The sequence below is a fragment of the Callospermophilus lateralis genome, chromosome 7 (genome assembly GCF_048772815.1).
Source record: "Callospermophilus lateralis isolate mCalLat2 chromosome 7, mCalLat2.hap1, whole genome shotgun sequence".
NCBI classification, from domain to species: Eukaryota; Metazoa; Chordata; class Mammalia; order Rodentia; family Sciuridae; genus Callospermophilus; species Callospermophilus lateralis.
The window spans coordinates 1,791,810-1,925,682 of NC_135311.1; the positions used below are offsets into that span (position 1 = coordinate 1,791,810).

The 133,873-nt window shown below is 42.6% G+C and overlaps 13 protein-coding genes and 2 pseudogenes across 26 annotated transcripts; 8 read left to right on the forward strand and 7 right to left on the reverse strand.

The window, feature by feature from the left end:
* The first annotated feature begins 5,514 nt into the window (after window positions 1–5,514).
* Fcgr1a (Fc gamma receptor Ia) lies at window positions 5,515–34,938 on the forward strand. Of its 3 annotated transcripts, none has more exons than XM_076861678.1 (7): window positions 5,515–5,664; window positions 26,854–26,913; window positions 27,301–27,321; window positions 28,091–28,348; window positions 32,160–32,411; window positions 33,359–33,643; window positions 34,517–34,938. In XM_076861678.1, exons 2-7 carry the CDS (start codon window positions 26,883–26,885, stop codon window positions 34,747–34,749), a joined length of 1,080 nt encoding a protein of 359 aa, XP_076717793.1. In that variant the 5' UTR covers window positions 5,515–5,664; window positions 26,854–26,882; the 3' UTR covers window positions 34,750–34,938. The 3 variants fall into 3 exon arrangements, with proteins under 3 accessions (XP_076717793.1, XP_076717794.1, XP_076717791.1); XM_076861679.2 differs by having other exon boundaries at window positions 28,094–28,348; XM_076861676.2 differs by lacking the exon at window positions 5,515–5,664 and having other exon boundaries at window positions 26,810–26,913.
* LOC143403474 (protein CBFA2T2 pseudogene) lies at window positions 20,801–21,389 on the forward strand (annotated as a pseudogene).
* Window positions 34,939–39,454: 4,516 nt separating the features above from the next.
* Window positions 39,455–65,452, reverse strand: H2bc18 (H2B clustered histone 18). 10 transcript variants are annotated; one of them, XR_013091888.2, is made up of 5 exons: window positions 64,275–65,451; window positions 62,004–62,151; window positions 60,652–60,818; window positions 53,953–54,077; window positions 47,673–48,394 (listed from the first exon to the last, which is right to left on the reverse strand). XR_013091888.2 is itself a non-coding variant. In XM_076861682.2 (4 exons), the coding sequence occupies exons 2-4, from the start codon at window positions 60,736–60,738 to the stop codon at window positions 48,253–48,255; spliced, it is 312 nt and encodes a 103-aa protein (XP_076717797.1). In that variant the 5' UTR covers window positions 60,739–60,818; window positions 62,004–62,147; the 3' UTR covers window positions 47,673–48,252. The 10 variants fall into 10 exon arrangements, 2 of the variants coding, with proteins under 2 accessions (XP_076717797.1, XP_076717796.1); XR_013091885.2 differs by lacking the exon at window positions 62,004–62,151 and having other exon boundaries at window positions 47,673–48,352; window positions 64,275–65,452; XR_013091881.2 differs by lacking the exon at window positions 62,004–62,151 and having other exon boundaries at window positions 64,275–65,452.
* A 50-nt stretch (window positions 65,453–65,502) lies between these two features.
* Window positions 65,503–66,027, reverse strand: LOC143403622 (histone H3). Its single transcript, XM_076861680.1, has one exon. The coding sequence runs from the start codon at window positions 66,020–66,022 to the stop codon at window positions 65,612–65,614; it is 411 nt and encodes a 136-aa protein (XP_076717795.1). The 5' UTR covers window positions 66,023–66,027; the 3' UTR covers window positions 65,503–65,611.
* A 6,003-nt stretch (window positions 66,028–72,030) lies between these two features.
* Window positions 72,031–78,704, forward strand: LOC143403625 (histone H4). Its single transcript, XM_076861685.1, has one exon. The coding sequence runs from the start codon at window positions 72,041–72,043 to the stop codon at window positions 72,350–72,352; it is 312 nt and encodes a 103-aa protein (XP_076717800.1). The 5' UTR covers window positions 72,031–72,040; the 3' UTR covers window positions 72,353–78,704.
* Window positions 78,705–78,706: 2 nt separating this feature from the next.
* Window positions 78,707–81,133, reverse strand: LOC143403624 (histone H3). Its single transcript, XM_076861684.1, has 2 exons — window positions 80,698–81,133; window positions 78,707–79,058 (listed from the first exon to the last, which is right to left on the reverse strand). Exon 1 carries the CDS (start codon window positions 81,109–81,111, stop codon window positions 80,701–80,703), a length of 411 nt encoding a protein of 136 aa, XP_076717799.1. The 5' UTR covers window positions 81,112–81,133; the 3' UTR covers window positions 78,707–79,058; window positions 80,698–80,700.
* A 1,024-nt stretch (window positions 81,134–82,157) lies between these two features.
* Window positions 82,158–82,663, reverse strand: LOC143403511 (histone H2A type 2-A). Its single transcript, XM_076861567.1, has one exon. It carries the CDS (start codon window positions 82,630–82,632, stop codon window positions 82,240–82,242), a length of 393 nt encoding a protein of 130 aa, XP_076717682.1. The 5' UTR covers window positions 82,633–82,663; the 3' UTR covers window positions 82,158–82,239.
* Window positions 82,664–82,776: 113 nt separating this feature from the next.
* On the forward strand, window positions 82,777–85,997 carry LOC143403661 (histone H2B type 1-C/E/F/G/I-like). Of its 3 annotated transcripts, none has more exons than XM_076861746.1 (3): window positions 82,777–83,391; window positions 83,667–83,741; window positions 84,594–85,997. In XM_076861746.1, the coding sequence occupies exons 1-2, from the start codon at window positions 83,015–83,017 to the stop codon at window positions 83,701–83,703; spliced, it is 414 nt and encodes a 137-aa protein (XP_076717861.1). In that variant the 5' UTR covers window positions 82,777–83,014; the 3' UTR covers window positions 83,704–83,741; window positions 84,594–85,997. The 3 variants fall into 3 exon arrangements, with proteins under 3 accessions (XP_076717861.1, XP_076717862.1, XP_076965938.1); XM_076861747.1 differs by having other exon boundaries at window positions 85,744–85,997; XM_077109823.1 differs by having other exon boundaries at window positions 83,667–85,997.
* Window positions 85,998–94,823: 8,826 nt separating this feature from the next.
* LOC143403285 (histone H2B type 1-C/E/F/G/I) lies at window positions 94,824–96,482 on the reverse strand. Its single transcript, XM_076861241.1, has one exon. It carries the CDS (start codon window positions 96,243–96,245, stop codon window positions 95,865–95,867), a length of 381 nt encoding a protein of 126 aa, XP_076717356.1. The 5' UTR covers window positions 96,246–96,482; the 3' UTR covers window positions 94,824–95,864.
* Window positions 96,483–96,596: 114 nt separating this feature from the next.
* LOC143403513 (histone H2A type 2-A) lies at window positions 96,597–97,102 on the forward strand. Its single transcript, XM_076861569.1, has one exon. It carries the CDS (start codon window positions 96,628–96,630, stop codon window positions 97,018–97,020), a length of 393 nt encoding a protein of 130 aa, XP_076717684.1. The 5' UTR covers window positions 96,597–96,627; the 3' UTR covers window positions 97,021–97,102.
* Window positions 97,103–98,148: 1,046 nt separating this feature from the next.
* LOC143403711 (histone H3) lies at window positions 98,149–98,623 on the forward strand. Its single transcript, XM_076861851.1, has one exon. It carries the CDS (start codon window positions 98,149–98,151, stop codon window positions 98,557–98,559), a length of 411 nt encoding a protein of 136 aa, XP_076717966.1. The 3' UTR covers window positions 98,560–98,623.
* Window positions 98,624–99,758: 1,135 nt separating this feature from the next.
* On the forward strand, window positions 99,759–100,746 carry LOC143403478 (phosphoserine phosphatase pseudogene; annotated as a pseudogene).
* Window positions 100,747–116,165: 15,419 nt separating this feature from the next.
* LOC143403633 (histone H2B type 2-E) lies at window positions 116,166–117,021 on the reverse strand. The gene has a single exon (XM_076861702.1). The coding sequence runs from the start codon at window positions 116,699–116,701 to the stop codon at window positions 116,321–116,323; it is 381 nt and encodes a 126-aa protein (XP_076717817.1). The 5' UTR covers window positions 116,702–117,021; the 3' UTR covers window positions 116,166–116,320.
* On the forward strand, window positions 116,994–117,447 carry H2ac20 (H2A clustered histone 20). The gene has a single exon (XM_076861701.1). It carries the CDS (start codon window positions 117,031–117,033, stop codon window positions 117,418–117,420), a length of 390 nt encoding a protein of 129 aa, XP_076717816.1. The 5' UTR covers window positions 116,994–117,030; the 3' UTR covers window positions 117,421–117,447.
* Window positions 117,448–117,575: 128 nt separating this feature from the next.
* H2ac21 (H2A clustered histone 21) lies at window positions 117,576–117,992 on the reverse strand. The gene has a single exon (XM_076860968.1). It carries the CDS (start codon window positions 117,966–117,968, stop codon window positions 117,576–117,578), a length of 393 nt encoding a protein of 130 aa, XP_076717083.1. The 5' UTR covers window positions 117,969–117,992.
* Between the last annotated feature and the right edge of the window lie 15,881 nt (window positions 117,993–133,873).

Here is a 133,873-nt window from a genome sequence, read left to right on the forward strand (position 1 = left end):
CTGCTGCTTCGGCTATTGTAAAGGTGTGGTCATCATAGTCTTCTAATTGAGATGTTTCAAATCACAGTGAAGCCTTTTGAGATGCAATGACAATGAGCTTTTTATGAATTCAATGGGGTATTTTACAATAGCATCTAATACTATAAGACCTAATAAATGCAGTAAAACCTAAACTTAATTCCATGCTCCCACCTCTTCCTACCCCAATTTTAGGCAACCAGTTCATTATTGAAGTATAATTCACACTAAGTGCACAAATCTCAAGTGCATAGCCTGATGAATTTTCACCTGCACTAACTGATAGAAAAATTTTCAAGAGCTCTGAAAAGTCCATAGAACTCCTTTCAGGCAATCTCCACCTACCTTCAGTTCATTTAAACAAATAATTTTGTTCTCTGACTCTCGATTACTGTTTGACTGTATTTGGAATTCAAATAAATGAATATAATTTTTGTCTTTGACGTTTATTTCATGCAACATGTTTTTGAGACGCATCCATGATGTTGAGTGTATTATTTTGGTGTAATTGGTATCATTCCTGTGTGTGAACATACCACTGTTGATGGACAATTGGTTATTTTCAATTTTGTCAGTTGTGAACAAAGCTGTATGTTCTTTTACAGTTATTTTTGTAGATAGGTACATTCATTTCTCTTGAGTATATGCTTTGTAATAGAATTGTTAGCTCATAGGGTAGTTGTTATTATTACGTGTGTGGTGCTGGGGATTGAACCCAGGGCCTTGTGCATACAGAGCGAACACTCTACCAACTGAGCTGTATCCATAGTCCCTAGGTCTTAGGTTAGTTATAAATGTAACATTATTAAAAATTTGCCAAATAATTTTCCAGATTAGTTGTGCTATTTTTTTATTTTTATTTTTTTTACTTCTCATCAGTGTCTCTCTTCTACTTAACCCGGGTCCCTTTATGATCTTGTCAGGAATTAAGTGTTCTCTGTCTTTACAATTTTATCCATTCTGGTGGGTTCATAACTTAGTATGCTTAGGTTGTTATAAAAAAAAGTAACAAACTGGGTGAGTAATTTATAAACAACAGAAATTTATTTCTCATAGGTCTAGAGGCTGGGAAATCCAAGTTCAAGTTGCCAGCAGATTTATTATCTGTTGAAAGCTCCCTCTCTGGTGTACAGATGGACTTCTAGCTGTGAACATGGTGGAAGGAGATGCAAACCTGCTCCGGCCTATTTTATAAGGATACTAATGCCATCCAGGAGGATATAGCTTTCATGATATGGTCCCATTCCAAAGCCCCACCTCCTAATACCATTACTTTGGGGGTTAGGATTTCAATAAATTTGGGTTGGAAGGGATACAATGTTCAGACTATAGCAGTGCATAAATATATCTCATTATGATTTTAATTTGTGATCATTTTGTGTTTTTTTGCCATTTAAAAATTCTCCTTTGTATAAAAAACTTCAAGTATTTTGCTCATTTTTCAGTGGCTTGACTCTTATTATTAGTTTTTGAAAGTTTTCTCTCTATACACAACCTTTCATTAATTTTCAAATAAGCACATAGGAAATATCTTCTCTCAGTTTGTGGTTTACCTTTTTACTTTTATGATGATTTTTGATAAGCATAAGTTTTTAATTTTGATGAAATAGAATTTATGTATTTTTTTCCTATTCATCATAAAGGCCTTTGTGATCTCTAAGACATCTCTCCTACTCCAAGATTATGAATATATATTTTCTGCATTTTTTTCTAGAAGGCTTAGTGTTTTAGTTTTCATGTTTGAACCTATGATTCCTCTCAATTTCCTCTCATCTCAGCACAATGTTTAAGCCAAACTTGCAACCAACAACCCTGCCTCCCAGAAGCTTTCACAACTTTTGTTGCAATAATATTCACAACTGTTTACTGTTGTGTTCTTTGACAACTACAGATTCTAGCTTCCATCCCTCCCACTTTCTCCCTGTTTTGCCCCCTCTCACCTCTACAACTAAAAAAACCAGAAATACCCGACTTGAGAAGAAAAATCTGGTTTAACCTATGCTCAAGGAATTAGAGCACTAGAAGAAAGACTTGGTCTAATCTGTGCTCAAACCAGTCTGTTCTGGTCCTGCCCTTATATGGCCTTGGACAAGTAACAAATTACAGGTACCTAATTGTTTCCTTGTAAAATGTCTACTTCATTCTGTCATCAGCTGTGTCTGGGTTTAGTAAATAATTAATAATGTTAAATCAGTAGAACCATCATTTTCATTGTCATTATCCTCTTATGATTTTTGAAAGCTACTGTGTTGATATTTTATATCTTTGTCTTGCTTCCTTCTAGAAATTCCCTGTTAGACAAACTCGGGGAGTATGCATGTGGTGTTATACTGTTCTTTCTGCGTAATGTCTCTGAGTTTTAGTTGTGGTTTTGAGTATATCAGATGTACATTTCTTTTAGTGCTGAGGAGCATTCCATTGCATGGATATACCACAACTTGTTTACCAGTATCCTGATAATGGACATTTGGGTCATTTGTAATTTTGGCTATTGTAAATAAAGTTGCTATGAAAATTCTTGCTACAATTTTTGTGTGTGTACATATATTCTCAGTCCTTTGGGGAAAATATCTAGCTGAACAATTGCTAGGACAAAGGAATGTTTATGTTTAAATTTGTAAGAGACTGTCAAACAAAAGTGGCTATAATATTTTACATTTCCAATAAAAAGTTTTGATTGGTGATTGTTTTACATCACCAAGATTTGGTATTTTCATATTTTATCATTTTAGCTATGTTCCTGGGTTAAGAAGTATCTCAGTGTGGTTTTAATGTTGATTTTCCTGATAACTAATGGTATTGAGCACTCTTTTACATGCTTATTGATTATTAGTATATATTCTCTTTGGAGCATCTGTTTAAACTTTGCCTATCCTAAAAAATGTGTAAGAATTCATTATATTTCCTGGATACAGGTCATAAAAGAAGTTCATAAAATATGTCTGAATGAATTTAGAATTTTCTTGAAAAACAAAAGCTTATTTTTCAGTGGCTTGCCTTTTCACTCATATTGGTGTCTTTTATTAGAAGACATTTTAATATTGATCACGTTTAATTTATAATATTTCCTTTTTACTTCTTTCTGAGTCATTCTTAGGAACTATTTCTTAGGTCATGAGGAAATTACCATCTAAAACTTTGTAGTTTATATGGTTTGGTCTATAACCTGACTCAAATTAGCCTTTTTTTGTGTATATTGTGAGGTAGATTGTGGATATGATGGTTAGCTTTCCATTACTATAACAAATACCTGAGATACTCAACTTAAAAAGAGAAAAGGTTCATTCTGGCTCACAGTTTTGGAGGTTTTACTTCATGGTTGATTGGCTCTTTTGCTTTTGAGCCTGTGGCAAGACAGCACATGGCCGCTGGGAGCACCAATGGAGCAAAGCTGTTCACCTTATGGCTATTATTAAAAATCCTTTTAGAGTAAAAATATATAGAGGGAAAGAGAAAGAGTTTGGTGACCTTATAATCCCTTTCCAGGGCACACCACCAATGACCTAAAATCTCCCACTAGGGTCTCACCACTTAATGTTTCCACCACTTCCCAATAGCACCAAGCTGAAGACCAAGCCTATAACACAAGAGCCTTGAGGGTACATTATAGATCCAAATATAGCAGTTGGATTTTCACTACTGATATTAAGTTAGTCCAGCATTATTTGTTGAAAAGACACTCTTTTCATCATGAAATTGCTTTGGTGCTGTTTATGAAAATGGGTCTCTTATAGGCATCTCAACTCATCTCTGTTTATCTATACATGTATCCTTTGGCCATTCTCATAGTGTTCTGTTTATAATAAACAGTTTGTAATAGTAAGGTTTAAAGCCCTTCAGGCTTGACATTTTCTACAGCTCAATAAATCAGAAATGGGAACAGACTAAAGTATCCACCTTACAAATCAAGTTATGCTGACACTTAATCCTTCTCATTTCATTGTAGGACACATGACTTCACATACTATCCCTGACTCCTTAGCTAAAGAATCCCTCATAAATCTTCTGGAGAAAATAAGTCTGTTATCTTCAGAGCCGAACTAGATATCAATTGTCTGCAGCATTTGACAATGAAGAATTTTCTTGAAATTTTTCAGTTTCTTTGGCCACAGGAAATTTTCTATTATTTATGAGTATGAAATAAAATGTTTGATTTGCAATTTTCTGTTCTTTGTAGGAAGAAAAGCTTTAGTAGGTAGAACTGATATTTAGAGGCGATTTTATAAGGTTTTGTCATTTATCATCTTTCTCATTTTTGGAAAAATGGCATAAAGTGGGCTTTAAATGCTGATTCTATGATTTCTGGAATCTGCATTTAAATTTAAAATGAAGACAAATCATTCCTTGTGATGCATCTTAAGTTCCGTCCCAGTGCACTTACAGGGGCCCAACCCCAGGGTAAAAGTCTACAGGAATAGAGTAGTTCCCGGCTGGGACCTTCTCAGCAGGACCTGCCTTCTCTGGGATGGGTCCTGGGCTTGATTTTCCCTCACACCTGAAAGTCCTCAGCACGAAACTCGTCAGAAGCCATTTCCTTTGTTGGAGGATTTTACAGTATTATTTTTCCAGATACGGGCAATTAAAAAGAAGTCATCAGCTGGACCCTTGGAATTTATAGAAAACCTGGGGAGAGAGGAGGCAGCTGGAGAGATGGAGACGCGGCCTGCTCACCGGTAACGGCCGAGGCCTGCGCGGGCTCCGAGGGAGGGCGCCGTCGGTCCACCGCGACGGGAGGGGCTGAGCTGGTGGGCGGCCAACTTCACCCTGTGGGTGCCTCGAGGTCAGAGAATCTCGTAGGACCTCTGCCCTGTTGGTTCTCGTCTATTTCAACCTATCTGTTGTTTCAGGACCGTTTTCGAACCCTAGAGGACAGGGCCCAAGAGGGCAGCAGCCAGGCCCCGCAGGCGTTCCCACCCGAGGAGCGAGGAGGTTACTACCGCCCCCAACGGCCCAGCAGCCGGAAGCTCGCCACGTGCCACCCACCCTGCTCCCGGGCTCCGGGCGGGGGAACCGACACGGTCCGGAACGTCTCTGCAGGCGGCTGCGGGGGCAGTTGTGCCTGACCCCCGAGGGACCTGTGTTGGGAGGCCCGCGGGCTGCCCCTGGCCCTGGAGACAGCCCCGGGGAGGGCACCCTGACCGGCGAGGCCAGAGAAACCCCAACACAGGCCCACACTCCGACCCCGATTGAGGTCTCAGACCCTCAGGTCTGGGCAGGCCATGGGGGGCGAGCTGAATCGGCCTCCACGCCGGGTTGTGCGCCGAAATTCAGAGGAAGAGGGAAATCGCGTGGTTCTAAGTCCGCGGTTGGTTAAAGGGGAAGCACGATTCCTAGGTAACTGGGGTGGGGGGGGACCGTGAGAGAGGGAGCCGCGCGAGTTGGGGCCCGAGTGCAGGGAGGATGGAGTTGCCCTCCACGACAGGTGGGCGGCAACTGCGGCAGGTTGCCGCGCGAACTCCGCCCAGGCCCCGAGGTCTTCCTGGGCTCTCCACTGGGCCACCCGGCCGGACCGCTCCTGCTCGGGGCGCCCCGCCCCCTTCGCCTGGCGCATTTACCCAGCCCTGCGTCTTCCCGGAGCGCCAGTCCGCGGGCCAGTCGGGTGACAGTCTGTGCCCACGCTGCCACTCCGCGCGGGCTCGGCTCTAGGTGAGTGTCGGGTGCGGCCGGGGCGAGGCAGCGTGGTCCGCGACTTGTGGACCTGGGGCCTCGCGGGAGCACCACTGGGAGGGAGGAGGTTGGGTTCGCTGGGTGCGTGGTGTGTTGGTTTGGAATTTGGAAAAAGCTGGGATCCGACCACAATTCCCTGGGAACAATTCCCTGGGGGGGGGGGGGGACGGCGGCCCCTGGAGGCTACAAGGCGTTTTCCCCAGGTCAGTGCAAGAGGTCCCCACTGGAAGGATTTTAAAGAAGCTGAGCAGCCCCAGGTTTTCAGGTGGTCTAGGGATCTGAATTCTGAGCCCCCTGCTGCAGCGGGTGCTGGATTTCGCTTAGGGCATGGGATCTCTGCTCCTTGTTCTTTAGTGTGTCTACGTACTGCTGTGTCTCAGCTTCTTTGGGCAGTGGTGGAGAAATGGAGATAATATAAATTCTAAAATTGAAGCTGCTGCCCAATATTTTTTTTTAACTTAGATACTTCCAGATAATGGAAATATAAAGTGAAATATAAAGCGAAGGTAAAACTCCGGTGCATATTGCTCCAAAGTACAAGTACCAAATACATGCCCAGGATTTTATGCGATTGTATTTTTTAACCCACATTTAAAGCAACACTAAAAATGATCAGACTTTTAGATAGAATTTTTAACTGCCTAGTATCCCAGCAAACTCGAATTCAAGACTTTGATCTTTTGTATTTTAGTGTTTACCCTTTCTTCCAAATAAGATCGGTCAGAATTTTTGAAAAATTATAAATTAATAAAAAAAAGTAAGCCTGGCTTTTTTCACTGTTTCTAAATTTTGTGGATGTGGTGCTGTTCCTTGTCTAGTCTTGGGGGTATTCTTGACACTTTAGGGATTTCTGAAATGTGGTGCACAAAAGAGTCCCACCCCAAATCCATCTTCCACTTTGGAGGTGTTCCTGGAAGTAAATCTGCCGTAGTGATAAAGGCATCTGAAAAACTAAGACTGATTGGAACCGCAGCAGATTTTTTAAAAACAAATCACCTCCCCACCTCCACCCCAAGGCCTCAGCATGTGAAGCAAGTGTTCTACCACTGATCTACTTACTCTCCTGAAGGGAGATGTTTTCTTATTTTAACTTTTATGGGCAATTTATTTTGAAAATGACATTAGTGAAGGGAAACTTCTTTTTAACATCATTAACTTTTCTATAACTTTTGAGAAATTTAATAATGATGAATTTCATAATATAATTGCAATAAAAATAATATGTCACATCATTCACATTGACTCTCTGCAAAATAAATGGGCCAAACTTTAGTAGGAGTCACAGTCTGGCATGCATGGGGCTTCTTATCAGAATAATAGAGACCTTTAGTTTGTGAGAGACAGTACTTTTTGTTTTCATTTTGCTTTTCCTTTTGGCTGCCAGAGGGATTTAGCATTGAGAATTCATTGGCACAGTTCCAAGAAACCACCTGACAAGCAAGCTACTGATTTTTTTTTTTTAAAAATGGGGCTATAAGGGCCTTTTATTTAATTGGAATCTGTGAGAGAGCTGTGGAAGATGGGGGGAGTGTGCTGTAAACAAATTGAAAAACAAAAAAATAGAAATTATTCTAATTCAAAGTTTGCAGGGCTGGGGTGTGTGTGTGTGTGTGTGTGTGTGTGTGTGTGGTAGTTCTGTGGTGGAGGTGCACTTGACCTGACCATCGCATATTAGGCTAGAAACAGGTGTATTCACTGCCATCATGACTCAATTCCAGAGTCTTATCAGATGAAGTCCATAGGGTAAGAGGCAGCCCATATGATCTAAAATCTCTACAGCGAAATACAAAGCAAGGATGGTTGAAAACAGCAAAGAAGCAAAGACAAACAATGAAGAGAGGGAGAGAGGGTTGGAGAGATCCAGTGAGAACCAGTGCAGGAGGAGAGCTCAGCAGAGTTTGGAGCTATTTGATTCTTTTCATTCTCATACTCGCTCTTTCTCTCCCTCTCTTATCTATTTTTAGTTTTTTCATTAGTTTAAATCATTGTATGGTACAGCATGGTACAGGTTAATTCTGCATCCAGTGACCATCAGCAGTAAAATTGCTTTGGAATTTGACCCAAACCATACCACCTTTTCCACGGACATGAGATACCTTTCACCAGATTATTGTGGTTTTGTTTTCCTGATTTTCACCCTTACCACCACCTAAGGAGATGTGTGTGTGTGTGTGTGTGTGTGTGTGTGTGTGTGTCACAATTCAGGAACCACTTATCAAAAGAAACGAACTTTATTTTTAGAACCACACAGGCCAAACCACACAGCTCCTCAGGAAAACCTTCAGAGCTGCCAACTGCCACCACTGGCTTCCCACAAGCCTCTCCACCTCCCTCACTCCTCCTGCTCTTGAGGCCGATTGGCTGGGTCGTGTGGGCAGAGCAAAAAAAAAGTCCCCCAATGAGCAGCTCCTTGTCTGAAAGGGCAGGGAAACAGCCCAATGAGCATCACCGCAGAGGAGCCAATCAGTTGGTAGCTAGAAGTTTGCTGGGGCCGCTATGAGCCAAACTTCCAGCTGCCAGCTGGAATGTGTGTGTGTATAAAATATATATATGCTTGGAGGCTGAGCATCAACAAGGGAGGATTGAAACTCTTTTTTTAGGGGGAGGGGTTGTCTTGCATAAGAAGAACTGTGCTCCCTTTGGTTCCAGAGACCCTTCTCATTGCCAGAAAAAATGTCGTTGCACCACAGTCTTCCACATGTCTGCCTCCATAGGCTCTCAGAAGGCAGAAGAAGAAATGCAAGACATTGGTACATTCAACATGTCTCATTTTCTCAGTCTGAAAAGATTGGCCACCAGGCACAGGCTGACACAGTGTGTCTTCCAGCTGGCAGAGAGAGGCCTAGGAGAAAATTCCAAGCTACTGAATTTTGTTGAACCTTCTGCTAGCCTAGCAGATATCTGATAACATTGCAGTTAGAGCTTTTGGGATTGAAAATTTTGTCTTGCCAACCAACACGACATCATTATATGGTGAAACTTCAGACATCAGAGGCTATAAGCATTCCTGCTAAATTATGATCCATCCTTTGGTAACAAATGTTAAAAATTTGCCCCTTTACCATTTATTTACTTGCAACAGTACTCTGAAGAATCTCCTCTGACAATTAAACGCATTCATAGTATAGCAGTGGAATTCATCTATTTCAAGTGTACATTTCTCTGTACATTGAATTGGCTCAGAATCCTCACTCAAGACTTTTTTTTATTTATTGAAGATTTTACCCAAACTTTCTTAGTTGGATTCATACTGTCTCGTAGAGAAACAAAGACCAAGGAGTGCAGTGTATGAACTTGACAAGTTATAACAGTAGCTGTCAGGTGACCATGTTATCTCCTTGACTGAAAGTGCTGGGAGAACAGAGAGGTGTGACCAGCTTTGGAGATCAGTTGGAACAGTGGGGAGGTTTTTTGTTTTTGTTTTTGTTTTTTTCCTCTAAAGTATTGGTGAGAAAAGTACAGGGTGGGAAAAGGAGGATTGGATACACAAATGAGCAGACCCACCACAGCATGGCTCTGCATCAACTTTTAGTTTTAAGAGACCATCCACTCAGTTTTAACAACTTTTAGCAACAACTTAAGTACCATTTGAATGCCTGGTTTCAATCCTCCCTTGTTGATGCTCAGCCTCCAAACATTATATATATATATATATATATATAAAAAATTAAATATGTGTGTATATGTTTATTATATATATATATATATATATATATATATATATATATATATATATATATATATATATCCTTAATATATAGGCTAACTGGAGGACACCCAGCAATTCAGGGAGATCATGTGATACTGTTAGGGTAGCTGGTACAAATATCCAGGAGAGACACATCTCTGAGTCAAGCAAAGGTTTATTGACAGAGAATATCTGCAGGGCTGCCCTTCTGCAAGATGGGACAGCCTGCTGGAAAAAACTTCTTAACTCTATAGTCATATACAACAAAGTAGTTAAAAAATAACTCATCTGGTCCTGTGATTGTTACTTGGTGTCTTTGTTGTAGTTTTAGTAGTTAGGGGTAGTTAGGGTAGTGGGTGGACCTAATGGGAAGGTCATGCCTGGGTGGGCAGGTGCTGATTTTCAAAATGGAGTTACTTTGGCCTAAGGACCTAACAAGTACCACTCTGGGGAACCTTTTGTCTTGCATTATGACCCTTTGGGGCAGGAACTTGTCAAGTGGTCAAGTAATCCTAAGCAGCAGGAGGTCTTCTCATACTTCGATAGAATCCACTTGTAAGGAGACTATGAGCTCAAATGAATCAAAGTTGTTTATAATTATACACACACGGCATAAGCAAAATTAGTGCTGTTGTCAGATTCCACACCCATAATCCTATAGCATGACACCCAAGTGGACAAGACAAAACAAGTAGTGGGTTGTCCTGTCATGAAGGAGCCAATTTTATACTGTAGCTAAGTAGTTACAGTCTGCAGTTGTACCCTATGGGGATGAGGGCAAAATGGAAATTTCCAAGGTTCTTCAGAAACAGGGAGGTTCCCACAAAAGATCAGTAAGAACAGCCTTATGGTAACTGCTCACAAAACTGCCCTACCTTTCCATGGTTCAGGAGGGCATTTGGCTAATGTTTGGGTCAGACTATGGTTGAGCCTTAAAAATGTAGTTTATATGAAAAAATATAAGGTAACTAGTACAATGACCTTAAATGGTGGACTTTGAAAGAGATTGATTGGATATCGTATCCTTGGTTTGCACTTTCTTTACTCGGTTTCTTGAAAATGCTGCTCCACTGTTGCTTTGCCTTATATATCAGTGTGCATCTAATTGTTGCTCTTGTGACATTTCAGTTGCCTAGAGAACCTGAGGATGTTTTCTATAATTTTTAATAATTTTCCTATAATATCATCTTGAGATTGATCTTCTTGGGTTAATTCTTTTTGTAGGGGGCAGGCGTGTATACCAGGACTTAACCCAGGGGTGCTTAACCATTGAGCCACATCCACAGCTCATTTTTCTGTTTTGTTTTGTTTTGTGTTTTGAGACAAGGTCTTGTTAATAAGTTATTCAAGGCTTCACTAAATTGCTGAGGCTGGCCTGGAACTTGTGATCCTCCTGCCTCAGCCTCCCACTTGCTGGGATTACCAGCATGCACTACCAGGTCCAGCTTTTGGTTTAATCTTTCCTGGTACCTGATGGACTCTTTCAATATGCCTCATCACATATGTAAAATCTATCATTTTTTTCTTTTTTTATAACTTGTCTCCCAGATTGTTCTCCCTAAAATCTAGTTACTATTCAGAGAAAAGTTTAAAAAGTAAAAATTATGTAACACATGTTAATTTTTATTCAACAGAGATTTCCAAACAAGTTAAAACAGAAAACAGCCCTGATGCCAGGTGAGGTGGTACACAACACACCTATGATCCTGACTATTCTGAGCAGGAGGATCACAAACTTGAGGCCAGCCTTGGTGAATTAGTGAGTTTCTGTTCTCAAAATAAAAAAATAAAAAGAACTGAGGATGTAGCTCAATGGTAGAACACCCACGGACTCAATCCCCTGTTGGGGTGTGGGAGAGGAGAAAATAAAACTAACAAAACTGATGGTTTCAACACAGTATTTCCAGTTAAGAACTATTAAAAACAAGTTGTAAACAAAATGTAGAAAGCCACAATGTCAGAAGAAGGAAAACTTTAAATGCATTTGTGAATACATTTATCTCCAAAAAGAGAAATAAATAAGTATTGTTGTTTTGAAAATCTGTTTCAAAAAATATTTGTTTTAATATATTCTTAGACAAGAAAAAATTTTGGAAGATTTATTACCCCTCAAGCAGGAACCCATATCTTACTTCCAAATAATAATCTTTCCCAGGAACATCCTAATTGTAAAGAGACAGAAAACAAAAAACAGATGAACACTTCCAGACGTCTGGAGTGGTTTTCGTTTGTTTGTTTGTTGGTTTTTAATTGAAAATATAATTTTTCAGCCCACACCTGTAGACACACATTGCCAGGGACACGGAGTCCTTCCACGGATACTGAGACTGGGTAGAGATGGAAAAGGTAGTGCCTTGGCTGGGAATGGAACCCGGGTCTCCCATTTAGGAGCAGAGAAGTCTACCACTGAATCAACAATGCCCTCTTCTGGTCCTTTGTAGGTAGAACAATTGAAAGAGTATCCAGAAAGACTTAAATTCCCAAAAAAGGTGGTTTGTTTTTGTTTGGTAGTGTTGGCTATACTAGACAAAACTATAAATATCAAAATATCTGATACATTTCACCAAATGCTTAACTCAGAAAAAGGTTTGTTCCAACTGCATAACAGATCCCTATAAAGAAACAAAAAAATCATCCATGTCCGTTGTTTCTGATTCCAAATTTTAAATTTTCATCCTTAAACTATTGCCTTACGGGTCTGAGAAGGTCACCAAACTTGTAGGCTAGGTAAAATTCTAATTCAGCAAAGAAAGAAGAAGGAGAAGCAGAATTAAAATTAGAAGAAAGGAAATAAAAGGACAGAATCAAGATAATGAGAAACAAAGTTTGGTACAATCGGTTAGTCCTTTGTAGCTGTTATAGTATGTTTGTTGAGTTAATGACCAGTCTTAAAATCATTGTAATACTATTATGTGTTTTTAATACATATAAAGCATTTGAAGAGATTTGAGATATAAAAAGATTAACAATGCTTGCAATTAATGTCTGCTTGGGAGAATTCAATTTCCCAAGTTTATATGTTTTGGATTTATTATATATATATATAAGGAATAGAATATTTCAAGAAATATTGGTGGTTAAAATATAAATATGTTGATATTATTATTATTGATGCCCAGGACCTTGTGCATGCTAGGCAAGCACTCTACCAACTGAGTCATCTCCCCAGCCCTGTACTGATCTTTTAATTAAGTTCAGATGGCAGAGACATTTCTTTCCCCAGTTTTCCCTGGGGAAATTAAACTGAAGAGAAGAACCTGGAGAACAGCCCCATAAGTTGGGCTTAGAAATCATTATGAAATGTTGCCTTTTTGAAAGCCAGGAGCTATAAGATGAAACCATGCTTTTCTTGTTGAGAAGCCAAGGTAGGTCCAGCTGAGTAACCAACTTGAATTCATCAAGAAAATCACCCTTCACACTGACTTTGCATATAGATAAGACACACACCTAACATGCACACCAACTCTGGTCAGCATAACTTTAAATACCATATCCATCAACCAGACCTATACTTATTCCCTAAACTACAAACCTACACTTCCTACTTTTAACTCCTAAATTTACAAGATGCCTCGGATGCATCTCAGAGTCACCAATGCTAAAACTCAACACACCAGTGAGTTCCCTGTTGGCATATCACACCACCCTCTACCTCAACACTCTGCAATCAGATCCAAGCACAGCATCTCCCAAAGATTAGTACATTGTCTTCAATGTTTCACTAAAATCTGTTCCTACTCCAGCTTGGTACATTTACCCTCCACTATTCATCCAGTTGTCCAAATCAGATCTTGCTATCTTCCTTAGATGAATGCTTTCAACTTTTCAATAAAGGTTTATAATAGTGTTTAATTTAATAGTGTTTAAATTTATTGTGCTTTCTACAGACTCATTGCTTCTTCATTACTGCATTCTTCCATACATCACTTTTTATATCAATTAATATAGATTTAACAAACCACTGTCTTCCCTACAGCCAATCTTGTCTACTCTAACCCCTTTGCCACATTATATCCTGAGTGACCCTTCCACAGTGTAAATCTGAATATACTTTTAGCAAAAACCACATCTACCAATGATAGTCAAGTGTGTTAGTTAGCTTTCCAATACTGTAACAAATACCTAAGGTAAATAAACTTTTAAAAAGAAATTGTTTATTTTGACTCATAGTTGGGAAGTTTTAGTCCATGGTTAATAGCCCTGTTGCTTTGGGGCCTATGGTCAGGCCACATCTCATGGCCTGGATGCATAGGGAGCAAAACCTCTCACTTAATTACTGGGAAGCAAAAGAAAGGGAAACTTGCTGAGGGCCCCTGCCCCCCCTTCAGGGATGTACCCCAAAGGACCTGAAGTTCCCCCCGGTAGGCCCTACCTCTTAAAGGTCCCACCATTCCCAGTAGTGCTACAAGCTGGGGAACAAGACCCAGACATATGGGCCTTGGGGACACTTAAGATCCAAATATAGCAGTAAGCAATAGCAATTCTCTCTCCCTTGATCTTTGGCATCCTAGAGATCATGAGGAATGTTAGGAAAAGAAGAGCAATGGATCAATTCCAAGAGCCAGGAGGTTCTGGACTTGTATTGGCTTTGAAACACAGCACGCACTGGAGAATCTCAAGTATCTGGCAGTGCTAGGAAATTAGGAAGTAAGGCTGAAAACAAATTACTGCACTGGCATGTCAGGCCATCTGACTTCAATCTTCCCCTCCCAGCCAGTTTCCTAGAAACTGGGATGAGGCCACAGAAAGGCCCCTCTTAGAAGTTTCCTAAGAATTCTGAGACTTAGTTTTATGATTGTGTGTGTGTGTGTGTGCACGCACGCGCATGCTTGGAATTTAACCCAGGGATGCTCCAGCACTGAGCTATATCCCCAGACCCTGAGCAAGGGTCTTGCTCAGTTGCATAGGGACATTTTGGATCCTTTAGCCGAAAATCAGCCTTTAGTAAAAGTTGATTTCCATCTGCTCCGAGACTAGTTCTGTTTAGTGTAACCAGGGTATATGCAGTCATTGAATCAAAGTATGAACAGGTGATTTTATTTCTGTGAAGAAGCCTGGTAGATAAAATCTACAAGTGGTGATAGGAGAAATAATACCGTGAGTATTGGATGTTTTAGGAACTATGCAGGTCACCAAACCTAAGAATACTGGTGCTTCAATATTCAACATCTTATCTCTTACTGGAGTGACCCAGGTTTGACTGTAGGCTAATGCATGTGGCTGTTTTTTTTTCTTTTTCTTTTTTACCCACCACTTAACTTCATTTATAACCTCTACTCAAGTTTTCATGGCAAAGGCCAGACTAGTCTATGCAAAGATTGAACAGGCAAGGTAATGTTGCAGTCACCTGAAGAAAGAGGAAAATCATAAAATAGGCAATGTTTTGGGAACACATTATTATTATTAAAGAGTGTGTCTACATATTGGTTTGGCAGTCTTGGGACTGGGATGGGGCTTTGATAAGGAAAGGATTAATGCTTGGTTTGAGGTGTAACAAACATGCCTCTTTTGAGGCAGAAAGCAAATTCTGCATGCGTTTTTATGGTATTAAGTATTTGGAGCTAATACCTTTCATTCTCATGTCCATGAACTCTTGACATGACACCACCCACTCGTAAATGCAGTGTCTTAGGATGAAGAATAATTTTAATGTGTTTCTATCTTTAGAAATTAGTTTGAGAGGGCTGGAGCTGTGGCTCAGTGGTGGAACACTTGCCTCTCACATGTGAGGCACTGGGTTCGATCCTCAGCACCCCATAAAAATAAATAAATAAAGGTATTTGTCCATCTACAACTAAAAATTAAACATTAAAAAAACTGAAATGAAATAATCAAAATTAATAATTCTGTTAGAGTTTAACAGATATATGAGCAGTGAGAGCTGAAGAATTAGTAAAATGGGAGTTGAAGAGAAAGAAAAGTAATTCAGAATACAAAACAAGGAGGAAAATATTACTAAACACACAAATGATTAAAATATATTAGAGTAAGATGGTCCATCTTATTTTCAGTTATGGGCTCAAAAGTGGGAGAGAGAGAAAACAGAGTGAAGGCAATATTTGAAGAGATAATGTTTGAGTTTTCCAGACAACATGAAGACACAAGTCAACAAATTTTCAACCCTCCCTGGGCTGGCATTTGTCATCCCCTCACTTAGGCTGCTGCTGAGGGATTCTAGTCAAGTCTTTGTGAGTCAGCAGTGGGCACAAACATCCCCCTCTCTCCAGGACAGTGTTCAGCATGAAATCTTGACATAAATCATGCATTACACCAATGTTGTAGCATATTCATGGAGGCAGGTGAGAAGAAAGGCCAGAGAATCCAGTCTGAAATGTTAATTGTGTCTTAAACAGGGTCTTTACTGAGTTCTACCCTATAATTGTAAATTGCCCTGTAAAGAAAAATGTCTCTCCCCTTTATCCTTTTTGATTTCAAGAAGCCTGCACTCATGTTCTGAAAAGTCAGAAGACAACATCCACTGCTCAATCAAGTGCTAAGTCACCATGAAGATATAAAAGTTTTATTTCTTAACTCCATGCCCCTACTCCAAAGGACTCATTTTCCCTAAAGAGGACCTAGCTTTGACTGAGTTTTAATTCCTATCCCCCTTCCACAAATGATAAAAGCTACTAATTATCTGGGAAAAGATTGCTGAGTTACAGAATAGAAAAAAGCATACTCATGGTTAATTAGCAATAATTATTCTTCTATTAAACATTATAATTATTATACCATTGCTACACAACACTAGAATTGGAACTAGTTTGTGTCTCCTCGTACTATTTACTTTTTGATCATGAGGAAGTTACTTGACTTCTTTTAGCTTTATCTATCCCATGTACAAAATATTTTAATATTCTAAATAGTAATATTTTCTTCACTAAGTAAAATGTTTAATTTTGCAGCTTTGTTTAGATTCATGGATTTATTTTCACTTTTGTTGTTTGGTCTTTACAGTGAGTTTTATTTTCACTTCTTGTTTAAGAATCAGCTTAGAGGGTATTAGAGGAAGAGAAACTAAGCTCTCAAAGGAAGGAACCAGTTAGACCGTGAATAGGGCAACGTTATCCATAGTCTGAATGAAACCCAAAAGACAAAGTCATTGCACAGAAATTTTCAAGGATTAGGAGAACCATATGTGTTCTTTCTGATCCTCCAATGTACAAGATGTTCATACAAAAAACTGTTTCCCTGGCAGTCTTGCTGAGTGCATCAGTCCACACTTACTCACCCTCAGTAGTACTAAAGCTGAGAGCTTTTCAAAGTTGAGAAACACTGACCTGACTTCCACAAACCTTGACCTGTTGCTTGAATTATGTATTGGGGGAGTGGGGAACATCTGTTGAGCGGCTAACAAGGGAAGCTTTTGAATTAGTATTGACTTGTAAGATGCTTTTCAAACAATTTCATTTATAGTAAAGTTACTTTATTACCACTCCAATTTGCCTCCACGATTAATTCATTCACTAATCCCTAGAATATTGAATAGAACTGTGTCACTGGACATTAAATTATTAGAAATTCTGGGTTGTCATAAAGGAGGTCATTTCTCCTATATATACATCCAGCATTGAGAGGGTTTATGACAAGACTGAATGTATATGTGCACATTCAGCTTTATATATATGACACTGGTAGTCAGTACCTTCATAGATTTATTATAGTTGAAATACTTTGAAGAAAAAAGGAGATAAAATAGATCTTCTATAGAAAACATTCTATATATTAGGATTCTATGACCATGAACTTTTAGTAATGATTTTTATGTCACTGCCTAGAGCATGAAAGTGCTGAGAAGAATCTAAAGACTTCATTCTGGTGTGGGCATGGTGAGCATGCCTGCAGTTCTAGCAACTTGAGGCCGAGGCAGGAGGATCATAAGTTTGAGGCCAACCTGGGCAATTTAGTGAGACCATGCCCCAAAATAAAGTAAAAAGGACTGGCTGGGGATGCAGCTCAGTGGTAGACACCCTGGTTTCAATCCCCAATACCAGTATTTATTATTGGGGATAATAATTTTTATTTAAAAATGCAATGTACACCATGGGCTTTCTCACATCCGGCGAGGAGGTCCACAGAACAAGGTAAGGGAGAGTGTGGCTGCAGAGTCCCTAATCAAGCCCTCTGGAGACCAAGCAGGAAAGCAGGTCTGATTTTATTGTGCAGTTACCAAGTATGTATACTCAGGCAGTAGCTAAGCAGGTTACAGGCGGCCACCAGTGCAATGTCTGCTAACTGCCCTTGCAGCGACCAATGGAGGAGTGGGCCGTGAAGCAAGCACAGGGACTGCAACACAAGGCCTCATGCCCAGGGCTGTGCCTGTGGGGTAAGCGGCCTGCTGCTCACACACCAGCACGAAGGGAGTGGCCTGCCACTCAGACACCGGCAATATATGCCATGTATGCAGTACTCCATGCACTTGTCCCCACAGCACACTTTTAGGAGAATCTCCATAGTGTGTAAAAATGCTAAATCATGAAAAGAGGAAAATAGAAAAAGAAAAATAGCAAAAGGAAAAATTCAGTAAGAAAAACTTAAGTATTTGAAATTTTTAAAAATAACAATGGAATGATTATGAATCTAAAGTTATAGGGTATGTCTAAAATAGTAATTATGATCAAAAATAAACTCTTAAATTAGTATGTTAGAAATGAAGAAAGTTTAAAATTAGTATCTTGAGCATGGGGTTAAAGAAATTTTAAAAAGAACAGGATAAATTCAAGAAAGAAATAGAAACATTATAAAAATAAAAGCAAAAATATTTAAAATAGAAAAGCCAAAATACAATAAATAGGACCTAGAAAGTCTAAAGTTGGATCTTTGAAAAGACTACTAACATTGTCAACTTCTGGTGAAATTTATGATTATTATATATGCACATATAATCATAAACTACATATGAAAGAAACTTTAAGTACAAAACAAATAAGCCAAATCCATAAATATCTAAAATATACATGATAAATCATGATGAAATTAGATTTACTTGGGAATTTAAGAATTTTTTAACAATAAAATATTATAAATGTATATTAAATTTACTGAATGCTTTTCTCTTTAAATTTAGATAATATGGCTTTCTTTCTTAAAATTTATTATAATTAGTCACATTAATTTATAAAATGAATTAATAAATTCAGTAAATTTAATATATAGTTATAATTTAGGAAACTAAGAATAGGGCATTATTTTCCTTAAAAAACATAAGAAGACCTACCTAAAAACTTATAAAGAATAACCATGTAAATATTAGAAAGGAAGAAAAAAAATTCTGTAAAAAAATCATCTGAAACAAATATTAGACTAGGAATCTGGATATAAGAATAAATGCCCCTTAAATTAAACGTATTTCCATTATATCATAGACAAACATTTAAAAATGTAATTTTAAATGGCAATTGAATTACTATCTATTGATACTGTATTTTATTTATTTATACTTTATTTATTTTGGTACTGGGGATTGAACCCAAAGGTGCTTTACCAATGAACTACATCCCCAAACCTTTTTGTTTGAGATAGGTAACTTCACTATAAATGAAATTGTTTGAAAAGCATTGTACAATTCAATACTAATTCAAAAGCTAAGTCGCTTAGGGCCTTGCTAAGTTGCTGAGGCTGTCTTTGAACTTTCAATCCTCCTGACTCAGCCTACTGAGTTGCTGGGATTGCAGCAACCACACCTGGCTTATACCTCATTTCATCATGCCTCACTTTATTGCATTTCACAGATATATTGAGATTTTTTACAAATTGAAGTTTTATGGCCACCTTGCATTGAATGAGTCTATGGTGACATTTTTCCAACAATGTCTGCACATTTCATGTTTCTGTCCATTTTGGTAATTCTTGCAATATCTCAGATTATTTCATTATTATATTTGCTATGGTGATCTGTGGTCAGCAACCTTGGATGTTACACCTGTAATTGTTTTGGGAGGCCACAAACTACATTCATGTTTGATGGCAGCTTAACAAGTTGTTTATGTGTGTGTGTGTGTGTGTGTGTGTGTGTGTTCTGCCTCCTGGACATTTTCCCATTTCTCTCCCTCTACTTAGGTGACCCTATTCCCTTAGGCACAACAATATTGAAATTGTGCCAGTTAATAACCCTACAATGGCTTCTAAGTGTTCAAGTAAAAGACTTGCACATTTCTAACTTTAAAATCAAAAGGGTGTCTGAAATCTAGATAGGTGAAAGCTAGGTCTCTTGCATCAATAAGTCAAGTTGACTATAAAGGAAAAGTTATTAAGGAAACATGCCATTCCAGTGACTAAATGGTAAGGAAACAGACACCCTATTGCTGATACTGAGACAGTTAGTGGTCTGGAAAGAAGATCACACATTCCCTTAAACAAAGCTTAATCTAGAGAAAGGCTGTAACTCTCTTCAGTTCTGTGAAGGCTGAGGGAAATGATGAAGCTGCAGAAGAAAAGTCTGAAGCTAGCAGAGGGTTGATTCATGAGATTTAAGGAAAGAAGCTATTTCTATATTATAAAAGTTCAAATGCAGCCAGAGCTGATGTACAAGATGCAGTGAGTTATCCAGAAGATTTAGCTAAGGTGACTGACTCTTCCAGAAGAGCTAACTAAGATGACACTCAACAACAGAATTTTAGCACAGATGAAAACCCCCTTATGCTCGAAGAATATGTTATCTAGAACTTTCTAGCTAGGGAGAAGTCTGTCTGCCTTCAAAGCTTACAAAGGATAGGCTAACTTGTTAGGGGCTAATGCATCTGTTAATTTTAAATCAGAGCCAATGCTCATTTATCATTACAGAAATCTTGTGGCCCTTAAAAATCATACCAAATCTACTCTGCCTGTGCTCTGTAAATGGACCCACAAAGCTTGAATGAGACCTACTATTCGGAAAAAAAGAGATTCCTTTCAAAATATTATTACTGACAATGGACTTGGTCGCTCAAGAGTTTTTTTTTGTTTGTTTGTTTTTTTAAAGAGAGAATTTAATATTTTTATTTTTTATTTTTAGTTTTTCAGCAGACACAACATCTTTTTTATTTGTATGTGGTGCTGAGGATCAGGCGAGCGCGCTACCACTTGAGCCACATCCCCAGCTCTCACTCAAGAGTTTTAATGGAGATACACAGATTTATGAGTTTAATTTTGTTTTTATGCCCACTAACACAATATCCATTCTGTAGCCCATGAATCAAGGAGTAATGTTGACTTTCAAATTTTATTATTTTAATAAATACATTCTGTAAGGCTGTGGCTGCCATAAATAGTGATTCCTTTGATGGATCTGAGCAAAGTAAATGAAAAACTCTCTGGAAAGAATTTGTCATTCTAGATGCCATTAAGAGTATCTTTGAGAAGCAGACCCTGTCCCAGTATCTAGCTCAGCATGAACACCTTCTGCTCAACACCAGTCTCCTGTCTCCTGCTGACTCTTCTGAGCTGCTCATGGAAATGTGTGGAAATGGAAAAAGGCCCCAGTCCAGAGAGAAGGGAAGAGAGTGATTGAGAAAGAGATACAATTCCTCCTGAGCCTCCTGCCAAGAAAGCGTGTGCAATCAGGCTTGTTCCTGGGCACAGTCCTGCCCTCACTGTGCCCCTCATGAATCAGGGGGCCAGTTCCATCCTCCTCCTTCACCTCCTCAGCAGTACACCTTAGAATATATTCCAACTTCTCACCTATATCAGGAACCTAACAAGATGCTAGAACACAGAGAAGTGTGTGAGAGGCACCCAGTATTGGTCTAAATGGAGGCGATCAGGAGGAGTGGCTAGACCACCATTTGACAGAAAGGGAATGATCTGAAGAACGGAAACATCTTGACCACCTGAACTGCATTTATGGAAATGGTAGAAAAAACGAGGTGCTCCATGGCAGTTCTGAGGCACTGTCAGGAATCTAATTGGAAAGAACTCAACTACTGGAAAAGATGACTTAATGAAAAAACAGATGAGGAGAACAGGGACCAAGCTGGTCCCCAGGCAGCATAGCCCTGGGAGTGCAGATTCTCTCAGCAGTGGTAAGGGCAGAATCTGATGGAACTCAGAGTAAACACCAGCCTTTGGATTCCACCTAATATGTGAAATCCATTCTGCTTTAGAGAAAAGAGGTGCTGCACTGTGGAGTTAGGGAGAATTGGGTGACTATGAAGAGTAAAGGAAAAATATATGAAGCACTGGTACTCGTCATATTCAAAAAGTGTTCATCCCCCCCCACCCCAAAAAAGAATAAGTTTGATTCATGGGAAGAGGTCAAAATATCAACATTAACAGAAGTTTAGAAGGAGGTGATTCTAGCCCTTTGGATGATTTTGATTTTTGAAAGTAATTTTGAAAAAATTTTTGAAAGTAATTTTGAAAGTAATTTTTGATTTTTGAAAGTAATTTTTGAAGTAATTTTCAATTACTTCACTGGAGGAAGTAATTGAAGATGTATTGGGAATAACACAAGAACTAGAGTTAGAAATAGATCCTGATGACTAAATTGCTGCAATCTCAATTAAGTCTTTAATTGGTGAAGAGTTACTTCTTATGGATAAGCAAGGAGAGTGGTTACTTGAGATACAATTCACTCCTGATGAAAATGCTGTGAACATTGTTCAAGTGGCACTAAGAGAGTTAGAATATTACATAAATTTAGTGAATAAAGCAAGAACAGAGTTGACTTCAGTTTTGAGAGTTCTATCAAACAGCATCACCCGCTACAGAGAAATCTTTGTGAAAGGAAGAGCCAGTCAATGCAGCAAAATGTGTTGTCTTATTTTAAGAAATTGCAGTGGTCATTTCGGTCCTCAGCAACTACCACTCTGATTGTGAGCAAACCTGAACAGTGAAACAAGACCTTCCACCAGCAAAGAAATTGTGATTCATTGAAGGTTCAGATGATCATTAGCATGTTTTAGCAATACAGTATTTTAAAATTAATGATGGCTTTTCAGTCATAATTTTCAGTCATAATGCTATTGCATATTTAATAGACTATAGCAAAGTGTGAATATAAATTTCATAAGCACTGAGAAACCAAAAAAATTCATGTGTCTCACTTTATTATAATTAATTTGCTTCATTTTGGTGGTATGGAAATAAAACCCCCAATATGCCTTTATACACATGCACACTTTTAGGAAGATAGTCCCCAAGATCTCTGTGAGACATATATGAATAAAAAATATGCAAAGTTATTAAGGAAAGCAAAATAATTGAATATATACCAGGTTCATAGTTTATAAGACTCAATGACATAAAGATACAAACCCTCTCCAAATTAATTTACATATTCAATATAATTCTGATCTAAGTCCCAACAAATATTAATAAATTTGATGAGTTGATACAGATAGGTATGTTAATAAGCAAAAATCCACGAATAACCATGACATCCTGAAGATGAGTAAGTTAGGGATACATACATGACCATACCTGAAGATATGTTATAAATCCATAGTATTAAGATGATGTGGTATTGGGACAGGGAAAGCAAATTGCCTGTGAAATTGCATAGACTCCAGTCAGAATTATACACACTATATATATATATATTTATACACACACACACACACAGTATGTATATATATATAAACACACAATTATATATGATAAATACAATTACATATATTATGATAGTTTTTATCAGAATTTCCAATTACGTACTTTAAATGATGCTGAGACAACTGGTTATGTGTGTATGTATGTATATGTGGTGTGTGTGTGTGTGTGTATATGTGTATATAATACATATATATAATAAAAGAAATTGGATACCTACCTTTCCACCATATATAGATATAATTTACAGACAGATTGGAGACTAAAGTTTAAAATAAAAAATTTGAAACTTTTAGAAGAAAATACATTGAAATAGACTTTTTAAGCAAGACAAAATACTATCCATAAAATAAAATATTGATGAATGTGACTACATCAAAACTAAGAACTTTTGTATGTGAAAGGATAACATAAGAAAATGAAAAGAAAAGTTACAAATTAGGAAGAAATAATTTCAGTACAAATAATCCACAAGGGTTTGTATCTAGACTAAAATTTTAAATTGTTACAAATCAGTATGAAAAAGGCAAAAGTGCACAAAGTGAGTAAAATAAAAGCTAAAGACGTATTTCATTTTTAGAAAATTACATAGCTAGTGAATAAATATAGGAAAAATTGTTCAACTTTATTAATAAACAGGGAAATTAAAATTAAGAGTACTGTGGGTCTGTTTTATAACTATAGATTTTGGGAGAGAGTAAAAGTCTCATTACAATATTAAGTATTGACAATATTACAATATTGGATTTAGCAAAATAGAGATCCCTATTTTTTATTTTTCATTCTAATTTACAGAAGAATGCATTATAATTCATATTACACATATAGAGCACATTTTTTCAGATCTCTGGTTGTATACAAAGTATATTCACACCATTCATGTCTTTATACATAATCATAGCATAACTATCTGACATATAGTACAAATATTGGTAGACTGAGGGGAAAAAAAATCAAGGCTCTAATTAAATCTATAATGCTACTTGTCATCATTATTTTATTCCCTGCCAGTGAGATTGCAACGATGATGATGATGATGATCTGACATAAAAGATGACAATAATCTTTTATCCAAAAGAAAAAATTTAAACCTTCTTTGAGCAGTGCTGATTTTAGATATGTGTCCTAAGGAAATAATAAGTCAAATGTTTAAAGGTATTGCAGAGCGGGTCATAACAAAAAGTTAGAAATATACTCTGTGTCCATGAAGAAAGGTTGATGAAAGAAATTATGGTACATCTGTATAGTAGCTAACTTTGGAGACAAAATAGTATAAGAGTTATGAACGTCTTTGAAGGTAAATCTCATTGACCTGAGGCTTCTCTCATCTCTCTCAGAACATCTTGAGTTCCTCTCAGGTCTTCCTTGTTTTCCACTTCTGTCAGTCAGCTATCACTGTGTGACACAGGGTCACATGAGCATTGGAAGGTTCTTGTCTCATGCACCTGAAGAATGAAGTATTCAGACAATGGAGGGTGAGAATTCAGTAGCAGATTTACTAGAAGCGAGCAAGGAAAGCTTCCACCGCATGGGAGGGGCACTGTCAGTGGCTCTTTAGGGATTTTTACATTGTTTTGATGAAGGACTAACCTTTCATTGGAGAGTCCTCCTTGATCTCTTTCTCTGATTCAATTAAAGATGTACAATTTTAATTTCTTATTCCCATAATGAGATGATTTAATGTGTTTGTTAATTTGAATCTGCCCTGTATTTGTTCCTTAAAACGAAAAGTTGCTTGGGTTTAAAACAGCTTCTTGGGGTTGACTAATGGTAGGGTAGTGGGGCCTTCCAGATAGGCAGCTTAAAACCAACAACAAAAAAGCTTTAGCGAGATTAAAATATAGGGTTTTAATCGGGGCTGGTGGTCCTGTGTCAACTATAATAATCTTAAAATCTCAGTGGCATGCAACAGTAAGCATGTATTTTTCACTTGCATGTTTGCAGGGTAACTGAAGCAGCTCTACTTTAGGCTACTATGGCTAGATCAGCTCACTTCACACTATGGCTGGCTAGCCAGAGAATGTTCTCATCATGACAATCAGAGAAGTACAAGAGAGTGAGAGATAATGTGTGAAGCTTCCTTAGAACTTCCAGATCTTGCCCAGCACAGTGGTGCATGCCTATGATCCCAGCAACTGAGACAGGAGGATTGCAAGTTTGAGCAACTAAATGAGACTTTGTCTCAAAATAAAAAATAAAAAGGGTCTGGGGATATAGCTCAGTGGTAAAGTGCCCTGGGTTCAATCCTGTATATAAAAACAAAAACAAACACAAACAAACAAAAAAAGAATTCTGGTTCTAAGCTAGTAGTGCAATGTTGTTTCCACCCACATTTCAGTCTAGTGAAAATCGCACAGATGAGCCATAGTCAAGAGTCAGGGAGGTATCCTCAGTCTCTCATGGGGCTATGAAGACAGTGTAGACTGAGGGGAGAAAAATCAAGGCTGTAATTAAATCTGTAATGTTACTTGTTGCCGCAGCCCAGCTGGCTAGGCAAAATAACCCAGGGGTGAGGAACAACTTGTGTACCTTGATACAGCAGGAATGGGAGCCCTTTATTGTAGGACAACAGAGGTATTTATACATTCCACACAGCTTATCTTAATTAACATAAACTAGATACATCAGTCAACCAATAAGGAATCTCCACACTTAATGGCTCGCTGGCTCCACCTCACAAACCACTCCCCCTGGCAAAATGCCAGGCACCATCCAGACTTGTTTACTCTAACATTTGCCAGGTGCCATCCTGACTTGTTTACAGACTCTAACAACTTGTCAACATTTTTTTATTTCCTGCCAATGAGATTGCTCTGCATTTATTCAACTCATTCTAATTTCTTTTTATCTCCCTCTATTTCTTGACAGACTGCCTAAAAACTTCTTTATATCTTTATAACCCTACCTCAGGAACCAACTCACTTTGGTGGCACAGAGTTTTCTAAATCTACTGTAAAGCTCCCTTCTTAGGGATATTTCCTAAGGAATAGGTAGGAGTTATTTGTCTTTGCCACAATATTTACATTAAACACTTAATTTGGGGCTGGGGTTGTGAGCTGTAGAGCACTTGCCTAGCATGTGTGAGGCCCTGGGTTCGATCCTCAGCACCACATTAAAATAAAGGTATTGTGTCCAACTACAACTAAAAAATAAATATTTTAGAAAAACATTTAATTTCTTTGCATTTGGCCAAGATAAACAGTACGAACTCATGATATCCTTAAGCTCATAATCAGGAGGATGGCATTTTACACCTTTTTGCTAAAATGGAACACTAATCCTTCCTACTCTCCAGAGGAGCAAAGGCTGGCTTTGTATTAAAGGAACTCTCAAATATCAGCAGCTCTTTACCTGCCCTAGGAAAGTTGACATAGGATCTTCTGGGCTCAAAGGAGCCAACATTAGCCAGGCCTTGAACCAATTATAAAAGTGGTGTTTTTCCATAGTTTAATCCTAAGAAACAGAGGAAGAATAATCAAAATAAAATGTCATTAAAACTTTAGCCCTTCCCCTGGATTTAAGAGTTCATAACCCCAGAACTTCACACTGAGAGAGATAGGCTAAGGAAAAGGAGAATGGGGAGTACATGCTTCAAGAATTAGGGATAGGGCTGGGTTATGGCTCAGTGGTTGAACGTTTGCTTACCTCATAAAAAACAAAACAAAACAAAGGTATTGTGGCCTGGGATGTAGCTCAGTGGCAAAGCCCTGAGTTTGACCCCCAGTAAAAAAAAAAAAAAAAAAAAAAAAAGAACCCCACCAAAATAATAATAATAATAAAAGGTATTGTGTCCATCTAAAACTAAAAATATATATTTATATATGTAAAGAATTAGGGATGTACTTCCCAGAAAATGGTCATGATGAAAGTGGTCAGAAAAGGCAATTTCCTTCCTCTTTTCTAATCTTGGCTCCAAATCCCCCAGTAAAACCTCTTCGGTGTCTTGCATGTTTCAGATTTTACTGCTCACCAGCTTGGAGGTGATATGTGGCTCTTGACAGCTCTGCTCCTTTGGGGTAAGTTGGGCTCAGAGAGGGTGGGGCTAGACCGATATGGATTCTGGCTTTGGATCAACATTTTTTGTCTTCCTTGGATATGTTGGGTTAGAACTCATGCGTATGAAGATAATTGTTTCTGTGCTTTGATGCTTTATTGGTGCTTATTATATCAAAAGGGTGGGAAGGGGACCCTGAGATACACTTAGACTGAAAACCCCATATCAAAATAAAGTTTCATCAATAATCATCAGTTCTGCTGGTACTTGATTTTTGGAAAGAGGGATAGTTTAGGTCAAGAGACCTAAACTGGCCCCCCCAGAGTCTAATTAGCTCTGTCTCTCCAATTCTTCCTGTCTCATCATCTCCCACTAATCACCGGATGTCTCTGTTCTTCCATCTTTGCAGTTCCAGTTGGTGGGCAAGTGGGTAAGTGATCACTACCTCAGATTCTCCTCTTATGCCACTTTCTTTCTTCCAAAGGATGAGTTCCATTAACCTAAAGAAGAAAAAATAGAGAGAGCATAGACAGAAGAAAGACTTATAAAACTATGTATATGCAGAGTGTGATATGATTTGTCAGTTTTCTTTCTAAGGCTTCTAAGGCATTCTGAATGAGCCCTGACTGAGGCACTAAATGCCTAACTGTGCTTATGAGAGCGGAAATGGCCAGAATTGCGAAAACACAGAGGCAGCTAGGCTGGTTTTTCAACATCCCTCCGGGCAATCCCTGTTACAAGAAAGCTAAATCAGTTTTTTTCTCCTCAGAGAGAGCCAAGCAGGTACTGAAGGCTTCAAAGGGAGGCATTTGAGCCTCCATTTCCAAAGCAGAAGCCTATGAAGGTCTGTGCTTTACCCTCAGAAACAGTATAACACTGAGGACAAGGACACTGACTCCTGACAGTCTGCACTAGTTTAGAACTTGCTTCACTAGGAGAATTAGGGAGATCTAAATCAGTAATCCATCCTCAGGAACCCCAAATCTCTAACACCCCAATTAGGATTTAATGATAAAAACAGCTCTCTACAGCAGGATCTGGACACTTTTAAAGTCTGGCTTTTGTGGGCTCCTGCTTGCCTATTTTTTAAACTAATCTAAAACTGCAACTTTTCCTTGTGCTATCCACAAAACCTCACCAACCACTCGGAGCCCTTCCTTTCACTCCACTTTTTGTTTTGCTTTGGTTTTATCCCCAAGCAGACCCCACAAAGGCAGTGATCACCTTGCAGCCTCCGTGGGTAAGTGTGTTCCAAGATGAACAGGTCACCTTATTGTGTGAGGGGCCGCAACCGCCTGGAGACAACTCCACACGGTGGTTTCTCAACGGCACAGCCATTCAGACCTTGACCTCCAAGTATAGCATCACTGCAGCGAGGGTCAGTGAGAGTGGTGAATACAGGTGCCAGACAGGTCTCTCGGTGCCAAGTGACCCTGTACAGCTGGAAATCCGCAGAGGTGAGTGTGGCATGGAGCAGGAGGGGTGGAAATCACAGGGCCTTCCTGTGTGTGTGTCTTCATTTAAGTGAAAGTCTCAGCTCTCAGTGCCTCCTTACTGAAATTAATCAATAGACTAAGAACATCACATCAAGGTTCCTGTGCACCAGTAGCAGCCCAGTGGGGCCAGCTGTGAGTAGGGTGTCGAGAGGAAAATGCAGACTCTAATATTTTATCATTAGTTGACATTTATGCCATCACATAGTATAATGATAGTTCAGACAAACACACAATGATGAACAGTGAAAAGTCTCCCTCCAACCCCAAAATTCTAGTCCCACAGTCACCTTCCACTAAAGCAAAACTATTAATATATATGTAAACTTTTTTATATGGTACTGGGGATTGAACCCAAGGCATTGTAAACACTCTACCACTGAGATACACCCCCAGCCCTATATCTAAACTTAAAATTAAAACTGTGATTGTTAGGGGCTGGGGTTATAGCTCAGTGGCAGAGTGCTTGCCTAGCATGTGTGAGGCCCTGGGTTCAATCCTCAGCACCACATAAAAATAAATAAATGAAAGAAAGAAAGGTATTGTGTCCAACTATAGCTAAAAGACAAATATAAAAAACTGTGATTATTAGAATACTCTATGTATTGTCTTATATCTTACTTTTGTCACTGTTTATATTAATAAAGAAGTCTTCTGCATGTCTGCTCTATGACTGTAATATGATTAATGTAGCCATTCTGCCTATTAGTGCTAAGGTTTTCCTACTCTTCTACTTCTATGAACAGTACTGCAATAGACATTTTATACATAGAGTCTGTGGCCCATTTCAAAGTGTAGTTCTAAGATATTCTAGACATGGAATTACATAGGACTTTAATGAATAGAAGCAGGAAAATAAACCTGCCACCCTTTTCAATCTGTAGCAAATTTCTATTTTCTAGAGACGGAGGGGAAAATGTTTTATTATTCAGGACAAAACACCCAAATGTATTATTTATTTTTTATTTATTTTTTTTTTTTAAAGAGAGAGTGAGAGAGGAGAGAGAGAGAGAGAGAATTTTTTTTAATATTTATTTTTTAGTTATCGGCGGACACAACATTTTTGTTTGTACAAAAAAAAAAAAAAAAAATCTTTGTTTGTACATGGTCCTGAGAATCGAACCCGGGCCGCACGCATGCCAGGCGAGCGCGCTACCACTTGAGCCACATCCCCAGTCCCCCAAATGTATTATTTAGTTAGTCAAAAGCAATAAGCTCAAACTTCTTTGTAATTGATAATGCCAAAGGTAATGCATGTTAGAGGCAGAATTACATGTAAGCAGACTCAGTTGCTTTCAGAGGAAATGTGATCTAGTTGAGGAAGTGTTAAGAATGTCTAGGGAAAGCTAGGTGTTCTTCCTGTGTCCCTCAGGACTCTGGGAATAAGTTCTTAAGATGCAGATATGAGGGAAGAAGCCAGGGAGCTGACAGAGATATTTCAACAAGAGATTTTGTGTAGTTTGAGCAGAAGCAGAAGTTTTTCTTGGGTCAAGTGACCAAAAACAAAACAAAACAAAACAAAACAAAAAGACTAGGCCTGTGAAGAGCCCATTTTCTTTCTTTGAAGGGTAACTCACATGTAGCAAACCCTACTCACAGCTGGCCGGCCCTACTGGGCTACTGTTGGTGCACAGGACCTAAGCGCACATCTCAGTGAATAGTCACCATGTAAACGCCTCCCACAGCAAGAAACAGAACATTTACAGAACCAAGAAACTTCTTCTTGCCCTTTTCTACTACTCCCCAAGACGTACTTCTAACACCATAGTTTTGCCTGTTTTTGAACTTCACATAAATGGTACCTGTCATGCTCTTTTGTGTCTGGTTTCTTTCTGTTAACATTATAATTATGAAATTCACACATGTTGTGAAGTTGAAGTTCAAGTTCTCATTACTTATTATATATTTTTCTATTCTACTGATAGATTCTTGATTTGTTTCCAGTTTGGGCTTTTTACCAATAGTACTAAAAAAGTATGAACACTTTTTTACATGTCTTTTGGTGCACATAGATATATGTATCTGTTGGAAAATGCCTAATAGTGTACTTGCCAGTCACAAAATATGTACGTATTAAACTTTAGTAGATATATTGCTAAACAGGTTTTCAGAGTCCTAATACCAATTTTTGACTCTGACAGTTTGAGAAGTTTTGTTCCTCTCCATCTTTATCAGTATTAGGAGTTTTCTGTATTTTTCATTTTTGCCATCCTGGTGGAGGTATAATAATATCACACTATGGTTTTAATTTGTATTTCCCTGATGACTATGCTATTGACTATTTTTTCATGTTTATTACCTATTTGGATATTCTTTTTTGTAAAGTACCTGATAAGGTCTTTTCACCAATTTTTCTTTTGTCTTTTTCTTATCCATGACTTATATAGTTCTTTATTTGTTATGGATATGAGTCAAGTGTTGCAATTACCTTCTACCACTCCTTGGCTTGCCTTTTCACTACCTTTGTTTGTTTGTTTAATGAACAAATGATCTTAATTTTATTACAGTACAATACACCAAGTTTGGGGGCTGTTGTTCCCTATGCCTTATTTTTAAAAATGTTTTTTTCCACAATTATTCAACAGTGGAGGATTCAATTACAGTTTCATTGATGGTCAGTCACTTCAATTAAATCTGTGGACACTGAGACCAAGAAATTCAGCTGATTGGTGGACCCAGGTCCTACCCATGTGGCTTGGAATGAATGTCCTCTTTCTACTTCAAGGTCATGAAGGTGGAGGAATAGTGTTTGAGTGGGAAAATTAGTAGAATATGTCTGCTAAAAGCTGCATCCCACAAATTTTTGATGAAATATTCTCAGTGTCATAGGTTAGAATTTTAAAATTTCTATTGTGATTTCTCTCTTTTTTGTTACTTCTAAATTATTTACAAGATTTTGGAGAGTGGCTTTATTGGTTACTAACTGTATAGCATTTTAGTCAGATTTTGTGTAAAATATAGGATCAGTTTCTTGGTATTTGTTGAAAATTGCTTTGTCGCTTAGCACATGCTCAATTTTTTAACTGTTGCATATATGTTTGAAAAGTATATGAATCTTCTCTTTTCTGTGGTACAGCAGTCCACAAAATCAAATCTGTTAATTGTGTCATTCAAGCATTCTCTAATATCACTTTTCTGATGGAGTTTCTGATGGAGGTGTGTCAAAATCTCCCACTGTGCTTTGCATATGTAAAGCAAAGATGTGTGTTTGGGTAGTGCAGTCACTTAGCATGTCTTTGTTGGGAATGGAAATAAAGACAGGAAGAGTCTGATATATTTAGAAACAGTATAGCGGGATTCATGAGTGTTATTGGATATAATTATCATGAATTATTGTCATGCTACATACAGCATTGGAACCTGCCTTCTATTCTTAGATCTAAGTTCTGGAGGGTGGAAAATTATATTGTCTCTCCTCCTTTTACCCCAAGGATTTCATCTTTATTGAGCCAAACCAATTGTCCCTGGGGGAGGGGAAAAATAAAGGTGCAGAGTTGTGACTCATTGGTGACATCTTAGAATTCTTGACTCAATCAATTTCTCAGATCTGGAAAGGGAAGATAAGAAAGGGCTTTGTGCACAGCTTTTGGTAAAGATTACCTTTCTTTCTACCAAAGCGAAAGATATTTGAGAAATGAGACACAGACCTCAGATTTAGCAGAGTTCTGAATTTGGAATGTTGCAAGGAGAAAATGATAGGTCCCCAGGGTGAAGATTTGGCCTCCTCGTATCTCCTTCACTGTATGCATATACATTTGGGGTACACATTTTTCAGATTGGCTGCTACTCCAGATCTCTAGCAGAGTCATCACTGAAGGAGAACCTCTGACTTTGAGGTGTCATGCATGGAAGAATAAGCTGGTGTACAATGTTCTTTTCTACCAAAATGGCAAAGCATTTCAGTTTTCTCCTCGGAATTCTGAACTTACCATTCAGAAAACCAACACAAGTCACAATGGCGTCTATCACTGCTCAGGCATGGGAAGACATCGCTACACATCAGGGGGAGTAACTGTCACTGTGAAAGGTACTGTATCTGAATAGTTCTAGAACTATAGTTGTAAGGACCAGAGAGACAATGAAAATCATCTAAAAATCTCACTTAAATTTTTAAGTGAAGAAACTGAGTTCTAGAGTGGCAAATTGCATCACTGAAGGCCACCAATGACCAGTAGTTTGGTTAGGACCAGAACTGAGGTCTCTAGGTCCTAGTCCATTGCTCTTTCCAGTATATCACAATGCCCCATCAATAACTGCAGGAGTTAATGTCAAAGTCAGGGCATAGTAAAGATTCATTTCATTAATTTTGTTTTAGTCACAAAGAATAGAGATTCACTCAAAGTGGCTAAGGAAGTTATTAGAGAATAATCCAATGGAATTTCATGAAAGGAAAACATTAGGAATTGGTTAGCCTTCCATCTGTCTCAGGTACATTGTGGCCCTTCTGTCCCAGTTCTTTCTAAGCATCTGTACATGAAACAGCTTCCCGTGTTCTAGTTTCCACATGGCCCTTGTTCTCATTCTTTCATGGTCTTTTTTCTTAGTATTCACAATCAGCAGCAACTTTTTTTCTGTCTGAAAAAAAAAAAAGTCCCTTCCTGTAGGAAAGAAATTACTGTCCCAGATTTTCTTTTGAGTCAGGGACACAAGTGTGATTCACTAAACTCCCTGGGTAGACTGTGCCAAAGGGAATGGTTATATTATAAACAAATGGCCATTCAGGGAAGCATGAGCTGTGTAGCATATTATCAACAGGACGCAGGACGGGAGCAAGCTGGCAACCACAATTATGTATATTAGAAAAATCCAAGAATGCCTCTCTGTTACAAATGGGAAAAAATATGCCTTATGGATGCATTCTCTTGGGGCAAGTTTCCCAAGGGGTTGGGAGGGTACGTCTTTTGTGAAAAGAACCTTAACCTAGGGGTGGCTCTACCACTAAGCTACAACCTGTCCCCATCACTTTCTCTTTAGAGCTATTTTCAGTTCCTGTGCTGAGAGCATCCTTGTCACTCCCCCTCCTGGAGGGGAACCTGGTCACCCTGAGCTGTGAAACCACGCTGCTCCCAGAGAGGGCTGGCTTGCAGCTGTACTACTCCTTCTACGTGGGCAGCAAGACCCTAGTGGACAGAAATGCATCCTCCGAGTACCAGATTTTAACTGCTAGAAGAGAGGACTCTGGTTTCTACTGGTGTGAGGCAGTCACAGAAGATGGGAACGTCCTGAAGCGCAGCCCTGCCTTGGAGCTTCAAGTGCTGGGTGAGAGAGAAGAGGGGCCACTGCTGACAAGGGAGAAGCGGCTCCCTTTTCTCTTGTGGGGTTGAGGCTTGTTCAAGGGTTTTGTGGCCCAGCCAGGAGGAGGAAATCTCTTTAGGAAAAGCCTACGGACAGGCTTTTCCATTCCTGATTCAGAACTCACTATTCTCATCACAAATTTCATGAATTTTTCTTTCCTTCATCATTCTTCCTTTTCTTTCCCTTCTTTATTTTCAATTGTCCTTCCTCCCCTCTCACTCCACCTCCTTCCTTCCCTTTTCTGCCCTTCCCTTCTCTCTCCCTCATCAACAATATATTGAATTCCTCCTATTTACTGCCCTAGGTCTGGGGATATGAATACATGAGGTGTGGTTTTTAAATTTTATTTTTATGGATTGAACTGGGGGTGCTCTCCACTGAGCTACACCCCCAGCCCTTTCCCAAACATGAGATCCTCCTTCCTGAGCCCACCTGAATTGTTGTGATTACAGGCATGTGCCACCATACCCAGCTTGGGATATAGTTTTTGAATCAAATAATTTTCATGGTTGATTTATGAGAGGGTGATATTGTCCACTGCACAAAACTACCTGCTCGAGTGTTGATTTAACTGAGTTGTAAGGATTGTGAGCTTGGGAACAAAGACTCTTCAAGGGAAAAGTTCATCTTCAAGCATTAAATGGCATAGAGATAGCAGTTATCTCTGAATCTAACGTAAGACCACCAGCAGGGTTCCTCCAGTCCCTTCCTTTCCCCTGAACTCATCAGCGCCTCCACTGGGGGTAGGTGCTGCAGCCTCACTCATTTTTTTCTTCCACACATATGTCAGTCAGACCCCTCTGGTTTCTGACAGTATCTTTTCTCTTTCTGTTTCAGGCCTCCAGTCGCCAACACCTGTCTGGTTTAACATCCTTTTCTATCTATCAGTGGGAATAATATTTTTGGTGAACACTGTTCTCTGTGTGATGATACATAAAGAACAGCAAAGAAAGAAAAAATGGAATTTAGAAGTTTCTTTGGCTTCAGATTCTGGGAAGAAAGTAACTTCCTGCCTTCAAAAAGATAGATATTTAGAAGAAGAGGTGAAATGTCTGGAACAACAAGAATAGCCTCATGAAAAAGCACAACAGAAGAAGGAAGGAGGACAGCGGCAACTCAGGGGTGGCCATAGATCTGGACTGCCACTGTCCCTTCCTCTCTATGGGAGCACTGAGGCACAAACTCCCAAAAGTTGAAGTGCACTAGAATTGTGGGTCCCATGGCACATAACTGTTAAATAAAGAAAATACATGAGCTGACTTCAATTGAGACATATTTGGAACTTTGGTAATCAGAGATGATTTGAATTGAGATCTACTCCAAAGAAATCTTTAAAAATTTGAGGTTAAGTTCAATCTGGTTATCCTGTGAGGTAGTTTGAAAAATAGTATACTTCTGAGAACAAGATAAAACGGTGAGGTTGTGCATATGTGCAAGAGATTAAGACAGAGAAGAAGATAGAATGAGAGAAAGAGGGAGACAGGAAGAAATATTCAGAGATGGGTGAGGGGATTTCAGGAAGACCAGGAAATTGTGTAGACTAAAAGGAAGGAAATAGAACTTACAAATGACCTCTGAGGAGCCGAGGGAATGAGAAAACTCACCCCTGTGGGTTAGGATAGTTGCTTCTTGGCTTTTTCTTTTGGTTAGCCAACAGAGAATGTTTCCAGTCATGTCAAAGAGATAGAAGAGATGAACATGAAAGAGAGATTCATGATGCGAAATGGGTGTGTTATTCATTTGGAAGTTTCTTGTAATCTCTTTAAATCCAGAGACACCGGAAGTCCTGCCTATCCATTCCTGTCTCCTGCCTTATAGGAAGGCAGAATGTAACTCCTGCTTTCCTTAATAAACAGACCCAGATCTCCAAGCAAGGAGAAGTTTCAAATAGGGAAAAGCAGTGATATTATAAGGTATTGACCCTTGCTACCAGAGATTTGATTTCCCCTTCTGATTTTCTGGATAATTACTAAAAATATGCTGCTCTTCCACTTGTACTAAAGTTTGGAAACAAGATATTTCTTACTACTCTATAACATAGCTAACATAAAAATAGAAATATGGGAATAAGACTTTATAGAAGGAAGGTGTCAGGGGAGGACAACTAGCATAGAAATGTGACTCTAGATCATTTGTTTTTTACAAAACGGCTTATATGACAGATAAGGCTCATCCCTACCTAGTCTTCATCTTGGCTCCACGTGGTGGGATTCACCTCAGTAGCAGCCACCGGGGACCCTCCCTGTGTTAACTCTGTCCCTGGGACAAGTTAGAGGAGGAAAGGTTCACTTGGGCTCATGGTTTCAGGAGTTTCAGTCCACAGTCAGCCGGCTCCGTGGCTGTGGGCCTGTGCTGAGAGCATCATGGGGAAGGTGTGGCTGAGAAGAGCTGCTCACCTCATGGGAGATGGGCAGTAAAGAGAGAGGCAGCAGGAAGGCGCCAGAGACAAGATAAAGGCCCCAATGTCACAATCCCCAGGATCCACTCCCTTTAACAAAGTCCCGCCTCCTACAGTTTCCACCACTTCCCAAAGATCCATTCAAGTTATTAATCCGTCAGTGGATTAATGTACTGGTTGAGGTTAAAGCCCTCATGAACCAATTATTTCCTAAAAGCCCCACTTCTGCATATTGCTACACTGGGGACCAAGCCTTCAACATATGAGCCTATGGGGGACAGTCCAGATGCTAACCATCACAATTCCCAAGAAAGTTGGTACTTGAAGTCAATGAACATCACCGGGGCCAACTGCTTTCCGCATCTGTAGACAAAAAGAATATTCTTCCCTTTAACCTTCAAAAATATAATAATTATCACCTCAATAGAAGCACAGCAATTCCAATGTGTTCAAAAGAAAGGGTTGTATGTCATGGCAGGAGTTTGTTGACTGCACATAATATTTGGCCTTATGGCCAGGGAAAGCAGGGGAGTTAGAACTGTAGGGGATGAGCCCCTTAGGAAAGAGGCCCAAGGACTGGCCAAGGAACATTCTGCAGGAAACTCCTTCCTGAGGAATTGAGGAGAACTGAAGCAGAAGAGAGATTCACACCCAGAAGGGAGACCTCTGTCTACCCCCAGAGAGTGGATAAAATTTCGGGAAAGTACTCCCCAGGGGCATAAGGTGAATGGGGACGGGACAGACAGGAATACAGACAGAGCACTGTGGCCGGGAGGGCGGCCGGGGCGGGGGGATGGAACAAGGCCAGTTATTACCAAAGCATAAAGTGTTCTCTCTTTCCCACTCTCTCTTTTGTGTTTGCTGTCCAAATTTTTCCACACTTCTTTGTCGCATTTGTTTCTTGTGATAATTTGCTACTTAAACAACTTATTTGGTTAAACCAATTTCTTAATTGAAAAATTTGCTTTCCTGTCTACCCCCTTATTTCTGGATTTTAGCTATATCAGGACTAGGTTCTTAGAGTCCCCCATACTGGGCCCTTATGCCCATTCCAGCCTGTACCACCAGAAGTCTGAGCCTAGTAGGGAGCTGGGGTGACCTGCTCAAGGCACAGCTGGAAGGTACAGTTAAGGGACCGTCCTCCACAATGCCATATGTGCACTGTGCCTCTAGCAAGAAGACTGAGTCCAAGAGCCAAGCAGTAGATAGTACTTCCATTTACTGTCACTCCTACTGACCCACTGAGGGACTTGTGTGCTCCCTATCCTTACAACTCCTGTCAGCAGGGTTAGGGATTCTAGTGCCCTATGGGGGCATGACACAGTGACCCTTAGCTGATGCCTGGGTTCTTTGGGTTTCTTTTGTCTATGAACCAACAGGCAAGAAGAGTAGTCACTGTCTTAATAGGAATGACTGATCCTGATAGGCAGGAGATGGGCTGCTACTTACAATGGAGATAGAAATATGAATGGAACCAAAGTAATCTACTTGGTGCCTCATATTATTCCCTTTCCCAATGGCAACTTTAAGTAGACAGATGCAGCAAACACAGACTTAGAAGGGCTTAGTGACCGGGCACTCGGGCCCTTTGGGATCTGGATTGTGATACCAGGTTAGCCTCTGAGGCAATGAGTAGCTACTGTGACCCTGAAATCCAAGTGCCACAACAGGTGCTGTAGTTTGTCCCACCAACCCATTTTCCATCAGGAAGAAAATCCCAGAAAAATTCTGAGAGAGGATCTTCCCAGATGTCTATGGAGAAGTGGATCCAGATGGCACAGGAGCACCCAGTGGTAGACGTGGAGATGTGCTGCCCAAACCCTTCCAAGAAAGAACTTGGTGACGGCCTCAGCAGACAGCCTACAGCTGTTAGTTAGCACCTTCAGGGTCTGCCTCAGCTTTCTCCCTGCGAATCCCACCCTTTGTGGAGCAGCTGCATCTCCTGCCTCAACAAAGCAGCACAGGCCTGTGGGCAATAGACCTTAAGTTCTTTGCCAGTTCCATCAAAGTTCCACTGGGCACTCTGCAGGCTGATTCCCCCTGCTAGCCCTTCTTCCTACTCTTCCTTTCACAGGTGTTCACCCTAGTAAATTCCTTGCACTCCAAACTGTTTTAGCATCTACTTCCAGAGAATCCAACCTGAAACAGTTTTATATGCCACAGCAACAATTTATAGTCTTTGGAGTCTTGTAAGACCTCTTTGGTCAAATAATACTTTGAGACACATTTATTTTAACATAGTACACAAATTACAGGAAAAAAAATACATATATGGTGCTATTTGGTACAGGAGAGCAAGCTTGATATTCCTGTGATTCCAGTTTAAAACCTTATCAAATCAGATTTATTTTTGTACTGGGGATTGTGCTTTACCACAGAGCTACATCCCCAGATCTTTTAATTTTTTTGAGACAATGTCTCACTAAGTTGCTGAAGGTATTGCTAAATTGCTGAGGCTGGCCTTGCCTCAACCTCCCAAGTTGCTGGGATTACAGGCATGTGCCACCATGCCCAGAGCTTCAGATCAGATCTTTAAAAGTTGATTTATGATGTAAAATATTTTCTCTTCTTCTCACTGAAAGGGAGAGAGGGGCTGGGGTTGTGGCTCAGCGGTAGTGCGCTCATCTAGCACATGTGAGGCCCTGGGTTCGATCCTCAGCACCACATAAAAATAAATAAAATAAAGGTGTTGTGTCTAACTACAACTAAAAATATTAAGTAAAAAAAAGAATATGGAAAAAAAGAAAGGAAGAGAAAACATTTTTATATGCTTCTGACTGTACTTCTGTGAATTATAGTCTTGCTTTTTGAAGTCGGAATTTGGAATTTCACTGGTTGTCATTTGAAGCAAAATTCAAGACAGCTAATTTTAATAACAGAAATCAAGAAATGAAGCATTGTAAACTAGAGTTAAGTCCTTATGGGTTTTCCCATCTTACACTTAGGGATAAAGATAGGTATTAGAAAAGAATATGTTGGTGCATGATGAGATGGTCTGAATACTAGTGTATTACAGAGAGGTGGGGCAGAATTCATGAACATTTTAAAGATCTTGCTTGCCCTTTATTATTAAATAAACAAAAACCAAACAAACAAAACCCCAATTAGCTCCAAGAGAGTGTCTTATGAAAGCAAGGCAAAGATAAGAAATATTAACACCATTTTATTTCATCTAAGCAACAAGCATACGCACAGCCCAGTACCTGCTCTATTCACTGGTGAATCAGGCTGTGTCAGGATAGCTGGATTATGTTAAGGTAACAAACAACTTCAGTCTCAGCATCTTCTTAAAATTTCTTATTTTATTTTTTAGTGCATTACAGTTATACATATTAGTGGGGTTCATTTAGACATATACACAAATGCATATCTCCAGTGCTGCCCCCCTTCTCTCCCTTCTTCCCCTGCCTTGATCCCTTTCCTCAGCATCTTAAAACAAGTTTGGTTTTCATTCCTATTACATCAGAGTCAGCTGAGGGGGCTGATGAAAGACCATTGTCTGGAACCCAGCCAGTTGTGTTAGAGAACATCTCAAATCAGGAGATCAGTGTTTCATCCCAGAAATGACACACAATATTTCACTTTTGACTCATTGGTCAGACTTATTTATATAGCTCAACCCAACCACAAAGAGGATGTTAAAATCCTACAGTAGGCATAAACAAGAAGCTGGAAATATTGTGTGAACAGCATAAATACTACCTAAAAAAGCATTTGAGATATGTAAAAGCATGGTGGGGAATATCAGCTGGCTTCAAAGAGCAGTGTCCTGGTGATAGGGGACAGACAGATGTAAACGGTAGGAATACGAGTTAAGGGAATAATTCTATAAAATGGGTCCACTTTCCTGGCTCCCACATGCTTTCTTTTCCAAGAAGAAATTTACCTGCAGCCCTGCCTGACCTAAGGGGACAGGATATGTCACGTTTCTCAGCCAACTACCTGTTATCTACCTGTTATTATTTTGAGAACTGCAGGCTCAAAATAATATCAATAAGAAGAACTCAACTTACCCTGAAGGGAGAGACTTTTGTAACCTTTTCACAGTCCAAATCCCAGAACTCAGGAAGATAGGGTAATTCCTCCTAACCATAATACCTGTAAGAATTTGTGGATAAGAATCCAATGAGAACCAGTCAGCATGGGCCAACTCGACCTAGAGTTGTCATGGCAGTGGGGACTTGAAAGTCTGATGCCATCCTGCTGGCAGTCAGAAGTCAAGAGGTGGACCTGGGTGGGACTCTGGAAACTTTCCTGGGATCCCCAATAAAGCAGGAGTGGCACACTGTCCCTCTCCTGTCTGAGAGGATCCCTTGCTCTTCTTTGCCTTCAGTAAACTCTTGCCTGTAAATCTGAGCAACATGTCTGAAATCTTTCCGACTTGATGACAAGAATCCAGTTTCTTCATGTTGCCTTGGTTTCCAGGAAGGGCCCAGCCCTATAACACCAACATTTTCATCACTCTCAGTAAAGGGAAACTGGTATCTCGACCTCACTCCTGTTCAGTCTATTTCTCAGTTGCATATTCAAGGAGATGAAAAGATCTTTTACTTGTGACAAATCAACATTATAAGTCAAAGTATCTGTACTGAAGGTGTTTCATATTTTCTTATATAATTTAGAAAAATTGTTTTTGAGTTTAAAAAAAATCATTAGATACTGTAATTTGCAAATCTGCTTGCTGTCACCAATCATTTCTATGTTCCTAAGAGGGATGTGTTAATAGATTCTGTTGTAAATAACCTACTTCACGGTCATTCATGCACTATTTTGAGTTTGAAAGGAAAGTGACCATAACACTCTGAGCGACTAAGAGATATTTATTGCAGCGGTGTCTGATTAACAGGGAAGGAAGAGGAAAAGAGAGCGAGAGAAAGAGAGCCAGCAGGGAAAGAGAGAGGGAAGGAGAGAGCAAAGAGCGCCCCAGAGAACAGGGGAAAGAGAGAAAAGAGTGAAAGCGAGAGGTGGGAGGGGGCTGGCAGGAGAGCGTTTTTATAGCCAAAATCTAACTGGGGTCTCTGGGTCTGCACGCTGCCTTGTTGGCCTTCAGTGATTGGATCACACAGTACTTGCTAAGGGTGTCACCTTCTGCCTTCATGCAGCCCGGGCGGGGTCAGATGTGGATTTCCATTGCACCAGTCAGTGGGGGCTGAGTGCTCACCCCTGAGTGGGGCTGAGTGCTCACCCCTGAGTGGGGCTGAGTGCTCACCCCTGAGTGGGGCTGAGTGCTCACCCCTGAGTGGGGCTGAGTGCTCACCCCTGAGTGGGGCTGAGTGCTCACCCCTGAGTGGGGCTGAGTGTTCACCCCTGAGTGGGGCTGAGTGCTCACCCCTGAGTGGGGTGAGTGCTCACCCCTGAGTGGGGCTGAGTGCTCACCCCTGAGTGGGGCTGAGTGCTCACCCCTGAGTGGGGCTGAGTGCTCACCCCTGAGTGGGGCTGAGTGTTCACCCCTGAGTGGGGCTGAGTGCTCACCCCTGAGTGGGGCTGAGGGTTCACCCCTGAGTGGGGCTGAGTGCTCACCCCTGAGTGGGGCTGAGGGTTCACCCCTGAGTGGGGCTGAGTGCTCACCCCTGAGTGGGGCTGAGTGCTCACCCCTGAGTGGGGCTGAGTGCTCACCCCTGAGTGGGGCTGAGTGCTCACCCCTGAGTGGGGCTGAGTGCTCACCCCTGAGTGGGGCTGAGTGCTCACCCCTGAGTGGGGCTGAGGGTTCACCCCTGAGTGGGGCTGAGGGTTCACCCCTGAGTGGGGCTGAGTGCTCACCCCTGAGTGGGGCTGAGTGCTCACCCCTGAGTGGGGCTGAGTGCTCACCCCTGAGTGGGGCTGAGTGCTCACCCCTGAGTGGGGCTGAGTGCTCACCCCTGAGTGGGGCTGAGTGCTCACCCCTGAGTGGGGCTGAGTGCTCACCCCTGAGTGGGGCTGAGTGCTCACCCCTGAGTGGGGCTGAGTGCTCACCCCTGAGTGGGGCTGAGGGTTCACCCCTGAGTGGGGCTGAGTGTTCACCCCTGAGTGGGGCTGAGTGCTCACCCTTGAGTGGAGCTGAGTGTTCATCCCTGAGTGGGGCTGAGTGCTCACCCCTGAGTGGGGCTGAGTGTTCACCCCTGAGTGGGGCTGAGTGCTCACCCCTGAGTGGGGCTGAATGTTCACCCCTGAGTGGAGCTGAGTGCTCACCCCTGAGTGGGAGCTGAGTGTTCAGACTTGAGGCAAACAAGAGATAGGGAACCCGGGGGGTCGGGGGCGAGTGTTCAGCCCACCCTGCAGCTAACATTTGTGCAGCCTGCCCCGCCACCAACAGAGTTCAACCTGAGCTAGTCGCTAGAACCCTACTCTGGGATGCCCACATCACTGCCAGGTGGCTTCTGCACCAGGAATGGTGCTCAGTGTGTGTGGCGGGGAGGACCGCTGGTGCCACCTTGTGGTCGCATGTGTACATTAGGGTCTTCACCCCTGACCGGGGAGGCAGCCAGTGCCCCAGCACGCGCTGGCGGGAAAGCTGCCAGGTGATTCTCTCTACAAACTCTCCCTTAAGCCCCAGGAGAAGTTATTTGCTTTCCCAGCGCCAGTTTGAGAAGGGAGTTCTAGAGTGCGCTCTGCAGCTGGAAGACCTCTCAAGGTCGTGCGTGTCTGGGTCTCCCTGGTGCGAGGAGCAGCACCGACTCCCGGGCACCCCGCAAAACCCAACCCAAGTATTCATTCCGGGCGGGCAGGTGTGCAAACCAAGCCGCGGGGGCGAGTACCGCGAGAAGCCGGGTGCGGCTGGAACCGCTGTCCCCACGCGGGTGGCTAGATGGCCGAGTCCCTCTTAACCAACCCCGAGCGGCGCCGCGCGGCTCCCCCTGGCGGGTGCGCGGCCTCCGCTGCGCTGCTGAGGCCCCCGCGGAGACCCGGGGATCGCCAGCCACAGCAAGGAGAGGAGGGTCCTGACCTCCCGCAGGGGCTCTGGCTCCTCAGCCTCCGGGACACTCAGGGAACGGCCGCTGGAGGCGGCGGCAGGGAGGGTGCTGGCGGGGAGGAGGCGGCGGCAGGGAGGGTGCTGGCGGGGAGGAGGCGGCGGCAGGGAGGGTGCTGGCGGGGAGGAGGCGGCCTCAGGGAAGGTGCTGGCGGGGAGGAGGCGGCCTCAGGGAAGGTGCTGGCGGGGAGGAGGCGGCGGCAGGGAGGGTGCTGGCGGGGAGGAGGCGGCGGCAGGGAGGGTGCTGGCGGGGAGGAGGCGGCGGCAGGGAGGGTGCTGGCGGGGACGAGGCGGCGGCAGGGAGGGTGCTGGCGGGGAGGAGGCGGCCTCAGGGAAGGTGCTGGCGGGGAGGAGGCGGCCTCAGGGAAGGTGCTGGCGGGGAGGAGGCGGCGGCAGGGAGGGTGCTGGCGGGGAGGAGGCGGCGGCAGGGAGGGTGCTGGCGGGGAGGAGGCGGCGGCAGGGAGGGTGCTGGCGGGGACGGAGGCGGCCGCAGGGAGGGTGCTGGCGGGGACGAGGCGGCCTCAGGGAAGGTGCTGGCGGGGACGAGGCGGCGGCAGGGAGGGTGCTGGCGGGGACGAGGCGGCGGCAGGGAGGGTGCTGGCGGGGACGGAGGCGGCCTCAGGGAGGGTGCTGGCGGGGACGGAGGCAGCCGCAGCCTCCCGGTCCCCTGCACCCTCAGAGCCCGGGTGCACAACCAGCGGGCCGGCGGCAGGGAGCCCAGGATCGAGGGTTGTCCCCAAGTGGGTTCGGAAACTGGGGTTTAGTCCCAGGGATCCGGGATCTACCTATCCTGGGTGGGAAAGCCTCCCTGGACTGAGATCCAGTTCCCAAAGGGACCCGGTGCAGGACCATGGGTCTTGTTTTTGTGTTTGGGTGCGGCCGGGTGGGGGGGGCATTAAGTGGTGTCCTTCATCTCCCCAGGGTCCCAGGGGCAACACCCAGGGCCGCTTGGACCCGGGGAAGCTTCACCTGTAAGGGTCTTGGACCTATCCTGTAATCCCTGGGGAACAGAACCAGCAACAACTGGTTAAGAGGAGGTGGGTCAGTTGAGGTCAGTTTCTCACCTTCCAGAGTTGGTGTGGAAAACTTCAAACTCATTCAAAGACCACGGGAGTCCAGACCCATTTCAGAACACTCGGAGTTTTCTAGCCTGAGAAAGCACCCCTGAAGCAGACCAACTGGTTTGGGGTAAAACAGAAATAGTTGGGTCCATCCTGGGTCTTCTCTGGCTCAGTGCATTTAGGATTTAGGGATTTTCCCGGAAAGACCAAGGATTAGCCCAATCAATCTAGTGGATGTAGGCCTGAGAATAGACAGAATGAAGACACAGCTGGCAGATGCCGAGAGGGGGTTGACAGTTCTCACTTCCATAGGCTTAGCTGCAGGCAGACCCAGGGGCTATAGAGGGACAACAATGGAAAGCAAGGAAACAAATTTAAGAATCCAGGTGTGACATATGGCTTTTGAACTAGCAGGTGCCAGTGGAGCTACTGAGAAGTCACATTTAGAATATGTTTTCATCGGAAGTGTCAACAAAGCTTCTGATTATTTAGAGGTAGGGTATATGAGAAAGAGAAGAATGGGGAACAACTCAGATTTTGACTCAAAGCAATAAATATTCCATTCTCTGAAATGTGAAAGAACGAGTTGGGGGAGCAGGAGGGAAAGGTAGAACAAGTAGCAAATGTTTTGTATTGGACCTATTGTTCAAGATCCTATTAGAGCCCAGTTCAGTGGTGCAGGCCTGTAATGGGAGGCTGAGGCAGGAGGATGACGAGTTCAAGCCAGCTTCAGCAATTTAGTGGGCCCTGTTTCTAAATCATTTTTTTTTAAAGGGCTGGGGATGTGACTCAGTGGTTAAGTGTGTGCGCGCGTGCCGCACACACACACACGATTCTTCTGTAGGGAAGAATGCCGGAGCAGTGAGAAAATGGACTGTCGTCATAAATCTCTACGTAGATTTTATATATATATATATTATATATAAAATTTAGAGCCACTGGACTAGAAATGACAGTGTAAACTACAGATAGAAAAACAAAAGGGTCCAAGGCTGAGCCTTAAGGCATGACAAATTTCAGACGTGGTATAAAAGTGGTAGAAATGGATGTGGATAAGTAGCAGCCATGGAGGTAGGAGGAAAACACAAAAGTGTTTCAAGAACGAAAAAACAACTAACTGTTAAATTCTCATGACACTATTTGATTTGAAAAGGGACTGAAAATCTGTAGATCTTTTGTTTTTGTGGGGGAGGAGGAGAAGATTGATGTCATTACAATGTAGACTTTTAAAATTCAGGAACAAAATATAACCTTCTGTTTATTTATGTCCTTGTTTATGTCTCATAACAGTGTTAGAATTTTCCTCTCTAGAAGTTTTAGATTTATTCCTATATCCTTCATTTTTGTGAGTTATTATAAATGGTATAGTTAGAATCTTTAAGAAGTCATTATTACCAGTTCCATAGCAATAATAGTATAAAAACTAGCCCTAAAAAAACCTGCATATTGGGGCTGGGGCTGGGGCTGGGGCTGAGCTATAGAGCGCTCACCTAACGTGTGAGGCGCTGGGTTCCATACTCAGTGCCACATAAAAACAAATAAATAAAATAAAGATATTGTGTGTGTGTGTGTGGGGGGGGTGACGAATAACTTGTGTACGTTGATGCAGCAGGAATAGGAGCCATTTATTGTAGGATAGGAGTGGCATTTAAACATTTTACACAGCTTATCTAATTAGCATAAACTAGATACAGCAGTCAACCAATCAGGAATCTCCACACTTAATGGCTCCCTTTTGTTACTTCACAAACCACTCCCTCTGGCATTTGGCCAGGCGCCATCCAGACTTGTTTACAGACTCTAACATTTCTCTGGCAAAATAACAGGTGCCAATCTGACTTGTTTACAGACCTTAACAATATTGTGTCCAATTACAACTAAAAATATTTTTTAAAAAACCCTGCATATTAGCTGGGGATAGTGGTGCATGCGTGTAATCCCAGCAGAACAGGAAGGCAGGAAAATTATGAGTTCAAAGCCAGCCTCAGCAACTTAGCAAGACCCTAAGCAATTTAGTGAGACCCTGTTTCTAAATAAAATGTGAAAACGGGCTGGGAATGTAGTTCAGTGGTTAAGCACCCCTGGGTTCAATCCCTGGTACCAAAAACAAACAAAAAAAAAAAACTGTATATTATACTTGGCAAGCAAAGTAGGATGTTGTTCTCTCCCAATCCCCACAAAAAACAAAGAAAACCTTAGTAAGTTGAAAATCTGGTACTCCATGAGGTCTCTGGGGGGGTTGGGGATATAGATTTGCTAATGCACATTTGCAATAAAATAGGAGCCAATAAAATTGCTGTCTTCTTTATACCTCATTTCTTGTTTTGTTTCTAAATATGGGATCAGAACCCTTGAAGGGTAAGAAACTCATCTTTCAGTCTGTTTTTTTCCATTTCCATATTACTTTAAGCACATACTACTCCTTACCCTTAAGACTTAAAAAGAATAAAAAAGTATAAATTGTGGAGAGGGTGCATATGTTAAAGGGAAAGATTGCATGACATGATATGGGAGTTAATGGTCAAGGAAAATCTCTAAGAAAAGCTAGAAATAATTGATTCAGGCTGTCTGGAAAAATAAAATTCCCCGAATGTGGTATTTGCTAAGAATACAATTTAATTTCAAGGAAGCAATGAAGGTCTCCAGTGAAACAGCACTTATCCTAACCCAGCTGTGTCTCTGAAGTCCATTTCTAGAAGGGCAGAGAAAGACCTTGAGTAGAAGAAACAGGCATTTACATAAACAGGTTTACAAATACCACACTTATTTTGGAAAATAATAATTTTCTAACTTTAATTCAACCACATCTTAAAATTTCACAAGCTTTGATTATAATATACTAGAATTCATTTTTTTTTTTTAAACAAAGGATTGAACCCAGGGACATTTAACCACAGAGCCACATTCCCAGCCCTTTTTTGTACTTTACCTTGGAGACAGGGTCTCACTTAGAGCCCATTAAATTGCCAAGGATGGCTTTGAACTCATGATCCTTCTGCCTCAATCTCCAGAGCTGCTGGAATTATAGGTGTGTACCATCACCCCCAGCTAGAATTCAAACCTTAACCTTTTACTTACTAGTTTCTTGAATTGCAGCTTCTTATCTTTGCTCCTTCTGTGAAATCTATATTATGTATGTAATAACAATTAAACCTTATTTTTTCAATCCCTTAATTATTTGCCTTACATGGATTATTTCACTTAATCTTCCTGTTGCTGTCATTACTTTACAATATCAGTGGAGAAGTAAGACATCAATCTTCACCCCCTTCCCCCACAAAAAAAAGATCTGCAGATATTTTAATTGATCATTATCTTGATTAATTTACCTAATACATTCTCTCCCCTCATAGTTTTAAATGCATTTAAGAGAAAATAAGGCCTGGGCCTATATTAAGTGTAGATCTTTGATTATCTTTTTAGTTTCTTTAATAATTATTATTTATTTTGAAAGACCCACCGATTCCCTGTCCAAGAAAGACGCACGAGGCACTGGCTGCAAACGCAAGAGGTTTATTCAGACACAGACGCCTGTGGGTGCTCAGCAAAACCTCAGCCGGAGCTTTGGTGAACTGGCACACCGGGCTTTGGGGTACAGGTCTTTTATAGGATAATGGGGCAGGTTTCGCGCGCGTGGTAAGCAACAGGTTTCTTATTGGTTATTTTGAACCCAGCATATAGATTACCTAAAGGGCAAAGTTGTTCTTCACTTTATGTTATCAGTTCCTATTTGCCTAAGAATGCCCTGGGACCTGTTTTTTTTGTTCTTTTTCCAACCATCCTGTCCTTTCACAATAGACTACCCTTAACTGATTAACAGATAGACCTCTCCGGTGTTTAGTGGGTTAGCAACACGCCCTGATGGTTTCACAATGGGGCCTGGGGTTTCTGGGCTGGGGTCTTTCATTCCCCCCTTTGTCTGGAAACTTGGGAACCAATCATGGTTCCCTCAGTTGGGGGCCTATTTAGGCAGACTCTACATCTTGGTAAACAGTAATCCTCAGGGGACAGTCTTTAACTTTCCAGACTTACTTAAAATTGGCCTCCTAGATCCAACCTGACTCGATTTACCTATCTACACTGCCTTTCCATTTTTGGCTTTGTTCCCCCCTAATTTTAGAAACTTTATTGCTGTGTGGAGAAGGGGCGATGACTCGTTCTGGCTGCTTCAGAGCTGAAAAGGGGTGTCGAACATGAGGGGGCTTGAAGACGTGGGGGGCGACTTGGGGGACGTGAGTTCCCATTTAGAAGTCAGTTCCATTTGAGATCTGGTTGGGGAAAAACAGGTTGTCATCTGGGGATGGGTGTTTCTATGAGAGAAACAAAAACCATGAGTACTGAATAAGTGTTGCAAAAGCTGGAACATGTCACTATACATAAGTTCCCTCATCAGGCTTTAACATCCCCAGTTACCAGGACTGTGAACATGACATTTAACTTTTAGGGTTACAGAGGTCCTTCCCCTTAAGATACAGTTTAATAATTTAATGTCATCTGATCTTGCAAAATCCTTTTACTAGTTTGACCTCTGTGTCTAATAGAGAAATCTTTAATTCTGTTACTTAGGGCTGGATAACCATACAAGCAAACACCATGCCTACCTGTGTAGGTTAGAAATAAAAGCCTTGAACTAAAAACTACTCTGGCAGTTCCTTTTGATAGTTATCAGGCATTCCTGTCTGAGAATCTCTTTTGAAGCCTCCAGTTTACTTATTTATGGAAGTTACATTTAACTATTATTTTATTTAAAAATGCCCAGGAATAGCTGTGTTTTGGCTATGACTGTCTTTGCTAAGTGTTTAAGATGAAGCAAGTCAAACTGACTTTTGTTTCTATCTATTGTTAACAGTAAGCTGAGTTTCCTTGGGAGTCCTCGGGAACTTTACAGCAGCTTTTCAGATCTGCTAGTGCCATTTGCGCTAGGATGGGTCCAGGCCTTGCTTGACCATGTGGCTTCCCTCAGAAGCATCAGGGATGTCTCCCTTTTCTGATGACCCTCCTCTTCACATCAAATGCACTGATTGGCTTTCTGTCCTCCACTGGTCTCATTAATCTCCCTGATCGGGAGGTTATGTGGCCTAGAGTTGCAAAGCTCTTTGGAAAAGTCCCCTATCCCCTGACTCAGACTGACTCAGAGGGCAAGAGCCAAATTTTTAATTTTAAAACTTAATCTTAAACATCCAGCAAATAAGTTTTAACAGCCTTATATTAAGAGCACTGGGCTTTAATGTCTATCTCTCTATCCTGTAGGTGATAACTCCTTATCTTACATTAACCCAGGTTGTGAGTTCTTAAATCAGTACCTCTGCAAAACATTAACAGGCAATCTTTAAGCCATTTTGAAAACTACAAGATAAAATTATCAAAGAGTAAAAACATATTTAGTTCATATAATAGCTACCTTGAATTTTGGCAGAGTTATACATTATAATTCCCTGTTTGAGATCTTAGTAATCTTAACAAAAACTAACTTTTGGACACAACTTTAAATGTACTGAAATCTAGCCTATTTTTTATAGTTACTTTCACATATAGTGGGATGGGACATAGAGCTTTATCTCAAGTAAGGCGGGGTTCTTCATAAATTTTAAGTACTGCAGTTCTGAGACTGATCTTTGCTTTTTAGACATCGTTTTACAAAGCCTACATAAATTGTTGTGAACTTGAGCAAACATAACATAATATCACATCTAAAACATGAATTAAAGAAAGGCTGAAAGCTTCTAACCTTTTGTAGAAAAGTAGTAAAGTACTTTTGTGTTTTACAATAAAACCTTTACACAGATTAAGCCCTCATTAACTTAAAAATACACTTAAGTTGTATCTCAGTGTAAAAAGTAACATAGAACTGTACATATCTTATTGATAACAAGCCCAGTTATAGAACACAAATGATTTAATTATATCTCCAACATATCTTTCTTTTAAGCCTAAAATTATCACACAACTTTAGAACACAGCTTGATATAATGCTCTTTTGAAGCTTCTACCTAACAGACTTGTATACCTGGAAGATGTGAACACATTAATAGCACCAATTACATTGATGTTTTTATATTAACCAAGTTTAGCTTTTAAAGAGATAACATAGCACAATTCTCTAAAACAATAGCACTTGTTTAACCAGCTGTTTAATTTCTTTAAGATTACTTGCTCAAAAACTTACACTTATAAGCAACTTACACAGACCTTCTTTATATCATTTACTTAAACCCTCTTAATTACTTAATCATATAGACTCTTATCCAGAAACACATTTTCCCTCTATGAAATCCATACCTAGAACCTTCTAGTTTCTCTTTTTTATCTGTTAACCTCCTTCTGTTCACATTTTGAAACAATACTTGTAAATTTTGAATTTAATCAGATTATTTTATAGACATAAACATTTTGTTAGGTTTTATTTTTGAACACCTAGAAAAACTTATAAGCTTAATTTTAAAGACATCTTTACTTTCATCTGTTTACCTAATTTAAATTGAACCATTTGAATCACGTGAGTCAAAGATATTTGGATCCATTTTTAAAATTTTTTTTTTAGCGCTCCTCATCTGCCAATTGTTATATCACTGTATGATGTATGGAAATACACACAGACATACTGACATACAACACGTAACACAAGTGTAACACAACACAATAGTAAAGGCCTTGTTGCTTTCTCAGGTGAAATCTCATTGCAATGTTTAAAAACTCCATAGTTGATCAAAAATAGGACTTATCAGAAAAACATTAACTTGTCTATAGGATCAAAATCATGAGCTCAAAAAAAAAAAAAAAAAAAAAAATACAGAATCTAAGAAAAAAAAGCAAAAGTCCTAGAAAAAATTGACCGGCCTGTAATTAGTAAATGCCATACAATTTACTCTCTGGTTTAATCTAGTTTGAGTTCCCATAAAAAGACACTTTTACTTTTTTTTTCCTTGGGCCTCAGATCTGTCTCCTACTGAGTGCTCCAGGCTTCTTCTATTTGCATATCAGCTTAAGTCCTGGCTGAGGTCTGGGAAAACTGGAATTCTGAGCACAAACCTCATGCCTAAGGCATTTTAACCATAAGTCACAATTTCCAGGTTTGGATGTTGAAAATTATGATACAAGTTTAAGATGCAATTTATAAAATTTCATACCTTTTACATTTTCCTACACTAGAAAAACTTGCTCACACAAAACTGAAAATAGGATCTCTACCATCAGAAGAAATTTATTTAGGATCATTAAGTCACTTTCTTTGTTCTGAAGTTCCTAAAGTAGTATTAAGTTTCATTAAATCACCTGGAGAAAATCTTAAAAGAGAACTACACACTACCATGTATATCCAAAATTAAGCTTTTAAAAAAAATTTCCAAGACTGTTGCTATTCAATGTTATTTCAATAAGCCAGACCAACGTCCCAATCCAACATTTTTTTTTTTCCTGAATCTTATACACTAAGGGGAACAGATACCAAATCATAATTTACTATCCTTGCCCAAATTAATGCACTGGTACACCTAGTGAAATCTTTTCAGGCTACCCAGTTCAAAATTGATAAAAAAAACACTGAATGATTGGGAGTTACTTGCCAACTTGGAAGTAGAGTTCTTTTAATTTTCTATCCTAAGTATCTAATTTCTCTGGCATGAATTATCTGAAATCAAACTAAACAATTACCTAACCCTAACTTTTTACTGCAAGATTGTGCAATGCTTCAAACTCATTTAGATACCAGATGTTACAATGAAACATCATCTTTTAGACACACATTTAGCCTAGATTATCCCCAAGAAACAATCAGACAACTAGATAAGAAAATATCTCTCCAGGTTTTGAACTTCCATTTAATTATGACTTCTATCAGTGGCACCATAGATTGCCCCATGTGGACCAGATGTTTTCACATAGGGGCAACTATAGGTGTAAAATTAAGGGTCTCGATGTGACTGACTTTACTGCATTCAGGTGGAGTAACCCTTGCAGTGCAGGGAAAGAATGAGGAAATTCCCCAGAGCGAAGGTGGCTCTGGCAGCTGCTGGGAATTTCTCAGTCTCCCCTTTACTTACAGGATTAACTTCTTTGGATAGACCCAATCCCAGGCAATCTGGCATATCTCCTAACTTTCCAGTAGAGTCAGTTTTTATCTGCCTTAGGTCTTGAAGGGGGAAGAGGGAATGTACTTTGATCGGCTCAAGTTTTTTTTCTTGACTCTTTTTCTCATGGCAGAACTGTAGACTAAAGGAGCCGCCTAAGTGTTAAGGGATATCTACTGGTTGTAAGGTAGCAGATTACCGGAAGAGTTGATTCTAAAAATGCCTCTCTAGCAGCTTAAAGAACACAGCTCATTTTAAACACTGGGGTGGTAAAACAGACTATTGAAAGTTACCTATGCACCTTAGGGAACCTGAGCAGATTTTGCTAATTATCCTGTGCCTTTCTTAGTCCTGCAACCTGATTTTCTAACATTTCTGACCTGCGAAGGAAGGGGAGCATCCAGGAGGAATGGATGCGAGGTTGTGGGAGTGTTGCGTAGCCCATACGGAGGCAAATGTGATTGGGGCTTTCCCTCAGTGCCATTCATCTACCGATCACCCTAGATACCCCTTAGGGCTGTCGGGAGGGGGCTCAAGAGAAAGGAACCTTAAGAATCGTCTGAGAGTAGCCCAGACCAGAATTCCGCAGTTGTTCCAAACTCCTTCCTCCACCTCCACGCATCTGAGGCAGATCGGGATTCGGGACACTGTGTACTCACGCCAATTGCTCTCCGGGCCCAGACAGAAAAGTTGGAAGCGGCTTTGGCAGAACCCAACATGCCTGCTCTGTATTGAACAGGTGATTAAGAGCTGCCTAGGCCGAGAAACCTCTCACCCGAGTCTTGAAGAGTGGCGGCTGCACTAGTTGCGTTTAAGTAGCCGTCGGGTGCCCACCTTACCCTCCAGAGAGAAAGAGAGAGAAAGATGCACCTCAAACAGACATGGGGTGCGTGCACTTACCTCGGTGTAGAATCTCAGTCTGGGACAGAATTTATGACTGAAAGTTCGGCTCCCATTCCCAAAGCCAATTAATGCCAATTTAATAATGAGGACAGGGTTTTGAGAAAAGTTAAAGCGAGATATCAAAGTTTTTAGATCCCCAGCAGGCATTTCTTAACCGCAGTGGGTGCACGCAAGCCAACTACGGGAAGAAAAGAAAACACTGCTTCCCTAATCTCGCTTACAATTTAGGTTAAAATTTAGCTAAAGTTATCTCCACACCTCTAAGGCAGATTGGAATTTGGGACTCTGCATCAGTTCAAAGTAAAACAATGCCATCACACTAAACAGAGACATAAAAAGACACACAGAGACACACAAAGACATAGATTCCCTTTTCAGATTGTCAAAAAAATGAAAGTGGGTGCTGGCCCCAAGCCAACTGGGGCCTTCCCTTCAGATTGGGGGAGCATCCCCCTCAGATTGGGTCTGACAACCCCAGATTGGGAGATTAGTTCTCTTGCCAGGGTTTTGGGCTGGGGACAGACAGGACAATAGAAACACATAACACAAAATTCGCAGCGCGGCCACAAAATTCGCAGCACGTCGTGGATTGCTACCCAGAAACTAAAGGCTCAGATGGATCCGTCAGCTACAAAATACTTTACCAAATACTTCACAAAATACTTTACTACAGGCAATCCACTCAGAACCCTGGGACGTCTCCCAGGGTGGCAGGAATCCCTGGGACGTCTCCCAGGGTGGCAGGAGAGAAGTCCGAGTTCGTCAACTCCTTCTCGAGCTGCCCAGAAAACAGAGCGATTACGCGTAATCGTACGGACGCCGCGCACAGACAGATAACGACCGAAGACTGAAAACATAGAACAAAAGAGACACAAAATGACACGAGCTGGCCAGCTTACCTCCCAGTGGTTGCCGGGTGTTCCTCGGGCAGGGATCCGGACGGGGTTACAGGAGTTCTCCTGGCTGGCTCGCCAAATGAAAGACCCACCGATTCCCTGTCCAAGAAAGACGCACGAGGCACTGGCTGCAAACGCAAGAGGTTTATTCAGACACAGACGCCTGTGGGTGCTCAGCAAAACCTCAGCCGGAGCTTTGGTGAACTGGCACACCGGGCTTTGGGGTACAGGTCTTTTATAGGATAATGGGGCAGGTTTCGCGCGCGTGGTAAGCAACAGGTTTCTTATTGGTTATTTTGAACCCAGCATATAGATTACCTAAAGGGCAAAGTTGTTCTTCACTTTATGTTATCAGTTCCTATTTGCCTAAGAATGCCCTGGGACCTGTTTTTTTTGTTCTTTTTCCAACCATCCTGTCCTTTCACAATAGACTACCCTTAACTGATTAACAGATAGACCTCTCCGGTGTTTAGTGGGTTAGCAACACGCCCTGATGGTTTCACAATGGGGCCTGGGGTTTCTGGGCTGGGGTCTTTCAATTTATGTGTTTGTTTTTCTAGGAGCAACTGTGCTAATTTGTAGGAAAAAGTCAAAATTTTGCTTACATTTGCAAATAAATTCACATAAAAATTAGACATATATAGCCAGGTACACATGTAATCCCAGTTACTCAGGAAGCTAAGGCAGGAGGATCCCAAGTTTGAGGTCAGCCTCAGCAATTCAGCTAGACCCTATCTAAAAGCAGAATTCATATAATTTTTAATTTCTTCTGTATTTAATGTTACTTTTTATGTGCCTTTTCTCTTTGAGTGTTAAATTACTGAAGAATGCTTTATTTTTCTGAGAACAGCCTTTGGATTTATTGATTAATCTTGATGGAGTAGGTCTGGAACAAGACAGGGATGCCCTATCTCACCACTTCTATTCAATATAGTTCTCGAAACACTGGCCAGAGCAATTAGACAGACGAAAGAAATTAAAGGCATAAAAATAGGAAAAGAAGAACTTAAATTATCACTGTTTGCGGATGATATGATCCTATACCTAGAAGACACAAAAGGGTCTACAAAGAAACTACTAGAGCTAATAAATGAATTCAGCAAAGTGACTGGATATAAAATCAACACGCATAAATCAAAGGCATTCCTGTATATCAGCGACAAATCTTCTGAATTGGAAATGAGGACATCTACCCCATTCACAATATCCTCAAAAAAAATAAAATACTTGGGAATCAACCTAACAAAAGAGGTGAAAGATTTATACAATGAAAACTACAGAACCCTAAAGAGAGAAATAGAAGAAGATCTCAGAAGATGGAAAAATATACCCTGTTCATGGATAGGCAGAACTAACATCATCAAAATGGCAATATTACCAAAAGTTCTCTATAGGTTCAATGCAATGCCAATCAAAATCCCAACGGCATTTCTTGTAGAAATAGATAAAGCAATCATGAAATTCATATGGAAAAATAAAAGACCCAGAATAGCAAAAGCAATTCTAAGCAGGAAGTGTGAATCAGGAGGTGTAGCGATACCAGATTTCAAACTGTACTACAAAGCAATAGTAACAAAAACAGCATGGTACTGGTACCAAAACAGGCGGGTGGACCAATGGTATAGAATAGAGGACACAGAAACCAATCCACAAAATTACAACTATCTTATATTCGATAAAGGGGCTAAAAGCATGCAATGGAGGAAGGATAGCATCTTCAACAAATGGTGCTGGGAAAACTGGAAATCCATATGCAATAAAATGAAACTGAATCCCCTCCTCTCGCCATGCACAAAAGTTAACTCAAAATGGATCAAGGACCTTGATATCAAATCAGAGACTATGCGTCTGATAGATGAAAAGGTTGGCTCCGATCTACATATTGTGGGGTCGGGCTCCAAATTCCTTAATAGGACACCCATAGCACAAGAGTTAAAAACAAGAATCAACAAATGGGACTTACTTAAACTAAAAAGTTTTTTCTCAGCAAGAGAAACAATAAGAGAGGTAAATAGGGAGCCTACATCATGGGAACAAATTTTTACTCCTCACACTTCAGATAGAGCCCTAATATCCAGAGTATACAAAGAACTCAAAAAATTAAACAATAAGAAAACAAATAACCCAATCAACAAATGGGCCAAAGACCTGAACAGACACTTCTCAGAGGAGGACATACAATCAATCAACAAGTACATGAAAAAATGCTCACCATCTCTAGCAGTCAGAGAAATGCAAATCAAAACCACCCTAAGATACCATCTCACTCCAGTAAGATTGGCAGCCATTATGAAGTCGAACAATAACAAGTGCTGGCGAGGATGTGGGGAAAAGGGTACTCTTGTACATTGCTGGTGGGACTGCAAAATGGTGAGGCCAATATGGAAAGCAGTATGGAGATTCCTGGGAAAGCTGGGAATGGAACCACCATTTGACCCAGCTATTGCCCTTCTCGGACTATTCCCTGAAGACCTCAAAAGAGCGTACTACAGGGATACTGCCACATCGATGTTCATAGCAGCACAATTCACAATAGCTAGACTGTGGAACCAACCCCGATGCCCCTCAATAGATGAATGGATAAAAAAAATGTGGCATTTATACACAATGGAGTACTACGCAGCACTAAGAAATGACAAAATCATGGAATTTGCAGGGAAATGGATGGCACTAGAGCAGATTATGCTAAGTGAAGCTAGCCAATCCCTAAAAAACAAATGCCAAATGTCTTCTTTGATATAATGAGAGCAACCAAGAACAGAGCAGGGAGGAAGAGCAGGAGGAAAAGATTAACATTAAGCAGAGTCATGAAGTGGGAGGGAAAGGGAGAGAAAAGGGAAATTGCTTGGAAATGAAAGGAGACCCTCATTGTTATGCAAAATTACATATAAGAGTTTGTGAGGGGAATGGGAAAAAAATAAGAAGAGAAATGAATTACAGTAGATGGGGTAGAGAGAGAAGATGGGAGGGGAGGGGAGGGGGGATAGTAGAGGATAGGAAAGGTAGCAGAATACAACAGTTACTATTATGGTATTATGTAAAAATGTGGATGTGTAACCGATGTGATTCTGAAATCTTTGTAATGTTTTGAATAAAAAAAAATAAAAATAAAAATTAAAAAAAAAAAAAAAATCTTGATGGAGTAGGGAAGTATGATCTACCCCCATAGATTCTGCTTTTATTTAAATTTATTCCTTCTACCCCTCATGTTTTCCTATTGTTCCTTTATTAGTTTAATTCTTGTTAGTTTTTTTATATTTATTTTTTAATTGTAGGTGGACACAATATCTTTATTTTTATGTGGTGCTGAGGATCGAACCCTGTGCCCCACACATGCTAGGTGAGCGCTCTACCTCTGAGCTACAACCCCAGACCTTTTTTTTTATTTTTAAATCAGGGATTGAACCCAGGGGCACTTAACCACTGAGTCACATCCCCGGTCCCCCTCCCCACTTCTTAAACATTTTTTATTTTGAGACAAGGTCTTGCTATGTTGCTTAGGGCAAGGCTAAGTAGCTGAGGCTGGCTTTGAACCTTCAATCCTCTGGCCTCAGCCTTTAATCCATTTTAAATAGTTCTTATTTTCTCTTAAATGCATTCCAAAACTATGAATTTCTTCTGATCATACAGATTTTTATAGATTGTTAGTTATAAAAAGTATCTATTTTTTTGAAATCCTCTTAACCTATATGCTTTCTTTTAAGAGTATAGATTCGGGAGAATATGCTTATTTGTTTTATTGCTTTATAATCAGTGAATATATACCCTGGTATGGTTTCAGATTTTCAAAATGCGTTGAGATTTAATTTGCCCTCTTGCTCATGGTCAATTTTTGTTATTATACCATGAAATTTGAAAATAATGTAACTTTCCCATTTTTAAAACAAAATCACATAGTATGTATAATTATGGTTAATATCTCATTGACAGTGTTTATCTGTCAATTCCTGAGGACTGTATTAAAATTAATTACTGTGATTGTTTACCTAAAAAAATCCTTGTAGGCCGGGCGTGGTGATGCACGCTTGTAATCCCAGAGGCTTGGTTCTGGAGGCTGAAGCAAGTGTTCAAAGCCAGCCTCAGCAAAAGCAAGACACTGAGCAACTTAGTGAAACCCTGTCTCTAAAATAAAATACAAAATAGGGCTGGGATGTGGCTCAGCGGTGGAGTGCCCCTGAGTTCAATCCCCAGTACCAAAACACACACACACACGAAAAACAAAAATCCTTGTAGCCAGGATAGTAGTGCACACCTGTAATCCCTTCTACTCTGAAGGCTCAGGCAGGAGTACAAATTTGAGGTCAGCCTTGGAAAATTAGCAAGACCCTGAGCAACTTAGCTAGACCCTATCTCCAAATAGAATAATAGAGTCCTTGTATGCGCATTGTGTGGGTGTATGTACATGTGTTAAAAAGCAAATAATTCAGGCTGGGGTTGTGGCTCGGTGGCAGAGCACCTGCCTCACACATATGAAGCACTAGGTTCCATCCTCACTACCACATAAAAATAAATAAATAAAATAAAGTACTAAGTCCATTAAAAAGGTTGAAAAAAATTTTAATAAAAGGTTGAAAATTTTTTTTAAAAAGAAAACAATTCATGATTATGTAATCCTTAATGGATTATAATTTTTATGATTATGAAATAACTTTCTTCTATTGCTATATATATGTAGATCTATCTAATCTACTTTTTTTTTTAGCTTCCACAGTAATTATGTCTCTATCCTTCTTACTTTGCTTGCTTTATTTCTTTTTTCATTCTTGTTTTCCCCAGCATTTCCCATGTTAATGTCATCTGGAATTTAAATACCAGGTTTTCTTAATTTCTTAAGGAATCTAATAGCAATATGTTTTGTAAGGTACATGGTCACCTTTGATTCTAGTATACATCATTTCTTGGAATCTTTTAAATATTCTCACTGGAGGAGTAGAGATGTGGCTCAGTGGTAGAGTGCTTGCTTCACATGAATAAGATCCTGAGTTGAATCCCCCATGATGCAAACAAACAAACAAAAAAACTTATCAGACAACAATTCTAGTAATTCTCTCAAAGATGGTCTGAAAAGTCTCTCATACCAAAACAATAGTTGACTAGATATTGCCCACAGTCTGGCTGGGCACAATTCAGGAGCCACTTGTCAAAAGAAACTAACTTTATTTTTAGAACCACACATGCCAAACAAAACAGCTCCTCAGGAAAAAACCCTCAGAGCCCAACTGCCACCACTGGCTTCCCACTAGCCACTCTCACACCCACCAACCTCTTCACCTCCCATAATCCTCCTGCTCTTGAGGTCGATTGGCTGGGTCGCATGGGTGGAGCCAAAAAAGTCCCCCAATGAGCATCTCCGTGGTCTGAAAGGGCAGGGAAACAGCCCAATGAGCATCACCGCAGAGGAGCCAATCAGCTAGATGTTGCTAGGGCCACTGTGAGCCAATCATCAGCTGGTAGTCTGAAAGTTTGTTGGCAACTGGAAGTTTGCTGGGGCCCCTTCGGCTGTGGCTCTCAACAAGATATAAAAGTTCTTTCAAAATTCCCCCCCTTTTTTTTTTTTTAAAAAAAAAAGGTAATGCTTCATTGTCTTATATCCAGTACTGCTCAAATATACCTGATGTCTTTAGACCTTTCTCTTTTAACTTTTTGTTCTGAAATTTTATTACCATGTATCTAAGTAAGGTTCATTTTCATTTTATACTTGTATCCTCAGAATTTAATGAGGAAGATGTATGTCTATGAATTTAGATCCTGTGAAATATCCTCCTTTTCTTCCCTGATTTCCTTGACTTTGGTTGTCAAGGAAATGGTAGGGGACACCATTGGCGAAGATTATAATTTAATTGGTATTTTGAAGTTGTGCCGTCTACAATCACCAAATCTTACTTAGTATATCTATTTTATTTCTTAAGTCTTCTCAATTCCTTACTTATCAAATTTATTATTCTAATAGATGAATTTGGGGGTATCCGGAATTATTTTTTCATGTCAATTAACTTTTACTTTATATTTTTCATCTTTGTAACTTTTTATGAGGGTAAAATTTCTTACTTGTTCTTTAATTTTTTTCCTCATCTATGGAGGAGTGTAGATATGGAGTTCAATTATGGATTTGGCTCTAAGTTTTTGTTTTTTTTTAATAACCAAATTTTAGATTTCTAAGATCTTTAGTTAATTTTTCTTATATTTATCTTCTCCTATATCTGAGGGTATTAAATACACTTATTTTGAACTCTCTTGTGTTAACTGAGTTTTACTCTTTAATGTCTCTGATTTAATAACATAATTCAGATCCATGTTAGCTCAATTTTATTTAGACTCTATATTGGACAGTGGAGCTATATTCCCTTCAAAGTTCTCAATCTACTCTTTTATTAGAGGCAGGTTTATGATGCAAAAAAAACTTCTGCTTTTCTTCAACTGAGAGTGACAGGATATTTCTCTTAAAATTTATGATGACTCTTGGTTATGTGCACATCTTTGTATGGGGGGATTCTTGTGCTGAAATGTACATGTGTGTAAAGGATGGCACATAATATTATAAGTTTCCAAAAGCAAGTCTCTTCATGATGATAACTCCCAGTAACCTGATGCATTCTTCTGTCTCTCTGAACCAAGTTTGACCACACTCACTGATGGAACCAAACACTTCTGTGGCTTATTATAGTCCCCAGGATAAGAGGGAACAGACATGACAAACCTTACCTGTTGTTCTTCAAACGGTCGTCCTATCAGTTGTCCCAAGACCAACTCTTGTTCCCTGGTATGTTTGTTCCAAATAGTGTGGATCATTCCTTGGTCCACTCATATCTTCTGCAGTACTCTTCACTTGAATACCATCTGCCATCATTTATGTCAATTTTCTATCATTTCTAGGAATTTGGAGTGAAAGATGGTGTGTTAAAAATGGTGTATTAGTCATCTTCTCATCACTGTAACCAAAATACCGACAAGAACAACTTAGAGGAGCAAAAATTTATTTTGGCTAATGGTTTCAGAGGTTTAGTTCATCGTTAACCAAGCCAATTTCTCGGGGCCCATGGTGAGGCAGAACATCACGGCAGAAAGGCGTGGTGGAGTGCTGTCTACCTCATGTAAGGAAGCAGAGGGAGCAAGGGAAAGGGGCTGGAGGGAAGAGCAACCCTTCCAAGGCATACTCCCAGTGACCTACCTCCTCCAGCCATGACCCACCCTGCCTGTAGTCCACCCAGTCAGTAGGATGGACTGATTAGGTCACAGCTCTCACAGTCTAACCATTTCACCTCCGAATATTCCTGAATTAACATGGGAGCTTTCTGAGGGACTCCTCATGTCCAAACCATAACAGATGGGAAGAATGTGACATCTTCAGTACATTTTCTTGAATTAGTAGTCATATTCACTTGTGTGTTAGAGATGAGAAACTTGCATGGAGCTCAGTAAAACTTCCTTACTGCCAATCTCAACTACCACTATTGAAATGCTTATTAACTGTCAAATATTAGCATTGTTATATATAATTACTCATTTATCGTTCCCCAAACATTGTGCAACAGGCACTACTATTGCTCCCAATTTTAAATTGAGGAAACACAGACTAAGAAACATGCCCTGTCATACAACTGAGAGAGAAGAGCCAGGCTGTATACCAGCTAGTTTCTCAAGAGCCTGAACTTTTTACTAAAACATTATACATTTAAACATTAAACATCATGCCCCCCAATTTTTAGGAATACATCATCCTTCCATATTGCTAGGAAGAGTCTTCAAATATATTTACTTTGATGTCTCTATGTTGTAAAGGTCTATATTTCCATCTATCAGCTCAATCTAAATGACTCAGTCAATGCTTATAATTCATATATTATTTTCTTATGTCAGGAAAAATATTCATAGTTTTTGTTTATTTATTTCCTTTGCTTTTAAAATCTTTAAAACTCTACTCCAAAAAAGATTTGCATATATTAATCCAGAATGATTTCTCAAATTATGCCTCTTTCCCTCCAAAACACATCCCCACAGTCATAAACAAACAACATGAAATTAACGTTCCTTAGACAAATGAAAATTTTTCTTACCTTTTTTTTTTTCTCTAGGCTGAAGATTGGAATTAAAGTTTCACCTTGGTTAACTCTCCTGCTAAAACTGTACTCTTCTCTACACATACTTGCTGTTTCAGCAGAGTGGTGGGAAGAAGGCCACTTAAGAATGATTTTTATCTAATACCTAATATGAAAATCAGATTTCAATACTTAAAAAGACTCAGAAAAAAAGCTATCAACTTTAAAGCTTAGAGAAACAAAATCGTTCAATTTTTCATAATGTAGCAGGGAAAAGAGTTAAGAAAACAAGGTGGTTTCCTTATATGACCTATTCTATGGTTGATAGGTATGCAAGTTAATCATTATACCTTTCTCCTGTTAACTATGAGTCTTGAGTAAGAAGACTTGCCAAACTAGATGAAATACACTTCCATAGATATATTTTCTGAGATAGATGTTCATCCTGAGAGCAACACTGATGAAACATTTACCATGTTCCAGCCACTATGCCAAGTGGATCATATTAGAAGGAAGCTTAAGATCAATAATTATAATCTCTGCATTTCACAGAAAACTATGAGACCCAAATAAATTACGAAGCCCCAGTGATTGGTGAATTTACCACTAAGTTCCTGTAATTAGTTAAATTATCTCAGGCTCAGCATCACCGACTACTCTCACCATTACAGAGGCTAATATAATTTAATCTTCATTGGTTCTGACGAGATCTCAGTTGAGTCATCTTTCCCTGGCCTCTTGTCTGGAAGTCATCAGAAAAAGGACAGGGAATTCTCAAGGGAGAATCAAATTTGCAGTGAAAGAAGTCATATGTGGCACACTTTATGCAACTTAAAAAACTTTTTTTTAGTTGTAGATGAACACAACACCTTTATTTTATTTAAAAAAATTAAATATATATTTTTAGTTGTAGGCGGGCACAATACATTTATTTATTTTTATGTGGTGCTGAGGATCAGAACTCAGTGCCTCATGCATGCTAGGCAAGCACTCTACCACTTTTAATTAGATGTAAGTTTAAACTAAATTATAAAATTACAAAATTCACAGTAAGTACAGAGTTGTCCTGAGAAGGACTTACCAAGAATGGCTTAATATCAAAGCCTGTTTCAGTAAATTGTAAATTAAGTTTTCCTATTGTATTTATTTGGTAAGGAAAAAAAAATCCACTAGCTTTTGTCAGGATGTTTTGAATTATGCAAGTTTTTAGTCTTCAGAGATTCATTCTACATATTAACCATGGCCTTTTGTGTACCATAAATCCCTTCTCCACTCATTCTCAAATTCTTTCTCAAAATACCAGTGAACTGGGGAATGCACCTTAGTGGTAGACTACTTGCCCAGGCAGAAACGCTGGTTTTGATCCCCAGTACTGTGCAAAACAACACATACACACACACACACAGCCTGATTTTAACATTTGATGCCAACGTGTAGGCCAAGTAGATACCTCCAAAACGTTATTAAAATACACACACCTGAGAACACTGAACACCACCTCCCCACATCCAACCTGACTGAAAGCAGCAAACTTCACCAGAGGCAAGCAATTTCAGAAAGCAATTCCACAGTTCTTACAATCATACGTTTTTGTTTTCTGTTCTGTTTAACAGAAACCAGAACAGGGTTCTTGCCCTGAAAAGTTTTCCTGTGGAAAATGACCTGGAAACAGTAAGCCTATGGAATGTTCACCTTTCAAGTAAAGAGCAATAACATAGGTGTGGGTCCAGGGATAGCACGACAGGTCTTTGAGCCATTGGGTCTCAAGTCTCTGCGCAGGAAACAGCAGTATGAATCAGGTAATGCTTTGTTGTGGGGGGCTGTGCTGTGCATTACTGGGATCCGCGCTGGCCGCTTCCCATTAAATGCCAGTAGCACCCTTCTCACATCATAAGTTTATCTCCCGATATTGCCAATAAGTTGAACCACTGCACAACAGCTAAGTAGGGAGTTGACGAACTGACAACTTCCCACCTGTACCGAGCTAAAGGAAACCCCAAACGCGTCTTAACGTGTCTCTGAAGAGACACTTGCCCATTTCTCTGCCTCCAAGGATTCTTTACTACACCAAAGGTTCCATCAAGGACTCGGTAGGGATTTCCTGATAAGACAGTCATTTGGCTTCCTAATCCCAACCACAAATGCACGCGTGACCACGGTCACATCATAGCTAACAAAGGCTAACGGCCCCATTGTGTTTACAGCCATTTTCTCTGATTACTGAAGTGGCTCTGAAAAGAGCCTTTGGGGTAAAGCAGTTGTTGTGTCGCATTCCGTGTGTACCCTTACTTGGAGCTGGTGTACTTGGTGACCGCCTTGGTGCCCTCGGACACGGCGTGCTTGGCCAGCTCCCCGGGCAGCAGCAGGCGCACGGCCGTCTGGATCTCCCGCGACGTGATGGTCGAGCGCTTGTTGTAGTGCGCCAGGCGGGACGCTTCGCCGGCGATGCGCTCGAAGATGTCGTTGACGAACGAGTTCATGATGCCCATGGCCTTGGACGAGATGCCGGTGTCGGGGTGGACCTGCTTCAGCACTTTGTACACGTACACGGAGTAGCTCTCCTTGCGGCTGCGCTTGCGCTTCTTGCCGTCCTTCTTCTGCACTTTGGTGACGGCCTTCTTCGAGCCCTTCTTGGGAGCGGGGGCAGATTTCGCTGGGTCCGGCATTTTTTCCTCGCGAAGAAACGACGCACTCGGGAAGAGGTAATCGCCGACTAGAGCAGAACCAGCCGGTTAGGCGCTACTTATAGAGCCCGTATGCAAATGAAGACTCCCACGACACTGCGCTTTTTATTGGTTAATTTACAACAGTGTCGTCATAGAGGGGCGGAGTCCATGTAAATAAGAGATTCTGGTTGCGCTTCCTTAGTGGTCATTAGAACAAAAGTGTTATTAGCCAATCAAAATATTCCATTTCAAATTAACCAGTAAGTTACCTACAGCGGTAGTTCCATTTGTTTGTTCCCCCGCCCCCCACTAAACCGTGGATTTCTAGAAGGAATTTTTAAAGCACTAGGTAAAGTTAACTGCCCCTTACTTTTTTTTTTTTTAATTTCTAGTTGTAGATGGACACAATCTTTGTTTTTATGTGTTCCAAGGATCGAACCCGGTGCCTCCTACAAGCGAGGCAAGTGCTCTACCACTGAGCCACAACACCAGCTGCAGCCCCTAATTTTGCATTGTTTCTCATTATACTTGGTTTTTCTCTAATGATTCTCTCAACTCTTATTTTTAAAAACCGGCAGGGACCCACTTCCGTTTTTAACTGCTCTTCGGGTTATATTGTGTAACAATGTATCACATTACAAACTAACCTCATGTTAATTTCTAAATGCAAGACAAATCTTGAATTTCACAGCATTTTTTTCCGGCCTGGACCTCAACACTAACAGAGGGCTCGTTCCCTCACGGAATAGGGAAAGCTAGGCCAGCCCATGGGAGACGTGGCCGGGAACAAGCTAAGCGACCACATTAGGGGGTCGGGATTCCTCCCTGCCCCGCTGGGACGTCCCTGACTTACTACTGAGTGTCCAGACAGCGCAGACTGCGGAAAACGGGTGCAGCTGCTCTTACTGAGAGGTAGGTGGCTCTGAAAAGAGCCTTTGTGCGGACTGCTCGGCACAGGACTTAAGCTCGCTCCCCGCGGATGCGGCGGGCCAGCTGGATGTCCTTGGGCATGATGGTGACGCGCTTGGCGTGGATGGCGCACAGGTTGGTGTCCTCGAACAGCCCCACCAGGTAGGCCTCGCTGGCCTCCTGCAGCGCCATGACGGCCGAGCTCTGGAAGCGCAGGTCGGTCTTGAAGTCCTGCGCGATCTCGCGCACCAGCCGCTGGAACGGCAGCTTGCGGATCAGCAGCTCGGTGGACTTCTGGTAGCGGCGGATCTCGCGCAGGGCCACGGTGCCGGGCCGGTAGCGGTGGGGCTTCTTGACGCCGCCGGTGGCCGGCGCGCTCTTGCGGGCCGCCTTGGTGGCCAGCTGCTTCCGCGGGGCCTTGCCGCCGGTCGACTTGCGCGCGGTCTGCTTGGTCCGGGCCATGCTTCGCGGGCTTGGGAGGAGCGAGGAGCTAGCGCAAGGCGGTCTTACTTATAGACGAAGCCGCGCCTTGATTGGGCAGGAGGAGAGGAATTTCTAGACTTGTGGTCTCATTGGCTAGAATCCGATCCCGCTTACTGAGACTATTCCCTCATTCCTTCCCCCTTTCTCTACAATTTGTGGACCACGAATATCTTTGTAAAAACCTTTCCTTTCAGTGATGTAACTTTGTAACAATAATTTATAAAGTATTTGCTCACTGTATCCTTTAACAGGTTTCAGCTAGTTTCAAGTTACCTGTTACAGGAACGCTCCTTCTATAACATTTATTTAGCGTTTGTTACTGTGCTCAGCAGTTTAGATGCATTGTATCGTGATGGAAGCTCAACAAAACACTATGTAGTGGAAAGAATGAAAATTATATTTACCTGACTTAAACTCGGCCAAAGCCCTGTTTTATCTTCAGTATGCTGACCAACGTTCTGTTAAAACTTCCGCCTTCCTTTATTTTTTACCTCCTGGGGATTCTGTCTCCTCACCTCCACATCAAAGGCCGATTAGGTCCTGCGGATGAACCGCTTAATGGTCAAAGATGGATGAGACCAGACAGGAGTTTCTCCTTTACAATAGTTTCTAATAGTCACGTCCTTATCAGCCAGATGACAAGTTAAATGAAGTTTCAAAGCACATAAATTATTCATTGACTACTGAGTTGCTATTTTCTTCAATAAAGATAAAATGTTTCCTAATCCTTAAAAGTTTAATATTTTCTGTCTTTTCTACAAGGACAGTGAAGATTCTTTGCCCTTTAGTTATTTCATAGGCCGAAATTGTTCCTGGAAAGTGCTTGTCATAAAACAATGCATAAAGATCTCTATGGATAAGGTAAAGGTTTAGATAATACTTTTAATCGCTTGTTTTATTGAAAAACCATTACATACAAACCTTACAAGAGCACAAACCTAATAACAAAAGCAGGCCCAAGAGGCTTAAAACTTACCTTAATGGTGTCAGTATGAATTATCTTCTCCTTAATGATATCAAAGTCAAATGGAAGTGATTCTAAGTAAACATTTCACACAATGTAAAAACTTTTTAGCTTAATCTCTTCAAAAACCCTTCATAGGTAGCAATCTCTTAGGGAGATCTAAAATACAAAACATACAAAAGTGTGACTGACGTGGATAAATGTTATTCCTGTGGTGGTTTTGTAATGACTTTCATATAGTGAGTACTACTCTGTGTTTAAAATCCTTCTATGTATACCGTATTACTTAACCCAACTCTGTGAAATAACAGAGTTCAACGGAGACCTTTAAGAAACATTGTATGGTTTGATTGCAAGAGGATAAGAGGGAACTATTATTTTGAAATACAAAATCCAAGAGTCATGGAATTTATTTCACTTTTTTGGGGGGTGGGGGGGGAGCTGGTTACTGGGGATTAAACTCAGGGGCACTCAACCACTGAGCCACATCTCTAGCCCTATTTTGTATTTTATTTAGAAACAGGGTCTCAATGAGTTGTTTAGCACTTCACTTTTGCTGAGGCTGGCTTTGAACTTGCAATCTTCTGTTAGAGTCTGTAAACAAGTCTGGATGGCGCCTGGCATTTTGCCAGAGGGAGTGGTTTGTGAAGTAACTCCAGCAAGCCATTAAGTGTGGAGATTCCTTATTGGTTAACTGCTGTATCTAGTTTATGTTAATTAAGATAAGTTGTGTGGAATGTATAAATACCTCTGTTGTCCTACAATAAAGGGCTCCCACTCCTGCTGTATCAATCTACACAAGTTGCTCGTCACCCTCCGGTTATTTTGCTGCAGCCCGACTGCAGCAATCTTCCTGTCTCAGCCTCCTGAGCTGCTGGGATAACAGGCGTGCACCACTGTGCCTGGCTTTTATAACACAGAAAATAAAAAAATTTCAAGTCTTCCTCTGGTTTAATTTTTTAAAAAAGCAAACTTATAAGAATTTCTACTTCTACTTCTAAAAAAAAATATTAACTTTATAAATACTAAGGCAACAAATTAAACAAAACAATCAGAATCAGAATCATGAATTTGCAAAAGGCATAGTTAACATTTCTTGGAATACAATTATCTCTGATGTAATTGTTACCTTAGAAATCACCTTCAATGCAGAATTCAGATACATGTCAGTTCAATTTCACCTACTCCCCATATTGGACGCTAGAGTGATATTCCTATGAAAGTTCTGTTTTTATCAGTAGAGGTTTATGATGAAGATGAACCTCTGCTTTTCTTCAGCTGTGGGAGAGAGAGGATATTTCTCTTTCTGAAATTTCTTAAGTTTCTTTCATCAGATATCCATTATTAGGGATTACATCCAGGGACACTCTACCACTGATCTAGATCCCCAGCCTTTGTTTTTGTTTTTTTGGGTTTTTTGGACAAGGTCTAGGCCCAGTCTGGCCTTGAACTTGCAATATTCCTCCCTCTGTGTTCCCAGTCACTAGGAATTACAGGTATATGCCACCATGCCCAACTTTCATCAGAAATTCTAAAGGCCTGTAGTTTGAAGGCTAAGAACTTGAGTTATATTGTTACTTAGCATGGGTTGTATTGGGAGGTGAGAAGGAGACATGAGAAGCTTAAACTTTTCTTTCTTTTTTTTTTTTAATTTTTATTAGTCGTTGATGGACCTTTATTTTATTTACTTATTTATATGGGGTGCTGAGAATCAGACCCAGTGGCTCACGCGTGCTAGGCAAGTGTTCCACCACTGAGCCACAACCCCAAACTTTCTATACAGGAAATAAGCAAGCGAAAATAATAATTGTTGTTATTAGGAATGCAATGTTTTGAAAATACCTATTTATTTTTAATACAAAGGTAAAGGACTAAGTTAAATAGATGATAAGAGAAGACAGTTTATGTTTGGTGTTGGTCTTCATGTACCTCCAGGGTTATAAGCATTCCAAGACCATTTGAATCTTAGGTTTGTGGGTTGGTCAGTCCTCATGCCTGATTTGCTTTCATCTTGACTGATCTTCAGCCCTGAACCAAACTGCGAAACCATAGGATTTTAAGCTTCTTTCTTTATTCCATTCTGAAATAAACTCACTCCTTCAATGTACTGCCATTAGATAAAAATTCACCAACATTCTCCATTCTACTGGTCCTTAACATTTACTGGTCATACTGAACAGCTTAGAATTTATATTTATATTTATTATTACATAACATATCCTACTGGAATACAGTAAAATCAAGTAAATTTTTTTTTTAGAATGAAGTAATGTTTTCACACAATATTTCAAAGCTATATAAATATAGAGATTTCATTCCACCAGCCATCCTTATGATATCTAAGCTACATATTGGAGAGAGGTTAAGAACCATATATTTTGAGTACTATATTTTTTATTAAAATTGTGGGGGAAGAATAATATTTTTCTCCAACTCCCCATAGGTTCTTAGTTGGAACTGACTGCATAACAAAAGAGATCAATGAAAGAAAGACAAATGTTTTGAATTATTGAACATACACAAGGCAGTACCCCAAGATGGGTAACTCAAAAGGGTGGTTAGAATTTGGGGTTTGTGTACTTAATAGTTGAAAGGGAGAGGAGAGAAAGGACACTTAGGGAAAAGCAAATGACTTTTTAGAAAGATAAATAGCATTTAGGAGAGTAAAGGACACCACATTGTATTCCTATGACAATGCCTGTTTGGGTGTGGCACCAACTCCTCATCTCTGGAAAATCAGAGTGCCTCCTTGGGAAAAACTTACAACAACTGAGTTAGAGAAAACTCAGTGTCTTATTTACTTTTATGTGGTGCCAAAGATCGAACCCAGGGCCTTGCACGTATGAGGCGAGCACTCTACTGCTGAGCCATAACCCCAACCCCAGGAAGCTCTGTTTTTAAACAGATAAGGGATCTCAGGAACTCAAAATGCCTTCAGCTCAAAATTATTCTTGTGCCAAAGTGGCAATTTGGGGGTACATGTTGCCGAAAGGTCAATCTTTGTTCCCTATGCCAATCCATTAACAAGGACATAATTTTAAGAAAAAGGAAAAAGGTTTATTGCTTGGCTAGCAAAGAAGAAACACATGGGACTCCTGTCCCACAAGCTATGATTCTGCCCATCATCAGGAACAAGGGGCTTTTATAGAGGTGATTCAGAGAAATTGAGATTAGGGAGGAGAGATCTGGAAGGAGAAGATCAGGGAAAAGATGATCAGGGAGAAGAGGTTGGTAAAAAGAAAAAAAAATGTAAGTTTCAAAGCCACAAGGGATATAGTCAAAGCTTCAAGTGAACCCCTGTTATAGTAGCATATCCTTATCCCCTACAAAAGGGAATATACACATATCTCTTATTTTGACTAGGGTCCTTTCCCTTTTTGACTCCAAAATTATCATTTCTGTGAGCCATGACTTATGTTTATAATGTTGCAATTTGGTAATGTCTTTCTTACTAGTATTTAAAAGTCATTAAATGTAGGAACTGTGTATTCTCTAAATGATTATTGAGCTTATACTGAATACTGAACTACATGTCAGTTTACAAAGAGAAAATGAAAATCACTTCCAGGAAGGAACACAGTCAAGAGGGAAGTATGAAAGATAAAAAGAGATGTAAAATAATGTGATATTCTGTAGGAGTTGCCAACAGGTCAGAAAAGAGCAAGTTTCTCTGCCTAGAAGCAGTCAAGGGAGAAGGGATCTATTGTGAATACTAGGGTGTTGGTTAGGCACATAGGCATAAGGATGTAGTGATACATCCATTCTGTGGACAAAAGAACCACCATTATGAGGAGGATAAGTCCCCTCAACCCCTAAGAATCATACCTTGGAGGTTTTGAATTGAAACATGCTGACTTTTGGAGATTTTCAGCTTTGGGCTTAAAATGACTGAATCTGTATGTCTGGAGCCTAGAAGTCTGGTTAAAAAAAAAAAAAAAAAAAAAACTAAGATTTATCAGAATATAGAAAGTAGTTAGAACCAAGAGATGGAAACAAAGCATCTTTTAATAAGAAAATTTAATCATAAACATTTTTTGGGGAAAAAAAGATCTTTATGGTGCAGAAACCAAAACATTTTCTCATGGATTGTCCTACAGAGGGCCATAGTAATGCACTAAGAACTCCAATCAATTTCTTAGGGCAGTTTCTGGTAAAGCACAAGTCTCCTTGCAAAACCGAATTCAAACTTTGGTAGCTCCGGCGGTGAGGAGGTGGGTGTCTCAACCTGGACAGTTTGGATGCTAAACTGGCTGAAAAAAAGGGTTGATTTTAGAGGATCTGTAAGTAGATGTGGGTGTGGAGACTACCTCTCAGTCTCCTCTGCTTTTCCTTTGCTCTGCAGAGCTGTGGACGACAGTGCGTTGGGGTTCACCAGCCCCCAAGAGAAAGCCTGGCAGTATCCTAAGGCCAGTTTTCCTAGGACCTCATTCCTGGTTGGATTGAAATATTGTGCCTACCACCAACAAAATAGTGCACAGACTGAAAAATCGCAGCGACCTTCTCCCTCCCCTCGTGCTTCCACACATACCCCAGGGCCGCTGCCCTGGAGTCTGTCCACCAAGTTTCTGGAACCGTGCTGGCTGCAGTTTTGTGTAGCCAGAGGGTTTGGGACTATGGTTAAAACGGAACCGGCGCTGCTCTTTTTTCCCTTCTCAGCTCTGAAACCCATTTGCTCTTCCTCCAGTCTTCTCCCACCAGATCTTTCCACTTAAACCCAACTTATTGCCTTCCAGAAATCCAGACAGAAAAAGGAAGCGTAAAGACTGCGGAATCCGGAAGCTTCCTGCTGGGATCCGCTCTTTCCCGGGAGCTAGGGAATGTCGGTTTAAACAAACAACAACAAATAGACCCCCCAAAGTGGAGGGTCCCGTAGAGGGCGGAGGACAGAAGAACAAAAGAGCGCGAGCTCTCCGGGGAGCGGGACGATCAGAATCTTCCCGCCGGCGCGCTCTCGGTTTTCAATCTGGTCCGCGGCTCTTGTATAACAGCGCAGGCCGCGCGCCGCCAAGGACAGTCCTCGGAGCGCAGCAGCCATGTCCGGGAGAGGGAAGGGCGGCAAGGGCCTGGGCAAGGGCGGCGCCAAGCGCCACCGCAAGGTCCTGCGGGACAACATCCAGGGCATCACCAAGCCCGCCATCCGCCGCCTGGCCCGGCGCGGCGGCGTCAAGCGCATCTCCGGGCTCATCTACGAGGAGACCCGCGGCGTGCTCAAGGTGTTCCTGGAGAACGTGATCCGCGACGCCGTCACCTACACGGAGCACGCCAAGCGCAAGACGGTCACCGCCATGGACGTGGTCTACGCGCTCAAGCGCCAGGGCCGCACCCTGTACGGCTTCGGGGGGTGACCTGCCGCCTCCGCTCTCTGCGCTCTGCGCTTCAGCTCCAAAGGCCCTTCTTAGGGCCAACCACGTACTCCACCAAAGAGTTGGGCACTTGGGTGTCAGGTGACGAAGCCTCAAGGTGACCCTGTGGGTCCGCCATCTGCACTGACAGGCAGGTACCGTTGCCAGGGGAGAAAGTGAAGCCCCAGGGCCCGGCTGATGGCCAAGTGGCTTTCCACTTGTGGGTTTATCTCGGTTCGGCGCTATTGTCCTGATCATTATGGCGGTGGGGAGTAGGACCGACCCTGTGATTCTAGTCCAAGGCTGGCCTGTGAGCTACAGCGATCTTTGGGCTTCATTTTCCACCACTTTACAAAAAGGGAGGGGGTCAGGTCCTTTAGTTCACAGGTGGTAGGTGGCTTGTTAGAGCCTGTTAAGCTTAGGATGGGGACATCTGCAGGAACATGCTCATCATCAATATAGAAGGTGTAGTTTAATTTTGACAAAGCAAAACCAAAAATTGATTGTCTGGAGCAAAGTACGGTAAGCCATTCTCTATACTTCCCGTTTGTCCTAAACTGTCCTGACTTGTATTGAACACTGCAGCCATTAACATTTGCATGTAAAGTTCTGGGTTTTGTGTGTGTGTGTGTATGTGTTTGCATTATGGACTTATGATTTTACAGCAAAAATTAGCCTATGTATGTAATTTAGAGAATTCGGTAAGAACCCCAAAGATAATCACTTTATTAGCTGCTCTTAGCAACAAACACTTGGGTTAACTCGTTTAACACATGGTGCTTCACATTGGAGATATCAGCAAAGTAAGGGATACAAGATTTGCCCTTCAGGAACTTAACAGAACAGGGGAAAAAAGAAATACACAATACATAAATATACACATACTAATATAACAAGAAGTCTAGTAGTACAAGAAGCATATATTCACTATGATGAGAAATATAGACAATAATAATTATAGAAATCCTAATGCTATAGAAGTCACTTGGTGCACGCAAATTGGGGAAAGCTTGGACATGATGGTGGTTGGGTTGAGGGGTGTTCAATCTTTGAAAAAAGCAGAATGCCTGGCATTCTACTGGAGAAGACAGTAAATGGGTGGGGAGGGAGTGGTAAAAATAACATTTTCCAGATCAAGAGTTCTTGCTTTTCCTTTTAGAATCTCACCAACAGCCGGGTGCACGCGGGCATAGTGGTGCATGCCTATAATCCCAGCTGCTGGAGAGGCTGAGGCAGGAGGATTTCGAGTTCAAAGCCAGCCTCAGCAAAATTGAGGCACTAAGCAACTCAGTGACGCTGTGTTTAATACAATACAAAATAGGGCTGGGGCTGTGGCTCAGTGGTTGAGTGCCCTTGAGTTCAATAAAAAAAAAAAAAAAAATTTCACCACCAATAACTAACTTATAGAATTTCGGTTTCAAACATTACTGATTTTTTTTTTTTTTTTTTTTTACTTTAAAGGCAATGCAGATTAATACATAAAATCCTCACTAAGATGCTCTAAAATAGTAAATAGCATTATGAAGACAAATCAAAGAATAAAAATGGGGAGGGGAGCAGAATCATGTCTATTGTTTAAGTCAGTGGTTCAAAAAGTGTAGTCTCTAATTTACCAACACAGATGAACTGGGAACCTTTAGAAATACAAAATCCTTGGCCCCAACCCCACACTTATTGAATGAAAAACCCTGGAGCAGAGTAATTTGTGTTTTAATAAGCTATGCACTCCAGATGATTTTGATATACATTAGCAGTTTTTCTTTAAAACATGAGTCTGAATGTTGTCCCAATTTGTTTAATGTTAAATTTTTCTTTCTTTGATGAAAAAGCAAGTGGATGATCCTAACAAATTTTATGTAGTAAAAAACATTATAGGAGAGCTAAAGTAAAATAGTCTTATTTGCCAAAACACTCGGAGAAAACATAAAAGATGTATGAATGAAAAAATAGTGAGCTTGTTTTACTATTACTGATTTATACTTTCAATTGTACGGAATTGAATTTTTATAATCAATAGATTTTTTTTTCTTCTCTAAGATCCAGTTTTTTAAAAAGGCACTTTAATGCTGAGCTACATTCCCAGTCCTTTTTCTGTGGTATTTTGAGACAGGATCTCATTAAGTTGCTGATAACTCCTCCTTCCTCAACCTCCCAAATCGCTTGGATTACGGGCATGTACCACTATGCCTGAGCCACTGTATGTCTTTTTATACACCTTTAAAATAATTTTAATAGTGACCTCAGCTTCCACCTTATCAGTTCCACTAATGACAACTGATACATGGCCATGACTGAATCCTGTTAGCTGTGTCAAGCCCCTGAATATTGCCAAATTACAGAATATGCAATTATGCATCTTTTTACTTTAATAAATGCCTTTTTCTTATCTTAACCATCTGTAACAGTCAGGAATATAGTGCTATGTTTTAATCATCTGTAACAGAAACATAAACCTATTTATAATGTATTTGGTTTGCTAACAAAATAATTTCCACCCAAGTGCTCTCTGTGAGCCAGCCTGTGCCTGCCTGCTGTTTCCCTTCCTGGAGGAATTCAGAATTTCCACCAAAATATACACATACAAATGATTATGGAGTTCTTTCTGTGGGACTGCTTTCTTTTATTTATTTATTTAGTTGTAGATTGACTCAATGCCTTTGTTTTTATGTGGTGCTAGGATTGAACTCAGTGCCTCACACTTGCAAGGCAAGTGCTCTACCACTGAGCTCCTTTACAGTGGTCATAGTGGCACTTGAATGTTCCACTTATTAATCAAATTTCACTATTCCATTTTGAAGTCTTACTTTCCCTTTCTGGATTCTCTCCTCTGACTAGCAGTAGTATCTTCCCAGACACACCCAGATAGATACCCTGAGTCATCTTTCACTATGTTTTTAGTTTATTCCCTTGAAACTTCTCACTCTCTACATTCTAGCTAGTGTATTTATTACTCTACTTGAACCAAAAAAAAAAAAAAAAAGAAAACTAAACTGGCATTTATGCAGATATATATATATATATATGAATGATTAATGGGTGTGGTTTTTGCTATCTCCATTGAACATTCTAAACTGTTGACTTTCTTATAATTAACTGAATATAATCCCCCCAAAAAAAATCAGATTGTTGTCTAGATTATGTAAATCATCACAAATCTGTTTTGCCAAAGTTGAATTTTTTTATCTTTAATGTTACTGAGAAATCCTGCCTTTCTCATAGGAATATTTAAGGATCAAATGAAAAGATCTGTGTGAAAAAAATTGAGGTGAGGCATGAAGTGACATAGAAATCAAAGGGCATGTATTTATTGCCTATTTTACCCAGTCTAATTCTTACAAGTTGCATAATCACTGGGAGAGGGAGAGAGCCACTAGAGCTTAAGAATTTAGAGAACAAAGGAGACAATTGGGTGAAGATGGAGTATGAACAGGGTGGCAGCATTAGACTTAGGATTAGAATAAATATGCATAGAGTTGTTATGAAGAATCCAATAGAATTCCCCAACAGACTTGATTCAGATCCTCAAAACACCACAAGGTAAATATCACCCCCATTTTAAAAAGGAAGAAACTAATGTGTTAGAGTCTGTAAACAAGTCAGGATGGCGCCTGGCATTTTGCCAGGGGGAGTGGTTTGTGAAGTAATGCCAGCGAGCCATTAAGTGTGGAGATTCCTTATTGGTTGACTGCTGTATCTAGTTTATGTTAATTAAGATAAGCTGTGTGGAATGTATAAATACCTCTGTTGTCCTATAATAAATGGCTCCCACTCCTGCTGTATCAATCTACACAAGTTGCTCCTCACCCCCTGGTTATTTTGTTGCAGCGGGACTGCAGCACTAATGTTTATTTTGGTTAAATAACTTAGCATTCTCTGATATACCCTGATGATCCTGACTTTTACTAAAATATTTGTCTAAGGTTTACAAATCAAAGATATGAGAATCTATTAATAAACTTGTGATATGGATTTAACAGAACTATAAAATATTAATGATAAAAAGGACCTAAGAAATCATCTGGTCCAATTTTCCTCTGGTTCAGGATAAAACTCTTCTCTACCTTCCTGTCACCATCTGATCCCTAAGTGGTACAAGTTGTTCCCCAGAGGCCTGTCCTTGGACTATTTCTTATGCAGTTACTAGTTGATGGTTCCACCCCTTGTGTCCTGAGTTGAACTCTTTAGCAACTCCCCCTTCCAGCCTGCCCATCCTTCTCAGGCTTCTTCCCAGGCACTCAGACAGGGGAGTCTGCAGTCATCTTTGACTACTTTTTGCCCCAACAACTCCTTTCCGCCCTGTGCCCCATCCAGGTTCAGGCAAACTTCAACATGCAATAAATCAGGTTTTCCTTTCCTTTTTTGTGGCTGGTCCCTTGTTCTCATGTTTTCTGATAAATCTGTGTGAGAATTTATTTTGGATAAATACCCAGTAGCTGAATTTCTGGTTCCAGGCTTAAGAAGTACCAGGGTGCCTTTCAGAATGACTTCCCTAGTCCACATTTGTGTGGGCTCTCTCGTCCAGTGAGGAGGTCCACGGAACAGGGTAGAGGAGAGTGTGGCTGCAGAGTTGCTAATCAAGACCTCTGGAGTCCAAGCAGGAAGCAGGTTTGATTTTATTGTGCAGTTACCATGTATGTCTACTCAGGCAGCCACCAATGCAAGTCCTGGCCAACTGTCCCTGCAGCAACCAGTCGAGGAGTGGGCCTTGGAGCAAGTGCAGGGACTGCGCCTGTGGGGTAAGGGGTCTGCCACTCACATGCCTAGCACGAGGGAGTGGTTTGCCACATTTGCAGTACTCCATGCACTTGTCCCCACACACATTCCACAAGCAAGATGCCAAGCATCTAAGTCCTCCATCTTGGCCCTCCCTTGGCATTATTCAACTTTCTAATATTTGCTGGACTATTTAGTATAAAGTGGTATATCATTGTTTTAACTTGCCTTTCTCTGTTAATTTTATGACCATCTCAACGTATATGTTAGATTTTGTGCTTTCTCTTCTATAATCCACCTGCTGTTTATATCCCTTCTCCTGTACTACTTACTGAATAAAACCTATTCCCTTCCCGGTTTAGCATCAGGACTCTAAATAAGCTGGCCTCCAAGTCCCCACCACTGAAAATTCATTTCCTATTACTGGTCTTGGCCTGGCTTGTGGACTTCTCACCTCTTATAGTTCTCTTTTATCTTTCTGGTTTCTCTGCCTCCATTAGACTTCCCCAAAGTTTTCTTATAAGGGCTCCAGAATTGATGTTTCCCTCTGAACTCTAGATAATCCAGTCCTTCTTCAGCACTTACCAGCTTGCCATCAATTAGTACATGTCCTCTCCTCATAGCGCCCAAAGATCTGGTTCCCATTTCTGTAAACTTATGTCTTCCAGGGTGAAGAGATACTGGAATTGATACTGAACAAAACAATTTTAATCTGAGTGATGATTTCACTCTGTTCTTGGCAATTTTCTCTAGTGCAGTGGTTTATAGTTGCAAATTGTAACCATTAGCAGGTGAGAAAATCTATTTAAAAGATGGGAGTCAGCATTTTTTTTTGGCCCATTAAACAGAATAGGACTGAAAATATCAAAGTGTGGCAGGAAAAAAATAAAAGTATTTCGTACAACTTGTTCCAATTTTAGGTGTGTATGAATATACAATATATAGTAATATAAATTTTGCTGTAATTTTCAGTCAGCAGAAATCAGTTACTATAAGATATACAATATCTCTGTAATTTTTGCACCTAGTTTTCTGATCTTGTTGTAATTTTCAGTCAGCAGAAATCAGATACTATAAGATATACAATATCTCTGTAATTTTTGCACATAGTTTTCTGAAGCAGTTAGTCAAATGAAATTTTTAAAAAGCAAATCACAAGTTCAAGTTCTACTCTGCCATCTTTTTAGCTTTGTGATTTACATTCTCTTCCTTGCCACATTGGTTTCTTCTAGTCAACAGAATGAAAAAATAAAAATTAAAAAAAGGTGTCCTCTCTCTGAGTTACTGTGAAGCCAAACGAGAGAAAGTGAGTGAAAGATGAGTTATAAGCCACCTGGGAAACCAGGTCTCCTTATATCTTATATCTCCTTATATGTGGTCTACAAGAGACTGGTCATATGTTCAAAAGTATTCACCAATTTTTAAAATCATTATTTATTTTGTATCAGGAATTGAACCCAGGGATGCTTAACCACTGGCGCCACATCCCCAGCCATTTTTATTTATTGGCAGGGTCTTCTTAGAGCCTCACTAAATTGCTGAGGCTGGCCTCAAACTTGTGATCCTCCTGCTTCAGCCTTCCAAGTTGCTGGTATTACAGGCGTCTACTACCATACCTGGCAACACCAATTGTTTTGTCATTCCTTTATTTCATGACATGATGGTAATTTAGACTTATATCAATTCATATTGATGTCACCAATATTAATATCATCAATGTTGATTATGCCATCAGTACCTATTTATTAAAACATGTGGAGCTGTTCTAAGCATTTATGTAAACTGTAATCATCCTTTTTATCCTCACTGCAATTCTGTGGGTGCAAATATTATCCTTTTTTACAATGAGGAAACTCAGGATCCAGGACTCTTCTCTTTGGAAGCTTTTTCTGAACTCCAGGGTCTCAGGCCTCGATTCATAGCAGTGAAGTCCTCAAGCCTGTTTCTTGACCCTTTCTCTACTTCGCCATCTGTTTAGGCAGACTTGAAAGATTCCCTTCAATGACAGGAACACAAAATAATTATCTATTCCTGACTGCATGTCAACAATGCCACTATTTTCCTTTGAGATTCAGTCAGCGAGACGTCCCAGTTTGAGAGGTGCCCAGACCAATGAGTTAAAGCAGTGCCATCATGGTGGCAGGTAGAGGACATAGAGGACTGGCACTGACATCCCTAGTGTCTGATCAGCCACTCCTGAGTCATTGGGTGCAAAGGTGTGCCCCAGCCAGCCTTGAAAGACTACTACTTTAAATTCAAGAATACAGACCCTATCTGTAGTCCTAGGCAGAACTTGCCGTGATTCTGAAGCACATGTGTGCCAATTCATCTCAGAGAAAGCTACAGTGAGGCCTCATGCTCTCCCCTTCTGACATGTCAGACAAAATAGCAGTTTTAATATGTTTCTCTGATGTTTCTTCTCCCCACTGTTGTACCTCACTGTCTCTGTGATGATTGCTTTTAACATGTCCACTGTTCTGAGGCAAAAGAAAAAATATAAGGCCTGGCTTCTTCCAGGTGCAAATAACAGGGAGGTTAAGAAGAGGTGTCATCTCTTTAAACCTTAAAAAGAAATTTCATACTAATATCTAGATGGATGGATTCAAAACTAGTGGACCTTGAAACTTTTCTTATTTTAAAAACATGAATAAGCTAATTTTTAAAATACAAAAAAACAAAGTGTCACATAAGACCTACACAGCTATCTGCAAGAGGCCTGTCTAGAGAGGATTCTGCCAGCCCCATCCTCATACTCACCCCACGATGTGGATTCCCACTTCTTAAAATGTTCAGGAATCATCTTTAAGACTGACGGAGCCTTCTCTAAGGCAGGGAAATAATCCAGCCTACCTGGGTACCCTGTTCTGCCTATGTTATCTCACAAAAACGAGTTTCGGGCTACTCTTCTACACTTAACTAGGTAAATCTCTTAAAAACCTGAAATTGGGTCATCAGATATTTCTGAAGAAAACAAGTAACAGAATTACCAAGTCCAGAGAATTTAGATACATGTCAGCTTTCAGAAAGAACGAAGATGGTTTAGTGGACATGGCCAGGGACTCTTTCAGTTAAGTAAGCCTCACAAGTGACTTGACCTGTCATATACATTGCCAATCCGGTTTTGGCTTACAAGTAGCTTTACCATCAGCATCCCCAACTCCAAGGAGCATAAGTCTGGAAAGAGCTTAGGGGCGACTTCCCAGAGAGCACAGGGAGGACATTTCCGGCGGGCCTGGAGGGGCCCAGAGGTCGCAGGCGACAGCCAGGGCAGCCCACATCTGCGGACAACGAATCGCGAGCGTCCCCTAGTGACTCAACCGCAGATGAGGTCGCTCGCGCCCCTCCTCCCGCCCTGGGCGACACCATCGCCGGAGGCTGCCGGCTGCTAAGAGGGTTCCCGGGAGAGGCGAACCGCGGAGAGCGTTAGGCTGCGACCGCACTGGGAAATGAACCCGGCGTCCGGTAAGGCTGGCTGGGCTCTTCGCCCGCTGTGCGACCTTCTCCTTCCCTTCCCTCCCACCCACCCCCTCGCCCCGGGGGAAGAGCGGTGCAGCTCCTTCCGAGTGCCGCCGTGGGTGGCTCTGAAAAGAGCCTTTGGATACGATGGAACCTCGAGCCGGGCGAGCGCGCCTCACTTCTTAAGCTCGCTCCCCGCGGATGCGGCGCGCCAGCTGGATGTCCTTGGGCATGATGGTGACGCGCTTGGCGTGGATGGCGCACAGGTTGGTGTCCTCGAACAGCCCCACCAGGTAGGCCTCGCTGGCCTCCTGCAGCGCCATGACGGCCGAGCTCTGGAAGCGCAGGTCGGTCTTGAAGTCCTGCGCGATCTCGCGCACCAGCCGCTGGAACGGCAGCTTGCGGATCAGCAGCTCGGTGGACTTCTGGTAGCGGCGGATCTCGCGCAGGGCCACGGTGCCGGGCCGGTAGCGGTGGGGCTTCTTGACGCCGCCGGTGGCCGGCGCGCTCTTGCGGGCCGCCTTGGTGGCCAGCTGCTTCCGCGGGGCCTTGCCACCGGTCGACTTGCGCGCGGTCTGCTTCGTACGGGCCATGGCGGACAGAGGCACTAGCTCTCCGGCGCGGCGGCAGGGACAGTGACCTGGTGCCCGCCCGCCGCAGCGGTCTTTATAGGCACAGCCTTTTCCCGATTGGGCGGGGAGAAATTGAAAAGTCCCGCGCAGGCCGTCCGTTGGCTGTGACGTCACCCGCACCAGCCTCCGCGGTTGGCTCGGGCGGGATCCTGCCTCCCCGAGCGCCCCACGCCCCTCCGCGGCCTTGCCTGCCCCCTTCCGCTCTGCCCGCGCTCTGCCCACCTCCTCTTCTTTCCCTCGCTCTCGCTGCGTGGAAGTCGTCTCGGGTCGCTGCTCCGTCCGTCCGATGGTTCCTTCCCTCTTCGGCCCTTCGTTCCCTTGGAGCACGCTGCCCGCGACGCCCTCCTCCTTACGCTTTGTGGCTTCCGAGTCGAGCCTCAACTTTTACTTGACCCCCGTCCCCGAACGCCTAGTCCCGCCTCCCTCCCGCTCCCGGGTGGCTTCGGAGCGGACCGTTCGTGCTTCTCGGGTGGGAGGGTTGTGTCCCCTCCGGGGCGCCAGATTCCGCCTCTGGAGGCCTAGGCGGGTAGCTCCGTCGCTTCTTAGAACTGTCAACGAGGCCAGCTCAGTGAGGAGGCCAAGACGACCCAGGCCCGCCGCGCTCGCCTGCAGCAGACAGGGCTTGCGCTGGTGACTACGTCCCCCTAGGGACTACCGGGCCTCCTTGTGTGTGTGTGGGGGGGGTCCCCTCAAGAGCCCGGGAGAACGTGTGTGGGGTGGGGAGTGGTGTCACATACATACTGGTGGGAGCCACCGCCGCGGCGTTAGCGTTACTGACCCGGGCTGCCCGTGGCGCAGTGTCCGGTCCCCGCCGTGCTGGGCTCCGAGTCGCGGCCCACCCGGCAAGGGCCGGCAGAGATTACAGGCTCAAGCCTCGGAGAGAACGGCCGGGAGCACGAGGGGAAGGGCTCTCCCCGCGCTCGCCGTCCGTCCGTCCCCTCCGGGTCCACCGCTTACTACGCGGCGGTTACTGTAACAACTCCTTTCACTTGAGGGTGTGGGTGGCTCTGAAAAGAGCCTTTGATTTCACAGGCACCCCCTTCGGGGCACGCGGGCTGGAGTGGGCGGCTACTGGACGCCTCCCCCACTTCACTTCCCCTTTGCCTTGTGGTGACTCTCCGTCTTCTTCGGGAGCAACACGGCCTGGATGTTGGGCAGGACGCCGCCCTGGGCGATGGTCACTTTGCCCAGCAGCTTGTTCAGCTCCTCGTCGTTGCGGATGGCCAGCTGGAGGTGACGGGGGATGATGCGCGTCTTCTTGTTGTCGCGGGCCGCGTTGCCAGCCAGCTCCAGGATCTCGGCCGTCAGGTACTCGAGCACCGCCGCCATGTAGACGGGCGCGCCGGCCCCCACCCGCTCGGCGTAGTTGCCCTTGCGCAGCAGGCGGTGCACCCGGCCCACCGGGAACTGGAGGCCAGCGCGCGAGGAGCGCGACTTGGCCTTAGCGCGGGCCTTGCCTCCCTGCTTGCCACGGCCGGACATGACAGCGACACTCAACACGACCAGCTCCCTCCTGACCACCCGGAAAGTCGCGGCAAACCGCGCCGCTTCACCCTTTTATAGGCAGAACGGCGATTGTCCATGGTGTGCTCTCATTGGCCAAAGCACAGTTTTGCCCCGATGACCAATAGGAGAGCTCAGTCAGAATCCATTCATTTACATAATCTCGTCTCCCTCGCCTCCGCGCCGCCGAAAACCCGCGAATCACAGCGTGGCGCGATCGCGACCTGAATTTGCGTACCGCCGCTATAAGTACGCGGTCGTTTCCGGTGCGCCCCTGCGCTTCTCCTGCACTGCGCTTCTCCTGTAGCGATAGCCTTTCCGGTCTCCACCTGCCGGCGCTTCTTGCCTCTTGCTTCTCGCCATGCCGGAGCCGGCCAAGTCCGCTCCGGCCCCCAAGAAGGGCTCCAAGAAAGCCGTCACCAAGGCCCAGAAGAAGGACGGCAAGAAGCGCAAGCGCAGCCGCAAGGAGAGCTACTCCGTGTACGTGTACAAAGTGCTGAAGCAGGTCCACCCCGACACCGGCATCTCGTCCAAGGCCATGGGCATCATGAACTCGTTCGTCAACGACATCTTCGAGCGCATCGCCGGCGAAGCGTCCCGCCTGGCGCACTACAACAAGCGCTCGACCATCACGTCGCGGGAGATCCAGACGGCCGTGCGCCTGCTGCTGCCCGGGGAGCTGGCCAAGCACGCCGTGTCCGAGGGCACCAAGGCGGTCACCAAGTACACCAGCTCCAAGTGAGTCCCCGCCGGGGACGCGCTGGCTTCCAAAGGCTCTTTTCAGGGCCACCCCACCTTCTCTGAAAGAAGCTGTCCTAATTTTGAGTTTGCCTTTTTGACTTACCTTGTAGTCAAGAAAATTCATCCTGTTGAGCACAGATACCCACCTGTTAAGCAGTTGGTTAATGTTGGAGAAATCTTAATGTGGGTTTTCTCAGCCACTTGGGAAATATTGTGGTATATGCTCTTAAAATTTCTCTTGCCTTGACCTTGTTGTATCTGTTCCCCCCTAGTGAAATGCTATTTGACAAGCTTGCCTACGCAGGATAGAAAAGTGAACAGAGACACAACCGTATGTTGAAAACATGGTGAGATTTTAAAAAATGTTTTAAATGCTTCTGAGGTGTGTACGATATATAAGACATCTCTCTTTATCCTATAAAACCAAAATCATATATGGTGATAGTGTTTCCCCCACTACCACTTTAGAAAGCTTTTTAGATTTAATGGTTAATTGTATACAAGGGCAACAAAATATGCTAGATTTAACAATTGAGACTTTGGAATACTTGAAGAGGTCAAATATTGCACAACAGACGTTGAATGGTTTTGAGAGTATTCTGTGTGCTTTGAGAACCCTTGGACTGTTTTAGGCGGGGAATGAAATAATAGACCTTAACCTTAAAAAAGAAAGAAAGAAACTGGGGATCATTGGCTGACCATAGTAGAACTTGATGCTGTGTTTGGGGCTATGGCAAACCTATTGCCTAGTGCATTGGAGACCCTGAGTTCCACCCTCAACACTGCATAGAATAAATAAAACATCATGCTGTCCATCTACAACTACAAACAACAACAACAACAACAACAACAAAAAAACAATAGAGTAAGGATTTGAAAGCAAGAATGATTATAAACAATGTGCTTTGGAGGGCACAACATGGGGGAATCAGAGAACTGAGTTACTCATAGAACTCAGACAACCTTAGAGACCTGCTATAACTTCAGACTTCCAATTAAGCCAGCTTGTTTGACATTCTCTTACTTAGCTTGAATCTTGAAACATTTTAGGAATAATAATAATTTCCCAGAATATTAAAAATAATGATGCTAGAACCTTTATGTTGAAAAGTCTCATAGAAGTCAAATATGGGAGATGAGGAAAAACACTGTATAGATTTTGTTTCATTTTTCTTTGTCTCTCTCTCTCTCTTTCCCAGTTGGAAAAGACTTATGGTGATGTAGCTCAGTGGCAGAGCATTTGTCTAGCATGCATGAGTTCATAAATTCAATCCCCAACACTGTACATAAAAAAAAAGAAAAGAAAAAAACATGCTGCGGTTACAACTCAGTGGTAGAGGGCTCAACTTGAATTGTATGATGCCCAGGATTTGATCCCCAGCATTGAAAAACAAACAAGAAATTCACATATGGATTATATATTAGTTAATATTATTGAATCAATACTAGATTTGTTCGGTGCAATGACGATAATGTGGGTGATAATGTAGGGTATTCATGATAATGTAAGAGAATGTCCTTTTCAAGAAGGACATGCCACACAGTATCTAGAAGAAGTGTCAACAATTTCCAGGTTATTTTCAAATGGTTCAGGTTTGTGTGTGTATGTGCCCATAAGGTACTTGATATTTCCATTTGGAAATCTAGTAGGAGTCTAAAAATTTATTTCAAAATAATACTTTTGGTTTTTCTTCTCCAAATCTATTCTTTAGTCATATCAGTAAGGAGCAATTGGTAACCCCAAACTTGCAATAAATCCTTGATTCCTTGCTTTCTGTTATAACCTACAGTCAGTTTCACTGTTTCAAGACATATTTTAAATGAAATTATGTCATTTGTTGGTTTAATGAAGAACTTCGTGTGCCGCAGTTCAGCTGCAGCAAAATAGCCGGGGGGTGACGAGCAAATTGTGTACCTTGATACAGCAGGAGTAGGAGCCGTTTATTGTAGGATAGGAGCGGTATATATACATTCCACACAGCTTATCTTAATTAACATTAACTAGATCCATCAATCAACCAATAAAGAATCTCCACACTTAATGGCTCGCTGGAGTTACTTCACAAACCACTCCCTCTGGCATTTTGCCAGGCGCCATCCAGACTTGTTTACAGACTCTAATATTCGTGCTAAAGTGAAATATGCCATTCAGAAAGCCAAGAGTCAAATGTATTCTCTCATATGTAGAAGTTAGAGAGGAGAAAAAATAATGGATCTCATGAAAATAAAAGTGAAACTGGAAGGGTGTTGTCCGGGGCCATATGGGTCACCATGCATTGAAGCATTTTGGATAGAGACATCTGGTATCTGGGAATGACCAGTGAACATTTTCTCTGGTCAATTACCCAGGGATAATGTGAATTGCTATTGGGTTCTGTGGCCCACACAGACCTGAGATGGATGTGACCTGCCAAAATGTCAATCAACCAGCTGACTGCAAGATATCTGGAAGCAAGATTCCGCCCTTGAAACCTTTACCCTGCCTTTGATTTACTCTGTTAAATAAACCATTGGAGCCATTTTGTCTTTCCTAGTTCCAGAACCCACGTGGACTAGATCTATCAGGGGGTTCACTTTCTGTAAATATATTTCTGAGTAATTGTGCTTTGTTATTTACTAATTATTTGAGATTATAAATTTTAGGGTGGCTTGGATTATCCTGGGCAGGAAGAAGTACCCCTTAATGAGACGCTGGCCATCATCCCTCCACCCACCCCACATAGGGTATTACGGTTTCGATATTGAAGCCAGATTTACAGATAGGTAATTAGTGTACTTAGGTAAATCGGGTCTAATATTGAGTAAGAAAAAGAAAATGGAGACCATTATTGAAAATGGAGTCCAGGAAACCCGAACAGCACCTGGTAAAATTGAAATGTTAATGTCCCCAAGGCCCAGAACCCATCCTAAGGAACTGTTAATGAAGTAGCTCCCAACAAACAGGGAGGTGCTAATCAAAACCCCAGGCCCTTCCTGCCCAGATTACTCCTCCAGTCCACCTATCTCCTGCCATCTGGCCTTCCCACCTGCATTCTATCACTGCAGGATAGAGAGAAACAAAGGACAGGAATGTGGGAGGACTAAAAGAAGATCTTAGCTATTAAAAATGGAAGACCTCCCCCTTCCATGGATTCCCCCTTTTGGGTCCCCTTCTTCCTCTGAGAGGAAGTCCTTTCTGCTGTCCTTTAATAAAGCCTCCACTCTCCACTCTCCACTTGCCTCAGTGTGCTTCTCTGGTGTTAAACCTCAGCATTTGGGGAAGCAAGGACTCATCACCAGCAAACAGTGGTAACAGATTGGAGGTTCCACCGAGATCTACACTGAGGTAAAACTTCTCTCCATGCACCCCACATACGTCTGAGGTGCATCTTTCTCTCTCTCTTTCTGGAGATGATATGGGCACCCGATGGCTATTTAAATGCAACTAGTGCTGCCGCCAGCCACTCTTCAAACCTCGGGTGAGAGTTTTCTCAGCCTAGGCAGCTCTCAATCACCTGTTCAATGCAGAGCAAGCATGTTGGGATCTTCCAAAGCCACTTTCCACTTCTGTCTGGGCCCGGAGAGCAATTGGCAGGAGTAATACAGTGTCCCTAATACCAACCTGTCTTGGGTGAGCGGAGGTGAAGGAAGGAGTTTGGGACAGCTGCAGAATTCTGGTCTGGGCTACACTCAGACATGTTCCCAAGGTTCCTTTCTCTTGAACCTCCTCCCCACAGCCCTAAGGGGTATCTAGAGTGATCGGTAGATGAATGGCACTGAGGGAAAGCCCCAAGTACATTTGCCTCCTTTGCCTCCATGTGGGCTACACAATACTCCCAACCCCGCATCCATTTTCTCCTGGATGCTCCCATTCCTTCGCTGGTCAGAAACACTGGAAATTCAGGTTGTAGGACTGAGAGAAAGACATGGGATAATTACTAACAAGTGCCCAGGTTCCCTCATGTGAATATGCAACGTTCACTAGTCTATTTTAAAATTTCCCCATTACCATTCCGATTCTTAAAATGTGCTGTGTTCTCTTTAAGCTGCCAGAGGGAGGCATTTTAAAATCAACCTTTCCAAGAGTCCCTCTGATAGAAAGTGCTATATGCCTTACAACCAGTAGATATTCCTCACCCTCAGGAGATTCCTTTAGTCTACGGGGCAAAAAGGCAACAAGAAGAATGTGCGATTCTCTTTTGTTGTGGGTTTTATAGTGGCAGGAAGGAAAGCAGTAATGCCCTTAGGTCTGGCACAGGGCAAACTGGGACCCTAGCACTTTGCCTAAGGGGACCAGAAACAACCTTGGCAAAGCAAGACGAGAGACAGTGTTTTCTGGACCCTAAAGAAGCTCAAACTTAGGGAGATGTCCCTAATAAGAACATTTTTTTTTTCTGGCGTGGGCACCTGAGTCCTGTTTTTTCTCTTCTCACCCAGATGGGAGCTTCTCTCTCCAGGGTGCTAGATGCACCACTTACCTGCATATTGAAAACTTGGGATAAGTTTGACCCACAGATGCTCAAGAAAAGGTGCCTCATTTTCTTCTGCCACCAGGTCTGGCTTCAATACAAACTCCCTGATGGAGAAACCTGGCCAAAAAAGGGAAATATCAATTTTAATATAATTTTACAGGCTCAATAAATTTTGCAAAAGGGAAGGGAAATGGTGGGAGGTGCCATATGTCCAGGTTTTCTTTGCTCTAAGGGAAAACCCCAAATTATGCCAACAATGTAAAGTAGACTTAGTTATGATATCTGCCATAAGGGAGAAAATCTTAAAGACTCACCTACTGAGGAGAAAGAATCAAGAGGACCCACAAAATCTCCATCCCCTGTTGATGTGCAACAGTGGCCCTCCTGTCACCCATATCCTGGCCTCTCTCCATCTGCCCCAATAGATGAAATATATTACCCCTCAAAGAGATGACAGGAGGAGAATTTGGACCAATCAAAGTACATACCCCCTTTTCCCTTCAAGACCTAAGACAGATAAAAACAGACTTAGGAAAATTTTCAGAGGATCTGGATAAATATATTGTAGTATTTCAAAAGTTATGCCAGGTATGTGACCTCACCTGGAAAGATATTATGCTATTACTCAACCAGACTTTGACCTCCAATGAGAAGGAAACAGCCCCAAGAGCAGCTGAACAGTTTAGGGATGACTTAAACCTTGCTCATGCCCCAGCAGCACAGACCAGGAGCAAACCCAATTATCCATCTCAAGCCCAGGAAGTTCTCAGAAATGATCCTGAGTGGGACCCAAATGATGAACAGGATGCTTGGAAAATTAGCCATTTCCAAATGTTGGTCCTCGAGGCCCTCGGGAGAATCAAGCAAAAGCCAGTTAACTATGCTAAGGTTTCAGAAATTATTCAGGGCCCCCAGGAAAGCCCTGCTGTTTTCACGGAGAAACTCAGGGAGGCAAGGAGAAAACACACCACTGTGGATTCTGAATCCATAGAGGGCCACCTACTTTTAAATGACAAATTTATTACTCAGCCAGCCCCAGACATTCGGAGGAAGTTACAAAAATTGGCATATGGCCCTGATCAATCTTTAGATGACATCCTCTGAGTTGCTACTTCTACTTTTTTATAATAGAGATCAACAAGAAAAGGAGGAGAAAGAGCTCAGAGACAGAAAAGGGACTAAAGCACTGGTATTTGCTCTTAGAGGAGTAGGTTCCCAGGGTGAAAAGGAGGAAGATGAAATGCTCCTCAGTCCACAAAAGGGACTTGTTTCCATTGCAGAGAGGAAGGACATTTCAAACAGGATTCCCACAAGCCAAGTGACCACCCCAAAATCCCTGCCCTAAATGTCTAGGCAATCACTGGAAGAGTGACTGTCCTCAGGGGCGAATGTCCTTGAAGCCAGACTCCTCCACACAGACCTGACAGGGGCCCTGGCTCCCATAACTCCTATCACTGCACATGAGCCCCAGGTATGCTTCACTGTAGGGAGCCAAGAGGTCAACTTCCTCTTGGATACTGGCACCAGTTATTCTTACCCCGGACTTCTTTCCTCTAATACTATAACTGTACAAGCAGTGTCTGGATGGCCTATTACCAGAAAGTTTACTCCCCCACTGAGTTGTGAGTGGGACGAGATGATGTTTTCTCGTGCATTTTTGATTAACCCAGAATGTCCTACCCCTTTATTGGGAAGAGACTTACTATCAAAACTTCAAACATTCATTACAATGAATTTGGGAACACGAGGACCATTATGTTTCAATATAAACCCTGAAGTGTGGGCTACTGAAGGCAAAACTGGAAGGGCAAAAAGTGCAGCCCCAATCAATATAGTCTTAAAAGACCCTTCTGTCTTTCCACATCAGAGACAATATCCCCTATGCCCAGAGGCAAAAAAGGGCTTATTGAAGATCATTCAGAACCTCAAACTACAGAAACTTTTAGTGCCCTGCAACAGCCCATGTAACACACCCATTTTAGGAATTCAAAAACCCAATGGGGAATGGCAACTAGTCCAGGACCTGAGAATAATTATTGAAGCAGTTGTTCCTCTCCACCCTATAGTTCCTAATCCATACACTCTGTTATCTGAGATTCCAGCAGCTGCTGCTTGGTTTACTATGTTAGACTTTAAAAATGCCTTTTTCTGTAAACCCTTAGACTTCCAATCACAATATCTGTTTGCCTTTGAGGAACCAAATAGCAGATCTCAATTAACCTGGACAGTATTGCCCCAAGGATTCAGAAAATAGCCCTCATCTGTTTGGCCAAACCCTAGCTAAGGACTTAACAGAATTCAGAGATAAACATCTCTGACTGTCCTGCAATATGTAGATGACATACTTTTATGTGCCTCCACTCAAAAGGAATATCAAGAAGCCACTAAAGAGCTTTCAAACTTCTTAGCTGATAAGGGTTATAAAGTCTCAAAGAAAAAAGCTCAATTGTGCCAAAAACAGGTTCAATATTTAGGATTATGACTGTCTCAAGGAACCCACAATCTAGGACCAGAAAGAATAACCCCTATAGGACAATAACCTCTACTTCAAGCTATAAGGCAACTTAGAGGCCTCCTAGGCTTTGAATCCCTGAGTATGGGGAAATAGCTAAGCCTCTTTATAGCCTCCTCAGAGAGACACTAAGCCAAGGAACAATTTCCCTGATATGGGAACCAAAACAGATTAAAGTCTTTAAGGCATTGAAAGAGGCCTTACTCCAAGCCCTGCCCTCAGCTTACCTACAGAACAAAAATTCAACCGATTTGTCACTGAGAGGAAGAATAGCCCTGGGAGTGGTCACACAAAATAAAGACCCACTTTACAAAATGCTTCTCATGCTGATGTTAATTTATGGCCTATAAATGAAGCTTTATCACAACCAGGTCATGGAAAGATTTTTACTTTAGAACAGACCAACCTTTAGACTTCTACCACTGTTAAATCCCATATAGGCCATCTAATTCTCACCTTCCACCATCAGCACTGTCAACATGTCGCAGGTATAAGGATGGTTACTATGAAATTTGGGATGGAGATTTATGGTTCACTCCCATTTAAACCAAGAAGCTCCAATCTGTTGGGAACAACAAAACCATACCCCTGACAAATGGCCTAATGCTACTGGAGAATTAGGATGGGCCCCAGAGCTATTATGCCAACAAATTATGGTTTTATAAGCCAATGACTGGTTTGGAACAGATTGGCTCTCTAGACCTAAAATTATTTGGCCAATGGGACTCAATGGATATGTGGAACTAACTTATGGCCCTGGCTTCCCCCAGGCTGGATAGGGAGATGTACTATTGGGTACCCCTGTATGCAGGGGAGATGAACCCCAAATATAGAAGAGCCAGCAAACCTCCTCAATCTCAAACATAGATGGAAATGATCTGTGTTTCATTGGTATGATCATCTAGCTTCACTGTTTATCTTACAAATTGGTTTAGAGGATGTAATGTGGCATACAAAGACTTTAAACAATTATACTCAAACGGCTCCTCCACAAGGTTGAGGAAAACATCTCTCTCCTGAAGTAACACTTATGAGGAAGGCCATCTTACAAAATTGGAAGGCTTTAGATGTCCTTACTGCAGCCCAAGGCAGTACTTGTGCCATTATTAAAACTGAATGTTGTGTTTACATCCCTGACAATTCTGGCAATGTGACTAATATGCTTAAAGATTTACATGCTCAGACAGAAGCCATGTCCTTGCCAACCTTGTCATCGGAACAATTTCGTAGCTCCTGGTTCTCTGGTACCTCCTTGTGGAAAACATTGTTAGTCTCTGTCATTGCCATCATTCTCATTGGCATATTCCTAGGCTGTGGCATTTATTGTTGCATTAATCTCATTCCAGTACTAGTAACTTCTTGTTTCTATTATAGACCACCCATCATGCAAATGGCCCTCCAGCCTGTTACTTCTCAATAGGACTTCTATTATGAACCACTCCATCGACCCGATTTTTTAAAAAAGGAACTCCAAACTGCTTGCTCCACACTGCCCCCTTCCAGTTCAAAGAAGCCTGAATGGTCGTTATCCCCTTTTCTTATAGCAGTAAGGAGTTCCTAAAATTAGAGGGTCTGCCACACGTCCAGCGCTGGCTTCATGAAAGAAGGTTAGGTTCATAAGTAATTGCTAGGGAGTTTTAAATTAAAGAGACAGACTCTCATTACCTTTAATACCAGCTCCGAGATGGCTTCTCCTAGGTCCCGCCTCCAGCCACCTAATGTTATGGCGAGGTTTACAGAAGAGACTAGAGAGAGAGAGAGAGAGAGAGAGAGAGAAAGAGAGTGGGCTTTTATTGGGGAACAAAAACTTCCGGGGAAATCCCATCCAATAAAGGTTAATGGGGGGCAGCATCCCAAGGTCAGGGGCAACGATTGGGTCTTCAGGGCAGTGGCCAGGCACGCCTCTGCACGAACAAGCCCTGGGACCTGGGAAAGGGTGGGGAAGGCTCTGACACCACTGTGTTTAAGTGCCTCTCATCCAGCCAGGGAGGTAACTCAAATCTCCTGTGAAGATGGCCTCCCACAAGAGGGGGGGAATGAAGCCAGATTTAAAGATAGGTAGATAGTGTACTTAGGTAAATTGGGTCTAATATTGAATAAGAGAAAGAAAATGGAGACCATTATTGAGAATGGAGTCCAGGAAAACAGAGCAGCATCTGGGGAAATTAAAATGCTAATGTCCCCAAGACCGGAATCCATCCTAAGGAACTGTTAATGAAGTAGCTCCCAGCAAACCGGGAGGTACTAATCAAACCACCCCAGGCCCTTCCTGCCCAGATTACTCCTCCCTGCCCCATCAGTCCACCTACCTCCCACCTTTTGGCTTTCCCACCTTCATTCTATCACTGCAGGATAGAGGGAAACAAAGGACAGGAATGTGGGAGGACTAAAAGAAGACCTTAGCTATAAAAAAGGGAAGACTTCCCCCTTCCATGGATTCTGCCTTTTGGGTCCCCTTCTTCCTCTGGGAGGAAGTCTTTTCTGCTGTCCTTTAATAAAGCCTTCCACTCTCCAGTCTACACTTGCCTCAGCGTGCTTCTCTGGTGTTAAAGTTCAGTATTTGGGGAAGCAAGGACTCATCACCAGTAAACAGCAGTAAAAATATGAGATCTCCCCCAAAATCTTATATGTGAGACAATGCAACAATTTTCAGAGGTGAAATGATTCCATAAAATGGGTCCCTGTCGCAACACATGAATAAATCAGGGTCACTCCAGGTGAATTGGGCTGGCAGTAAATAATCACACAAACACAAAAAAGTACCTTTTTCTTGGGGTTCAGTGATGGCTCCTTTGCCCCAGCTCCCACAAGGGAGGCAAGAGAGGCAGGCAAAAGCGAGAGCATGTCTGAAGCTCTATTTATTAGGAGGAAAGACACTCAAGAAAGTTCAATCCAAATAAGACAAGGGTTTGGGTTTCAGGGGGTTGCTTGGTGATGTCTGCAATTAGCAGATTGACTGACATCTCGAAAAGCCACACCCATCTCAGAGCCAGGGAAAAGAACACACACATCTTACAGCCCAGTCAGAGCAGCAACGTCAGCTGAGTCCCCTCCTGTGTTCAAATGCTCATAGCTCACACACACAGCCCATGGCTGGCTTGCAACAGCTCCCCACGTGCTTTCTTTTCCGAAAAGCAATTTGTCTGTAGTCCTGCCTGGCCTAAGTGGGGTGTGTCACATTCTCCAGCAAACTACCTGTTCACTGTAGGAGAAATGCAGGCCCCAAATAATATTGATAAGAGGAACCCAAGTTATCCTGAAGGGAAGACTTTTGTGACTAGATCCTGAAACTTGGGGAGATAAGAATAGTTTCTCCTGACCATAAAAATCTGTCAGAATGTATGTTTCAGAATCCAATAAGAACCATTCAGCATGGGCCAAGGTGACCTAAAATTGCCATGGCAGTGGATACTTGAAAGTCTGATGTCACCCTGATATCAGTCAAAAGTCAAGCGGACTTGCGTAGAACTTTCTGGAAACTTCTCTGGGATCCCCAATAAAATGTTCAGGAGAGGCATGTTGTCCCTCTCTGAGAGGATCCACTCTGTCCCTTGGGAGTGTCCCTTTCTTTTCCCACCTCTTTAACAAACTCACTTCTATTACTCTGAGTAACATGCCTGAAGTCTTTCTGACTTGATCTAAGAATCAGGGTTTGAAGAGGGGGTCTTCCTCAGTTTCTCAGAAGGCCCCAGCTCCATAACATCCATTCCATCATATTCTCTTTTACTTCATGGTACATATCACCCTTTGACTATTATACATTTCTTTGCTTATTTTCATTTATCCATCAACTGGAATGTAGTCCTATGGAGACAGACTTTTTTCTACTCTCTTTACTGCTGTATTCCTAACATGTCCTATGTCAGTATGAAAAGTGTTGTGGCTTTTTCCCCCTCCTTTTCTCCCTTATTGTGGGAAATGATGTGCACAAATATTCTTAACAGAGTCTTAACCAAAGGTTAGTTTTGCTTTCACAACTGTAAGTATGAATTTTGCTGATGGATTATATAATTACATTGAGTCTCTCTCCCCCTCTTTCAAGATTAACTCTTTTTTGTTATCTTACCCATATTCTGTGTCCCCAGACCTAAAAGTTGATCACTATCTTCTCCATATATAATTAGATTTTAACCCCAAATCCTTTGAGTCTCTCTTAAAATGAATTTATATTCCTACTCTGAGAACTCAAACTATCCTTATAGCCTTTCCTCCTCACTCCCATGTCCTTGCTTTCATCAAAATTTTCAGGCTTTGGCAATCTGTCTTGTTACTCAAGAAAGCCACATAAGGCACCATCTAGGACTGGGGGTGTAGCTCAGTGGTACACCCCTGGAGCATGCTGGGGTAGTGCCTTCAGTCCCTAGCAATGGAGGGAAAAAAAAAAAAAAAGCTAAGGCAGGAGTATTTCCTGGGCACTAAGCTTTGGAATGTTTTTAGTTTTTGTTTTTTCAGTAAAGGTATGTGGATTTTGCACAATAACTAGGAAATAAGTTATCTGTTTTTAGTTTGATGGGCAGAGAGGAAGTATATCATGCCTGAAGATAGATGAGATTTTATGTAGATGCATAAGAAAAAAATGAGCAAAAGCAGGAGGACGGATATAGGCCACTGTTGCAGTATGTTTAACAGTTTTATACCTTTATTTCAGAACTTCATCTTCTGTTCTTATGTGGCTGCTTTTTAAGCGTACTTTAAAGTAAAAAAAAAAAAAAAAAAAGTGAAGACCTATGCTATATTTATTGGGTGCTCTGAAAAATGAAGCTAAGTTTATATTTAGCGCTGGAAACATTTCTGGGGAAAGATGGGTGTATTATTCTAACAGTGTTTTATGTCTTGATTACGAGCAATAAATTCTTATTTATTCTATTTACCTAAAATACCAAACTTAAGAGGCATTTTTACAAATTACTCCAATCACAATCAAGGTACCCAGGGAGGCCAGGTACACAGCAGCAAGCCTGTAATCCCAGCAGCTGGGTAGACTGAGGCAGGAGGATCACGAGTTCAAAGCCAGCTTCAGCGAGTGGAACTATCTCTAAATAAAATAGGGTTGGGGATGTGGCTCAGTGGTTGAGTGCCCCGAATTAAATCCCCGGGACCCACCCCTCAAAAAAGGTATCCAAAAGTTCACAAGTGATGCAACGTCATCCAACAATTGCTGTATACCTTTACATCAGTTTCTGAACCAATAAAAAATGATTATATCCTAGTACTGCACCAGTGTAATTGCTTAAAAGCACTGCTTAACACCCTCCCTTTCCTCAAGTACACCAACATTGGTCTATGACCAGTAAGCATCAAAAACTATTCACCTTGCAAAAGGCATCTGTGTGTAAAACACGCACACACTATCAACTACGGTTCCACGGGGGCCTTCTCGCGTTGTCGGGCAGATGCAGGTGAATGGGGTGATGGCGAAAGCAACAGTGGAAAAACAGCTTCTTTCACAAAGAAGGTGGGTGGCCCTGAAAAGAGCCTTTGGAAGCCAGCGCGTCCCCGGCGGGGACTCACTTGGAGCTGGTGTACTTGGTGACCGCCTTGGTGCCCTCGGACACGGCGTGCTTGGCCAGCTCCCCGGGCAGCAGCAGGCGCACGGCCGTCTGGATCTCCCGCGACGTGATGGTCGAGCGCTTGTTGTAGTGCGCCAGGCGGGACGCTTCGCCGGCGATGCGCTCGAAGATGTCGTTGACGAACGAGTTCATGATGCCCATGGCCTTGGACGAGATGCCGGTGTCGGGGTGGACCTGCTTCAGCACTTTGTACACGTACACGGAGTAGCTCTCCTTGCGGCTGCGCTTGCGCTTCTTGCCGTCCTTCTTCTGGGCCTTGGTGACGGCTTTCTTGGAGCCCTTCTTGGGGGCCGGAGCGGACTTGGCCGGCTCCGGCATGGCGAGAAGCAAGAGGCAAGAAGCGCCGGCAGGTGGAGACCGGAAAGGCTATCGCTACAGGAGAAGCGCAGTGCAGGAGAAGCGCAGGGGCGCACCGGAAACGACCGCGTACTTATAGCGGCGGTACGCAAATTCAGGTCGCGATCGCGCCACGCTGTGATTCGCGGGTTTTCGGCGGCGCGGAGGCGAGGGAGACGAGATTATGTAAATGAATGGATTCTGACTGAGCTCTCCTATTGGTCATCGGGGCAAAACTGTGCTTTGGCCAATGAGAGCACACCATGGACAATCGCCGTTCTGCCTATAAAAGGGTGAAGCGGCGCGGTTTGCCGCGACTTTCCGGGTGGTCAGGAGGGAGCTGGTCGTGTTGAGTGTCGCTGTCATGTCCGGCCGTGGCAAGCAGGGAGGCAAGGCCCGCGCTAAGGCCAAGTCGCGCTCCTCGCGCGCTGGCCTCCAGTTCCCGGTGGGCCGGGTGCACCGCCTGCTGCGCAAGGGCAACTACGCCGAGCGGGTGGGGGCCGGCGCGCCCGTCTACATGGCGGCGGTGCTCGAGTACCTGACGGCCGAGATCCTGGAGCTGGCTGGCAACGCGGCCCGCGACAACAAGAAGACGCGCATCATCCCCCGTCACCTCCAGCTGGCCATCCGCAACGACGAGGAGCTGAACAAGCTGCTGGGCAAAGTGACCATCGCCCAGGGCGGCGTCCTGCCCAACATCCAGGCCGTGTTGCTCCCGAAGAAGACGGAGAGTCACCACAAGGCAAAGGGGAAGTGAAGTGGGGGAGGCGTCCAGTAGCCGCCCACTCCAGCCCGCGTGCCCCGAAGGGGGTGCCTGTGAAATCAAAGGCTCTTTTCAGAGCCACCCACACCCTCAAGTGAAAGGAGTTGTTACAGTAACCGCCGCGTAGTAAGCGGTGGACCCGGAGGGGACGGACGGACGGCGAGCGCGGGGAGAGCCCTTCCCCTCGTGCTCCCGGCCGTTCTCTCCGAGGCTTGAGCCTGTAATCTCTGCCGGCCCTTGCCGGGTGGGCCGCGACTCGGAGCCCAGCACGGCGGGGACCGGACACTGCGCCACGGGCAGCCCGGGTCAGTAACGCTAACGCCGCGGCGGTGGCTCCCACCAGTATGTATGTGACACCACTCCCCACCCCACACACGTTCTCCCGGGCTCTTGAGGGGACCCCCCCCACACACACACAAGGAGGCCCGGTAGTCCCTAGGGGGACGTAGTCACCAGCGCAAGCCCTGTCTGCTGCAGGCGAGCGCGGCGGGCCTGGGTCGTCTTGGCCTCCTCACTGAGCTGGCCTCGTTGACAGTTCTAAGAAGCGACGGAGCTACCCGCCTAGGCCTCCAGAGGCGGAATCTGGCGCCCCGGAGGGGACACAACCCTCCCACCCGAGAAGCACGAACGGTCCGCTCCGAAGCCACCCGGGAGCGGGAGGGAGGCGGGACTAGGCGTTCGGGGACGGGGGTCAAGTAAAAGTTGAGGCTCGACTCGGAAGCCACAAAGCGTAAGGAGGAGGGCGTCGCGGGCAGCGTGCTCCAAGGGAACGAAGGGCCGAAGAGGGAAGGAACCATCGGACGGACGGAGCAGCGACCCGAGACGACTTCCACGCAGCGAGAGCGAGGGAAAGAAGAGGAGGTGGGCAGAGCGCGGGCAGAGCGGAAGGGGGCAGGCAAGGCCGCGGAGGGGCGTGGGGCGCTCGGGGAGGCAGGATCCCGCCCGAGCCAACCGCGGAGGCTGGTGCGGGTGACGTCACAGCCAACGGACGGCCTGCGCGGGACTTTTCAATTTCTCCCCGCCCAATCGGGAAAAGGCTGTGCCTATAAAGACCGCTGCGGCGGGCGGGCACCAGGTCACTGTCCCTGCCGCCGCGCCGGAGAGCTAGTGCCTCTGTCCGCCATGGCCCGTACGAAGCAGACCGCGCGCAAGTCGACCGGTGGCAAGGCCCCACGGAAGCAGCTGGCCACCAAGGCGGCCCGCAAGAGCGCGCCGGCCACCGGCGGCGTCAAGAAGCCCCACCGCTACCGGCCCGGCACCGTGGCCCTGCGCGAGATCCGCCGCTACCAGAAGTCCACCGAGCTGCTGATCCGCAAGCTGCCGTTCCAGCGGCTGGTGCGCGAGATCGCGCAGGACTTCAAGACCGACCTGCGCTTCCAGAGCTCGGCCGTCATGGCGCTGCAGGAGGCCAGCGAGGCCTACCTGGTGGGGCTGTTCGAGGACACCAACCTGTGCGCCATCCACGCCAAGCGCGTCACCATCATGCCCAAGGACATCCAGCTGGCGCGCCGCATCCGCGGGGAGCGAGCTTAAGAAGTGAGGCGCGCTCGCCCGGCTCGAGGTTCCATCGTATCCAAAGGCTCTTTTCAGAGCCACCCACGGCGGCACTCGGAAGGAGCTGCACCGCTCTTCCCCCGGGGCGAGGGGGTGGGTGGGAGGGAAGGGAAGGAGAAGGTCGCACAGCGGGCGAAGAGCCCAGCCAGCCTTACCGGACGCCGGGTTCATTTCCCAGTGCGGTCGCAGCCTAACGCTCTCCGCGGTTCGCCTCTCCCGGGAACCCTCTTAGCAGCCGGCAGCCTCCGGCGATGGTGTCGCCCAGGGCGGGAGGAGGGGCGCGAGCGACCTCATCTGCGGTTGAGTCACTAGGGGACGCTCGCGACTCGCGGTCCGCAGCCCTCCGCTGCAGGGCTGGTTTGGGCTGGGCTGCCCTGGCCCTTGCCTGCGACCTCTCGTCCCCACCCGGCTCGCCGGAAATGTCCTCCCTAATCTCTTTCCAGACTTATGCTCGCTGGAGTTGGGCATACTGGTGATAAGGCTGCGGGTCGAGTGAGTCCCTGGCCACTTGCGTGGTACCTTCACCCACTAGTGTTGGGTGTAATGGTGCTTCGTGTGTCGGATAACTGATGCTCTGTTCAGTATCTTCCGGTGCCTCATCTCCCTCGTCCAAGTCTTGTTAAACGTTCCTGGGCACACCTCAGGTATGTGCGTGTTAACCCCTTTGAATTTTCAGCAGTACTTTGTTCGGACCTCTTCCGGATTTTTGCTGGACATCAGTTGATCCGTCCTCCATCTTAATTTTCTTCAAAAACCCCAATGCGGGCTCAGTGAACCCCATTGGAGCCAGGTCTTATGCCAGCGTGGCTCTGCCAAGCTGAGGTCTATTGCCTGCAGTCTGGGAAGTATGCAAAGCTGGTGTGAGTTGCCTCAAGTATCAACAGATGTAAGAGCTTTTGATAAGGGCCCTGCTTTCCTACCCTAGTCACCTACCTCAACATTTGAGCTGGCCCCCAAAGCCCAAGAGTTGCACCCACAGGAGCAAGGGGCTGGGGACGCGACCAGACGCTACAGTGCCGCTGGCTCTTAAAGAACAGATCTTTTTAATTTGTAATCAGAACTTTATGTTGCAGTTTCACTCAGGAAAGGAGCAGGAAGAAAAACACTGTCTTATAGGAATCCAGCATTGGAGAAACGAGGAAATTCTTCCAAGGATTGTCCCTCTTTCTGTTCATCTGATGCAGTATGTTGATTGTTTTTGTTTCTTGGTACCAGGGATTGAACCCAGGGTTGTTTAATCACTGAGCCACATCCTCAGGTCCATTTTTTTTTTTTTTTTTTTTTTTTTTTTTTTTTTTTTTTTTTTGAGATAGGGTCTTGCTAAATTGCTCAGGGCCTTGCTAAAGTGCTGACTTTGGCCTTGAGGCCTTGAACTTGCAATCCTCCTGCCTCAGCCTCCCAAACCCCTGCGATTACAGGCATAGTGCACCCACTAATGCAGTGTGTTTTGATGTTGATATCACAGTTATCCAAGAAGAAGAAATTAATAAGCTGGCCAAATTCTGTGGAGTTTAGTGTCAGAAATGACACAAGCCTAGGTGGGTTATTGCCTTCAAAGCTGTTCTCACTGAGGACTTAGCACTGATCAGCCCTCCAGGAAGCAGGTGCCAAGGCTCTCAGAGCACCACTGCCCCATCTCACACACACACACACACACACACACACAAAGGTAGATGGTAAGTTGTCTACAAAAATGAAACCTTCAGATTTTCCCAGTATCTGATGGCTTTAGAAGTATTGTAGAGCATGTTACTTCAAAGCTCAATATGCCAGCAACCAATATATCTGCCAATAGGCTGAAATTCTACTTTAATAGGAATACACAGGTTTTGATGAGACACAGCCAACAGTCCAATCTGTTGGGAAAGGAAAAATACTAAATTTTTAAAAGAAAATTTCTACTTCAAGAAAATAATAATGATTAGAGATGTAGCTACAGATATGGAAGCCTGTCCTCCTGCTGATGTTTTCATTGGGTTTAGAGGAAATGTAATTGGGCAACAAGTAAAGGACACTGCCAAATGGCAGGTACATCATTGATTTTTGTAGAGCTTTTGGGAGAACTGAAGGATAATTTCAATTTTTACACAGCTTGTTACAACTTCAAATTAATTTTTTTAAGTTGTACAGATTGATACTGTTTGCATACATTTGTCTATAACAATAGAGGTGGTATTGATTTTCTGTATGTTCCTAAAAGATTGCTTTTTTTTTTTTTAACTTTTGTTACTATATTATTAATCTGTATTCCTTATGTATATTCTTGGCTATAATTTTACTTGATGCCTTTTAAAGATATAGAGTAAAATAAACACAATGTAGATTCAGCAGCCTTAAGTGAATATTGGTTTTCCCTTAGATGGATAAAATTTTATTTATATACCAATGGAGGGGGGGGCGGCGGAATCCCAATTCTACTAGGCCAAATAATGACACGGGCAGTTCCAGGTAGGAATGAAGCAGAGGTGAAGAAAGGATCTGATGTCTTGCTGATATCCTGTCAACTCGCCCAGTGCTGTTTTCCTGGCCTGGGTACAATTGTGCAGCAGCAAATGAACAGTAGACCTGGCCTCACCAGCCTCCATAACAAAGGCCACTCTCTGAGAGCTAGATCCTGGTGGTATTGTTCCTTGCTTTTGTCCACAGCATTGGACTCTTCCTGGAAGTCATCCTGAGAAACAGATGAGTTCTGTGTAGATATTTGAGAATTATCCAGCCCAAACCCCTCGAAGTTCAAGCTACTGGGCAGCATTGAACCAATGGAAGACAGAACATCTCCCTCTCGCCTCCCCTGATGGCAACTGCAAGCCCCAGAAGCTGTGGGGTCAGGAACGAGTTAGCTCAAGAAAGAATTCCTGCACCAAGTGAATGGAAGTCAGGACTGGTCCTGTTCAACTAGAGCAGTGAGCCGGACTTTGCATATCGTGTACCCTCTGGATCACTGTTTATTTAAAACCAGTGTTTCTGTGTTGTTTTGTCTCAACACAGTTGATAGGTAAACATAAGATTGATGAGACTTCACAGAGGGGAGAAGAAACAAGCAGAAACATTTTTGAAAACTTTGCCTTTCGGAAGGAGTGTAAAACAAAAGAGAACAGGGGGGCCTGTGGCCTCTCCTAATGGGAAGTCCCCAGTTTTCAGTCCTTAGTCTTGCAGGGATTTTTCAGAACAGGTACTGTTGTGGGCTGAATTATGTACCTACCCACCCTCCTGTTATTTGTATCTTGAAGCCCCACCCACAATACCTCATAATGTGACAGTATTTTGAGAGAGAGCCTTTAAAGAAATGATTAAGTTAAAATGGTCATTAAAGTAGGCCCAATACAGAATGACTTGTGCCTTTATAGGAAGAGAGGGTTAGAACACAAAGGGATGACCAGGTGTGTGAGGTGGCGATCTGCAAGCCAAGGAGGGAGGCTAAGAAGAAATCAAACTTCCCAATACATGGTGATTTTGAACTTTAGCCTCCAGAACAGGGACAAGATAAGTTTCCAGGGTTTAACCCCCTAGTCCACAGTGCTTTGTAGTGGTGGCCTGCCGTGGTCTGGGTAGTTTGAGATATGTCTCCCAAAGTTTCACGTGCTGGAAGTTGTGTCCTCCAAAGGTTCATATTGGACCCAATATGGACATGAGAGGAGGTGGAAACTCTAAGGGGTAGGGCCTTGTATAAGATAATTAGGTCATTAATCATCCCTTCAGATAATTAGGTCCTTAATCTCTCAGAAGGAATTGTTAGTCTCATTGAATTAGTTCTGGCGAGAGCTGGTTATAAAAGTGAAACCACCCCACATATTTGGCCTTTCTGTATGTGGCTGATTCCTTTTCTGCTTCTCCACAATATTATGACACTACCAGGATGCCAACACCAGATCGTTTGGGCCCTCCAGCCACCAGAATCATGACTCAAACATCTAAAGAACCCAACCCCAGGTATTTTGTTATAGCAACAGAAAATGGGCTATAACCCCAACAAATTAATTTAGGCCCCATGGTCTCTCTTTAGGGCCTCACTGTCTAGAGTGATGGAATCTTTGGGACCTGTACTCAATTATAGGCAGAAGAAGCAATGACTTAAAATGTGTATCGACAGCATCTTTATACTCAGCATCTCAATCTTTGAAATTTGCTTTCAAAAATGCAGCCCAAAGTTCTCAGAGGGTGAATAACTTTCCAGTGTGGTAGAGCCATTTAGTGGCCTGACATTCCATGTCAGGGCCTTTCCACCCCAAGAATCATTTACTCTGAACTGAAACTAAGGCAGATTTAAAAGCAAGATGCCAACCAACTTAAAATGCTAAAGACACCCAAGACCCCCTGTGGTTCTGCGATTTGAGGACAACCTGTACATGCCATGGTTAAGGTAGCTCACAGGTCCCTAACTTAGTAGGGACCTTGCCTTACCCTTCTCACTTTTCTGGCTACTGCTGCCCTTTATGCTGTGACAGTAGAGTGGAGTGCTCACAGGGTCTGTAAGGGGCATGATGACAGAAGTCAGAGACAGGAACACTGGCTAGCCCAGGCCTATCCTTTCTTGGCTGGTATGAGACAATGGAAGCCCTTCATGCTTAATCTTTTCTGGTTTCCTGTCAAAAGTGAGCCTTTGAGAACAGGCCTTGGCCTCATGTTCTTTCTCCCAAGACTGCCACATAACACAGGCTCTGGGCTTTGGCCATGAAAGAACTCCACAGACTCCCCATGGCTCCATAAGAGGAGGAAACAAAAGGCGGTACAGATAGCTGCGTGTGCACCCACTTAGGAGGAAGAGCAGCTGACCACACCACTCCCCCTCACCCAGCTGGGGTCAGGCCTTGTTAGGACACTGCTGGCTTTTTGGGCAGCTGTCTTGGGGATTTGCCCAACAGAGCCAGCCTACCCAATCTAGTCCTCACTATGGTCTGGGAGGGCTATGAGGAATTCACCAGTGCCTTTCACACGCAGTTTAGTGACAGCATTATTGACAGCATTTCTGGTAATAGGGCAAAGATGACAATTCTACTTCTGTTCTTTGAAGGCCAAACTTCCTAGGCCTAATAAAACTTTTTTGGAATGTTTTTATTGGTTGGAGAATCTAGGGCAAAGTATTACCCATTTTTTTAAATGTTAAAAAATGTTTGGATAAAAATTCAAACATTTCAGGTACATAAGGAGTCTTCTACTTTCAGAATAGTCTTAAAGAAAATCAAGCAAAAAGCAATTCACAGCCTCTTGAAAATTCTCCAGCTATAGGCCTGCTTCCAGAAAATCTACCATAGAATTGGTACTGTAAATTGAATTGTAGCTGAGTTTTTGATAGAGCTGAAGGTGGCCTCAGCTAAGGTAGTGGTAGTAGTAGACAGATGAAGTGGTGAATTTGAGGGAGTTACAAAAGATTGACTCAATAAGATTTGATGATTTAGGCATTTGGAGAAGAAGAAGCTTCTAGCCTTAGCAGCTAGGAGATAGCAGTAGATTATACTGAGGTGGGGACTGCAGGGGAAAGAAACTGCTTTTAAAACCAAGAAGATGCATGAAGAGCTGAGTGCAGTGGTGCACACCTGTAATCCCAGAGGCTCTGGAGGCTGAGGCAGGAGGATCACAAGTTCAAAGCCAGCCTCAGCAACTTGGCAAGACCCTAAGCAACTCTGTGAGAACCTATCTATAAATAATATATAAAAAGGAGCTTGGATGTGTCTCAGTGGTTAAGTCTCCCTGTGTTCAATTCCCAGTACCCCTTTATGCATCTTAAAAAAAAAAAAAAAAAAAAAAAAAGATGCACAAAGTCCCTGTTGAAATTGAGGAGGACACACCCACTGGGAGTTAGGAATATCAGTCTATTAAATAAGGAGATTCAGCTGGACCTGTTTGTGGGCAAGCCCTGTACAGATAACAGAAGGCAGGGAATTGGATGAGATCTAGTCAGAGGTTTCAGAGAAGAAAAGACTGAGGCTGACATCCTGGGCAAACAGGAGTATTGATGTGAGATGGTAGATGAGGAGAATGCCAGGAAGCAGAAGGGAAAACTGGAAAGGGATGAGGACCACCAGGAGAGTATACCCCAAGGAGGCAGAGGGCCATATTGTGCACTGAAGTTCAGAAGAAAACTTATGGGGCTGGGGTTGTGGCTCAGTGGTAGGGCGGTCGCCTGGCATGCATGAGGCACCGGGTTCCATCCTCAGCACCACATAAATGTAAAATAAAGATATTGTGTCCACCTAAAACTAAAAAATATTAAAAAAAAAAAAAAAAAAAAGAATAACATGTTGTTGTTGTTGTTGTTGTTTTGTTTTTGTTTTTGTTTTTGTTTTTTGGTACCAGAGATTGAAACCAGAGTAACTTAACCACTGAGCATCCCCAGTACTTTTTATTTTTAATTTTGAGACAGGGTCTCACTAAGTTGCTGAGTCTGGCCTTAAACCTATGATCCTCCTGCCTCAGCCTCCCAAGTCGCTGGGATTACAGGTGTGTACCACCATACTCAGCTTGACTTTACCTTTCTGTATATCTATTTTGTTCTGGGGATTGAACCCAGGATATTGTGCATGCTAGGCAAGCATTACCACTGAGCTACATCCTCAGCCCTGATAATGTTTATATCTTTTATCTCTCTTAATCATCATGATAACCTGACAGAGTAGGCAGATGTTTTATAATCCCCATTTTACAGACGGGGAAGGTTTGAGTATTTTTGCCCGAGATCCCCACAACTATTAAATGACGGGGCTAGGGATTCCATACTTACTGCAGGACTCCAAAGTTCATATATATAAGCAGAAAGCAGCAAGTGAACAGCTCATGTTGGAAGCTCAGAAGTGAAGTGACAGGAGGTACACAATGCATCGGTTTAAGGGCCTTGTGGCTTCAGGTGACACTTCTCTACCCACTTACCCATCCCCATCTGACCTCACTACATCTAGGAGAGAAAGACCTCCTGGTGCCAGGGATGAGTTTGTCACTTCTGTGCTTTAAAATCTTTCCATGTTCTCTATCCTGTACCTTCATAATGAAATCTACACCCACACATTGTAGCACAGAAAAACAGAAACCAAGTCAAGGTCCCAAGCTTGCCAGAGTCCTAGCTCCGCCTCTCACTACCTGCATGACTGGTGGATGCTTGGTCCTACCAGGCCTCAGGTCCTGTGGAGAGAATGATATCTGCCTGGTGGTGGTATCTGCAGACATCGTTTCTTTAACAATTCCCATAAAGTGACAAGCACAGTGTCTAATCCAAAGTGAACAATAGAAAAAAAATTATACTTATTAATTATTCAGAAAAATTAAGACAAAATCATAAAGGTAAATATCCTCACCACCCCTAAATTATAGACTTCTCCTGGCTTTTGAGTCAATGTTCATGAGCTTTTCCCCTCACTGCACAAGTTTCTCACCCTTCATAATGTAGCTGCGATTCCCAATTATGCCTTGGCAAAATCTTCTTTTTGTCCAGGCATCTGCCTCACTTGCTTGAATGGCTTCTCTCCAATAAAAGGGTTCAGCACACACTCCTCCTTCTCTTCCTTGCCCGCCTTGCGGGAGCTGCGGCCGAGGAGCAGTCACTGAACCCAAACAAAAGGTACTTTCTGTGTCTGTGTCTTTATTTAGTCCCCAAATTCACTTGGAGTGACCCTGACTGGTTTAGTCGTATGTTGTGACACAACCCAGTGCCTCACACGTGCTAAGCAAGTGCTCTACCACTAAGCTACAACCCTAGCCTCCTCAGTTCTACCAAGTATACCTTCTCCTCTGTTTTAACAGCTTCTCCCAGAATTAATTTATCCTTCCTGGTAGATTCTGAGTTCTTTCAGGGTGAATATTGCACTTTGTTCATCTCCGTAGATCAGCATCCTAACACATCCTGACACTGCCTAGAATACACTCGTCAGGAAACACCTGATGAGGGACCTCGTTCCACTAGCCTCTGAATTGTCACTCAAAAGAATGCAATCCCCCAGCCCCTTCCATGCTCTCCAGAATTTACAGACCAGAAGCAAGTCTGGCCTGTGCTCTGAAGGAATTTCCTCCATATTGGCCCCAGGGGAAAGCAGATGGCTGCCTGAGGTGTATCCCTTGTCCACAGAGGACTAAAGCCCACCGTTAACCTGTTTATGTGGCCTTAGCTGAGGGCACAGTTCCCCACTAGCAGCCCTCAATGGACTCAGTGCTTGAAGGCAGATGCTTTAGGAGGGGTGCATATTCTTGGGTAGACTGAATAATGGACACCCCCCAGCCCCCAGAAGAGATTCGTGGCCCAGTCTTTGGACTTTGTGAATGTTGCATTATGCAGCAAAGGGACTTTGCGGACGTGAAGAAATTCTCAAGAAGGGGAGCTTATACTGTATCATCAGAATAGACCCTAAATGTGATCACAACGCTTTTATTAGAAGGCAAGAGGATCGATGAGGGAGAAGGTGCTGGGTTGACAGAAGCAGAGATTGGACTAATGTATACAGGAGCCAAAACCTGCCAGCAGTTTCTAGAAGCTGAAGAGTCAAAGAACATACTCTCCCTCTGGACCTTCCAGAGGATCCAGTCCTTCAGATACGGGGTTTAGCCCTGTAGGACTCATTTGGGACTTCTAACCTTCAAAACTAAAAGAATAAATTTGAATTGTTTTAGTTTTTGTTGGTTTTTTGTTTTTGTTTTTTCTCCAGTACTGAGGACTTAACCCAGGGGCATTTAACCACTCAGCTATATTCACAGCACTTTTTATTTTTTATTTTGAGGCAGGGTCTCACTAAATTGCTGAAGCCAACCCCAAACTTGCAATCCATCCTGCCTCAGCCTCCTTAGTCATTGGGATTCTGGGTGTTCACCACTATGCCCAGCAAATTTGAGTTGTTTTAAACCACTAAGTTTGTGGTGGTTTACTAAAGCAACAGTAGAAAACTAATATGCCATTCTTTTTAAAAAAATACTTTTTTAGTCGTAGGTGTACACAAAACCTTTATTCTGTTTGCTGCACGCTAGGCAAGATCTCCACCACTGAGCCCCAGCCCCTAAAATGCCACCCTTATTCTCACAAGACAGTAGTTCCTTTTAATGGGGGATGAGGGGATATAAGTGTGGCAGGTACAAAGTGTATTTGGAAGGCAGGAGGGAGAAAGGGGAAGGAGGTGGCAGCAGAAGAGAAAAAGAGTGAAGTGGCCCCCGCTTCTCCACAGAGAAGCCCTCTTCACCAGGGCTGATTTTAGATCTGTCAGCAAAAGAGTCCAATGGAGATAAAATTCCTATTTTCATGTCACCCTGTTTACTTGGCCACTGGCCAGGAAGATACCAGCACTCCAGGTGCTGGACACCCCTTACTAGTTTTTCATAAACGTATCCAGTATAGTAGTTTGTAGAAATGTGCAAACAAGGCCTCTGTCCTTGAGCTGGGCTTCACAGAGATGTCTACATATTTAAAATAAGTTACAACTGGGCTCCATGGTAACAGCTGGCAGGGGAGGAAAGAAAGGGGAGAAGAAGCTCTCCCCTTCTCAGGTGCTGTCCTTGAAGAGTTAACGTGCCCAGAACAGTGAGAGAAAAAGGTGCTTTTATGGGAACTTCTGCAGACTGAACTTCTAGCCCCTCCCCTTACACGCTGGGTATAGAACTCTGAAACTGCAGGAACTCGGGGTTCAGGGGATTGATTGATTACAGCAAAAGCTGTGCCCTCGGAACCTGGCTGCAGCCAAATAAAACTGTTTCCTGCTGTCTTTGGTGCCTTGCCTCCTTTGTCCCTACAACAAAAGAACAATAATAGGAGACTCAGGGTCAGCAGTGATTCTTTCCTGACTGCAGATTGAATCCTTCATTGTCCTGATCAGACTCCCTAACTGGCTCAGCCCAAAATTGCCTAAGCCATCTCGTATCTTTGCAAATAGGACTGAACTTTCCTAGACAATTGTTGACCTCCCAAACATGAACTTCCAATGGGCTCTGAGTTCATCCTGGGCAGGAAGGCCAACAGGCTGACTTCATTGTGGATGTGGATTTGTAGGAACAGTGGCAACCTCTTTGTGTTCTTGAGGAAAGTTCACAGCCAGACTTCTATAAGGATGCCTTGTTAGTTCCCTAGGACTGCTGTTAACAAATTACTACAAATTTGGCAGCTTAAACCAATATGGATTTATTCTTTTACAGTTTGGGAGACCAGAAGTCTAAAATCAAGTTACCATGCTCCCTCCAAAGGCTTAAGGGGATAATCTATCCTCACCTCTTTCAGTTCCTATTGACTCCTCAGTTTGTAGCAGAGTAACTCCAATGTCTGTCTCCATATTCACACTAACGTCTTCCCTGTGTCTCTGTGAGTCCAAATTCCATCTCCTTTCTCCCTCCCTCTCTCTCTCTCTCCCTCTCTCTCCCTCTCTCTCTCTCTCCCTCTCTCTCTCTCTCTCTCTCTCTCCCTCTCTCTCTCTCTCTCTCTCTCTCTCTCTCTCTCTCTTTAATATTTTTTTTTTAGTTGTAGTTGGACACAATACCTTTATTTTATTTATTTATTTTTATGTGGTGCTGAGGATCAACCCAGTACCTCACACATGCTAGGCAAGCACTGCTGAGCCACAACCCCAGCTCTTTTTTTTTTTTTTTTTAATAGTATATATTTTTTATGGACACAATGTCTTCATTTTTATGTGCTGCTGAGGATCGAACTCTGTGCCTCACCTGTGTGAGGCAAGCATTCTACCACTGGGCTACAGCCCCAGCCCCTCTTTTCTCTTAGGGGGAGCCGCTGAAGAGCTGACTTCAGACCACGCTGGGTCAGAGCTGGCAAATGACACGCGGCACTGTCTTCCAGGCAGAGCTAGAGATCAGCCGGCTTCTCCCACCTGCCCAGGGAGCTAGATGAAGCTCTAGAGGTCCTGGGACCCGCTTCTGAAGAGGGGGCCCCAAAGACAGGTTTCTGAGGAACATCTGCACCATGTAGGGATCTGATGGAGACCGAAAAGCAGAAAAAGGTTTTATCCTGAAATCGGAAAGAAAACATATAATAAGGAAATTTAGTAGACCAGATGATCTCTGAATTTTCCAGCACCAGTGATATTCTATGTTTCTGTATGGCAAACATATTGATAGATCCTCAGATTATTTCTGATTTGAAAAGATTAGGCTTATATTCTAGTAAAAGTCAGGAGCATCAGGGTGTATCAGAGAATACCAGGTTATTTAAACTGTATAGATATCAGTTTCTTCCTTTGTGAAATGGGGATAACATTTACCTTGGAGAGTTGTTCAGAAACAATGTGATGTACAAGAAGGAAATTCCGAAGGGATTTGACGTGTTTGAACCTCAGTATTCTCCACTGTAAAATAAGAATCCTAACTTTGACCTTTCAGGGATTGCTCTGAGGATTCAAAATGTTGTTTATAGCACTTGGCACATTGAAGGCTTTCAGTGCCTGAGGATTTTTTTTTCTTTTTACTCCTTAATTTAAAGTTAATTTAAATCACAGAGAAGTGTCTGACTTAAATCCAGATAATTCTTTTTGTTCCTGCAGTAGAAGAATTCTAGGACGGACCTCGTGATTGCTGACTTCTGGGAGCCTTTGGCCTTCCTTTGAGTAGAAGCAGAGCCAGTGCTTTGCATCCAATGAGAGAGAGAGAGAGAGAGAGAGAGAGAGAGAGAGAAGGAGAAGGAGAAGACAATGACCACAGCTCGGCAATGGTGGTGCACGCCTATAATCCCAGTGACTCGGGAGACTGATGCAGGAGGATCAGGAGTTCAAGTCCAGCCTCAACAACAACTCAGTGAGCCCCTGTCTCAAGTACTGGGAGTGTAGTAATTGGGTTCAATACCAAAAGATAAGATAAAATAAAATAAATATATGCATATCACATACATGTATACATACACACACATACATATGAACGACAAAGTTGAAGGGATTTTGCAGGTGTAATTAAGACCTTAATTTGTTCACTTTGAGCTAATAAAAAGGCACACCCTTGGTCAGGTATCCTCAGTGAATTAAATCACTGAAGCAACAGGAATATGTGGTGCTGGCCTTTAGAAGCAAATATGCATGTTTAACCTGCCTGTGGAGAGGGCCACCTTGACAACAGAAGGTCTCAAACCTACAACCGCAAGGAACTATGGTCTGCCAGCAACCTGCATGAACTGCAAGAAGACTCCATGTTTCAGTGGACATCTGGATTTCAGTCTTATGAAAGACTTCAATTATGCCTGGCCCAGACCAACAGAAACTATGGGATAATACATTAGTATTGTCAGCTGGGCAGAGGGGACATACCACCTATAATCCCAGTGACTCAGGAGGCTGAAGCAGGAGGATTCCAAGTTTGAGACCAGCCTGGGCAACTTAGTGAGACCCTGCCTCAAAATAAAAAATGAACAAGAACTAGGGCTATAACTCAATGGTAAAGTGACTCTGGGTTCAATGCCCAGTACGTGTGTGTGTGTGTGTGTGTGTGTGTGTGTGTATGTGTGAGAGAGAGAGAGAGAGAGAGAGAGAGAGAAATTATCTTAAGCCACTAAACCTGTGGTGAATTTTTACATGGCAATAGAAAACGAACATAGCTCTTTTGCCTCCTTCATGCAAACCATGGCTTTTTAATATCTTCTTTCTTCCTGCAGTCTCTATTCCTGTCTGAGACCGAATTATGAGTCACAATGGCCTCCCCACAGATTTCTAGTTTCCTGTGGTCTCCTTCTTCATTCTATCCTGCGCTTCTCAGTCAGAGTAACCTCTCAAAACATTGCTCTTGACTTGCTCAGGAACCACATTAACTCTCCTGGGGTTGGTCATCAACTCGCGTCTTTACCACCTGGTTTCACATTCCTCTGCCACCCAGTGGTCACAGAGCTTGCCTGGCTCTCTTGGCCTGTCTGATGACCAAACCTGTGACGTAGGCCTCATTAGTGAAGTTGACTAGTTAAGAAAGTCACTCTGGAGAGTTCCTAGTTAAGAAAATCACTCAGGAGAACACCTTCTGTAGAGCAGTGGCTCATGACTCTAAGTGATAGACCTCAGGGACTTTGGGAGTTGTTGTTATTGATGCCCTTAGTTTAAGTTGATTGTAGTTTGCATTGTTGAAGCTTTTAAAGCTGTTCTTCAGAATTAACTAAAATGTATTGAGGGTCTATTAGGTGCCAGGTACTAGGATAGATACTTAGAAGTATGTTATTTTCATTAAAGGTATTCTCACAGCACTAGGATCTTTTTTTTTTTTTTTAATGATCATTAATCCCATTGCCCACATAACCTTTACTGACTTTTTTTGGTTGTAGGGGGCAGATTACTGGAAATTGAACTCAAGGGCACTTAACCACTGAGCCACATCCCCAGCCCTTCTTGTTTTTTATTGTTGTTGTTGTTGTTGTTGTTGTTGTTGTTGTTGTTTTAAGACAGAGAATATCTTTTTTTTTTTTTTTAAGATGGACACAACACAATGCCTTTTATTTTTATGTGGTGCTAAGAATTAAATCCGGGTCCTGCCCGTGCTAGGCAAGCACTGTACTGCTGAGCCACAATCCCAGCCCCCTTTCTTGTTTTTTTTTTTTTACCTTTTATTTTTAAGGCAGGATCTAGCTAAGTTACCCAGGTTGGCCTCAAATATGATCCTTCTGCCTCAGCTTCCTAGTAGCTGAAATCATAGATGTGCACTGCCGCACCTGGCTAGATTATAGAATGAAGCAACGAATTAATGAGACCAGACCTAATAGTGCTGCAGAGTCTAAGAGGTAATGGCCCTTGTGACTTTCTTATAGAACTTAATACTATTAACAGATACTTAAGAGATATTTATAAAAGAAGGTACAGATTTTCAATTATAAATATTAAATCACCAATTAATCCTACTCTCTCTAGTCACAAGAGCAGTCTTTCAGTTAGGGGTCAGACAACACTGCCCCTTAGGCCTATTTCTGTGTCAGAATTACTGAAGGGCCATATTATGTCCCTCCTAAAGACATAGGACTCTGCAAACCAAATGATGAAACCCAAATATGGTTAAAGAATTGCTGATGAAGTTTCACATCAGCAATTTATTTCTTTTCTTCTGAAAGTAAAGCTGAGGCATGAAACAGGCCACTGGAGTTTTGTGAAGGCGGGAGGGGGAATGAGATCAGATCTGCGTTATAGATTACTCTCATAGCAGAATACTGGATGGACAATAGCAGTTTTCAGCCTAGAAGAATTAAGGTGAAATCTTAACACTTTCCCAGTTGAATAGAATAGATATTTGTATATGTCTCATCTTTCCCATCTGAGTTCCTTCTAAGGGCAGAAAGTTTATTGTGTTCTTCTGCAGAACCACAAAGTAGGAGTACATTAAAAAGTGGAGGAAGGACTAAAAACAACCCAACTGCCCATCAACAGGTAAATGAATTAACAATTATCGACTAGCTATACAATAGAATATTACCCACCCCCCAAAAAAGGGCTAATAGGTGCAAAAATATGAATGAATCTCAAAATAATTATGTGATATTAAAGAAGCCATACTATATGGTTCTATTTATACAAAAGTATAGAAAATGCAAACTAATGACATAAAGCAAATCAGTGGTCACCTGAGGACAGGATGGGGACAAAGGAAGGGGGCAAAAAGGATTGTTTTTCTGCGCTAGGAAACTGAGGGGTGATTTACATGTTCCTATTTTTGATGTGGTGATGTTTACATAGTACTCACATGTATCAGAATTTAGCAGGCTGGATGTTAAACATGTACAGTTTATCATATGCCCACAATGCCTCCGTAAAGTTTTGCTTTTTGACAGAGACATGACTTAAGAGAGATCTGAGCTCGACTCTGGAAAACTTGATGTTGACTTAAAACTCTGGCAGAGCCAGGAAAGGCAGTTCAGTACGCAACTGGAAAAGAAGCCCATGGGCTTAGAGGAAGGAGACAGACCATTTTGACTACAGCAGAAGACCTGTGTAGCAGAGCAGTAGGAGAGAGACCTGTGGAAGAAAGAAAAGGCAGATTATAGGAGGGATTGATTATTAAGCTTTTTAAAAGTGTGCATTGGATTGTAGTTCCACTTCTTTCTGAATGATACTGGACAAGTCACTTAACCTTTCTGAGGTTTAGTTTCCTTTATCTGCAAAATAAAGATGACAAAAATGGGACCTATCTTAAAAGGTGCAGTGAAGACTAGACAATGAACGTAAGCCACTTGGCAGAGGACTAATGCTCAATAACTGGAAGCTGTTATTATAACAATTATTGTTGCTAACCCTACATAAGCCAACATTTAAAGATGCCTGAACAAGAGAAAGAAGTGTTTAAAGAGGTTCTTTACAAGAACTAATGGCACCATTATGGATCACTTTCCCTCCAGAATTAATATACCAAATTCTATCACCACTTCCTCCTTCCTTGCTCTGTAACTTCCTTTCTGTGAGAATCATTCCCAGGAGGAGCCCCTAACTAGCAACGAAAGCTCTCTTATGCTAGTCAAAGTATCCTAGCTGTTGAGTCCCCGCACCCCACCGACACATACACATTCTCCATCTCTCTGGGATGGAGAATCAGAGTCCTCCGATACTACTTTGAAGGTCAACCATCACTACCCCAGATTTATATCCAGGGTGAGTTCTGAGGAGAATGAAGTAGGCAAGTGATGTTTCTTTTCATTTCAAAGCATAGATATTTCCCCCCAAAATCCAGGGAGGTGTCCAGGCTTTCGAGAGTAGCCCTACTTCCTCAAGTCCCTTAAGCATTAATCAGGGAGCTTATTCTCTGAAGAATTTATGAGGAAAGACATCTCTCTACCTCAATTTTGTTATCTATAAAATGAAAGGTAATAAAGGTACTTCATGAGGTTTTTTCTGAGGATTAAATGAGCCAATATGTACAAAGGGCCTATATGATACTACCTGGCACATTGCATGTGTTTCATGTTAGCTACACTTTATTAAGGGCTTTATTTCTTCCACTATTTGTAGTGCTTACTTATGGTTATACATTTCTCAGTCATTAAGCATTAATAGTGAACCTGTAATAGGCTATTTCAGCCCAAGTGTACACTTAGGGTAGAAGTGACTGATGGCTTATAAATATTCATCCTCCAGGTCAGAGACACCCAGCTTTTCCCCAGACCCAACCACAGGTGGTAGTATATGTTGATTTAATTTATTGAAAAAAATAAATTGCAGACAAGCTTTTAGATTAATTGGTAACTTTCTTAATAACTGTAGTGTCTACACACATTTGAAAATACATGTAGGAGACATGCCATATAGTCAGTCTGTGATAATTTCTGAAGTTCCTTTGGATTCATGAAATCCCTGCAATCAACTCCAGAAGTAAATGATCACACCTTAGTGTCTTAATCCACAAAAATCAAGGTTTGAACAGAAAGACTCAATATTCTATAACTCCACAAAATAAAACTAAAATGCAATTGTCCTCTCAAAGGATACAAAAATAGTGTTAGCTACATGCTTTCTCTCAGCCTCATCTATAAAAAAAGATATTAATTCTGCTGTCCCACCTGTCTTGCAGAGTCTTCTGAGAAGCAAATGAGGTAGTAGCAACTATAAATTAAGACCTCATCTCAGTGGGGAATGGAAAATCAGGATTGAGGCAACGCAGGGGTGGGGAGTAGGGGGTGAAAAAGAGGGCTCTTTGCCACGACCAACATTCTGATTTCAATGAAAATCTGAAAGGTTACACTAAACTGTGAAGCATAAAGGTAGAACCTATTGAAGCCTCCTCTTTCACAAAGAGAATCTTAACATGCCCCCAAACCCCCAGCTGTTGCACTGTGACTAAGGACAGATTTGGGAAAGGAGCCGCAAAAATATTTCCATGTTCATCCTGTCTTCACATACATCTAATGGAAAAGAACAGCGCCCATCCACCCACAGAAGCAAGGAAGAAAGGGGTGGGTAGGTAAATTAACTCAATAAATATTAATTCAGTAAGTACTATTTGTCCTCTATGTGCCAGGCATTGGTTTGCACTTAAGGCACAGTGGGAAGTCAGACCCGCAAAGTCTGTCAAGGATAAGGAGAAAGATCATAATTAAGAACAAATAAACCAATTTCAGCTCGTTAGGAGGAAGACAAAACAGCCAGGCAGGAAAGATAGGAGCGAATTCCTGAGTGGATGGCTTAAAAAGGTATATTCGAGATGACTTTTGAGCCCAGATCTAAATGGCCAGTGCGCTTTGCACTGCCATAGGAGCGCAGCGTTCCAAGCACAGAGCATTAAATGTAAAAACGATCCACAAATCCAGAAAGGATTTTAAACACCCAAGGGGGAGTGGTAAGTATTCCGCAGCAGCGGGAAATTTTAAATATTCGTGTCGCCCAATCAGGAAAAGTTGAGGGCCCGGCTGCGCGGGCTCCACCCTAAGTACACAAAACCCACGGTATACACCGGACACCTCCCAGGGTGATACACCAGCTAGATACACCAGCTGCGGTCAGGCTTCAATCGTACCCAGCTGTCAGCGTTCGCTGGAGTCGGGTTTCTGTCCTGGGGTCCTCGTAAACCACGACTTTGTTTTAGGTCAATAAAACACCCAACAAAGCCACCAGAACACAACGGTGTGGGGCTTGGAGGAGAAAGGACAGACGCCCAGCATCCAGCTAAGCAGCGCAATAGGAGGAATGACACGCTTTTAGAATCAAAACAAGTCCAGTCACACACCCGGAACCTCAAGTTACAGATGTTTAAAAACTACTTGTGCCATCTCCTAGGACGTTTAGAACTGAGTACAAGTGAACCAAGCTCTTTTCTGCTGATTAAGTGGGTGGCTCTTAAAAGAGCCTTTGGAGAAAAGCGGCTAGAGAGCGCCAAGTCCGGGCAGGACTCATTTGGAGCTGGTGTACTTGGTGACCGCCTTGGTGCCCTCGGACACGGCGTGCTTGGCCAGCTCCCCGGGCAGCAGCAGGCGCACGGCCGTCTGGATCTCCCGCGACGTGATGGTCGAGCGCTTGTTGTAGTGCGCCAGGCGGGACGCTTCGCCGGCGATGCGCTCGAAGATGTCGTTGACGAACGAGTTCATGATGCCCATGGCCTTGGACGAGATGCCGGTGTCGGGGTGGACCTGCTTCAGCACTTTGTACACGTAGATGGAGTAGCTCTCCTTGCGGCTGCGCTTGCGCTTCTTGCCGTCCTTCTTCTGGGCCTTGGTGACGGCTTTCTTGGAGCCCTTCTTGGGGGCCGGAGCGGACTTGGCGGGTTCAGGCATGGTAAAACACGGAGCCAGCAGGGCTCAGCAAGGGCAAGAATTAAGGGGATGGGCGGGCCTGATCCTTTTATAACCACCTTATGCAAATTAGGGCTCAAAAAGTCCTTCGCGTTCATTGGTCCATGTAGGGACCTGGCGTTTTCAGCAAAACCTACGTAACAATAACGACTCTCGATTTTATTGGTCGTTTCTGGAGCCAAATTAGGACCAATGAAAACCTCGCTCCTGACCCCACCCCTAGGAAAGCTTATAAAGGGTTTCTTTTTGGTGCTTTTCCAATCTTGTGGGGAAATCTGACGTTTCTGCTGGTTTAAACGCTCGGTGTAGTCATGTCCGGCCGTGGCAAGCAGGGAGGCAAGGCCCGCGCTAAGGCCAAGTCGCGCTCCTCGCGCGCTGGCCTCCAGTTCCCGGTGGGCCGGGTGCACCGCCTGCTGCGCAAGGGCAACTACGCCGAGCGGGTGGGGGCCGGCGCGCCCGTCTACATGGCGGCGGTGCTCGAGTACCTGACGGCCGAGATCCTGGAGCTGGCTGGCAACGCGGCCCGCGACAACAAGAAGACGCGCATCATCCCCCGTCACCTCCAGCTGGCCATCCGCAACGACGAGGAGCTGAACAAGCTGCTGGGCAAAGTGACCATCGCCCAGGGCGGCGTCCTGCCCAACATCCAGGCCGTTTTGTTACCAAAGAAAACCGAAAGCCACAAAGCCAAAAGCAAATAAATGCTGACAAGCTAAACCAAAGACCAAAGGCTCTTTTTAGAGCCACCCAAGTTTTCAAAAAAAGAGCTAATGCGCTACTTGTGATCAGCCCTTCGTTTGACACTTTTGGTGGCTCTTAAAAGAGCCTTTGGGTGAGGGGATGGTGCCCAGCCTAGTTACTTGTTCTTGCCAGGCTTGTGACTCTCCGTTTTCTTGGGCAATAAGACAGCCTGGATATTGGGCAACACGCCGCCCTGAGCGATGGTGACACCCCCGAGTAACTTGTTGAGCTCTTCGTCATTTCTCACGGCGAGTTGCAAATGGCGAGGGATGATGCGCGTCTTCTTGTTGTCGCGGGCCGCGTTGCCAGCCAGCTCCAGGATCTCGGCCGTCAGGTACTCGAGGACCGCCGCCAGGTACACGGGCGCGCCGGCCCCCACCCGCTCGGCGTAGTTGCCCTTGCGCAGCAGGCGGTGCACCCGGCCCACCGGGAACTGGAGGCCAGCGCGCGAGGAGCGCGACTTGGCCTTGGCTCGAGCTTTGCCTCCCTGCTTTCCGCGTCCCGACATGACGGCTAAAAATGCGGCTAGAGCTTCTTTTTTCAAGGAGAAGGATGTGGAAAGGATAACCAATTTGATGTGATTTATAAGAGCTACCGGGAGGGGTGAGGGGAAGTAGTTTGATTGGCTACAAACGGAGCCGGCTCAGACAGCCAATAGGGGAGCAGAAAACAGACTTCTGGTTTGCAACAAGGAAATGACGGATTTTTTAAGTACCTACCAATCGCTGAGAGCCACATTAAGTCCCCTTATTTGCATACCAGGATTTTTAAAGAGAAGGGTTTCAAACAAAAACCATTCTCTGCCGGACCGGCAATTCTCTTTTAGAGTGGCAATTTGTCGCATTGTTTTGGTTCCTGTTTAGGGTAGGGAAATCCCCAAAAGGAACCTAAATAATACAGAAGCCCTCAAGTAGACGGATAATTACTCCTGTATGGGATTCCGCAGCCAGTTATCCCCTTGAGCCCTAAACTAACCCTCCACCTCTCACCCTTTCTGTCTCGTCACAGCCAGGCTCCTTTAAAGAATTAACTGCTGGGGCTGCGTCCTTCCTTTGCCCTCGGTTTGGTGGGTGGCTTCGCCCCACCCCCACATCCCTGCGCAGTCTTGGAATTGAGTTTGACCCAGGGCTAGAATATGTTATCCTTCTCTTGACCTCCAGGAGGCGTCCGGCAACACCTTGAAACTTGGTGGCTTGGTTCTCAAAATGTCGCGGTTCGTTTTCTTATCTGACTTTTCTTATCCTGTTTCTATTCCTCTGCCCACTCCTAAGTCTGCAAATGACTGTCTCCCTACCCACAGATCTTTATTCTTCCTAAGGTGTCTAGCCCACTTTCTGTGCTTTCAATGAATATCCAAGTTTGTTTCAGGAGCTCAGACCCTCTTATGTAACTCCTTAGATAAGATACTTCAACCTGATTGTCCTTAAACATCAGAACAGGAACTCGCGCAAAGAACGCTCGCCCTTTTTGTCCTCTTTCCCTGAATTGCACCAACGAAATTCCAGGTACTGAGACAGAAAGACCACCCATAGACAACTAGGGGAAGAGTCTCTCTTCTTTCTAGAGAAGAGATAAGAGAGGATAGGGAAATCAAGCTTACGACCCCAGCTATTTTAAGCCACAAAAATAGTTCCTTAAATACCCCCTAGCAATGACCAACTGCAAAATGTTCTCTAAAGAACTGCCTCTTGCGCCAACAGACCGTCAACCCCCACCCTTATGCTAATAGAGGCTTAGAAATTACTCTTTCCTGATTTGCTGAAGAAGACAAAATAGAGAGTGTTGATTGGCCTCTTTCTGAATCTTTTTACCTGTTATCCCATTGATCACCTATAGGGACAGATCATCCCATAAAAACCGCTAGACAGAACAGTGGTACTTTGTCTTGGGACCCTTCCCAAGCTGCAGGTGCATTTTCTGCTTTAAATAAAATTTGCTAGTCTACTCTCAGTTTGTGGATCTCTTGACAGCTTGCTCCGTGTTACAGTACCTAAGCCAGCATTTACTCTTCCCTTTGTCTCAACAGCATATCCAGCCAGTTACTTCTTACCTCTTCAGCCTTTTTCTCCCAGTTCTCCTTGTCTACCTCTCCTCACTCCCTTAGATTTTAGAGCCAGCTCCTGAAGAGTAACTTTACCTGCTGGTTCTAAAACCATGGTGATTCTCCACCCACCTTTCCTAGAAACCTTTCCGCAAAGTTTTTCTGTTTCTTCTTACCCAAATACATTCTACCTCCCTCACACCATTTTCATTCTTTCCTTAGTGTCTCACAAAAGAAAAGAACTGATTTAAATTCTTTTATTTGAGCTCTTTTCTAATGCTCTCCTTTATCCACATCTTTATTCAATCAGCACTTATTGAGTGTGTTAGTGGACTGTGGGTATGCAGATAATTGAGACTAGTAAGTCTGTGATGAAATGCTTCTAGAAAAATGGAGGCAGGCTGGTGAACTCTGGGAGTTAAATTAGTTAATATCAGCAATCTGTAGTGATAACTCCGGGTAAGAATGCTCTTATAGATTTGCAGAACGCTCAAATCCAATCAAAAGTGATGTGAGTGTTTCCTCAATTGTGGAATGTAACCAAAGAGAATTCTGACCTAACCAGATGTTAGACTTAATGAAGTAACGTATCTTATTCAGCCTTGCTTTCATATGCTTAATAGTTTAGATTCCATACAAAACCCTTTTAGATAAGTCCAGATAGGCCAATATCTTACAAATTATTCCAGACTCATTTACTCTCTATTGCTCCCAAGAGCTCCCTTCCTAGTTTTTTTACCAGAGCTATTAAAAAAGAAAATAGAGCAGGCAATTTGTAAAAGTATACACCATTACAAATAGCCTGGATCTTATTTCCTTTAACACCTCTGGGATTGTTCACCAAAGGCAACTGAGTTCCTTCTCAGACAGTTTAGTTAAGCAAACATTTATTTTGTATTCTAGATCCATTCCACCATTCTAGCCATTGACCGCTCTCCCTCCCCTTTAGCTCCACCTCTCTCACCACCACCCAACCCCTGTATTGCACTGTGCACCATTCATTAGGTGAGCATGGCCCCTCTGAAACTCTATGAGGTTGCACATACAGTTGCCCCTGACAGATATGCTTCCTCCTCTCTTTCTCTCCCTCTCTCCCTCACTTCTCCTTCCCCACCTCCTTCTTTCCTCCCTGCCCCCCACCCTTTCTCTCCTTCTTTTTGTGGTACTGGGATTGAAGCCTGGGGTGCTTTTCCACTGAACTGAACTTCGCCCCCATCCCTTTTTATTTATTTATTTTTGAGACAGGGTCTAGCTAAGATGCTGAGGTTGTCTCTAACTTGCAAATCCTTATGCCTCACCCTCCCAAGCTGCTGGGTTCACAGGTGTGTGCCTGCCTGGCTCCATCTTCTCTTGACAAGGCAAAATTCTTCAACCTCTGGGTTTCAGTCCAGATACCACATCTATCATGAGGGCTTCCCTACTCCCGTATAAACAGCCTTGCTTTGTCTACATCCTGGTGATGGCACTTTCCATTCTATACTGTATTTTTATATTGGTCTCACCTCCCTTCTGTGGCCACTAGTCAGCAGTTTCCAAGTGCCAACCATAAATAGTAGACTGTGGTAGAATGATAGAAGATATAAAAGGAGTTCATCCACTAAAAAAAGAAAAGAAAGAAAACACACACACGTAAATGAGACTGATGTAAAGAATTCATACAGAGCCCGGAACCCCAGAGGCCCCAAAGCTGGATGAGGAGGCTGTGACGGTGAACTTGACTGGCTAAGGGATCATTTCTAGATATGGCTGTGAGGGTGTTTCTGAGAGAGGTTAGCATTTGAATTGGTGGACAATGAAGAGGATCACCCTCACCTACTCAGGTGGGCTACATCCAGTCCAGTAAGGACCTCAAACAAAAGACCAAAAGACAAAAGAAGGGCAAATTTGCTTCCTGCCTCAGGGAGAGCATCCATCTGCTCCTGCCCTTGGACTTCAGTGCTCCTCATTCTCTGGTCTTCAGAGTCAGACTGGGATTCTCAACATCAGTCCTGGGTTCTTAGGCCTCTGGACTCGGGCTGGTTCTCAGACCTTCGGGTTTGGTCTAGAACTCCACCATTGGCTTTCCTGATTCTCTAGCTACAGATAGCAGATGGGAGATTTCTCAGCCCATAATCATGTGAGCCAATCCTTTACAATAAGTCTCTTTTACTGTATCTCACAGGAAGAATAGCCCAAACAGCTTGACTCTCGGGGCTTCTTTACCAGATCTGCAACTATGGGCAAGAGACCTAACCACTAACTGCTCTGCTTCCTGGCTGCTTTGTACTTTGTGGGACTGTGGTAAGAATTAAAAGAGTTCATAAATATAAAACATTTAGAACAGCATCTGGTACCAAAAAAGTAGGAACACCCCAAAAACTCTTTGAGTGAGTTTGTCATTTTAGAAATAAATATGTTGGGGAGCTGGAAGCCTAGCTCATTGCTATAGCGTGTGTACTTAGCATTCTTGAGGCCCTGGGTTCAATTCCCAACACCATAAGAAATAAGTAAACATTGGTTTATCCTATGACCCAGCAATTTCACTCCTGAATATATGAAAAAAAAAAAAAGAAATGATTGTTTATGTCCAACAAAAAACATGTACAGGAATATAATTTGTTCATATATTTCAACACTGAATAATAATGAAAATGAACAAATTACAAATTATTGCCCCACACACGGATGAATCTCACAAACATAATGTTGAGTAGAAGAAAATAAACATGAGAGAATCCATATTTATATGAAGTTCACAAAGGAGCAAAACGCATCTATGGTGATAAAGACTAGAATAAGAGTTACCTGTGGCAGGATAGTATGGGCTTCCCTGGGAGCCATCTGAGGTACTAGAATTCTCTATATCTTGATATGGGTGCATCACATGTAAAATTAAGCTATACATTTAAGATTTTAAATTTCTTATATTTAAATCAAACCTCAATAAGCATAAAGTACTTTTTTTAAGTGAACAAGTATTGAAGTAATCATCACAGGGAAAACCAATGAGTTCTTTGTTGGTCATGCCAATCCTCATGTTACAGACTGGTGTTTGTTGTTTGCTTTGTTTTGTTAGTTACAAATAAAATGGCCACCGTGACTCTCAGTACTTAACGCCTTTACAAATCTTAATCCAGCCAAGACAGACTTTCTGCAAATAGTAGATATTATTTGAAACACAGACAATCAACTTGCCTGTGGAGCTTGCATTTGCAATTTTTCATTTATTTTTACAAAGAGAATAAAGATGTTGGCCCTTTCCATTAATACACTAATTCATTTATCCATCCAATTTTGGAGGTTTGTTTGTTGAGATAGGGCTTCTCTAAAATGCCCAAGTTGACGTCCAATTTGCAATCCTTCTGCCTCAACCTTCCAAGTAGTCATATGCATGTACCATGGCACCTGGCATATTCTACCCAATATATTTTATTTATTTATTTATTTATTTTTACAGAGAGAGAGAATTTTTTAATATTTACTTTTCAGTTCTCGGCGGACACAACATCTTTGTTTGTATGTGGTGCTGAGGATTGAACCCGGGCCGCACGCATGCCAGGCAAGCGCGCTACCGCTTGAGCCACATCCCCAGCCCTCCAATATATTTTATTGATCACCTAAATGTGCCAACACTAAGGTCAACATCACACTTCTAGAATATATTAAATACCATGCCTCAGGGCTGGGGATGTGGCTCAAGCGGTAGCACGCTCGCCTGGCATGCATGCGGCCCGGGTTCGATCCTCAGCACCACATACAAACAAAGATGTTGTGTCCGCAGAGAACTGAAAAGTAAATATTAAAAAATTCTCTCTCTCTCTCCCTTCCTCTCACTCTCTCTTTAAATAAATAAATAAATAAATACCATGCCTTATGTCCGGATCTCTCTTTCCATGTGGTTAGTTCCCTCTAGTCCTTCAAATTTCTGTTTGAACGACAGCTCTATAGCAAGGCTTTTCCTGACCATAGCTTCTCAACATGCCCACTGATTAGCAAGTTGCAAGGCCTTAGCCAAAGAACCAGTCCTATAATGTAATCTGTTTAACAGCTTTCTAATCAATTTGCTTCTCTCTAGACCACATGCTGCCTTTCTTCATGTTATCTTTCACCCACAATTTTAACAAAGACTTTTCTCTTCTTCTCCTGCTTCTCTACTCTTCCCACTCCTCTAAAACGCTCTTCACACACTAACCAGCATGGTCTTTCCAATAAATATCCTAATTCTTTTTTCACCATAGGATTTCTCTTCAGGTGATTTCACCACCACCCTACCACTCAGCCACCCCGCTAATCCCAGCGATCTCATTTCATTTTGATAATCCCTAGTAGAAAGATGCGTCTCATATACTTTCAAATGATAAAATTAGTAGACAAATGTTTAATGACAAACAGGAAATACATAGACTCAAAAGTACAGTTGTCCCCCCTTATCCACAGCGGGGTATGTTCCAACATGACCAGTGGATACCGGAAACGGCGGATAGTACCAAACCCCATAGATACTGTAATTCCCCAGTACCATGGAAGAGTGGTTCCTGGGACCCCCCACAGGTATCAAGTCTGCAGACGCTCAAGTCCCTTATGTAAAATGGCATAACATTTGGCTATAACCTAGGCATGTCCTCTTAAATCATCTCCAAATTACTTACTATGTCTACTACAACATAAGGGCTGTGTAAATACTTGTTATACTATATTGATTAAGAATGATAACAAGGAAAAGGTCTGCACATGTTTACTGCAGATGCAAGTTGTAAAAAATACTTTCAATCAGCAGTTGGTTGACTCCACAGATGCCCATCATGTGTATATGGACTCCATGGATTTGGAGACTCATTTATTATGTTTTTTCCTGTTATGTTTTTCATAACTGTGATAAAGTTTAACTTGTAAATTATGCTCAGTAAGAGATTAACAACAATAACTAATAATAAAATAGACTAATATAACAATATAGTGTAATAGAAGTCATTTAAAAATTATATGTTGTTTATTTCTGTAATTTTCCACTTAATATTTTTAGACCACAGATGACTTCGGGTGACTGAAACCATGGAAAAGGGGGAACTACTGTATCTCTGACAATTACAGATTGGAAAAACCTGACCGATATCACCTGAATCACATGATCAGAATTATAGTTAGTAATAGGAGAGTTCAAGGTCATGTGTCCCCGAATAAGGTGCACAAAGGAGCACTCCATATCGCTTGCTATAGTTTGAATCTGGAGTGTCCCGCTAAAGTCCATTGTTAGAGGCTGGTGCCCCAGTTTGGTGCTACCAGGAGGTGGTGGAACCTTAAAGAGGTGGGACTTAGTGGGGGGTGTGCCCTTGAAGTGGATATCAGGACTCCAGCCCTCCCTCTTCTTTTTCTTTTGCATCCTGGCCTGGTGGGGAGTGGCTTTGTTCTGCCAGGTTCTCCCTGCCATGATGTGCTTCCTTGCCCAAGCCCAAAGCAATGGGGCAAACCGACCAGAGACTGAAACCCAAAACCACCAGCCAAAGTAAATCTTTTTTTTTTTTAAGTTGTAGATGGACATAATACCTTTATTTATTTATTCATTCGTTTGTTTGTTTATTTGCTTGTTTGTTCATTTTTATGTGGTGCTGAGGATCAATCGAAGCCTGTGCCTCAGGCATGCTAGGCAAGCGCTCTACCACGGAGCCACAACCTCAGCCCCAAAATAAATCTTTTTATAAGTCAATTTGTCTCAGGTGTTTGTTATAGTAATGGAAAGCTGACTAATGTATCATTTCTGCAGTATTCCTGCCAAAATGTAAACTTAAATCTTAATCATGGATTAAACATTAGACAAATCTAAATTGTGATGCATTCAATGAAATAAATGGCCTATAGTCTTTAAAATGTCAAAGTCAGCCAGGTGCAGAGTCATGCACCTAGAGTCCCAGCCACTGGAGTGGCCAAAACAGAAGGATTGCTTGAACCCACAAGTTTGAGACCAGCCTGGATGATATATCAAGACCCCATCTCTAAATAAATAAATACCCCAAAGACAAAGAAAGACTAAGGAATTAATCCAGGTTAATGAAAACAAAAGAGACCTAACAAGTAAATGCACCATTTTGTCCTAGATTGGCTCCTAGACCAGAAAAAAAATTTTTTTTTAATTTTACATATAGAGCATTTGTGGAACAATTGGCTAACTTTGAATAAGGTCTGTAATTTAGATAATAGTATTGTATCTATGTTAATTTCTAGAGTTGGACAATTACATTCTGGCTAATGTCTATCTCTCTTTAGTAAATATACATTCATAAAATACATTAGTCATGGTTCTCTACAGAAACAGAACCACTAAGAGAGAGAGAGAGAAATAGATTTTATTACAGTAAATTTGCTCTTTGATTATGGATGATAACAAATTGTAAAATCCCCAAGATCTTCAGGGTGAGTTGGCAAAGTGGAGACCCAGAAAAATGGAGATCTAAAAGGCCTGAGAACCAATGGTGTAGTTTCAGTCTAAGGACTGGGCTCAAGACCCAGGAGGAGCAAATGTTTTAGTCTGAGTTCCAAGGCAGGAAAAGCACTAATGTTCTAGTACCGATGCAACCAGTCAGGAGGATATCTTATTTATTTGGAAGAAAAGCACTTTTTAAAATTTCTTTCCACGTTTTTTTTAATTGGTGCATTGATAGTTGCACATAATGATGGGATTTCTTGTTACATATTCTTACCTGCACCCAATATAACAATATAATTTGGCCAATATTCCTCTCCAACACTTCCCTGCAATTACCCTGTTGTTCTATTCAGGCTTCCAACTCTTTGGATAAGGCCCCCACACATTAGGGAGGGCAGTTTGCTCTACTCTGTCTACCAATTTAAATGTCACTATTATTCAAAACACTCTCACAGAAACGCCCAGAATAATATTTGACTGCTGCAGTCTGGCTGGGCACGAATCACGAGCCACTTGAAGATTCAAGCAGGACCGAACTTTATTTTTAGAACTCACGCTGCACACTGCCGACATGAACTCTCCAGGAACTCCAGGAGAACTCCATGAGAACTTCAGGAGCACTCAACGGGAACTCAACCCGGGAACTCCACCCACGGGAACTCTCTAGGAACTCCCCAGAGCTAAAAAATAGTGGGCCCCGCAGGCAGCAGGAACCACTCCTTCTGGCAAAATGCCAGGCACCATCTTGACCTGGCTGTGGCTCTCAACATCTCCCCTCTTCTATTTAATTAAACAACAAGTATGTGGCTTAGGGACCGTGCCTGTCTTAGGTTGTCCAATACTACATATGGTTCTTACCCGTCATCGGATGAGCTGACCTCAAGGCATCAGCCTCCTGTCTTAGGTTGGTACCATTGCAATTGGATCTTACCCGTCATTGACTACTGGCCCAGCATTATTTGGCCATACTGGTGGATAGTGGTTTTTACACAAACACCATGAACAACCTGCTACAAGCAGAAAGGGGAGGATACAAAACGCCACGACACCATGCCAATTGATGGCCCCTTTTGGAAAAATTGTACCATCGATGACACCATCAGCAAAGATATCCCAGCACTACCACAATTCGCTGCACCAACAGATAGTTCACAATGCATACAAATGATACATATTCCAGGCAAGTTCTGCAAGCAGTTTAAAGCAGAGGAATTCATTAATATGTCCTTTTCCTCCCAAAGTAAATCAACTCCTTGATTGAGCATCACTTGTTGAGTTACATTATTCATTGATGCATCAGTTTATACAGTTTGTTGTGATAGCTATCGCAGAAACTATAGTTTGGTTTTACCTTTGTCTTCACCAGCACTGGGATGAAGATAGGAATTCTGGCAATGATGGCTAAAAAAAATTATGTAACATTCCAGCAGGCACTAAAAGAAAGCAATTTTCTAAACAATTTAGTATCCTGAATAGAATTAGATATAATGAAAAGGAAAGGTAAAAGTAAACAAACAGATCTGTTAACCTCCTTTTTTGTTCACATTTTAGAACAATCCTCAACAACTGTTTACCCAATTTAAATTAAACCATTTAAATCATGTGAATAATAAAAACAAATTTGGATCCATTTTTTCATGAGCGCTCCTCATATATGATATATGGACATACACACATACAGACATGCAACACATAACACAAGTGCGCACACATAACACAATACATACAACACATAAGACATTAGTAAAGGCCTTGTAGCTTTTTACAGGTGAAATCTCCATTGCAATGCTCAAAAACTCCACAGTCAAAAAATAAAACTGATCAGAAAAACATTAACCTAGGTCTGTATGAGCTCAAAAAACAAACAAAACTTCATGATGTGGAAAAGGGCAATAATAAAATAGATATTGAAAAAAGCATCCTGGTTACCACCTGGGTTTGACTCTTCTTTTGATATCCCATCCTTTTTCCTGTAACCTGTATATGGGTCTGAAGGTATTCCCACAAGCAAGCCCCAAGGTTTCTTACATTTGAAATAGGCCTTAATGGTGTTCATTATTCATTAGCCTCCTGGTGTGGGAGAACCACTGTCGCAGATGTAAGGATAGCCAAACTGGAGTTCTGGATATCAGCTGTTATGGATTTGAGCCAAATCATCTTCTTTTTAGTCTATAGAAATGACTTTAGTTAGTCTCTCTCTCTCTGGAATACAAATTGGCTGTTGTTCTCCCTGTGGAAACACACAAACAGACTCATTAGCTAACTCAACAATTTGATCCATTTTATATGGAGTAATAATTTTATTGGGAGAAATTCCAAACACTCCCTTTGCTGCTTTTATTCTTTTGAGTATTAATTGTCCTACAGCCTCAGGATACCTAGTAAGAATAGTGTTAGGAGAATAAGATAAATGTATTCACAATAATGGACCTTCTTGCCAAAATACTCCTGTAGGAATATGTTTTGTTGGTAGTACAATAAATAATAAAGGCAAACTTATATCAACTTTATCCAAATATATATTTTCCATATATGTTTCAATAATTTTTAATGCCTTTCTTGCTTCAGGCGTTAACATTTGGGGTGAATTTGGATCTGATGGCCCTTTTAGGATATCAAATAAAGGTCCCAACTCTCCTGTTGGTATGCCTAAGGCCTTATCCAATTTATGTCTCCCAATAACTTTTGAAAGTCGTTAAGTGATTTGAGTTGATCTACTCGTATTTGAATTTTTGGTGGACAGACCATGGTCGAGGATAATAGAACTCCTAAATAATTAATTGGAAAATTTAATTGTACTTTATCTATTGCTATCTCTAGATTATAATTTTTTAATAAATTTGTAAGTGTGGCATAACATTCCAGCAATGTGTTTTTATCTTTGTGTACTAATAATACATCATCCATATAGTGAAATATTTGTAGTTCAGGATTTTGATTTCTAAGTGGCTGGATTGCTTTGTTAACATAGATTTGACACATAGTTGGGCTGTTAGCCATCCCTTGAGGGAGTACTTTCCATTCATATCTCTGATCAGGACCTTCATGATTCAGTGCAGGGATAGTAAATGCAAAACGTGGACTATCCTCAGGATGAATTGGAATTAAAAAAAAAAAAAAAAAAAAAAACAATCTTTAATCTCTATAACTAAAACATACCAGGTTTTTGGCAAAGCAGACAATTGGGGAATCCCTGATTGAGCAGGTCCCATAATAACCATCTCATTATTAATTGCTCTTAAATCTTGCAATAATCTCCATTTACCAGATTTCTTTTTGATGACAAAAATGGGAGTATTATGGGGAGATACGGAAGGTTGTATATGTCCCTCCACTAATTGTTGTTTGACCATATCATGGGCTACTTGTATCTTTTCTTTAGTCAGGGGCCACTGAGGAACCCAAACTGGCCTTTCTGATTTCCAAGTAATTTTGATTGTCTCAGTGGCCCCTTCTGAAAACCCAATCCATGTCTATTTATTCCTTGATCTATTTGAATTGGTGCTGCTATACCTTGTTCTTGTTCTCCTAATATTTTTTCTTTCCTAAAACCTTGTCTAGCCCTAGTAGTGGGCGCATTAGGATTGATGTTATTTGTTAATGTCAAACCTAATTGATCTAGGACATCTCGTCCCCATAAATTTATAGGAAGATGATCCAATACATATGGTTGTATAGTTCCTTCACATCCTTCAGGATCCTTCCAATCTAATACCATTGCACTTCTATGGGGATTAGTCGCCACTCCTAGGCCTCGAAGCGTTTGAGTGGCTTGTTGTAATGGCCAATGTTTTGGCCATTCCTGACTAGATATGATGCTAAGGTCAGCACCTGTGTCCAGTAGCCCATTAAATTCGTGTCCTTGAATATTTAGTTTTAGCATTGGGAGAGAATCTAAATTTAAAGACAGCATAGCCCAATCTACACCTGTGGAGCCTAATCCCCTGGAACTTCTTTCTATACTACAGCTGGAAAATTTATCATGTGGACTGGGTATTATTAGTAACTGTGCTATTCTATCTCCTGGTGAACTTACAGATATATCCCTTGGAGAACTGGCTATAATTTTTATTTCACCTTCATAATTGGGATCAATTACCCCAGGACTTATCATAAGTCCTTTTAGTGTAGAAGAACTGCGTCCCAATAATAAGCCTACTGTTCCTTGGGGAAGAGGTCCTTTTACTCCTGTGGGAATGATTTGAACTCCCATCTCTGGAGTTAGTACTGCTCTGGCAGAGGCGCAGATGTCCAATCCTGCACTCCCTTTGGTTTGTCTGATGAGGGATTTAATGGACAATGTGTCCTGGGCACTACCCTGATGGGGTTGCTGGGTTCCTCCACTGCCCCGTATATTTGTGGTCGTGGGCCCCGGAGCATGGGACCCCCCAGTCCGTTTTTTGGCAATGGAGCCTGATGCCTTTCTCCATGATATCGTGGGTAAATACCTGGTCCTTGTCCGTTTTTTGATAACATAGTGCCCTCTGTGGTGGTTTGAGAACAGCATACATTAGCCCAATGTCTCCCTCTATGGCATCGTGAGCTAATACCCGGTATTCTACCCCTTTGATACCTAGTTTTGTTAAACCCTCCTCCTATGGGGCAACTCCTTTTAAAATGTCCTGTTTGTTCACAATTGTAGCATGTTCTTGGCCTGGCATCTAAAACCTGTTGTACTGCAGCTGCCAAGACTTGCCCTTGTTCATTAATGTCTCTACATAATTTAATATATGTGTTTAAATCTTCATGTTTCCATGGTCTAATGGCCTCCCTGCACCATCTATTTGCCTGTTCATAAGCCAATTGTTTTATTAATGGCATTGCTTGTTCTACATTCCCAAAGATTCTGGTAACTGTTTGTATAAGCCTATCTACAAATTCAGCATAAGGTTCATTAGCTCCTTGTATTACCTTAGATAATTGGCCTTGTAAATCTCCATGCCCCTGTAAAGTTTTCCATGCCCTAACCACAGCTGAAGTGATTTGTGAGTATATGGCAGGATCATATCTAACTTGTTGCAGCTGACCCTCATAAGGTCCCTCTCCTAACAACATATCTAGATTTCTCTGAGGATAACCAGCTGCTGCATTTCACCTAGCCGTCTCCGTGCAAAATTCCTGATTGGCAACCTTCCATAACAGTTATTGTCCTCCATTTAGCACAGCTTTGCACATACTAGCCCAATCTGCTGGCGTCATGTTCAAGTTGGTAATGGATTCGACCAAGCTTACAGTGAAGGGTGCTTGAGGACCATGGTTGTTACGGCCTCTTTCAGCTGCTTCACTGTTTTGAAATGTAAAACATGGTGAATTTACTGCCCTCCTGCCTCCTCAAATACAGGGCATGCTAATCTTTGAGGTCCTGTCTCAGGATCCCATCTATCAACTATGGGGGTCGAGGGCCACTCAGCATATGTTGTCTCCATAGGTGGAGCTGTTGGTTGGACACCCACACCCCCCAGTGATAGAAAGGGGTTAGTAGCAACCTCCCATTGTAATTTCTCCCGATAGCCCTTCCTCCTCTAAACTTTTTTTCTTTGTCTGACTAACTCGAGAGACTTCCTCTTTTACTTGATGTAAGATGTCTTCTCCTAGACTAAGCAAACAAGATTGTACCAACGTCCATAATGGTAATGTGCCAACTGGCAGAGTTCCTGGGCTTTCCTTTTGTATCTTTTTTAGATCTTCACCATGATGGCTCCATTGTGATATATATAACAACCCCTCTTTAATGAACCATGGGCTACAACTCTGTATCGTCTTAACGTATGCCCTAACTGTTCTTGATTTTACTGAGATGCCTCCTTCCTCTAGCACTTAAAGCCCTTTCGGTTTGGTTTTTATTAATTTTTAATTCCATAATTTCCATGGCGAAGATACCCCTCACTAAGATAATGTAAAAGAAAACTGAGACAAAATGAAACTGGTTTTTCTTCCGTCCCACCCATCTCCAGGGACTGGCAACTTAAAACAAAAGCGAAACAAAAGGAAAGAAGAATCTTTAAATGCCTCCCCATCCTCTCGCCCTGCCCTCAGGGGTGAGCAGTTTACCTTATCACTTACCCTCAGGCGTTCCCTGTGCAGGCCACCATATGCCGCAGTCTGCCTGAGCACAAACCGGAGCCACTTGAAGATTCAAGCAGGAACGAACTTTATTTTTAGGACTCACACGCTGCCCACTCGAACTCTCCAGGAACTCCCCCAGAGCTCCACTGGAACTTCGGGAACTTTGGGAGCACTCAACTGGAACTCAACCCGGGAACTCCACCCACGTGAACTCTCTAGGAACTCCCTGAGAGCTCAAATATAGCAGGCAGCAGGAACCGCTCCTTCTGGCAAAATGCCAGGCACCATCTTGACCTGGCAGTGGCTCTCAACATTTGACCAAATATCTGGGTGCCCATGATTGAGTCAATCTGACACATAAAATGTACCATCACAGGGAGTTCAGGGTAAATGTGCTTTATTTCTAAAACCTACTTTCAAGTGGGAAAAAATTACATATGTAATGGTAAATGTTAATATTTGGGTAACCTTGGTATCAGGGCAAAGGATATATAGAAATTACTTGTACTATTTTTAAACTTCAAATGCATGAACCTGATAATCATCCTGGATTACTTCCCTTCTCATAACCCATCCATTACCATAACTTGAGGGGTTTTCTCTCCTAATATATGTATTTGTGGTCACAATTTCTCTCCCTTTCCACCAGGACCAGCATTACCACTGCCCTGGTTCAAGTCATCATCATCTCTCATGTAGGCTGCTACAAGACCTTCCAAGTGATCTATGAGTGCCGCAGTCTGGCTGGGCACAAAATCACGAGCCACTCACAGCCTTGTAGATTCAAACAGCAATTCTTTATTCCCGAACTGTCACCACCACTCTACAAGCACGTTCTGGGGAAAATCCACACCTCCACCAGGCTCTGCATCCCAAAATACTCTCTCAATCCCTCGAGAACTCAATGGGAACTCAAGGAGCAGGCGGGCACCTGAGGCAGCAGGATACTCCTATTCCCAGCAGGGTCCACCTTAAACCTGGGACCGCCCTAAACCCGGATCTGCCCTGGTCCTTGAACAGGGTCACCTTACTCAAACATACATGCAATGTTACTGCAAATGACCTGGGTCCAAGGCAAGCCCATTTCCACAATGGAGAGTCCTCCTTCTAAGCAACATGGGGTAGGCTGACAAGGAAATTGCCATGTGTCATTCTTACTTAGCTATGGCTCTCAGCATATGAGCATCTTCCTTTACCTCCTTTACAATCCTTTCTCCACTCTCCAGTCAGTGATCTTTGCAAAATATGAATGTAAAGTCAATTAAATATAATGCATGATCCTTGATTGCATTATATTTAAATTAAACATTATAAAGGACACCATCTTAGTCGATTTGTATTGCTATGACAAAAATACCACAGATTGGGTAATTTATTAAGAAGAAAAATTTATTTTCTCACAGTTCTAGAGACAAGAGAAGTTCAAGACTAAGGTGCTATCTGGTTCACTATCTGGTAAGGCCAGTTCCTCATAGATGGCTTTATCTTGGTGTCTTTACTGGGCAGAAGGGAGAGAAGAAGTAAACTCGCCCCCTCCAGATCAACTGTCAGGCATCACTCTGTTTATGAGAGCCCTCAGGCCTAGTAGCCTCTTAAGGGCCCACTTATTAATACCACCAAAATCAAGACTACGTTTCTAGGGACTGGGGTTGTGGCCCAGGGGTGGAGCGCTCGCCTCCCATATGTGAGACCCTGGGTTCGATCCTCACCACCACATAAAAAAATAAATAAGTGAAACAAAAGTAGTGTCCAACAACAACTAAAAACTAAATATTAAAAAAAAAAAAAAGATTCAGTTCCTATGCAAATTTTGAAGGGACATATTGAAGCCACAGCAGACACAATTGAGGAAATTCTTTTAAAAAGAATTTAATCTTTATTTATTTGTTGTCGTTTATTTTTTTAC

Excerpts from the sequence above, each read along its gene's own strand:
- Fcgr1a (XM_076861678.1), top strand. The coding sequence starts at position 26,883 with ATGTGGCTCTTGACAGCTCTGCTCCTTTGGG. Across the intron at positions 27,322-28,090 it reads TCCAGTTGGTGGGCAAGTGG|CAGACCCCACAAAGGCAGTG; the intron begins GTAAGTGATCAC and ends TTTATCCCCAAG. Across the intron at positions 33,644-34,516 it reads CTTGGAGCTTCAAGTGCTGG|GCCTCCAGTCGCCAACACCT; the intron begins GTGAGAGAGAAG and ends TTTCTGTTTCAG.
- H2bc18 (XM_076861681.1), bottom strand. The coding sequence starts at position 64,651 with ATGCCGGACCCAGCGAAATCTGCCCCCGCTCCCAAGAAGGGCTCGAAG.
- LOC143403622 (XM_076861680.1), bottom strand. The coding sequence starts at position 66,022 with ATGGCCCGGACCAAGCAGACCGCGCGCAAGTCGACCGGCGGCAAGGCC.
- LOC143403625 (XM_076861685.1), top strand. The coding sequence starts at position 72,041 with ATGTCCGGGAGAGGGAAGGGCGGCAAGGGCCTGGGCAAGGGCGGCGCC.
- LOC143403624 (XM_076861684.1), bottom strand. The coding sequence starts at position 81,111 with ATGGCCCGTACGAAGCAGACCGCGCGCAAGTCGACCGGTGGCAAGGCC.
- LOC143403511 (XM_076861567.1), bottom strand. The coding sequence starts at position 82,632 with ATGTCCGGCCGTGGCAAGCAGGGAGGCAAGGCCCGCGCTAAGGCCAAG.
- LOC143403661 (XM_077109823.1), top strand. The coding sequence starts at position 83,015 with ATGCCGGAGCCGGCCAAGTCCGCTCCGGCCCCCAAGAAGGGCTCCAAG. Across the intron at positions 83,392-83,666 it reads ACCAAGTACACCAGCTCCAA|TGAAATGCTATTTGACAAGC; the intron begins GTGAGTCCCCGC and ends GTTCCCCCCTAG.
- LOC143403285 (XM_076861241.1), bottom strand. The coding sequence starts at position 96,245 with ATGCCGGAGCCGGCCAAGTCCGCTCCGGCCCCCAAGAAGGGCTCCAAG.
- LOC143403513 (XM_076861569.1), top strand. The coding sequence starts at position 96,628 with ATGTCCGGCCGTGGCAAGCAGGGAGGCAAGGCCCGCGCTAAGGCCAAG.
- LOC143403711 (XM_076861851.1), top strand. The coding sequence starts at position 98,149 with ATGGCCCGTACGAAGCAGACCGCGCGCAAGTCGACCGGTGGCAAGGCC.
- LOC143403633 (XM_076861702.1), bottom strand. The coding sequence starts at position 116,701 with ATGCCTGAACCCGCCAAGTCCGCTCCGGCCCCCAAGAAGGGCTCCAAG.
- H2ac20 (XM_076861701.1), top strand. The coding sequence starts at position 117,031 with ATGTCCGGCCGTGGCAAGCAGGGAGGCAAGGCCCGCGCTAAGGCCAAG.
- H2ac21 (XM_076860968.1), bottom strand. The coding sequence starts at position 117,968 with ATGTCGGGACGCGGAAAGCAGGGAGGCAAAGCTCGAGCCAAGGCCAAG.